The sequence below is a fragment of the Mytilus californianus genome, unplaced genomic scaffold (genome assembly GCF_021869535.1).
Source record: "Mytilus californianus isolate M0D057914Y unplaced genomic scaffold, xbMytCali1.0.p SCAF_2, whole genome shotgun sequence".
Classification (NCBI taxonomy): Eukaryota; Metazoa; Mollusca; class Bivalvia; order Mytilida; family Mytilidae; genus Mytilus; species Mytilus californianus.
Genome location: NW_026262668.1, coordinates 87,303,739 through 87,431,839, shown reverse-complemented (window position 1 = coordinate 87,431,839; position 128,101 = coordinate 87,303,739). Strand labels below are relative to the sequence as shown.

Here is a 128,101-nt window from a genome sequence, read left to right as displayed (position 1 = left end):
CCTCTAAACTCAAGGTCAACAAGGCTAAAAGTACCAACCACAACTACGATACAAAGCCAATATTAAAACCATCAAACAAAGTGACAATAAGGACAGAAGAAGGAGAAATGAGTGTTGAATACAAGATAACAAAACAAATTTATGGATAAAAAAAAATGTACAAACAATGCAAGTGAAAAACAAACAAGAAAACACACTAACAACTGAGGAAGACAGACGAAAAGATTTGTAGAGTATTTCAAGGAAAACAGACGGAAAATACCGAAGGGATAGTCAAACTCATAATTCGAAACAAACTTATAATGTCATGAAAAAATCAACGACAAAAACGACAAACAACAGTCTACAAAACACAACATAGAAAACTAAGACTGAGCAACACGAACACCACCAAAACATGGGTGTGATTTCAACTGCTCCGGCATGATTAGCATATTTAAGTCCACATGTGTCACCAGTCATGCTGCTCATGTAAGTACAAACCCCGGTGATAATTCTAATTTGGTAGGTTACATTCTAGGAAACGAGGACGGGATTGTGGTTATGACGATTGGACCATATCCGTTGTCATCTGTGAAACAGATATTCCATGGAAGTACTTAACTGTCTTGATCCATCGGACGAGGCAAATCAAATCCCATTTGCTGTGGACATTGAAATTGATACCAACCCTACGAACATTGAAGAAGTAAGAACAGCATTATCATCTCTAAACTATCGGAAGCCGCTGACATAGATTCTATACATGCTGAAATATAAACATCAGGTATTAATACATCAACAAGAGTTACATATAACCTCTTCAGTCTTTGTCACATTTATGTGTATGTTTGTTTAATTTGTTTTAGTCAGTTGTATTGTATGTCTGTGGTGTATGTTTACGCATTTATGGCTGCTTGATCCCAATTATTGTCACAGTAACCAATTATGTGTTTTGGGGTTTCTCCCCCAATGTTGCCAATATAACGCAACAACAAACAAATGTCATACAAGTGGGAGGTTTAGCTAGCTTAAAACCAGGTTTAACCCACTATTTTCTTGGTAAATTTCTGTACCAAGTCAGGAATATGACAGTTGTTATCACTTCGTTCTGTTGGTTGATATAGTCTAACGTATGTTTTAGTTAGGTTTTATTGAATTCCCCTTTTTGAATTTACCTTGGAGTTTGGACTTTTTTTTTCTTTTTATAGAAACATCTTGAAAATAGAGACTATCCCACCAGACTAGCAGAAAGGATTAATTGGTTTAGCATTTGCAAGAATAAAACACAGCTGGAAGTCTACAAACATCAGTATTAACGCCAAGCTAAAAGTATTCAACAGCAATGTGAAATCATTTCTGCTGTATGAATTGAGAATTCAAAAGTAGCTCTCAACTGGACACCACATGGAAAGAGAAAACCAGGTCGACCTCGTGCCACCTGGAGGAAAACTGTTGCGATCTAACTACAAGAGATTGCCTTCACCTGGGGGACAATCCCAGCATGTGGCAAAGGACAGAGAAGAATAGCAGACGAAGGGGATAATTAAATAAACACATGTATGTTTATAATTACTAGTAACGTAAGTGTCGGACGTGTAATGTATTCGTTATGGGCAATGGTTCAAATTGGATTATTTCCCGTTTACCACTAACAAATCTCATTAAATAATAACTCGTATGTAATCGTACAATATGTTCCATCGCCCTTAGTGATGTCTGATAGGTCCGATATGTATAACTTTTGTCACTTGTTCGGACGTCTCCAATATAAGATTCGAAGAGCAATCAATTTATCCAGGAGAGCAAATTTTACAAAACTAATAGTATTGGATTTCTACATTTTGACACAACAGTTATTCACGATGAATACTGTTTTGGATAAATTTTCGTCAAATGACATTAACTGTAATATGTCTGTATATCAAGATTAAGAACGCAAATTAAAAAAGACAAAAAACAGTCATGTTAATGATATTTTGTTCTTTGAAGTATCACGAATTTTGTTTTATTAATGATTAGAAAAGATAGCGATAATATAATATTTCAAAAATCATGAGAGTGAATAAAAAGTAAAATAACAAAAATACCGAACTCCAATGAAAATTCAAAGCGAAAAGTCCTTTATGCAATGGCAAAATCAAAAGCTCAAATACATCAAACGAATGGAAACAACTGTCATATTCCTGACTTGGTACATGCGTTTCCTTATGTAGAAAATGGTCCGACACGAAACCAAATAAAAAATAGATGCCAAGGGGTAATAACACCATGACGCAATATTATGTCGAAATCACACAAACAAATCAACAAATCACTTCGTATACACAGAAGTAACCAGAGTTGAACTCATGATTCCTACTCCACTAGTAACACCAGTCGTATACCTGATGAAAACTAGAATGAATTTACTGACAAGTCATTAACGAGAAAGAGAGTTCGAATTTGAGGCTACGACAAGTAGTACATATCTGTCACCATTCTACAACACTGATACTTCGTAACGGTCCACCAAACCATATAGGCGCCCGTAAAGCGTTTAAGAGTCCCGAATACGAACCCTTGATTTTGTAGCTCCCTTGAAAGCAGAAAAAATATGAAAATACTATTAGACACACAAGATCTTGAACATCTAATCGACTGGTATATTTTACTGCTATATATGTAGATTCTTCTGAATTAACTAGTGAAGTACATAAAGTTTACGATAGGAAAATTTATCTCTCTGAATATAAAATTATCTCTCTTCCGACCCGGAAATAGATTTACCGGCTTTATTGTAATAGTATGGGCATGTTTATCGAAAGCTACGAACATCAGATAAAGAACAAAAGCAACTCCCTATTAGTTTAAATCAAGTCAATATCTTCATTTACTCTCTTAGATATAAGAACATTCTATTTAAATCTTGACAATTTGCTGTTTTTGCGGTAACTATTTTGACCCTATGATTCATAGTCAAAGTAACCAAACTTGATATTGATATATTTCACATTGACTTTTCATCTTGTAAAAAAGATGACATCACTTTTTTGGCACATTTGCGAAAATATGGAAAATGAACAGCAGGCGCTAGAAGGATTAAACTCAATGACATCTACCAAGATTCGGGAATTTTCCGTTGGATGCGACACGCTGAAAATTAAAAAATAAACTGCTCGACTCAGTAAGCTTAGTTCTGTTTCTCGTTTCAGAAGCAGAGATAAAAGACTTAACTGAAGGTCAAAACCACTAAAGGTAACACGAGATTGGCACTGAAAGTGTGGCATATGTGGCGGGAGAAAAGAATATGTGGTAAGAAAGACTGTGGACACCAGAATTCAAGGACTCAGATGCCACTTCACTAGAATTTTAGATACAAGATTTATGATGCACTCACGTGTGCGAAAAGGAAATGAATATACTTCTTAATCGAGCGAAATCTAAAACTTACAAGGATAGATGGACATATGGCGAATAAGAAAATAACCCATTTATTCTCGGAATGTAAAAACTTTTGCATTTTAAGTTGGGTCTCATACTCGGTATGATCTAATAGATGTAAATATACTTATTTTTGTCTTTAAGACTTTCTGAACGTGCATTTTCATGAGATATTTGTTACTGGACGTTAAGCAAAGACTATCAATATTACGATGAACGATTTTGGTAAAGCAATATTGTCCTCAATAGCAAAATTAGAACTGTAGACATTTTGAAAATGTTTGCAAAATTCTTTAAATACATAATGTATATAGTTCAGACATTTTGTATTAAAATTTTAAGATCCGCTTCATCAAATCAACTAATTTACCAATGGGAGTGAAGCAAATGTTGGTGAAATAATATTACTCTTTTAATACCAAAATCGCCATGCTCAAATACAATTACATTACCTAGAATAGTAGATGTGTATTCTGTTATCTGGTATGTGCATCCGTCTGTCCGTTTGTCACCGTAGGGCTATCAACAATGAGAAAACCCACACCCCGTTTTATTCCAGGGAGAAAATTCAAATCCGTGACAGAGAAGTCGAGAGCCATTATCACATGTACGTATAAAAGAAAGCCCGAAAAACAGAAGAAATATCTTTCAATATTGAATAAAAACTAACTTCTGTCAATGGTAAAGGGGGGGGGGGGGCATCCGAAATAACTCTCATAAAGACGAATATAAGTTATGTTGACGGCAACTCTATATAAAAAGATGTTTTTGCTTGAGGAGTTTTCAGATACCGTCACACATAAAAGAAAAAATGGTCTTCAAAGCAGCAAAAATGTGAACGCAAATTCTGTACGCGAAAGACTGTCGATGTGCTTCAGACGAAATGGTCAAGTGTTAAAGGGGGAAAAAATGTTAAATGCATCAGGACATACAAACACCGTTCATCTTTATTTGATTCGGAAGTGTTTCGTAAAATCAAAATGTTTTTTCCTTTAATATTTCAGACTGTACTTAAAATGTCCATAATGTTATGAGGAAAAATTCAAGGCAATATATGGGACTTTGACATGGTATTACTTGATAAAGATCTTATGAATTAGAGACACTCTGTTTTCCGCCGGAAGTACAAAAATCTGAATTTGAATTATTAACAATACAAGTTTAATTTAACGGATATAATGAGAGTAATTGTTGAAGGAGTAAAATACAGCTGTCAAACGGATTTTTTGTCCATTACCAAGAATTTCATGACGATATGTTTTTATCAAATTGAAATTTAGCACAATGACTGAAAAAACTTCAACAAAACCAATTTAACAATTCTAACCCATCTAGTACTTAGATATATATATTGCATAACAGGCCTCTTGATACTGCCAACACTTGTTATTCAACGAAAGAGGTACCGATATATTGCGTTAATATTATTTTTGTTATTGTATTTGTGTATTTAGGCGGCAAAAAATGCTGCGAACTACCTTAATTTAATTTTCATGCGATTTCAACAAAGAATAATGTCCAGTGAAAGACGTTTAATTTGCTTTTATATTATTTGTATTCAAAGGAAAAGCTACCTTTGTTACAAGTTTTCCATTTTTTATTTATGTAGTTATGTCTAACATGGTATAAACGTGTTTCTTTTATAAATTATGTAAAGGTACATCTAGCAAGGATGTTTTAATGGTTATTGTTGTGGCCAAAATATGCATCGAGTATTGAGTTATTATTGATATTTAATTTACTTTAAATTGAGTGAATTAAGGACACAAAGTGTACCTTGATAATTAAATAACACATGAAGATATAACAGTACAAGCTTCATACAAAATCTCTCATCTAAGGATCTCTTAACTAACATACTTGCGTCCCAAAGTAAGAGGAAGGACCCCGTCAATTTTCAAAGTAAAGGTCACTGAACAACAAATACCTTTATTTGTACATATTGGTACCACTATTGTCATGTGAGGATGGTTCAAAATTTAATCTCCAGTTGCAAACATTTAAATTTATTTCAGGAAAAAAGCGGGTTTTTGTGATAAGAATATGAACCCTAATTGTTCACGCGGAGGCAGTTTTCAAAGTGCTAGTTCGCAAGGAAAGTTAATAACCAACAAGAAAACACATTTTGGCTCCAGTCCGTACAGTCTTTGCTCTTTCCCATAAATGATGCATGCCTCGTGGAATATTAGGTTGAACAGAACGACGAGAAAATCCACTACCTCTTGCACTCAAGCCGAGCATATGTATACAGATAACCTGCTATCAAGGTAACATCTATGAAGCATGTTGTGTCAAAACACCTTCTTTTTTTTTGGTAATATTTATGCATTTTTCACTTAATTCAAATGTTTCTTCTCTTATAAGGTAAGTTTTCTCTGGCCCCAAAAGTGACCTCTATGTATAGGTTAAACTTTAATATGCCTGTCCAAAGACTGAAGTCTTTGTTAGATTTGTTCAGAAAATGGTATTATATTGTACATTTGGTTTTTTTTTTTGGACATCTTGTCATGTGGAATGCATATTTTACATTTGGGGCCTTATGATCTCTACAAAAATGTTCAGTCATTTTGGTTTGGAGTCTTATGGACACTAATGTTAAATACCTTGCGTACTATAACTGTGGATATTCAAATGAACATCATTGTAGGGATTATTGTATTTTGTAAAATGAATTCATTTTCATGTATGCTTTTATAGTTTCTATAAAGGAGCCCATCTGCGCTGTCAACTGGTATTTCCTCATCCATATCGAGTTCATTGTCATTGATGTCTTCAGGTTTCAAATGAAGATCAGCCATTGGATTTCTGGAACTCTTTTATCTTTACATCTGTTATAGTCTCTGCACAAAAAAAAATCATGCTCATCAAGATTTAGAGCTTTGATTGTTATTAGTGTACCATCTTCAGCTACCATGACTTGGAAAAATTGTTTATATAAAAAAAAACTCACAGATATCTGTTCCTCTTGTCCCATTGGAAACCCAATGAAACTATAAGCAATTTCGGGAAAGTATGATGATATCTTGTGTATAATCATGCAGCAGACATCTTACCAATCCCATGTGTATCACAGATGACTGACACATTGCTACTGGATGCATTATACCGCAGGGCATTTTTTACTTTCAGCGTAACGGACATCGTTCAAGATCTTCTAGTTGTCCTCTGTTTATTCCTTCCACTCCCCCAACATATTTTATAAATGGATTGTCTGTCTATTTTCTCCGATTATGATCTGGTCTTGATTATTTCTATCTCGGAATATCATTTAAGGTATCCAATTCTGTTCTCTTGATCGCCATTCTTTTTAACTAAAAGTGACAGTAAGATGTCCGTGACCACTCTAAGAATTTTGTGTAAAATTCAATAATTCAATTTTGGATGTAACGCGTCTTCTGACTGGCTGACGGTGTTTTGTTTATCAGCACATAGACATAATTTTGTCATGTGACCGTGACGTCGTCAACGTTTTTTCATAATTTACTCCGGTTTAAAATGGAATTTAGAATTAATTTATAAGGAATGACTGTAATATTTTTTCTGTCTATTCGAAATGACATAAAAATGTGGTGCACACTTTAAAATAACCCGCTACGTTATTTCTTCATAGACAGAAAAAGTATTACAGTCATTCCTTAAATAAATAAAAAGGACGTTGATACACTGAAAATTTTCTAAAAGTATACAAAGACGTTATGAACACAAGTCGATAAGATGAAAACTAAGAGAGCGTAACGGGAAGGATGAGAGTGCCCTTAAAGGTTGGAGTGCGAATAAAATTTACAGGACTGTCAATCATTCTAAGATCACTTCATCATACACTTTTTGCAGATAAGGTCATTTAAATATTATCTTAAGCGCTAATATGGCTCCTTGATACTTGCCCAGGTACAGTGAAATTAACGTTCTTGCATTTATGCAAAACATTAAATTATATTGTGCAAACTTTGTATTAACATATTTGTTGTCTCAATTTTAACGACCCGAAGGGTTGACTTTGGTAGACAAATATGGTAATATCTGGACTTCTCCCGCCATTTGGGTGTGTAGGATGAATAAATACGCAGTCACGGCCGGTCATAATGAGAACATTCAATCCGATGCCTCTTGATAGTGGAGCGGCGTGTGTTAAAAAAGACGCTTAGTTAACGAGTTTAAATTACCTAATTACCTCATGGAATATTAATGTCTTAAAATGTCTATCGATTATTCAACTTCAAAAACATATTTGTCGTATATATCAAATGTGGTGACAATGACGTTTAAAACGACCTTAACTGACGTTACCCAACTGTCACCGATGACCCCACTGCTGTTTCGATAGCCTAATCTCATAATTAACCCTTTCTAAACATGATTTCAATTTGTGAACTAAATTGGTTAATAGGGTTACTCTTGAACTTCATATACTATAAGGGCACACATGAATCGACGCTGTTCTGGTTTCTAGTTATCAGCCCACATTATGCAATTTTGCGATGGCCATTTGTACTTATTATCACGCGTATTTCTTGTTTTCTTTAGAATTTCTGAAGCTTTACGATTTATTTATGTTATTAGGTATTGTTGTTTAGTCGCGTTAGTTGAATTTAATCGTGAAAGCGACAATCATTCTAGGGTGCGTTTGGATTTCAGGTGTGGATATTCCAGTAAAAGCACAATTACACTAGTTCGTTAAAACTGGCTCCTTCTGATGCAAAGAAAAGGTGCTCTGAAGTTGGAGTTGACAAATACATTGCCTGCAATTTTGTATTTGCTGAAATTTTAATAATAGCAACAGAATCTAGAAATAATGTCTGCTAAATTCTGCATCACTGAGTTATTTATTTCAATGAACTATGTGATGATACGTTAACTGATTCGACCATATATAGGTATCACAGGTCTTGTTTTAAAAGCTACAGAAGTAAACAGAATTTGAAATCAGTAGCAAAAGGAAGCACCAGATATGAAGCCAGATTTGTCCAATTCTTTGTTGGTTGAAAGTAACGTTGACCTGGCCTCTCGATACATTTTAAAAAGAGCATAATTTGCAAGAAAATTTCTCAAAGAAAGTGAAAACATTACATACCATGCTGGAAGATTTGCAAATCTAAATAATTTTGCTCAATAACGCAGTTTATCATGCTGCATGTTTGACCACATGCTTGGCATAAACACCAAATTACAAATTACACAAAGGGTAGTTAAAATTATAGACAAAAGACATTATTCGTGACAAAAAAACTATTATTAATAGTATATATATAAAAAAATTAAAAGTTATTTGATCAATGTTGATAATGTAACAGTCTTTATTACTAAATAACAGTAGTAAAAAATCACTCTAAACTCAAGGCTAAGCACTACATAGATGCCATATTGTTCTTGTCTAAACAAGGACATGGTAAATCGAACATTTAATTTGCAAGCGTCATTTCTATTGGTGACGCCTTTAAAGCCGCGAATGACATCAAAGCAAAATCGAAAAATGTTTAAAAGCCGACAGACAGTAATGTTATCAGCTGTCCGACTTCACGCTGTAACCATGAAGAGGCAGATACCACAATGATTTTCCATGCTTTTCATGCTGATGCTATGTTTTTCTACCTGATGCTTAAAATTACAAAATGAGTTCCTACTGGTTCCATTGACAGCTTGGAGGATAACAGACGATTTATCCAAGTTCACGCAACTGTATTGTCTTTTAATAATAATAATAAATTCTTTATTTAAAGAGGGTAACTCAATTAGAAGTAGTCTAATTTTCATTGAGGCCCTCAAACAAAATACATGTATACAGTAAACATTCATACATTCATACTTAAAATACAATATATATTACTAGTATATACACAATTCAATCATTCAAACATACAAATGGCAATAATTGGTAAAGTTTGATTAAATTTTCTTATTCTTACAATAAAAGAAAGAAAACAAATTATTCGACTTGCATAGAATTTTCAAGAAAATGATTATAACAATGTTTCTTAAATAATTCCACATTTCGACAATTTTTTATTTTGAGTGGTAAATTATTCCATACCTTTGTTGCAGAATAATGAAAAGATTTTTTATAAAAATTTGTATTTGGTCTTGGAACAAATAGATCATTATTAGAGACATATCGTAAGTTGTGGTGTTGCACATCATTAATATTTAGCATTGTTAAGTAATCAGGTGTTAGTCCATTTAATTTACAATTTTATACATTAGAATTGATTGTTGGTATTTTATTCTTTTTGTAAAAGATAGCCATTTTAAAGATGAAAACAAAATTAGATGGAACAGAAATATCGCATTCAAGTATAATTCTTGCTACTCTTTTTTGAAGTTTTATGATTCTATCTGAATCTTTTTGTAATAAATTTCCCAAAACTGAACTACAATAGTCTATATATGGTAGAATATATGCATTATAAAATAGTTGTCGTGTGTGTATAGGCAAATATACTTTAATTTTAAACAAAAGTGATATTTTAGATGAGATAATCTTGCATATACGATCAACATGATCCTCCCAGCTTAAGTTTTCATCAATGTCAATTCCAAGTAATTTTGACCCAGTTGTCACCGAAATTTTGCCGATCATTCATGACTAGAGTGGATTTTATTTCACAGTTTTTGTGGAATCCGTAAACAGTCGGTATGCAACCTCCTTAGAACGAAAGCAAGCCACTTCAGTAATCTCGTAGCATTAGCACACGGTGATGTCTATAGTGCTATAGATGATGCTAGGGTGTTTGTTACTGCGTTATACGACTTATACAAGTTCAATAAATCGCACAACAATTCTAATTTGCTGAGACAACAGTTGGCTATATAGTGTAATAAAACTGCCGCCATGTGAGTTAGTGTTTAAGCAACACGTACTTCATTTGTACGTGCACTATGACAAAGCAAAGTTTGGGTGTAGGCAAATGTTGCTAACCCAAATAATGGCACGCCATATGGGTTTGGTTGGAAAATTTTGCAAAATGACAAGTAAGAGCCAGTTTTCTTTGAAGGAAAAATGACACCAGACTCTCAACAAGACCTTGTTTGTTCGTGTAAGGGGGAAAACATGTTCAGGCAGCATTCGTTAACAAGGAACAGCGACTCATTTCTAAAACAATATTACGAGAGACAAAATACTCGTAAGTCATGAACATTTCAGTATAACTTACGATCAATTTTAGTCGTAAGATTTCTTGGTAAAGGAGTCGTCGGTGGCCTGTTGCAAGGCAAAACTGTTGTCCCTGTCCAATATACCCTCATATTCCAGTGGCAGTCCAAATTTCCCCGACCTTCATCCAGGACGTCCTCTGATACAGGACCTACCTATTGTATTTATTGTAAATGTGTTCTCGTCCTGAACGTACATGAAATATTTGCCACTGGACGTTAAGCATACAACAATCAATCAATCTTTCTTGCATGAATTTGTGTTTTGTCAAATTTAGGTAATTGTAATAATATCCATGACGTATCAGCCGACATAGCTGATGACATAGATGACATATCATGAACATTATTTATTTGAAATATTTTCTTACTTGATTGAGGTGTTCCTCTTTCATGTCGTACGTGAATTTTAGCTTTTTATAATTTTTTCGACGTTTCATTTTGTAAATTAAAACGGTCATATCTTACTTTTTGAATTTGTCGTAAAACCCGCATGCATTCACTACAGTGCCGTCGAATGAAAGTTAATAGTAGTTGTCACTTCAATCACTCATGATTTTTGTATCATCTGAAAAATTATCGTGTATTGAGACTAACAGTGGGAAATGTTTTCAAGAAAACTTCATGTCGAATCCTGGAAAACCTAAGACGAAATCTAACCTGCAAATGTTTATCGACAATGTATTTTGGATACTCTGTTAATATATATTATTCTCAAATGTATGTATAACAAATGCTATTTATCGAGGTCGAAGATCAGGGTCATTCTGTTGCAGTTATTTATTAGGCTTTGAAATTTCCATCAAACGTGTTAACTTCGAAAAAGTTAAATAATACGTAATTCTGAAGTCATGTGCAAATATGAAACACATCGAAGTTGTAACTTAAGCATTGATAAATACTACTACTTGTATAATTTATTGAATGGATTATAGGTTTTCAAAAAATCTGCAGTTTGTTTCTCTAGATGAAAATAAGAATTTTTTAAGTGATTACCTTTGACCTTGATTTAAGGCATGATGGCACCAGCTTTTATATTTACGACACATGTATTCAAAAAGTATACGATAAAAGCTTTCAAATGAGATGCCATATTTTTTAAATTGTCCTCTCCGCCGCTCCACTATGAAGGGGTCACGCTCTCTGCACGTTAAAAAACCCTAGAATTTCCTATCAATATCCTTTTTTTTCCAGTGGCAGTTAATGGTATCTCCACTATATTAACTTAGTAAAGATGTAAGTAGTATCTATTAAAATGTGTAAACACCATGAAGATGACCGAGACTACAACAAAGCAGACAGGGACAACGCTCAACACCTCGCATGGCAATTCATACTATTTTTTTCTAATGTTTTTATACAGGGAGTGATTTTAAAATCTCATAAACCTGAAATAATTTAAAATCTAACTTTAATTAAAAAACACGTTTATCGATAATAAAAAAATACGATACTGATTCAATTTGCATTACACTTATTTCTAGATTCATATTTTTATGCCTAGGCCTAAATAAGCAGTCGAATTCCTAAATGCCTGTTGTTGGAACGAACTGTAATATATATGTAAGAACTGGAAATATTTAAATCATAATTTTATATGACAAATCAATATATTTTAGGCAAGTTTAGAGCAGTGCAGGCTTATGAAACAATTGGATTCATAGCTTTATTGGCCGCAGATGTAATAACTGAAATGTTTAGTCTTAAAAAATACCATCATTCTTATACTTTGTCGACTATTCCTACAAATAGTCACTGGTAAGAAAAAACATTTTTATTTTAGATTTATATTTACTTTCAAGTCTTTTCTTCAAAACAGCAGGATTTACTTTTAAACCATCAGAAATACTTGGGTGTAATAGCGAAAAATTGAACACTACAGTGGGTACTGATATGTATGAGTTGCCGTTCGTGTCATTGACATTGGCGGTATAAACATACCGCATGAAATTTTCAACGCATTGTTTTTCACTTTCAACGCGTTGGTTTTCACTTTCAACGCGTTGGTTATCATTTTCAACGCGTTGGTTGTAAAAACTAACGCGTTAAAGATAAGTTTTGCACTTTTGTCAAACAATCAAAAACTTTCTCACAAAGTATTATCCAAGAATGGGTTACACTAATGACTGGACCAATGACAGGACCAAATGAAAATCCTAAAATCAAAATGCATCAAACTTGATGAAACTTCACAGTAATGATGAGCGGCATTTGTAGATGTTGCATTTGGTGTTGGAATTTCCAAATTGGCTGCCGTTACCATGGTAACAATACAAAAAAGGTCAAAATGCTCTAAAACCCTTCTTAAACCTTCAATGAACATTTCCTCTCGTAATATGGTAAGTCAAACCCAGTGAAACTTAATGGTATGTTCCCTCTCATGTACCTATGGGGTACCGGTCTTTAAAATTTTGGAATTGGTCACCGTTACCTTGGGAACAGCTAAAATGTCCAAAATTCCAAAATGCTCCAAAGTTATTGACACTTATTATGTATGTTGATTGACAAGTGAAGTTGAGACTTTTGACTTTTGAATTTCCAAAATGGCGGCTGTTGCCATGGAAACAGCAAATATGTGTTTCAAAATGCTCCAAATGTTCTGAAAATTTACAGAAAGATGTATAGCCAAGCATATTTGTGCATTCACTGTTTGAAATTTTTGAAATGGCAGCTGCTTAGTGGCAATGGGGGAAGGGTGACATCCGCTATTGCTTGCAATAACAATTCTAGTTTTTTTTCCATCTTTTTTTTAATCGCGGAAAAGCAGATTATTTTTTCAACAATTTTTAACAAACTTTTCATAATAATTGTTTTCTCTCTTATGTCTGGCAATACAATTTATTCTTCAAAAATTAAAAATCAGAATAAAATACTATAATCCCCTACTTTTAAAGAACGTGGCTGTTCCCCTATAAAATAAAAGGAATATTTTGTCATTTAACAGAGTACAGGGAGTTCAGTTCAACCTAATAAACGGAGGAAAGGAATGTTTCTGCCTAAACTTTTTTAAAATGTTCAAGATAGAAAAGTGTACAGTAAAACCCAAATCGCGAACAACACACAAATTAAATGATTTAGTACTCTGTAGTTTGCATTTTAATAAGGGTAAATAATGACCTGACACAAGTCATTATTTAATGCCTTGAAGCACATTGTATTGAAACATGGTATCGTCCAGGTTGTTTCTTCAGAAGAATGACTGTCGTTCTGAATGGAAATAACTCCATATAGGTATATAAAAATTTCGAGATAAAAATCGTGATATATTCAACCAGTTTTTAAATTGCACAGGTGTCTCACTTATTGACTTAAAATTGGAATATTGATGTACACGTATAATGTTATTAGTAGCACACTGTGTAACTTATAACATCCTGTGGGTACATCAGTATGCCAATTTTAGTCAATAAGTGAAAAATGACGTCCTGGAAGTCATCTACTACTTAAACAGCACTCTGATTATTTGAATACTTACGATGAGAATATTGTGTAGCACGGCTACTAAAGGTTTACTGTTAGATTTGGGATCAAATTCATCCAAATACATAGTAAGATTTATTTATGCAAATATATTTGTTACATAGAGTTTAAGTAAACATCGACTTCAAAAATATGTATTGTCAGAGTAGGCCTTCTATTTCAAAATGTTGTTGAATGCTGATTTGATGAATTGGTGGTGAATAAAGGCAACAGTAGTATACCGCTGTTCAAAATTCATAAATCGATTGAGAAAAAACAAATCCGGGTTACAAACTAAAACTGAGGGAAACACATCAAATATAAGAGGAGAACAAAGACAAAACAGAAACACTCAAATGAAACACACACAGAAACGAACTATAAGATAACAATGGCCATTTTCCTGACTTGGTACAGGATATTTTAAGAAAAAATTGTGGGTTGAACCTGGTTTTGTGGCTAGCCAAACCTCCCGCTTTAGTGGCAATGTTATATATAACACTAAAATGACAACATTACATGACAGGACTACAATACAAATAAATGGAAGAACATACAGGACAGAGAAACACACAAATAAACAATACAATAGAACATTACGACAAGCTAATAGTTATCAAAGGTGCCAGGCCTAAAGATGAAGATCATTGATGACCCAAAATTCCAAAAAGTTGTGCCAAATACGGCTAGGTTATCTGCCTGGGATAAGAAAATATTTAGTATTTAGAATAATTCATATTTTTGCAAACAGTAAATTTATAAAATATAAAAATGACCATATAATTGATATAAATGTTAACACCGAAGTGGTGACTAACTACAGAATAAAAACGAATACGCAAAACAACCTAGATCAGCACATAAAAACAGCACAGCCGAACAACACATTGTATGTCAGCCGAATAGATCGACGCACAAAAGTGACGTCACATGTAAATTTCCAAAAAATAGGATAGAGTTAAAGATTAGGTTTGTAATACCGATATTACATGTATTTATGTATTTAATAACAATGAAAATTACAATACTTATTAATATAAAATTGTGTTAGTAATTAGATAATTAATTGTATTATCTAGCTATGTCACCTAGCTAACACACCTACACAGTAATTTTCGTCTTTATAATATTAATTTATAGCCATTAAGGAGTCTTATTTAAAGACTTTCAGATTTATTTCGAAGGGCTAGAACTTTTAAACCAAAATAATCTATCTTTATTAATGTTGTGCGTCCAAAGCGCTTTTTTGGATTTACCATCGTCGGGTACGCTCGAACCCACAATATGAAAGCATAGGATGCATAAGTACTTTTATTCGTGTGGAGCTTTATGAACACAAGAATAGCAAATCCAACTGAGTTCATATTTGCTTGAGGAATTTAGGACCTTAGTCACTTAACAATTTATAAATTTATCAACACAGAATTTAAGAAAGTTAAAATATAAAATGAGTCAATATGACTGCAGCATGTCACAAAAATATGTTAGTTGAAACTTACGTATCCTTATATGATTTCTTACTTCAGTCAGGTGCAAAGATCATTACACTATTTAGTATATGATACAGTTTTAACATCCTTTTCTGTTGCCAAGTAATGTATACGTTTATATAATGAACAATGCACGATGCAGATAAAGCAACTAAGAATAGTTTTTTTATACACATATGCACTTTAATGGTACTACAATCTGTTGATACCTTCATTTTGGCATTGCACAAGGTCATGTTTTTCTCGGACTGTTAATGACGTCTTTACACTAAATCCATTGGAAGTTGGATGTGCACTGATTGATATTTTAATCTTAGATACATGATTTTTTATTAGTTGTTATTGGCTTTGAACTAGCTGTCAGTAACTACTCTCAGATCTGTACTTAATGTCCTTTTTGTTGTTATGGATGAGGGATGGATAAATACCCTGCCACGTCCGGTCTGTGTTTATGTTTGATGTTTTACTGCTTTGTATCGATCTGGTGAGTTAAGCCTTTTTTAACTGATTTTTATAGTTTGTTCTTTTGTTGTGCTGTTACACCACTGTCACGGGTTAGGGGAGGGTTGAGCGCTCACAAACATGTTTAATCCCGCCATATTCCTTATAAGCCTGTCCGATGTCAGGAGCCTGTAGTTTAGTGGTTGTCGTTGGTTCATGTCTCTCATATTTGTTTTTCGTAAATTGTTTTGTTATAAATTAGGCCGTTAGTTTTCTCAATTAAATTGTTTCATATTTTTCATGTCGAGGCTTTTTATAGCCGATTATACGGTATGGGTTTTTCTCATAGTTGAAGGCCATACGGTTGCCTATAATTGCTTACATCCACTCTATCTAAACTTTGGTGGATAGTTGTCTCATTGGAAATCGTACCTCATCTTCTTATTTTTATAAGAAGACAAGTTTTTTTAATTTGAATAAAAGAATTCTTTGAAACTCACTTTTAATGGTTTTTATATTTTTTTTTTATTTTTTTATTTTTTTATATTTTTGTTGTTGTTGTTGTCTGACTTTATATAAATCATATGAAAGTTTATTATATTTCAAAATTTACAAATAAAAGCATGAAAAGTAGAAAGAATTATTGTTTCAAACTAGCAGTTACAATTCATATTCAGATATTAATGTTTCGCCCCGTAAATTCCCACCAAAAGCGTAATGCACGCGTGTATCATCTCCCGTAAATGTTTTCACTTTCAATGAATTGTGTTTCTTCAACCTTAATATATTAACTACATTAAAAAAATGAAAATATGCATTACCTTACTTATATACCGTCATTTTTTTTTGTTCTGAACAGTTTGCTCGAAATGAGCTCCCATTTTATCGATCAAAAGTGTGATAAAAATTTCTGTTGCGATTATGGAATAGCTCCTTAATCTAGATATCATTAGATAAATACCGTTATGGTCCCCGTGAAGGAAACAAATACAGGGGAAGTCAATTACGGTATTTCAATTATAATACAATCTTAAAAACTTTTTAGAAGAAAATGATTACAGGTAAATCATTTCAAAGCTTATGGGTTTTAGTTGAAGATTAAGTGAATCATAAGTTACTGTACATTAGATTTTTTAATATGTGTACTTTACATCACCTTCAGTGCTATATACGGTTTCCTTATCACCATGATACACACTGTGAAAGTTTACCTCATATAGAAAAAAATCGCAGTATAAGAAGTATTGATTGAAATATAGATATAAATGTTTTAATGGGTGCCGCTGTTTTTTGGGTTTATCACATATCATATGACATATCGGCAATTAGTTCAAGTTACTAATACTAATTATATACAGATAAGTGTCCAGAGCATATAAGGTAAAACAAATCGATTATTTTTCTACCTACCTGTGTTTTACTTAATTTTACATGTCTACCTTATTATTTCGTTCTACCTAATTGTATCGTTCTACCTACAAACCTTTTCAATGGCTATTGTTAGAGTGACATTCAAATCGTTGTAAATAATATATAGTGTATGGGCGTATATTTAATTTGAGGAAACGGAGAACATTACTTTCGTAGATAGCAAGCTATTTGAAAAGATTACACGATGGGAGGAGGAACGTCATTCCCAAGAGAGCCATTAGATAGAAACAAGGTTGTCATTGTGACAGGTGGTAACACTGGTGAGTAAAGAATACATTTTCTTTGCTTTATTATTCAAACAAGTCCCAGATAACGGCGGAGAGGAGGCTTGTTGTCATTAAGTTGTGCGGTTAAATGCCAGAATATATGTTTATCTCAAGAAAATTTGCAAAAATAATATAGCTTTTTTTTATTTGTACCAGATATTTTTTTCAGTCATAAGTATCACAGTCGGGTAACGATAGATGGCTACTTTGATCTTAATTTAGGTGAACAAATGTTTTAAAGACATTTGCAAAAAAAAAATCACTCATGGAAGCCTTTATGCCGAATCATGCAAAATTCTGTTTTTGTATACATGTATTAAGATACTTTAATGAAAGAACATTTGCCACTGAACGACTCTTCTGACTCTAGAATATTATTTTTACCAATTTTACTTGCATTTTTATAAAGTCGTATGTATTCTAAGTGTTTTCATTAAATCATATATTTTGAGTAAACACATTTAAAATATGAATGTCAATGATAACATTCTACGGAAAAAACATTACCAACACCACAGACAATGCTTTAAACAGACAGTCACTATATAGCCCTGATTTCTACAATCACTGACTGTCTAAATGCAAAGTGTATAGTATCAGTAACAGTATAAAGCACAAGTTATGCGCGCAACACATTCTAAATGATCAAATATTATAGTTGCAACTCAAATAGTCATGGTTTTTCTTTTACAGCAACGGTAAAATACAATGATAATTGCTTGTTGTTAAAACAATGGAATAAACAATGTAAAACAATTAAAGGTACACTTATCAAATCAATCTGTAATTAAGTTTAAAGTTTTAATAATACATAGTCATTACACTGTAACAAGAGGCTCATTGATTAACACTTATTTATAATTTGACAATAGAGAACAAAACACTATAGTATTATACACATTATATACAAACGTATTGTCACATTGCACAAAGATTGAACTGATTGACCAGACCTCGATATTGAAATTTAATGAGAGGCAACTCGATTCTATTCAATATGAGCACATGTTGAGCTATTTGTGATCAATGTAGCCATTGTAGGGATCGATGACATTCACGACCGTAGGTTATAAATTGACCTTAGATAGCTTTGGCTATCATTTTTATGTCCTTTTTGGTAATATAGCTCATCAGCTGATTCGATCCTTGGCTTTTAAATATTCGGCTTTGAGCGTTCCTGATGAAGGTAAACCCAGAAGAGCCATTCGGACGCATGGAATTTATTAAGTCTTGTTTTCATTTTTTATAGGACTGGGTCGATAACGCTGCCGGTGAACTATCAGTCCCCGAAGGTTTCATCATATCAGTAATCCATATTTAAAATGTCCGTTTATAAATTATTTTATTTATTTAAGATACTTTAATGAAAGTAATTATTGCCACTGCTTGACTCTTCAGGCATTAACGTATTGTTTCAACCAATTTTACTTACATTCTTATAAATTCGTCTGTGTTTTAAGTGTTTTCATTTAATCATGTCAGTTCTCATCCAAGTAATATAAATTATATAAGTAAACATGGTATAGAATACCTTGATAATTATTGATGAAGTGTGCATTGAGTTTGTATTCAATAATCATCTATTAAACCTTTCACCGTTGAATCGTCAAAAACTGTTCGAAACATAAATAGTTATCTATTAAGCCTTTCACTGTTGAATCGTCAAAAACTGTTCGAAACACACATGGTTTCATTACAGTTACGAATATCCCTGATAAATATTAAAAGTCAAATTACAGAATGAAGTTCATAGTAGTGAAACCACATTCATGCGCCTCTTTCTCATGTACGCAGGTGTTTAACGTCAAAATAACGTTAGCGTTAGGACTATTTCGTTTATATATTACCAGTATAAAAAATTGATCTATGTTAAAAAAAACTTGGTGATCACTTCAGGTCGTATACTGTTAATTCAAATGATTTTTTTTTTTAGGAATTGGGTATGAAACTGCAAAGTGGATCGCTATGTTGGGTGCGAAGGTCATCATTGCATGTAGATCAGAGACCAGAGCGTTGGAGGTAAACGATTTTCAAGTTAGGGTTTGAATATAATTATTGGGGGAGAGAGAAACACATCTGGTAAATTTTACACACAGAAAGTATCTTTTTTCAAATTGTACTCAATTGCCAAAAGAAAGGAATTGTTTAATTACAACTGTTTGTATAATTATTTTTTATAATCGAACTGGAGTTTTTATCTTTTGCAAACATTTAAATGTGGATCCATATCAAAGTTTGATGACAAATGATGGAACAGGATGCCTATTTACATACGTTAAAGGAAAGATGACCTAAAAGGTTTAATTGAAAATAATTTATAATCAAACTGGAGCAAATAAAACGTTTTTATTTTTCAATGTGTAGTTAAAGTTGACCGTGTGAAAGTTTTATGCAAGAGCTTACCATATGAAAATTTCTTTGGTAGAAGAGCTCTTCTTATCAATCGGCTAAATTGACCTGATGTCAATTTGCGGCAACCACATCATGTTGAAATCTTTATTATCTTTTTAACACTATTTATAAAGTATGTGTGTATGTCACATTTAATTTAATGTGTATGTAACAGGCAATAAAAAGAATGAAAGAGGAATACTCTACAGAAAAACAAAAGGGAACCAAAGGAATCATCCAAGATGGCGATATAGATGTTACATTTTTGCAGGTTGATTTGGCCTCCCTACAGTCTACTAAGAAATTTATTGAAAATTTTAAATCTTCTGGTCAAAAGTTGCACACACTAGTTTGTAATGCTGGTTTGGGTTTTCTTCCACTAGGTAAGTTAATAGATATAAGAAGACACCTGCGAAATCGCAAGCATGTGAATTGGATTGTAAAGTTTTGTTTTGTAGTATTTTTTTTTATTTGCATTGCCATCTGATTAAGTAAATAAAGTAATTACAAATGTTGATAATGTCTGAACAATTTTGTCACGTTCAATTTCTCTACGTATTTATTGTGATTGCCATTTACTCAGTTTTGTTAGTCTTGGACTAATTTGACTAGTAGTCGCGATAAATGACCATATAGCCGTTTTGTGCTGAGGCTGCGTAAAACAAACATCGATCAATCAATTAAACTAATTTGAATGGTTTTTGGTCAAATTTATGTTTCTTTATGTACAATGTTGTACTTTGCTGTTTGGTGACCATATGCTTACATGGGAAAAAGAAGTATTGTAAATATGTTGAAATTTGGTATTGTATCGTGACCTTAAACCGAATTAGATGTCTAAAACACTCAAAAATCTTGCTTTTTTCAAGACCATCACTAAATAATGCAGTAACTGAGAATAACAACTACACCGACCATGCTAACTTCAGGACATAATGTCAGCTTATCATTATAATCTAGTACATAAAGATAAGACATACACGTAAAAAGCATGTTTCTTTGTTAAGTAGTATTGATATGTCTATATTACACAATAAGGTTCCAACTCCCTAAGGCAAAGTTCACCTCAGATGGTTGGGCTATATTAGTAGGTTTATTTTGGTTATATAGCTCGTCAAGTATTCATAAAATTATTGCATACAAAAGATTTAAAATGAGTTATGTTCTTGGAAATGTGGAGTGCATAGTAAATAGGTTTATAAAAGAGTGGCGAACGATACCAAAGGGACATTCAAGCTCATAAGTCGAAAATAAACTGACAACGCCATAGATAAAAAAGAAAAAGATCAAAACACAAAGAACAGTATACAAAACACAACATAGAAACTAAAGACTGACCAACACGAACTTTATAAGCGACCTCTTTCTTGCATTGCTAATGTATTCGATGGAATTCACATGAAATATTTCTATCAGCAATACTCATTCGAATTAGGAATTCGCTGTTGCTTAAAATCTTATGACGCTTTGTATTGCACAACTCGTGGAATATAGGAAACTGTCCTGTGATCAAATGTGTTGTTGACCAATGAAACTGATAATAAAGATTTCTATTCATGAGAATACAAATATTTAATCAAGTTTTGTTCCAGAAAATTAGATAGAAGATTTATGTTAAAAATATCTAAGACATGTTTTAAAGAAAGTTCCCCTCAAAAATTTGAATTGTAGATGTCTATATGTTATTACTTTAATGACCTTAAACATACAACGGTGTATAAAATAACAAATCATTCAGATGGTAACTGGTCATTATCTTCTGTTATATATTTCATCAAAATTTTGGTGCCTTCCCCCTCCCCTTGACCATTGCATTCTAGAATTTCTGTTTGCGCTTTTCAATCAGATGTGTGATCTATATATTTGACCAAAAGGGTTAAAAATAATACTTTCATACGGTTGCTGTAAATTTTCAACTTAATGAGATTTCTTTCATTTGGAATGTGATGAGATTTTATAAGTACCTTATGAAAAGATTTTTCGTACCTATTAGTTCCTTGGCTTTGAAGGATCTTAGGCGCAAATAATTACCCTTTTCTAATGAGGTTTTTTTGTATGATCTAGATAAGATTTGTCAGCGGGTTCGTCTTTGTAATAGCTTTCAGTAGTATTAGAATAATGCTTTTTTCATAATGTTCAAGGTTTCAATGTTATAAGGGACTAACGAGACCCAAACTAACATTTTGCATGGTGCATGCCACAAGAAATGTAGGTTAGCAAATAAAATATTTGAGATAATATATCCAGCATTCGTTTTCTTAAGCACAATGTTGTAAAAAAACTATTTATCAAAATTGCATGAAATATATATATATATTTTTTTATATTTTACAATAAGACCTTTCTGATTCCTTCAATATAAAAAGCGAGGAACAAAAGAAAAAAGTTGAAACAAATTATCAAAAAAGCGTTAATTTATCTATTTATTGATTTTCAGAATTTACAGAAGACGGAAACGAATTGTTATTTCAGGTACTATTCTTTTAAAGAAGTTACTTTAATATACTTAATGATGTTGTGTTTTAGGTCACCTAATCTTTAGGGGTTATGTGAGCTTATGCGATCACTTGTGTCCGTCGTCGTCGTATGTCGTAAACTGCTCTTAAAATATTCTTCAAAATAATAATGTATGGCGTGTTTTTGTTCCAAAAACCACATGTAAGAGTAGAACATATGGATAAAACTGCGAGTGTTGGCTGTGCAAAACAGTTAAAGCAAATTTGACATGGTAACAGGAGTTGTTAAAAAAAGATCTACCCTGAAATTTAAGAACAGTCGGACAAACCATTTTGGAATAATTGCCTTAAATTTATTTTCTTTTTATAAGTTTACAGTTTTTTTTTTTAAATATGTTGAAAACTTAATTGATAGATAGAATCTTTAACCAGAAGAAATGAAAATCTACACAGCATATGAAATAACTGAAATCAGTCGACTACTTATAGGAGTTATTGCAGTTAAATCCCGATTTTCATCCAAGTTTTCAGTTTTGTCTATTATCTTGAAAACTAAAAGAGAGAAACTTTAAACAGCAAATTTATCAGCCATAGACAAGATCTACAAATATTTTAAATGGTCAAAATTGTCAGTTGACTCCTCATATGATTTATTGCTTTTTATTTATGATTTCAACCATCTTTTACATTTTTGGCAATCACTATATAGTAGTTAAGGAGATACGTTAAATGGCTAAAAATGATGAGCACAGTAGGATCAGCAAGTAAGTAAAAATGACAGAAAGCGTATGCCGAATCCTTTTAGGAGTTATTGTCCTTCATTGACGTGTTTCATCCATGTTTTGCTTCTTTTGCTATAATCTTGAAAACTATAATAAAAGATTGAAGGAAACTTTATTTTTAAACAGAAAAAAACAATCAGCTGTAATAGATCTACTAATAATTCAAATGTTCGAAATGGTCAGTCGACTCCTCATTGTAGAAATTACCCTTCAATGACGATATTTACATATTTTTGCGTTTGTCTATTATCTCAAAACTATAAAGGATATAGAGAATGTTTAAACAGCAAAGCAATCAGCTAGACATTAAACGATAGCCTAATTCGTTGGATGATTCTTTATAGGATCTATCATCCTTTATTGATGACTTGTACCCATTTTCCTCTTTGGCGAAAACCATTGAAGATATAGAGAAATTATTAAGAGCAAAAATGATCAGCAAGTAGAATCTACAAATAAGTGGCCAAAATCGTCAGTCGACTCCTGATAGGAATTATTTCTCTTCAAGAACAGGAAAATTTTTATTCTTTTTTGTGTTTTTTTTTTGTGTTTTTTTTTTTTGGCTTTATCTTAAAAACTATAATAGAAAGAAACTTTAAACAACACAAAAGATCATCTAGAAAAGATCTATAAATAATCTACAACGCGTAAATTGTAAGTCGATTCCTTAAGTCTTATGGTGGTTATTGCCCTGAAATGATGATTATTTTACTCATTTTTGTCGTTGTTGGCTAATATTTTGAAAACTCCAATAGATATAAACACATTTTTAATAGCAAAAATGATTTTCATAGTGTTGAACCATTAGAACAAGTTCCAACAAGGACGAAAGAAAGAAAAACAAATTTGTTCTAAATTCACAAGGCTGATTTTTCTATCTCAGATTAAATAATAAGCCGGATCGTGTACTCATATACAGGGAATAGACATATACTGAAAAAACAATAAAACATTGTTATGAACAGAACGTCAAAATTTGTAACTTCACAATTTTTATGGTCGCCTTCAAAACTTCTAGAGAGCTGTTTACTCTCTAATAATCGAAGATGACAGAGTTATGGGGTTTGTGTCAATGAGACATAACCACTAACGACACGAAACATGGATAAAGAAACCAAAAGGACATTTAAATTCATAAGTCGAAAATAAACTGACAACTCCATGACAAAAAAAGAAAATGACCATAAGAAAAACAACAGTACACAACACACAACACACAACATAGAAAACTATAGACAGAGCAACACAAACCTCACAAAAAAACGGGGATGATCTCAGGTGCTCCGGAAAGGTAAGCAGATCCTTCTCCATATGTGGCAGTTTAGCACGTGAGGCGGGTGGTGTTTTCACAACCGGAAATGCTTTCTCAGTAAACCACAGAGCTTTGTTTTCTCTCAATTGCATTCGATGTCCACTATTGCCATTCCATCATTTGTTCGTTTGGGTCTTGACTAATGCTATTAAAAGTGTCAGGACTCAACTTATACATATTCAACGAATAAACATGGAAATGTATCTTCTATTATTTCGACGAGTTGTAAACAAACATTGTTACTGTATAATGAAAATAAAAACTTGAAAATACTTTATTCAATAACACAAAAGAAGGAAAAAGAATACATCTTAATAATGTCGTATTGAAAATGGTTTTAAACAAAACTAAACAAATATAAAAGGATGTAGACTCGTGTGACTATTTTACAGACCAACTACCTAAGCCAGTTCCTTATATGTGTACATCTGATACCTTTGATGGAAAATTCCGGTTCAGACGACTGTAGAATAATAATGGTGTCAAGTAGTGTACATGATTTTGCCCCACAGTTTGACATTTCAAAGGTTCAAGGAAAAGATTTGAAAAAAAGTTCTTATGACGAAATGGGATATTATGCTTATAGTAAACTGTATCAGGTATGTATGTAGGGTTTTTCAACCATGTCATAGATGTCAGCCTTCTAAATGTAGAAGATTCATTTGACCTAGTCATTCTGTTTAGCTTACCTGGCCCAATAAGACAGTGTGAGCATTTCACATCACTTGCTGCTCGTCACCTGTCGTCTGTTAACTTTTTAAAAAATCTACCGGCCACATTCAACCACACTTGGCTACAATCATTATTGGAATTTTTTTTTTTTTTTTTGGTGTTTGATAACCCAACCTGCATACCAAAATGGCCGACATGGCTAAAATAGAACATAGAGGTAAAATGCAAGTTTTGTCTATTACTAGTATCTTGCAAACCACTATAGAGGGGGTTTAACAAAAGTTTAGAATGTTAAGATCTACCAACTGTTTATTAACATTAAAACTATCAGATGACTTCTTATAGGAGTTATTGTCCTTAAAAGACAAATTCTAATATTTTTATAATTTTTGTGCCTAAAAGCTTGGCAACTATAATATATAAATTGCAACTTTAAAGATAAAAATATCAGTAAGACCATATTTACCATTTAAATGCGTTTTTTGACTATTATGTTGTATTGAAAACTATTATAGATAAGTAGAAGCTTTAAAAAACAAAAAAGATCAGCAAGACAAGATCTACAAAAAAGTCAAATGGTCTAAATTGTCACTCGATTCCTTATTGGAGTTATTATCCTTTTAATAAATGATGTTTTTGCCTGTTTTCTTGAAAGCTATAATAGAGAGATAGCAACTTTAAAAGCAAATATGATCAGACAGACAAGATCTACAAGTAAGTTGATATTGCAGAATCATTACATTATACCCTATAGGAGTTATTGCCCTTTGATGATGAGATTTTCCCTTTTATGTTTTGAGCAAAAACTATAGAAGATAGAGATAAACTGTAAACAGAAAAAATTACCAGCAATACAAGATCAACAAAAATAAGATTTAAGTCATGAATTATGCTCTAGTCTACAATGTTGGAGAGTGTCAATTGTCGAAAATGCAAATAAACCTAGATGAGCGACATAGACTCTTTAGCACCTCTTGTTTGTAAAGCAACCAATTCATTGAACACAAATGACTTTTCAGTTTAACAGATTGGTGAACTTGATACCGACAAAAATGTGTAAACGTCATTTCTAAATTTTCATAATTCCTAATCTAGATATTTACTATATTTTTCATCTTAACTTTAAAGAGACATTTAAATTATTGTTTACTTGTATACAATCAATTTTACATACGTAAATAAAACATTAAAAAACGTTAAGCCAAATACTCTGAACTTTAATCATGTCGTTGCAATAACCTTCTTAGATTAATATCAATTAAAATATGTTATCACATTCGACTTTTCCCATATTGTTTTTCTACAACTGTGAGTTAAGAATAGTTTGGGCTTTTTTATTAGTTTGTATCTTAGAAACTTCTAGTATGAGTATCAATTTTACCCTGTAAAATAACATATATGAATAATTTTCCCTCTCGCGTCTGGTATACCTAACTTTGTTTTAATCATTGTCCGTAATGTAAAAATTTTGAGAAGATTTCAAAAAGGTTGAGTTTCTCTGTTGTTGTCATTCACAATATTCTGCCTTTTCAGATAATTGACAATATGTTTTCCCCTTTTTTAAAGATCATTTAGACTTTTCATTTGGTTATTTCGATTTTTTGTATACATTTTATATCTCCAGGGGATCTTTATATAATGTGTTGTATTTGCTTTTTGTCTTTTTATTTTTGTTTAGCTACGATGTTGTCTTTCGTTGTTTGACTTTATGTCCGTGCTGTTTCCGGCGTTGGAACTGTCGAAGTTTGGGATAAGGCCCGTTTAAAATCAACCACTAATGGTTATAAAATTATATTTAGTTTGAAGTTGTATTAATATTAAAATATGTTTCATTTCCATGGTAATAATTTATCCCTGCCTCTTAAGTCGTGGTACATTGACTTGTAAACTTTTCCATAATTTACTGGATTCTACTGGATTCGACAATTGGGAACTGCGACACCATATGGTTGCAATGACAAAATTGATGAATATGTATTATATCTAGTCCTTCTTGTAGCTTGGTGAATATGATTTGTTCAATTAATGATTGGAAACCACTGTTACAAACCCACATTCAAACCAATACAAAATTACAGCTATCAAAGATTCTTTTGTGATTATGTCAGGTCAGTTTTTCAGGAACCAATTATTCTAAGTGGATGATATTTGGTATGCAGATGCATTAACATTTAAACAAATAAATTTTACGGGGATGTTGTTTTTTCCGCACCTCAGCAGTATTCCATTGAATTCACACCTTTTAAACCACAGTTTGGAACATTGAAGTTTGTGATTACGTCCATTTATCTTTATACCTGTATATTGATTTTGCACATGAAACACTTTAACATTTCCCTAAAACAGAAACTTTTTTTGTTTGCATTAGAATGCATTAAGGGACATTTTGTTTTATAACTAAAGTTTGTCTAGATATCAAAATAAAATGAATTCTATGGTTTTATGCGTCTTAACACACATGTAACGTAAGCCACAATATTCAAATCCTGAATATCTAGATATAACCTTGCATTTTGATGAGATCTTAAATCAAGTCAAGTGATGAAAGTATTCAAAATTGCATTGCTCAATTAGGATGCCTTTCCCCAGTTGACAGCACACGCGTCCTGCTAAATCAAATTGTAGAAAAGCGAAGCATTCAAATAAAAGAGTTGAACATACATGATTGATTTTGTTGTTGGAAATGGAAATATAAATACTTAAACTGTGTTTGTCCTTTGACTAAATTGAAGAGTATAAAATTCATCAAATTGTCAATTTCGCCTGTTACAACGATCATACTGTCATCATTTACAGTATAAGGTCACAACTGTTTGTGTGTTGTGGTTATATAACATTTCTTTTTATTTTAGACTCTTCTAAACACATATTGTAATAAAAATAAGGAGATGTGGAATGATTTCCAATGAGAAAACTATCCACTAAAGTTCAAATGAGTTTGATTTGGTTCTTAAGTGATTGGTTTTATTTGCTGTGTGTCATGTTCTAGCTGAAATGCAAAATTGAGGAACTATTTGATTTATATAATGTCGTAAGTTGTTTTGTTTTGTTAAATTAACATTAATCTTGTATCCTGGTACTAATTCGTTTCTCTCAGCATCCCAAATACGACAATCTGTTATGTTATTTTTTTTCCTGTAGGATGCATAGGTCATCATTTTATATTCCTCGATTACGATTTCAGGTTATGCAGATGTATTTTATGAATAGTAGGTTGAAAGACACTAATGTTTCAGTCCTATCTATCCATCCTGGAATTGTTAAAACAGAATTTCAGAGGAATTTCCACCAATCTGGTGCTTGTATTGTGCCCATTATAAAATGCTTCATTTGCTGTGGTAAGTATGCATTTTTTTAAATTATAACCAACCTTTTTATTGCGTTCAAATGAACTTATTATCTCTTTTTCTCTTCTGTCCAGAAGTTTGCAAAAACGTGACATAGGTCTTTATGTTTCGAAGTTATCAGACGTAGTGTCAATCTGAGTTGTCAAAAAGTCCTCTGATTAGTTAAATTCAGAAATTAACCTTTTGGTCGGCTATTAATAAAAGTTATGCTTTACTCTTTGGAACTTTGTTTACCCTTTTCTTCATTAATGAGTTTTTAAAAAAGGTTAAAACTCATAAAACGAGATAAACTAACAACGACATGGTAAAAAACGTTTCAGACATACAAGTACACAAAAAAAACACCAATCGTGTTGCTTATTGTAATAGAATAACAAGGGATATGGGGTATCCATCCATGACACAAAATCAGTACATGCTCAGCAAAGAAAAAACAAAAAGCAAAGGAATACCGCTTTTATTGCTGTTCTTCATTTCAAATCAGGATTAAAAAGTATCGAAATGTATACTCCATAAGCAGGCGCTGCTGTAATGTTGCTACATAGAAATAGAAATTTCACAATTTAAAGCTAAACTCATTCCTTTTTTCTTAAAGATTTGTACAGACTAAACTGTTTAAACTGAATCCTTCATTTCAAGTTCGATGAGAAAGATGCGTTCTTAACATTGCCACTAAACTTTGTTTAGTGAGAGGATATTATCTATATAGCGGCACGTGAAGTAGAAGGATGAAGGTCGCCTTGATTCATTCTTTCTGAGAATGAATAAATTAACAAATCGGCAAGAAAAGGAGAACGATTGTTTATTGAAAACCCCGGTCCCCAAACTTAATAGATATGTTGCCATTAAAACAATCATTCATCTTGATGATGACAGTCTCAGATAATTTTTTGTTTGGATCAGTGTTTTTTGTTTTTACAAAATATGATAATTCCCTTCCTAAAACAAGATATTTGTATTTACGTTGGCTATTCTTGTTTATGAAATAAAGTAGGACAAACTCTTTCAGTCTTTAATGTCAGAATGAGGTAAATGGTAGAGAAGTCAGATGTGTTTATACTGTTTTGAGAGGAAAGAGACTTGGGTTGTATTTTCTCTAACAGATTTGTGGAAATTTTAAGTATCCGCATCCGATTAACACATCACCAGGAGTAGGTGGTTTCATAATAACTCTGCAGTTTTTGATTGCTGATACAATTGATGTTCATAGTTTGGAAAGAGGAAACATTATCCTCTACTTGTGTATTAATATCCATTTAGACTTCATTCATGCTTTATTTACTATGGAACTTATACATTGTTTAGATGAAAATATTGTTGTTTCGATATAAATCTGTTTTTATTTTCTCTTGTCTGCCTCTTCTTCAAATTAAAGATAATACTTTAAATATTTGGTGAGTCTTACGCTTTTAAGTAGAAAAGTGATATTTTTGTCATAACAACTATTTGAAATTGACATTCCCACCCACTCCCATAAAATTGTTCAGCTATATTTCTTTATTCTAGCTCGGTTTGACAGTCTATGAAGTTTCTGTTTAGCTAAATGACTTAATTGACAAAGGATATAGTTACAATGCTATTTACCAATTAAAAGATGAATATTGATTGTTCAACAGACACTTCAGAGTTTTATTTGAAAATCGATTTATTTCTCTTTAACATTTATCAAAAGCGACTTGTCGCCGGATTTGATTGTCATTAGCATCACGATGTGTGCAACCAGTGGACAAATTATTGCCTACCCTTCTGAAGTACCGGAGTTCGCAACAGGTCTATGATAAGTTCTTGACGCTTAATCTTATGTTTTCCGTGTAATGTTTAGTCAACCGATCTTTCTCTATTTATTTTTTGTCTTTTGATGATTCTATTTTCCGTCCGCCAACTAATGTTTTTGTAATGACCTCTTGGTATATGTTTTTGGTTTGAGTATAAATTTCTGTTAAAATACTTTTCAGGCAAATTAATGTGTCAGTTAGTATACATTTATCATTATATTCATTTTAGGTTGCGCTAGAAATGCTTTCAAAGGTGCAGAAACTGAGATTTACGCTGCAGTAGCACCTCAGCTAAAAGGAATTAGAGATGTCTACTATGTAGATTGTAAACCAAAAACTACAGCTAGCCAGTCAAGGTAAAAACAATTTTATTTTGTTAAAATGAGAAATAAGTCATCTTTTGTAAATAGAACACCAACTATTGATTCTTTTTAATTTGTAATAAAAAATAAAATAACAAAAATACCGAACTCCAAGGAAAATTGAAAAATGGAAAGTCCCTCAACAAATGGCAAAAACACATCAAACGAATGGAAATCGACTGTCATATGTCTGACTTGGTACAGGCATTTCCTTATGTAGAAAATGGTGGATTTAACCTGGTTTTATAGCTAGCTAAACCTCTCACTTGTATGACATTCGCATAAAATTCCATTATATTGACAACAATGTGTGAGTAAAACAACATATACCGAAGTATTCGATAAAAATGATGTATTTCAATTTATTTATTTTTTGAGGCTAAAAAAGTACGCTTAAAATAAGCTTTTATAAAAATGAAATTTCTATATTAGAAAACATGAAAGACGACAAATTCAAATCAACTGATGATCAAGAAATTCGCGTTGAAAGAAGTTACTAACAGTGTTTACAAAAAAGCAATTTAAATTTTTTAAAGTTTTCCACTACAAAATAAAAAGAGAATTTACAACAAAAAAACTAATGGAACATATTATCAGTTATCCATAAATTGGCATCGGAAGGAAGGAGTTTTTTCAACTTTCTCATACCATTGTTGTGCAGATGATATATATGAACAAAACAATTTGTTGAGTATATTAAAACTAAACAGCACTTAATAGCACAATAACCCAGTCAATGACATCATGAGGAAAACAAGAATTTCAACAATAGACAAATGTCTTTACAATATGTCACGCTTCAAATCGTCCCGAGGTTAGACAGGTTTTGAATTCATTGCCAATATCTTTCATTCACAATAATTTGTTTAAAGGACGGTTAGAAATCATTTTTTTAGCATTGACGATGTTTGCATTTTGATCGAAATTCAGATGATAGGATGCATTTTTGTAAAACAAGGTGTGCCATTTCACCAGTCAAAATTATCCTGAAATGGATTAAGTTTCAGTAATACTGCTACAAATTTATACATCATCTACTCTACCAGCTTTTGGTTCTGACTGACTGAAAGTAAATTCAGAAAATAGCATTTGTTAATCCAACGTTTTATCTATAATTTGGTCAGAAATATTTTTAACGTGCAAGCTGGCAACAATAATTTGATACAGATGCTGGCGTACAAAATCATTAGCATGGTATCGTTGATGAGTTTTTGATGAGAGCCTCAGATTTGCTTAACCTGCGTTCTTAAATTTTTGTTTAATTTATATTCCTATGGCCGTGACACTGTATAATCTGATATAATCCATATGCTTCATCTTTTTTTTAGAAATAGTGAAAATCAAGAAGCATTACTTAAACTTTCTCTCGAACTGTTGAAAGACTATATTCCGGACAGTTTAGCTCAGAGGTGGTCACCGATCACATAAGAAAACTGTATTTCTTAAATAGAGTTTGTCAATTTGTCAATTTATTGTAAACAACATTGTATAATAATAGTGTACTATCTGAAGATGTTACCTTATTTGTCGGACTATAATGTTTTGTGTCCGTCTGCCTTAGTTCTTTGGAAAATTTATCAAAGCGTTATCATGCGTTTTCTTCTAATTTCATTAATTTTCCCTGTATGTTTGTATTGCTTTGAAGTGCTTCTAACATGTAATAAAAAGCTATCTCTGTACTTAACTTAATAGTCCGCTGCATATAAGATGTAAATTACAAAATTAATTGCTATTATATGAAAATAACACTTTGTACATTTCGAGAATCTGATGCACTTTTCTTGATTTACCTTTATCAAACCCAAACATTTGAAAGCCAAGGATTTATAAAACATGAATATATGAGGAGCTACATGATCAATTAAGGCAACAATAAATCACCGATGTTCAAATCTCGTTAATCGATTAAGAAGAGACAAATCAATGTAAAGAACAAAAAATGAGGGACATAAAAATATCCAAATTAATCTGAGGTCCACTTTGCCTGAGGTAGATGTGACCTTGCTTTCTTAATTAAGCAACAGAGTATTTGTTATTTATCAAGTCAGTAAAGAAGTGCGGGTTTTCCAGTGCCTTTAAAGCATAGGATACAGAGAGAACAATTAACAGTGTCTCAAACCACTATCTACACCATAGGTTTGACATCGAGGGTCGGTTCTGAATAAAAAAAGAACGGGAATACAAGTAGCTCCAACTTTCGTTTTTATATAACAATATTACAGAAACACATAAAAAAGGACTATGCTAATAGTTTTGACCTTGTTCTGGAATTTTTTTACTGATAGAGGATTGCTGCTGACAACATATTCACTGAACCATAGCATTTTGAATTTTTCATGGTCGCCATTTGATTTAGTTAGCCTTTACGACAAGAATGTGTCAAAGATAACTACGGATACTTCGTCGTAATTATAATTCTGTCATCTGTTTTCTCAGAAAGTCATGTTGGAATAATCAGTGTGTAATGTATGCTGTAAAAATATAAAGAATTGTTTATTTATACTGCATATTTTTAATCTTGAATCAAAAATGGTCTCTATAAAATTTCAATAAAAAGTAAAATAATAAAAATACCGTACTCAAAGGAAAATTCAAAACGGAAAGTCCTTTATCAAATGGCAAAATCAAAAGCTCAAACACATCAAACGAATGGAAAACAACTGTTATATTCCTGACTTGGTACAGGCATTTCCTTATGTAGAAAATGGTGGATTAAACCTGTTTTGATAGCTAGCTAAACCTCTCACTTGTATGACAGTCGTATAAAATAATTTATACAAAAGCCTAGTAAAGATCTTAAATCCGATTAATCTCGCTGAATGCCATGTTTTGGGAACTTGTCGTTATCTGCATCTTTAGTGGTTAGTCTATATTGAAACATAATTTTGCATTTTGCTTTAAATATAATTGTGTAGTTCAAATAAACTGATAAGGCGTTATAGTACCTTATTAAGCAAGATGTAATATTACAAAAAAAAGGTAGTTAAACATATCATGGACGGACGATTAATTGGGTGAACAATCACTTGCCAAAACTCTTAACCGAAGTCAGTTGTGTTGGAAGAAAGTTGAAGCTGTGCATATTAAATGTCATAAGCTTATGCTTTAGATGATTATGAACTGAATACAGGGATGTTTTGATAAATCCTACTTTGTAAAAAATCCCTCTGAAACTGACATTATCAAGATGCTTGATTTCTTGGTTGAAAACATATTAGTTACGTTTGGAGGACGTGTTTTTCAACAAACAATCGGCATTCCCATGGGAACCAACTGTGCCCCTCTTCTTCCCGACTTGTTCCTTTATTCATATGAGGCTGACCTCATACAAGAACTTTATAGGAAGAAAGAAAAATTAGCAGTATCCTTTAACTATACTTTCCGCTACAAAGATGATGTTCTTTCACTACATAATTCAAAATTTGGTGACTATGTTGAACGCATCTATCCCATCGAGATAAAGGATACAACAGATACAGTTAGGTCTGCCTCATATCTTGACTTACATCTAGAAATTTACAATGAGGGTCGGTTGAAAACAAAACTTTATGACAAAAGAGATGATTTCAGCTTCCCGATTGTGAACTTTACATTTTTATATAGCAACATTCCAGCAGCGCCTGCATACGGAGTATATATCTCCCAGGTTATACGATACTCCAGGGCTTGTATTTCTTATCATGATTTCCTTGAAAGAGGGTTGCTGCTCACAAGGAAGCTATTAAACCAAGAGTTCCAAGTGGTGAAGTTGAAATCATCCCTTCGTAAATTTTACGGACGCCATCAGCAGTTGGTTGACCGTTACGGATTATCCGTTTCACAGATGATAGCGGATATGTTCCTAATGTCGTAACTACAATCCCGTCCCCTTTTCCCGAATGTGACCTACCGAATTAGACTTATGACCGGGTTTGTACTAACATGAGCAACACGACGGGTGCCACATGTGAAGCAGGATCTGCTTTCCCTTCCGGAGCACTAAGATCACTCCCAGTTTTTGGTGGGATTCGTGTTGCTCAGTCTTTAGTTTTCTATGTTGTGTTTTGTGTACTATTGTTTGTCTGTTGGTCTTTTTCTTTTTTTAGCCATGGCGTTGTCAGTTTATTTTCGACTTATGAGTTTGAATGTCCCTTTGGTATTTTTTGCCTCTCTTTTATAGATATAAGCTGATGTGGTATGAGTGCCAATGAGACCACTCTCCATCCAAGTCAAAATTTATAAAAGTAAACCATTATAGGTCAAAGTATGGTCTTCAACACGGAGCCTTGGCTCACACCGAACAGCAAGCTATAAAGGGCCCCAAAAATTTCTAGTGTAAAACCATTCAAACCTTTCTACACATTAATGTGTTGGGAACAAAGATCACTCCCAGGTAGAATAAAAAAGGTCTGATCATAAAAGGGTTCTATATAGAATTGGCAATCATTCAATGTTAAATATTTTTAAATTCTCCAAAATTGAACGTATTAAAGAAAATACACCGTCTCCCCCTCCCCTATAAATAACAACAAACAAACAAAACCAAAACTGGCGTGATCTTCTAGAAAATCGTATTGTTTAAATTTCTCTGTTAAGGTAGCACAATACAAAAGCAACTAAATTTTATCAAAATTTCATTTTCAGCTGTTTTTGTTACTTCTTAATATTCCAAAACCACAGAAGAAAATTTTATTTACATAACTTGAACTGTTAATAAGTTTTGATGATAATTAGTTTTATAAACAAATGCACGTGTCTGACTGATACGAGATAAGAACATGAGGGCAGTACTATGTGGTTACTCAGTAGAATTTGATAGCTTTATGACCACTGACCAGCAATAAAAATAACAGTTATGAAAAAGCGGTGGATTAAGGATTTATGGAAAAATGAAGATAACGAATTCCAAATAAAGACACATTTCTACATTGGAGCTACCCTATGAGCTGCCAAGAGAAAAAACTAAATAACTATTTGGAGGTATAGAGGGAATAAAAAAATAAATGTACAGTTATTAAACAAATATAATTGTACAACAATTAATGTTGCTGATGTTTATACTAAAATTTCTTGAAGAAAATGTTTAAATATGAATTCTTTTTAACAGAAAATACAAATTAAATATTTCATTTTCAAACTGCAAAAATGAAAAAAAAATCTTTCTTTTTGTAAAACACCATATTGCCATTGTATACAATTATAATTCTTGAAAATCCCCCATAAGGATCCTCTAGACTGACCAACTGATCATTTTGTGTATACATGCATAACTTAATTTTTTTTTAAAATGCAAAAGGTAAAATATATTATTTTATGTACTAAATGAATATAATCCATATTGAAAAAAAGTAAATGCAATGTGTAATCAAACTTCAGAGATCATTAATAGTAAAGGTTTATAATGGTGGGCGGAGTTTTGACCATATCAGTAGCAACTGACTTACAGCAAGGTCAATAATGATATAACATCTCCCGCCAGATCTGATTTTCGATGCATAGGGTGTGCATTTTCTTTATATATTTAGAATTGCTGAAATGGAATGCTTTCTTACTGGTCAAAACCTAATTGATTTATGATTAAAGGCCAATCCTAAAGTATCCCCGTGGTACATATGTGAATTATATTGAAGTTAATGGGGTACAAGTAGGAAAATCCTTATTTATTCAATTGTAACACATTCATTTTTGTCATGAAAATGTAGTTTTAAATGAAATTAGCTCCTAGATGGGTGCCCCTATAAGCCTTATTTTCACACATGTTGTTCCTTGACCAGTTATCTTAAAAACTATGTCTCAGATTTCCAAAAACATCAATAGAACAAATTTTATACCCAATTAAATTTAGTGAACTCTTATGAAATGAGGTTGCAAACTTCATTGTAGGTTTATGAGAGAATTAAATGCATTAGAAAAAGTCTGAGACACGGTTTTGGAGGTCAAGCTGTGTTATACAAGAATCTATAAAATATTTTGGGATGCTATGAATAACAAAGAAGCTAATTTCATTCAAGTGTGGACATCACAATATAGCAACCAATTACATAATAATTAATTATGTAATAATTATATCATAATGAAATTTACATCATTTGAAAGATAAATCTTTCTTCTTTCTTGTGTTACCTCATTTGTAAAATTTGAAGCTGGATGAAAGAAATTATACCAGTTTAAAGTTGTCTGATTGGGGGTGAAAAAATCTTTGTATTGTGCTACCTTAAGTTATATATATAGGCTTTAATGTAATAATCGGTATGCATACATTTCTTAAAGAGTGTAGATGTCTTGATTTAAAGGTTAGCTATATTTATACCCAGGAAATGATAACATAAGGTCATGTGACAAAAAGTTGTGTTTACGTTCCTCAATTTATACTCCGTTCAGACAAACCTTTACAACCTAGAAGAGTTTAAAAGGAAGGTAAGACATAAGAAATTATTATCTGTTACAGAAAATTTAAAGCTTAATTTTGAAAGGATTATTGTTCTTGCAGAGGTAGGTATTACCGTAAGTGATTTTTCCCTGGTATAACGTGTATCAAAATGAACATTGATTTACAGATATATATATATATATATATATATACATATATATCTAGAAGTCTATAAAAAGGACCAACCAGCAAATTTACTATGTACCGGATCGTCTAGAATAGACGATACTGTGCAGATAAGGAAAAAAATTATATAAGTCTAGAGGTTTGCACAACGATACTAATATAAGATGGTATTATACGAAGATGTTGTTAATAAATCGTGTTGACAAATATTTCGGCTAAACAAATAGCCTTCTTCGGTGTCAATTATTTTAACAATACTGATAATATGTATAAAAATAGCTCAATAATACAGGTAAGTTTTGGTCTATTGATTTAATCCAAAATCCTGAACATCATAATATAAAACAAAACTCAATACTCAAATATACGTGACTGTGTATATTTACAACCCAAAATGAGTGAAAAATAAAACTTAGTATTTTTTATTGATGCCGTTTGCATTGAAAAGTATCTCGGCGTGGTATAGTTTACGTTTGTGGTGTATTTGATACAATATAAAGCGAACAGTTAACGTCGACTGCTAATTTTAAAACGTGTGCAGGGGCCTTTCGTAGATCTTCATATATTCATTTGTATTTCTTTGATTTTAGGAGAGCAAAAAAAAACCTTTAAAAAAATATATAAAAGGGTTAAGAATGGGAATGACGGTTTTTTTCGGCCAAAAGTCTAAATATATACATTGAATGACATGAGTAGAATATATTTAATAGTCAAATAACTGTTTGTCTCTTCACAAGTCTAGCACACAATTCAACAATTTGATTTAATTCGTGTCTTGGATGTCTCCTCAAAATTCTGACCACCTTAAATGTTTTAAACGTCTGATGGCGTGTTCGACTTAAAGTTTACACTCTGAAATTTTCTATTTAGTTTTTAGCTTTTTCCCCCCTTCTCGGTGTTTGTCTTAATTGGTGTCTCCTATATGGCATAACAATAGGTGGACGGTTTCTCAATAACTTGTTAGCCTACGGGGGCTTCACCCCTCGAATCCATACCAGAAGGTCCACTGCCCTGGTTTCGCTGGGGCCTTCAGATCCCTCGCTGAGGTCCAGACGAACACTTAAAAATGACCAAGCTGCTACTGGGAATCCGTGATACAAAGAAAAAAAAACTTCCGACCCTTCACCGAAACGTAAATTTAACATGCTTGAATAGTGTCCAAATGTGGTAATCTTTTAAAACTTAATTCGAAAACCTCTTCTGTCCGAATAACTAATAGATGAAAGTTGATAGAAAGAAAATGTCAGGGAAAATGTGAATAAGAATAAATAATTTACACATTTTAACAGTTTTTTTTAGGTATTGTCCCTTTTCAGCATTAAATTAAAGTGACATTTCTAGACAAAAATAAAAAATTAAAGATAATCAAATTGAATACGCTTTTGTTTCATTCTGTTATTTTTTTAATTGTCAAGTACACAAATCTCCAGTTCTTTTATTAGAATTTTAAGCTTCACATTTCTCTAGTTTAGAAATATGATATAAAATAAGGGAAGTGGTACAATGTATGATTGCCAAAGTAGACATCTATCCCCAGAGACCAAATGACGTAAATGTTGGCACATATAGGTCACCGTATGGCCCCCAACAAGGAGCAAAACCCATCCCGCATAAAAGCTATGAAAGGCCCCGACTTGAAAAGTATAAGTATATTTTAATTTAATTTCAAATAAACGAACATATTGAACAAAGAATGATGTAGAGTAAAAAAACAGATTCGGATGTGATTTCATTGCAGTTTTTTTATTCCTTTTTTTATCACTTTGCGGATTTTCCTTGCAGTCGTTCAACAAAATAGTAAGAAAAGGGGGGGGGGGGGGGGGACAACGATCTTAAACTTAATCGATCACTACTATGAAGCAATGCATTTTTATATTATTAATATTAATAATGATCGTGTCGATTATCTGTATCCTCGTCGGTATATTGCGGAATAAATTGTTAATATTATATTGTTGAAAAATCATCTCAGCATTATCAAACAATCCCATACTGGTAACCATAATGATTAATTATCTGTGCTTTTTGAGATGGTCCCCACTATAGCCTATAGTAGTATTGGTATTTAACATCAGCGCCAAAATCGTATTGACTTTCCTAACACGTCTATTATATCTGCATTCATAAATTTATTAATTTCATTTAGACTAAACGACGCCATGTTTGTTATGTCCCTCTGTCGTCAACATATCAAAAAAGAAGAGGTGGAAGAGAGCCAGAAGATCTTCCCAATGCAAAAATAAAACAGAAATGGACTTCTTCTGGCTCACTTCCGAAGAACAAAAAAAAAAACGCGCCCCATTGATATGTTTTAAAAACGCCTTGCCCCTACCCTTTTTTCCAAAAAAATAGCATTATTGAATATATAAACATATATATAATCTTCAAAATTAAAATGCTAATGTATTTTTATAAGACCTACTTTATTACATGACCTGGGACTAATGACATCTATCTATAAGTCCTAGCATACATTAATTATTATAATATGAATATGTTTCTTGTTTTAATAACCACATATGACATTGCTATGCATGAGTCACCATATATCAGGACATGAATTGGGTTTACATAGAGAGGATGAGGGACGACATCAGAAAATCAATGAAGGATAAAAAACTTAATTCAAATAGTTTGTTTTGTTTTTTTTTTTTTTTGGGGGGGGGGGGTCAAAATTGCTGCAAGTTTTGTTTAATTAACATCGATTTTATATATATCCTTATTGGTCAATTAATTTATCCCAAATTAAGTTAAGAGGGAGGGGGGGGTAGGGGGTCAGTGAAAAAAACTATATGAATTAAGTTTTTTTTATCCTACATTGAACTTTTGATGTCGTCCCTAATGTGCAAAAAATAGATAAGGGGCGGGACCAAACCTATAGATAACATAATAAAGAAATGATGAAATATACAGAATACGTTGATTGACTTTTGGTTGCCTTATGTCCAGTGGCAAATATGTCACGCATGTTTAGGACAAATATAATAGAGATCAAAGGATAAAGAATAGAGTGAAATGGTAAAAATTAAAAGATATAGAATTATAGAAACGATCTTTGATCTGAAACCCCTACCCTCACACACACACCATAACCATTACTGCCAATACTCGCATATATACATCTCTAAACAAATATCTAAATTTGAACCTACTCCCCCCCGTTCCCAATGCAGTATTGAAAAGTAAATCATTTAAAAGTCCTGAAGATAAAATATGTTTTGAAATATGCCCTCCATACTTATTAATGCAAAGACATATAGTAATTATTGAACTACTGTTGGGCTTCAAAAAAAAACTATTTACGAATCCTAAATGTTATGATTTGCAGCATAAGACGTGAGAGCACACATTATAGATAGTATTAAATATGAAGTTCACGCCTCATATAGTGAAGTCCTATGTCATAGGACTATTGTTGTAACATGGGTTAGTAACTGGTTCCAATGTATCCTGAATTGTCTTTATTAAAGAATTAGTTCCGGAGTATAACAGCTTATATCTCTACTTGTGGGTTTCTGGTTCTGCTGTCGTAATTAGGTGATTTTTTTTCTACATGTAGTAAAAAAGAGGGGGCTTAGTCAAAATAATTGTAACGTCCTGGATGCTTTCTATTCTTTTTTCATGTGTCCCTTCCTGCAACGTCTCTGAAGATCAAGAAAAGTAAAAAATGATATAGCACTAAAGAACGTCATGATTACATGTATCTGGACTTAGAAGGGCGAGGAGGGCTAGCTTTGTATTTTTTTTTATTTCAATGTGAGTGTAGGAGAGTTTCTTTAGAAAAGGTTTTCATTGGAGGTGTTTTTGCCATGCACGCAGGCATCTGTTTCTATCCATGAACAAGTTGAGTGTCAAATTAATTATTATTACTTGTCACTCGCATTTTTTGCTCGTCCTGGCCATTATTGGCATTAACAGCCAATGCACGAACTCGCACGAACGCCAAATTCAGTTAGAGGGGCGATATTCTGACGCGTTTTTTTAATTCTTGGTCACTCAAGTTTAGAAAGAAAGTGGAGAAATCCAAACAATTACCGACCAATAACAAACGTTGTTGCAAATTTGCCCTTATGACGTCAAAGAATTTCCCATAATGCAATTATTGCATATAAATAAAAAACTACTATACCAATTGAATAAAAGATATCGCATTCAAATGACATTTTAAACCAATTGAATAAAAAATATTGCATTTGAACGAAAATTATACCATTTGAATGAAAAATTATACCATTTGAATGAAAAATTATACCATCTGAATAAAAAGTATTGCATTTAAATGAAAAAATATACCATTCAAATAAAAAAATATTGCATTTAAATGAAGAAATATACCAATTAAATAAGAAATATTGCATTTAAATGAAAAATATCAAATTTTTGCAACCAATACCATGCCATAGTTTGAAAGTTGTTTTCAATTTAGACTTGTTTATATTTTTTCGTTTGGGCTTGTATTATATTTGCCTTCGGGTTTATATGATCATTTCATCCTATTTTGACTCCTCAAAATTCAAGAGTTTATCCTAAATTGAGGTAAATTGTATTGCTTTCCAAATTCTGTTTCGATTCCTAACATCACTGAAGAGACATTATTTGTCGAAATCCGGATATGGTGTACAAAAACCTTTGCACCTTTTGTTTGCGGTATTTAATCTTTTCCGCAAGTTTATTGTTTTCTGTTTAGTATGAAATTTATAATTAAGATCCATTTATTACATCGGTGATCCGTTTATTTGGCAATCGCCAATGGCAGTCAGCAGGGTTTAAGAACATTTGTTGTTCGACCTGTTAGTCAAATGCGTTTTGTTAAAATATACTTTTTCACTTTTTTGGTCTTTTGGAAAATGTTGTTTGTGCTGTATTTAGACCCCTCTAACAAGAAGTTTGTTTTGCATGCACACGTATAAAAATTGCGGTTTTATCCAACGCAATCATAGGTTTGAACATTGTTTTCAAATAAGACTTGTTTATATTTATTCGTTTGGGCTTGTATTATATTTGCCTTCGGGTTTATATGATCCGTTCATCCTATTTTGACTCCTCAAAATTCAAGAGTCTATCCTAAATTGAGGTAAATTGTATGGCTTTCCAAATACTGTTTCGATTCCTAACATCACTAAAGAGACATTAATTGTCGAAATCCGGATATGGTGTACAAAAACCTTTGCACCTTTTGTTTGCGGTATATCATCTTTTCCGCAAGTTTATTGTTTTCTGTTTAGTATTAAATTTATAATTAAGATCCATTTATTACATCGGTGATCCGTTTATTTTAACAAAACGCATTTGACTAGCAGGTCGAACAACAGATGTTCCTAAAGCCTGCTGACTGCCATGGCGATTGCCAAATAAAGGGATCACCAGAAGTAGTAAAATGGATCTTAATTATAAATTTAATACCAGACAGAAAACAATAAATTTGCGGAAAAGATGGTATACCGCAAACCTAAGGTGCACAAATTGGTACTCCATATCCAGATTTCGACAATTTATGTCTCTTCAGTGATGTTAGGAATCGAAACGGTATTTGGAAGGCCATAGAATTTACCTCAGTTTAGGATTGACTCTTGAATTTTGAAGAGTCAAAATAGGATGAACGGATTATATAAACCCGAAGGCAAATATAATACAAGACCAAACGAAAAAATAAACAAGTCTAAATTGAAAACAGCGTTCAAACTTATAATTGCATTGGATAAAAACCGCATTTTTTATACGTGTGCATGCAAAACAAATTCCTTGGTAGAAGGGTCTAAATACAGCACAAACAACATTTTCCAAAAGACCAAAAAAGTGAAAAAGTATCTTTTAACAAAACGCATTTGACTAGCAGGTCGAACAACAGATGTTCTCAAACCCTGTTGACTGCCATGACGATTGCCAAATAAATGGATCACCAGATGTAACAAAATGGATCTTAATTATTAATTCAATACCAAACAGAAAACAATAAACTTGCGGAAAAGATGGCATACCGCAAACAAAAGTGCCAAAGGTTTTTGTACACCATATCCGGATTTCGACAATTAATGTCTCTTCAGTGATGTTAGGAATCGAAGCAGTATTTGGAAAGCCATACAATTTACCTCAATTTAGGATAGACTCTTGAATTTTGAGGAGTCAAAATAGGATGAACGGATCATATAAACCCGAAGGCAAATATAATACAAGCCCAAACGAAAAAATATAAACAAGTCTAAATTGAAAACAACGTTCAAACCTATGATTGCGTTGGATAAAAACCGCAATTTTATACGTGTGCATGCAAAACAAATTTCTTGGTAGAGGGGATCTAAATACAGCACAAACAACATTTTCCAAAAGACCAAAAAAGTGAAAAAGTATATTTTAACAAAACGCATTTGACTACCAGGTCGAACAACAGATGTTCTAAAACCCTGCAGACTGCATATATATATATATTGTTTTCTGTTTGGTATTTAATTAATAAATTAAGATCCATTTTTACATCTGGTGATCCGTTTTTTTGGCAATCGCCATGGCAGTCAGCAGGGTTTAAGAACATCCGTTGTTCGACTTGCTAGTCAAATGCGTTTTGTTAAAATATACTTTTTCACTCTTTTTGGTCTTTTGGAAAATGTTGTTTCTGCTGTATTTAGACCACTCTACCAAGAAATTTGTTTTGCATGCACACGTATAAAAATTGCGGTTTTTATCCAACGCAATCATAGGTTTGAACGTTGTTTTCAATTTAGACTTGTATATATATATATATATATATATATATATATATATATATATCTAACATATTAACATCTTAATCGACTGGGAATACCATTTACCAATATGGTTAATTGTGTTATTCGCCATAATATTTAATAACAATCACCGAGCAATTATAATCTACGTCAAGCAGTTGAGTACATTCGATACAGAACCTTGTTGGTCTGTTCTGAACATAAAATATTGAGGTGTAATATGATCGCCAAGAAAACAATTTTCCACCAGAGTCCAAAAGACATGGAATTAAGCAACAATAGTCAACGTTTAGCTTTAAATATTTGGTCAGCTATAAACGAAAAACCAACGTTTTGTGACAAAACCATAATCGAAAAAACCAACGGCTTGATTTGTGACAAAACAATAAACGAAAAATAAATATGGCAGACAGAACCTAATTTGTACAAAAATTTAAGATTCAGTGCATATAATTGTATGATTGAGCAAAACTGTCTTTCTTTTTGCATTTAAATTTGTCAACCCTTTGAGAATTTCCCTCCATCAGCACTAGGTACATATCAGATTAGAGTTAAACGGGTTCTTCTTAAGTAACTTTCAATGAATCTTTATTCCTATTCAAATACATCAATGGTTTCTTTTTTCTAGTGAAACTATCCGATTGGAGTTCAGAATGTAAAAAAAAAAGTAAGGGAATTTTATCTGAAAAATTTTAGTCCTTATAATTAAAAATATTTTAAAATACATATCTTTAAAATATTATTGTAAAATTCCAGCAGAGAGCTTCTAATTCAGAATAATAAACAAAACGATATATGACTGGAAAGTTCACTGTTTCAAGCCTGGACTATTAATAGTGGTATACTGAACATAGATATACTACCTTTATATTTGTCACAGGTAAAACATTGATTTTCACTGGGATATACTCAATGAAAATAGTATTACAGATTTATTTTGATATTTTAAGAAATGAATGTTCTTTGAAGTATATTGAATAAGTTAAAGACATGGGCGGAGGAACTTCATTTCCAAGAGAGCCATTAGACAGGAGCAAGGTTGTTATAGTGACGGGTGGTAATACTGGTGAGTAAAGATTTTTACTAACAACTATACATATATTAACTTTAGCTTCATGAAAAAGATTTGCAGTAATTCATTGTGTTTGTCAACTCTCAAACTCTTCTCTTGAAACATGAAAATAAATTGAAAATCAATAATAAACTTCTAAGTACTACTAAATTAATGTCGTTTCATCAAAATGTAGTATATAATTCATTGCATTACTTAGCTACGATGCAGCTATTTGTCCAAGAGTTCATATTTGTTACACTGAAATAATTTCTTCGAATGTTTTATGGACGCCATCATGATTTGGTTGTATGTCACAGATGGCCTCGGATATGCTTCAATTATGGTATCCATAATCTCATCATCCTTTCCTAGATTATGAAATCATCGAGTTTTAACTTTCCATGAGCAACTCAACGGGTATCATTGGTGGAGCAAGATCTGAATACCAACCCCGGTATTTTGGAGTAAATCACTCATTACTGAAAATATTCAGTAAACTGTTTTTGGTTAATATAGCTTGTCAAGTTAAAATGATTATCATAAAAAATATATCTATCTTTCCGTTGCATATCTTTCTTTTATAGGAATCGGTTATGAAACAGCGAAATGGATCGCAATGTTAGGCGCAAAAGTGATAATAGCATGTAGATCGGAGACGAGAGCTCGTGAGGTAATACTGGCAAATATAAATCTAAGAAGACGTAGTTTAAAGTGACAACCGAATAATAAAATTGAACCACACCAAAGTATACAGATCTTAAGCGACGGACAATTGTGCAGTTTTATATTGAAACCAAATTCCCTTAATTTTCATGGCTCGCCTGACCCGAGGATCAGAGTGATCTATTCTCATTACTTGACGTCCGTCGTCATCGTTCGTCCTCTTCCGTTTACCTTTACAAAATTCTCCTCTTCTGAAACTACGGTGCCGCAATTCGAACCAAACTTGACCACAATTATCATTGGCCTTGGGATATCTAGTTTTAAAAAAGAGTGTTCGTGACTCCGCCTTCCATCCAACATGGCCGACATGGCTAAAAATATAACATAGGAGTAAAATTTCAGCTTTGTCTATTATCTAAAGAACAGCTATAGACAAAATCTGATGGGCAGAAATATTCAAAATGTTGGAGTCTTTCTCTGTCTTTTAAACCAAAACTGTCAGACGACTCCTTATAGGACTCATTGCTCTTAAATGATGATTTTTGTCATTTTTTTATTTTATTTTGCCTATTATCTTGAATACTATAGTAGATAGAGAGAAACTTCAAATTGTAAAAAAAATCAACAAGACAAGATCTACAAATAAGTTAATATGGGTGAAATCATGGATCAACTTCTTTTAGGAGTAATTGCCAATAAAGGAGATTTTTTTTTACCCAACTTTTCCATATTATGCAAAAACTATAATAGATAAAGAAAACAATAAGCAGCAAAAACGATTAGCGAGACAAGATCTGTAAATGAGTAAACATTGCCGTAATTGTCAGTTGACTCATTTCAGGAGTAATTGCCCTAAAAAGACTTTTTCTCCCGTTAATGGGTTGGGAAAAGCCATAGAAGATAAAGAGAAACTGTAAACAGTAAAAGTGATCAGCAAGACAAAATCTACTAATAGGTCAACAAAGCCGAGATTGTGAATCCACTTCTTACAACAGTCATTGCCCTAAAATGAAGACTTTTACCCATGGTTTATAATTTGAGCAAAACATGTAGTAAAATTGTTTTATATATTTCATGTCGGCGCCTTTTATAGCCGACTATACGGTATGGGTTATTCACATTGCTGAAGGCCGTTCTTGTTGCATATAGTTGCCATATTATATTTATGACCAAACATGCCTTTTCTTTTATCAATATACATAGGGGAAAACATTCAAAAATATCTGTTTTATCGGTATTTCTGTAAATATTCTTTTAAAGCTTAGTTTTCAGGTGAATAATAAGTAGTAATAATTACATGAATTCTAGTTGAACCCCATTTCATTTGAAAACGGACTATTTACTGGACCTAGAAAATTATATGAAAATGACAAATTTTCTCCTTTTTTCTCTTTCCTCTGTTCGAATTATGGTATAAATCATCAAAATAAGTACTTTAACGATCATCTATATGTTTTTGTTCTGGGTGACATAATTTTTACGTAAGTAAGGCAATTTGACTTATAAAATGTTCATGAAAATAAGTTTACTGCTCGGATTATCAGCCATTTTTAATGAACAAATGTGTCTGTTGAGTTTAAAGGATTGATACTGGTTTTAATAGATAGTTTGTATCAATAACAAATATCATATTGCATTACTTATAACAATAAAATTACAATATTGTACTTCCATGCTCTAACTTACTTTGTATTGTACTTATATGAAGCAAGACAAGACAAATACCTTCCAAACCTATTAATTTCATTTTCAGTCGGATATATTGATAATGTCCTTTCGTGCAGCTATTATTTTTTCCATAAGAGCTTATGCAATTCTGTCAAGCATCCAAGTTAAACTCTACAATCAAGATTTCATATATAGGTACCAACGCCTGCTTTATGAATATAAATCGTATTCTAGCAATTGACACACAAGAGCGACCAAAACTTGGATCTAAGATCAACGCTATGGTTTCAGTTGTCATATGCTTAAGTAAAAAAACAATTTAACCAACCAATACCATTTTCATAGCTCTGTTTAATTTAGACCATGTTCTAAATATGGTCAGTTAACAGATCAACCTAAATTCTAATGATTATATTGGAGTGTTTGCTGATTTCACCTAATGTTAGTTTATATACCTGGACTTTTTTTTATATTTTTGACTCTTGACCTCGGTTTACTTGTACTACATGTTTTATTCATGCAGCCATTCTTACAGATTGTGTGGTGATAATTGTGCATGATAACAGTAATTTAAAAGCAGTGTAAGTGTCCAAAAAATGTGTTAAACAGTTTTATCTTCTTATATCTATTATCTATAGGCAATTAAAAGAATGAAGGAAGAATACCAAGAGGAGAAGCAAAAAGAAACAAATGGAATTATCCAAGATGGTGACATATATGTACAGTTTATGCAAGTCGATTTTGCATCTTTGCAGTCTACCAAGGAATTTATAGAAACTTTCAAATCTTCCGGGACAAAATTACACACGTTAGTGTGTAATGCAGGGTTAGGTCTTGGCCCTGTAGGTTAGTTTTACAATGTGTAAGATCTCAAGTACATTCATCAAAACTTTTGATACTTTAAAAAGCACTGGATGAAAATATCTAATTCATTACATTCATTTTTGTGTAAATAATGAAAGGATATATGAGGTATAAGTCAACAAGACAACAACCCAACAACACAACACTTGGGTTTCATCGAGGAATTTGGGATCATAAAATCTAGTAAATTTCTTCAAGAGCGGCTTTTTGAACGCATGCTTCTTCATTTAAACTTTGAATACTAATCATAACTTATAACGTGCGTGGTATTCCTCCCTTGAGGAAGAAATATGCCGTAATTTTTATTTCGGATATAGTATTGTTGTATGTGGCTCGAAGTCAGAAGCCTGTCATTCAATGGTTGTCGTTGCTGTCTTGTAAAATTTGTTTTTCGTTTATTGTTTTGTCTCAAATCATGCCGTTAGTTTTCTTGTTTGAATTGTTTCCACTTTTTGTCAATGTTTGGTCTTTTTACGGCTAAGTTTACCGTATGGCTTTGGTCATTGTTTAAGGCCGTGCGATTACCTAAAATTGCTTACATACGCATCATTTTGACTTTGTTGTATAATAGTCTCATTGAAAATCATACCACATCTCCTTATTTTTATTTTGAATTTGATATTTTCTTCAGAATTCACAGAGGACAAAAATGAATTGGTATTTCAGGTATGTTTAATAGTATTGTCGAATACATAACGGAAGAACAATGAATTTTCACGAGATAAACCAGAGAAAAACAGATTATATAGCCTCTTTTGTAAAAACACTGTTGTTATGTTTATTTAAAGCCATATAAGTAAACATTTGAAAATGAAAAGCTATGTAAAATTAAGCATGCTTCTGCTACATATAAAAAAAACTTAAATTTTTTAATCGACTGTCTAAAGCGAATAAAAGCCGGAAAACCTGAAGATAACCAACGAACTCCGGTAGGAAAACTTCGACTCCTTTTCAATTAAGATCGGAGTCAAAAATCTCTCGCCACGAACGGTGTTCGAACTCACAACATCCGAGTTGACAGGCTAGTAATCACTGAAGGTGAACTTTTTATAGAACTCGACCACCGAGCCCCCAAAACGTGTTCTCTCCCTACATGAGACATCGGATTAAACGTTCCGATTCTAACTGGACGTGGCTGCGTATGTATACATCCATTACAGCCGAACAGACGTCACTCTATAGCATATTTTTACTGCCGGATTGGAGAAGTCCAGGTGATCATACTTCTATTCACCAGTCAACACTTTTGGTTGGTAGATATTCGATAAGATGTATATAAGTTCTAGAAATGTAATCCGATAGTTACTTTTCATTCTAATGTGTAATTCTAGGTTAATTATCTCAGCCAGTTCCTACTAGCGATACATCTGATTCCTCTAATGGAATGTTCGGACGCGGATGACTGCAGAATTGTGTTGGTATCAAGTGATGGACATAATCTTGCTCATTCTTTTAATGTATCAACGATCCAAGGAAAACAGTTGACAGAGGAGAGTTTCGAAAGTTTTCGTAACTACGGTGATTCTAAATTGTACCAGGTAAGATAGCACCAGTTGGCATAAGGGAGATCAAAATGTAGCAATCAATCTTTTATTTAAATTTATTGATTGATTAATTGATTGAGTAGAAAATGAAAGGTTATGGAGTAAATGTACATGGGACAAAATCGCACACAATACATAGAAAACATAGAAAATTATCAATGAACAGAGCTTTTATTCCTGTTCTTCATCTTGACAGTTGATATAGGGTCTTCAACAATGAACGAATCATTCATACCCTACAACAAGGTCAAGACGGCCCCTGGCGTCGACTTAAGCGATACTATTGATAAAAATAAACCACAGTTCACCTTTTTGCTCCCCGACCGCGTCGGAGTGCCAACTTGTGCGATGCTTGTGTACGACTGCTTCACGTCCAAAGGCAAATACAACATTCTTTTTCAGGACGATCATATGGCAATGAGATTATGATTATACCATGATTTGTACTAGACCGACACGGATTCCGAACTTGCTAGCTCATCAAGCAACAGCCTTCAGGAAAACAAATAGCCATCCTTCTCGGATACACTATTCTGAGTCTTCGATTTGGGGTAACTTTTAGTTGGTCTTTAGCCTAGGTTAAGTAGGAATCAAAGATTTTATATTATAAATCGAATATTATTATGTGAATATAAGAGCTTTACTTGATATATGCATAAAAGAAGTAGAAAACTTCAGAGATTTTAAATCGTAGTCAGCATTCGGACTATATGTCAAATCTGTTGTTGTGACCAGTCTAATATATTTCAACATAAAATTTGATTTACAATTTTTTAAGCATGAAATCCCAATACTCGAGTAAATAATTCTAAGTACATATGACCCTATGAGAAACTAAAGTCATAAGACTTTAACTAACCACCTCCTTTTGTAATTTTAGCTAGGAAAAGGTATTTTAGGAAATTACATTTTCAGAACAACCCGGTAGCTGCAATTGTCGCAAACTATCAAAAAAGTTTCGATTTCACATCAATCTTTGAAGTTTTATATATAACAGTTTCCCATGCATTTTTAATGACTTTAAAAACAATGTAGTTTCAAGCTTCTATTCCAATTCCAAACATTGGTATACAGAGTACCACTGGCAAACCTATTTTTGATTAAGACGGGTACCAGTATCAAAAATGTTTACACTGCCTACAACAGATTTGCCAGTTGTGCTTTGGCAATCTAGTAAATTATTAGAATTCTTTGTCCTGTCTGTCCTTTCATTTACCCAGAGCGGACATCAATGAAAAACACACTTGGAAATTCTTTGGTTCTTAGTAACTCTAGGTGATTTAACATTATTTTTGATTTTTTCCGTTGTTAGGTAACATTGAAAATTTCACTTTTATCAAATCATTGCAGAGTGCATACTAATCTCTCTTAATCAATTTACAATGTCAGTTGAGTTCGTCTTACTTCACATTTATCTCTACTAAATATTTGTCCTCTGTCGACCTTGAAGTTTTAGTGTTATTTTACGTTCACATTTCTTGAACAGTTTCCAGTATGTCAGTCGTATTCAAACTGACATCGGGAAAACTGCTATACTACAATCCTAAATTTCATAGAATTGTAATAAAGAAAAAATAAAAAATAAACCTCGTTTGATATACTAACACTCTAAATACTATGGTGTACAAACTTGCAAACTTATGTATTTATAGGTTATGCAGATGTATTTCATGAATAGAAGGTTGAAGGGAACCAATATATCAGTTTTGTCAACTCATCCTGGATCAGTGATGACAGAATTCGGTCGGAACATGGAATGTTCTCGTACATGCTGCTTATATTGCTTTGCATATACAATGAAATTCTGTCGTGAGTAGCTGTTGAAATACTAGTAATAATAATTACAAGTAAACAATTAACATTCAGTTTCAAGTGGGTAATTATAGTAATAGTAATTTGCAATACATTCACCAATTGGTCAAGTTGAAGTCACACAGACAGCCTTAAAGATTCCCAAACAAAATGCTAAACAATCAGCCATTTACATGTTTTACTTTTGGGTATGTAAAGATGTTTAGCTAAAAGAAAATATAATTCTAAAATCGAATCTTAGTTTCATTTTGATGAATATATTGTGTATATACCGTTTGTAAAGTAAACCTCAGTCTTAAGTTGTGATATTTTATTTATTTAAATTCTTAGCAACGTTGGGTAAAAAAAACCTTTGTACATTATATAATTTGACGCGTTTTCCAGTATAAATATTAGCCACATTATAACTTATATTGTTGTTTCGTTTCTTTTACAGGTTAAAACATTATACAAAATTGCAACTTGTACACCACATTTTATAGTATAATTGAAGCGAATATTTTTTATCAGATTGCTTAAAAACCCCATTCGAAGGAGCAGAAACTGAGATATATGCTGCAATAGCTCCACAACTTAAAGGTACCCGAGATGTTTATTATGCAGACTGTAAACCAGCAACAACGTCAAGTCAATCAAGGTAAACTGTGACAAACGGGGACGACCATTTAAATTTTGGGCCCGTGGGGAAAGGGGGTGTTACAGGTGGATTTTGTAAACTGAATATGCTGCTCCGGTTAGAACTGAAAACATTTATTTAAATAATTTTGCTTAAGACTGGATGAAAATGAATATTTTTGCCCACCAAACATTGACAAATTACAGAATATATTTATCTGTACAAAATCGAAAATAAGTTTTCGCGCGGAATAAATTATAAGCATCTCTGGTGGCAGGTGTAAATAATATTCCGTCCGCGAAAAGTATGTAAAATGTCTCTGATTTTTCGATTATATAGAGAGAACTGCGAGGCTTGTCGAGCTATTCTATTTATTACATGTGTTAAAAAGTATAAATGTCATGCAAAATACCAATCAACATATCAATGTCTAACATACAATTCCAAATTGTCGAAATCGCCAAGGTTGGTCATGTATAGTAGAATGGCTGATTACAGAACAAAAAAAAATATTGCAAACACCTTGCATGAAAATCTTAATGAGCACAACTTTTTTAAATGTGAAGCAGTTCGAAAAATATAATTGTATCTTTCCGACATATTTTTAAGAATCTTGCCATCAATTCAGTAATGATAAAACAGATTATTTTTTATGCCGGTTTCCCTTTTATGTTTTATGGTACCAATAAGATATTGCAGACATCTTTAAAACGTATTTTATACGCCATAGACCAGGGTAATACAAGGACAACACAACAGAAGTGTATATGCTTCGCCTGAAATTTACCCCAACAATGTCATATCTGCAAGTTTGCAGTAGCCAATTTTTGTGCTTTTTGGGACATCATGGCAAGTATCCATGTCTCACGATGGCATAGTAGCATGGGTTCAAATCCCGCCGATTGAGGAAAAACATTAAAGAAAGCAAATATCATAGGTATCAGATCGCCCAGAAATGACAATGCTGCACAATGAGGAACACGCATATCTGAAAGAAATCATCGGGGGGCTCGGAATGATATTGGATTAGACTGCTTTTTTTCCAATGTTCACAAATGACATGACACATCTATACAACCCGCGGAGTGCCTTTTTACTGATGATCAAGCATCAAGCAGAGATACGCATATGGTTATAACCATCTCTTTAAGTAATCTTGACTTGCATAACGAATAAGATCGTGAAATCGACAAATTTGCATTAGTGTTGGCAAGTTATTTCGGTTGTGAAATTGTTTTGAATGCATAATAAGAAATTCTGTTGAAACCTCATAAAAATGAGGAGATGCATGTGGTATAACTGCCAATGAGACAACTATTCCCCGAAGACCAAAGGACAATGATATGAACATTTGTTGTGTCGAAATCTTTGTCTTTCTTAACAAATTTTGAATTCACAAAAAAGTCGCTTGCTTCCTATCCAAATTAGACGATGTCATGTAAACTATTTCCTTCTGAATAGTTATTTTAGTGTTGCAGAATTGACATTGGCTCGGATGTAAATGACACGAACTTGGTAGACAAGTGTAATATTTCTACCTGTTTCTCAACCTTTCGAAATATGAATTTTGTATTTTCTTATAAATGTTTATATACGCTAACGAAATTTTGTAGAAATATGGAAAATCAAGAAGCCTTATTAAAAGTTTCCTTGGAAATGTTGAAGGACTATATACCTGACGATATAGTACAGAGATGGTCAACAAAATCATAAACATTAGTAGTATATCTATATACCTCATTGACTTTTTGTTGTTAAAGCAGCTAATTGGTCATGACACATACTTTTATGATATTTTATGCAGCTTACTTAAAATCGAAACTATGATGCATAAGCTTTTTTTTTTCTTTCTTTCTTATATATGATTGAATTCTTAATTCTGAAATCAACATGCATTCGTAGATTGCATGTAAAATCGCTGAAAAATTTTCGTACCCAATCCATGGGTATATATTATTAAAAATGTATATGCTGTTGCTTAATTCATAAAGTTCCGTTTTTATCAAAATAAAACGTTCATATTTTCACCTACTTCATTCTTTTTTATGCATTAACCAATCTATTATCGTGTTGGCAAAAGGAGGGGGTGTAAAAATGGCATTTTACGGCTTTACACTGCAACGACGTAATGCTTATTTCGACGCTTCTGGTATATGTTTTCACCAAAAACACATTGGACCATGGAAGTTTAATATACTTCCATGATTGGACTGATCTATATCCAAAATACGATAACAGCATCACATTATTAGACATCGTTACGTAAAACGGAAATTAATATGGCAGCATCATATCGATTAAAATCTTAGAAAATCTATCGGGACGAAGTTGAAGATAGAAAATTAGAGACTACCATCGCATAAATGGTCGAAGAACGTGCGTTGCTTGTTTAATGTTCAGTGGCAAATATTTCATGCATATTCAGGATGAAAACGTTGAAGAAGAAAACAACACGGACGAAAAGACTAACTGTGTCAACAAATTATATGTGTCAGCTGGGACTATTATACTTACTCCAGGTGTCAGTACGACACGAATAACACCGGCTAGCAGACTTATCATTTAATGTACATTTTTCAGTGGAAACTCATGTAAAAGGTGCCACCGAGGAGTACCAGACGGACATGTACACCTAACAATAATTCCATACATCTGAGACTACTATAACACATAATGTGTTAATCAGCATACATCAATTATACGCAGTTGACATATTGTTTATAGTGTCTGAGAAAAGGGTGCAACCAAAAAACTTAATATTGCCCGATTAACCAAGTAAATAATGGATATGTACACTTAACAATATCATTCAATACACAAAATATAGTTGACCTACTGCTTATTGTATCTTAAAAACGAACATAATCACGTAAACTTAAAATTGACCAATGAACCATGAAAATGACGTCAAGGTCAGATGAATCCTGCCAAACGGAATTGCGAAAAGTATACCTTACAATCGTTCTATAAAGTATATATCTAGTTGACCTACTGTTTATGGCATCTGAGAAACATATCTACTTCCGAAAAAGTTAACGTTAATCACTGATCCATGAAATTAGGGCAAGGCCAGGCACTGTCTAACGGACATGCATACTTGCACAAAATCTATATACTAAAAGTTGTTGTCCTATTACTCATGATAACTGAAAAATTACTTGAACCATGAAAATGAGGTCTAGGACAACGAACATATGCCAGATGGAAATTTCATAACATAATGCACCTGTATACAAGATATGAAATCTACAATTTTCCTACCTTCATATATAGAAAGCTTTACGCAAAGAGCTTACGCTGAAGCAACACGGATTATCATCCTTATGTATCGGCTTCTGTAGCATTGGTCGCAGGTGAAATAAAAACAATGACGTCTGCTGAAGACGTTTTCAGATTTTGATTTTGATTGATTCTTATAGTCGCAAGCAAAAGTCAAAAGCAAACGTTAAACATGGGATGAATCAACACCAACCCTAACAAAATTATGAAGGTTAAATAAGCAATTTTATTCATATCCGATTTTATCGATTTACATTCATCAGGAACGTGCAAAGCCAAATATTTTAAAGCCAAGGATGTATAAGTACCAAACCATGTGAAGAGCTTTAAGACCAAAAAGGGTCTAAAAAAATTGAAATATCTAAATCCATCTAAGGTCAACTTTGCCTGAGGGATTTGGAACCTTACTTTCTTAATTCATAAAAGGACAATTTTAGAAAGTTATGTTATAAATCATGTCAGTACCGAAGCACTGACTACTGCGCTGATGATACCCTCGGGGACTAATAGTCCACCAGCAGCAGTATTTACTGGAGTATGTGAATCCATTCAAAAGAGAAAACTTGCATCTAATTTTGTGTTAAAATTAATAAACAAATATTGCAAACAGCAACTAATGACAACCACTTAATTACAGGCCCCTGACTTGGGACAGGCAAATTAAGAATTTGGCTTGGTTCAACACATTTGTAAGCGCTCAACCGAATTTTTGCAATTTAGGATGAAATTTGAAAAAAAAGGCAGGACAGGAGTTTTGAGTTAAAAAAAAGGCAGGATGAGACACTTGCAAAAAAAAAAGTCAAGATGACAATTTAGGTAAAAAAAAAAGTCAGGATAAACTTTAAAAAAAAAGGCAGGACCGAATAGAGTGGAAAAAAAATGCAGGACAAAATTTTTCATCCTAGCCCCCCATAAAAATCAAATGGTAACTCCCTCACTATTAAAACAATGAAATAATTTTTTGAAAGTGTTTTTGGCTTTTATTGATACAAATAAAAGTAGATATGCTTCAACTTTTAATGCTTAATAATGTTGAGATGCAAATTGAAATTACAGCTGTGTTCAGCACTTCTTCAGAAACGTTAATTTCTTTAAACCAACTGAATAATTTTTTTGTCAGTTTCCTTGGCTACTAACATAATTGATTTATTGTACTTCACAAATTGTATTTATTTAGTTGTATTTTTTAAATATATTTTGCATTTTCATGTTCAACATTTACTTTAATTATTATTAAAGCCATAGTTCTAGCAACAAAAACATCGTTGCTATGTATCACTGTAAAAGTATTGTTCATTGGGTACCAATTTTCATATTTGATGATGGCATCCAACCGCAGAGAATATAAAAGTATTACCAAAATATCAACACTGTTGTGACCTTTCAGAGCTATGTAAGACTTTCCATCACGACCAAAGTGATGCCAGTAGATCAGATAACACTTAGCAAAGTTTTGTTTTAATTGATTCACTGCTTCTTTAGATGTGTGAAATTTTTATCAATTTAGTTCTATATTGGTCACTTGGACTTGCTTTGCTCTTCTCATTAGTTATTTAAGTTACAACACACAGTAAATACCCTTTTAAGAACATAACTGCATGGTTTCTCTTCATTCGACTTCATCTGTTTATTTAAAATAAAATAATATAAGTTTTAATGTAAACTTTGCACTCTGTGAACAGTCATTTTGAACTTCAAATCAGCACCAAACTTGAAAGTATGAAAATTTGTTAAGAACCTTCAAAGGAATATATCTGTTAAGTTTGGTTACAATTGATTCAACACTTATTGAGAAGTTCAGTTAATTAATTTGATTTCACTTTATTCAGTGATTCTCAAGGAAAAGATATAAATGTAAAATGTTAAAATACAGACAATAGATGCCAAGTGATGGTAATAGCTAACATGGCCTTTGTCCAGGGGAGCTAATAAAAGAATGAGTGAATGGATCAGTCAATTAGATTGTATTCATATATTACTGAACACACAAGTAATATCACAAGCTGGCATGATTCAAATTTGAATAATGTTGATTACTAGATGCCCTGAAATTAATTTTTGTTGTTGATGAAAACCATTAAACTTCAGAAATCTTTGGCACATACAGCTTAAGTGTGCTACTTCCTGTTTCTTGTTAGGCTATCCAATTTCTCTATTTTGCTACTTTTTACAGTTCTTATAAATAAGATGTGGTATGAGTGCCAATGATACATCTCTCCATCCAAGTCACAATGTATAAAAAATTAACAATAATAGGTCAAAGTACGGCCTTCATCACAGAGCCTTGGATCACACCAAACAGCAAGCTATAAAGCTCTTGTTTATATTGAAGTAATTATATAAGTTATCAGATAGTGATGTTGTCTTGCTGATAGGTGGTAGTAGACAAAAGCTACTTCTTTTTTTTTAATACAAATGGATCAACATAAATTTAAACATAGCTGAAAAGTTTGTTTTTTTATGTTTTGCTTTGTTATAGGACTCTAGTTAATATTGGGTTCTGATTTGAACTAGTTACTGTCATACTATGAAATTTTTCATAGTGTGTGATAACTTTAAAACCAAAAGAAATTAGTGTTAAAAAGCTGATCTGTACAAGTAATGTAAAGCATATACTGTAAGAGATTATTCAGAAGAGAGGTAGGATAATTATTGGCTTATTGCAAAACAAGAGTGCACACGCTGAATTGTCTAGTCTGCTTTACGTATGATTGAATATATGTTCAAAATCTGTAATATGAAGGTTTTACTACAAGTATCACATAAACTTTACATTATCAATGTTGTATGAAAATGAGGTCAAGGTCAGATGAACCATGCCAGACAGACATGTACACCTTACAATTGTCCATACAACAAATACAATTGACCTAATACTTATAATATCTGATAAACTGACAAAAATACAAAAACTTTGACCAATGAACCATGAAATGAGGTCAAGGTCATATGAAACAGCCAGACAGACATGTACACCTTACAATCAATCCATACACCAAATATAATTGACCTATTGCTTATAATATCTGATAAACTGACAGAACCACAAAAACTTATCATTGACCAATGAACCATGAAAATGATGTCAAGGTCATATGAAACTGCCAGACAGACATGTAAACCTTACAGTTGTTCCATAAACTAAATATAATTGAAATATTGCTTATAGTATCTGAGAAATAGACCAAGCCACAAAAACTAAACATTGTCCAAAAAATCATGAAATCGAAGCCAATGTCAGATGAAACCTGCCATTCGGACATGCACACCTTACAATATTTCCATACACCAAATATAGTTGACCTATTACTTATAGAATATGAGATATGGACTTGACCACATAGCTAAAACCTTTATCACTGATCCATGAAATGAGGTCGAGGTCAGGTGAACCCTACCTGGCATACATGTAGACTTTGCATATAGCAAATATAGTTATCCTATTTCTCATAATAAGTGAGTATTTCACAATTTTTTTTTGTTCAAGCAGTTACTGAACCATGAAAATGAGGTCAAGAACAATGGACATATGACAGACGGAAACTTCGTAACATAAGGTATCTGCATACAAGGTATGAAGCATCCAGGTCTTCTACCTTCTGAAATATAAAGCTTTTTAAATAGTTTACGCCATTGCCGACGGATTGTTATCCCTATGTCTTGCATACTGCGACTTTCATCACAGGCAACACAAAAAACAACTGTAGCAAAAATTGCAATCAAAAGAAAAATTATAAGATATTTAATTTTCTAAATACTGCCATAATTTGACACTTCCATCATCGCTACAAGAGGCTAGAAGTCCAGGGATTTTAGGATGCCAACATACAGAGTTAACATCCTGTTCATGCGCTTTGGTTACTGAGCATATCATATTGAAAGAGGGCTGATTTTTATCTGAGCAGTCCTCCTCTTTGAAAACCCTTATACAGTCATCTCCACATGCTGTTGCTAAGTAACCTGTCACATGACTCCAATCAACATCATAAACTGTTCTATCATGGATTCCAGCTAAAGTACAAACACATTTCCAGGTAGGATTATTACCAGTAGTAACAACTCCTTCTGTATTTCCTGGCAAGTATTCCTGCCAGATTTTCACTGTTTTGTCATCACTACATGATGCTAATCTTGAACCAGATTTATCATAACACACTTTCCATACTGTGGAATCATGGGACTCCAGTGTGCAGTAACATGACCAATCATCAATCTCCTCTTTGAAGAGTTTGACTGTGTTGTCATAGCTACATGAAGCTAGTACTTCCTTATTTGGATGCCAAGTCACATGTTTTACATCTTGCGTATGGGAACTTATCACACTTGCACATTCAAAATCTTCATCTTCTGTTACTAAAACACAATAAAAACAAAATATTATAATTATTTGTATGACAATATAGTTCTTAATGTCTTATATCTCTGCATTCAGTGAATATTTGGATTTTACAACTTATTTCATATAAAGATCATGATTTCTATATTATTATTCAATTAGTGATTTCCTTTGAAAAAAATCTTAAAGGGGATATTTGCCACAGAATCTATTCTCCCTTGTTGTATTATTTCATCTTATTTTTTAAGGAAAATCAAGTTTAAACATGTTTATGTCAGAAATACAAATAGCTAAAAAACATGTCAAATAGCATATAGCTCAGAAACAATATCTGGATTATAATTTGTTAATAGCTAAATATACAATAGTAACATGGAATAAAAAACCCTTCATGGTTCAAAATTTCAATTGATTACTTTTACAACCTTTTCATCATGTATGTTTGTAAAATATAATGATTTTTCATTTTATTTGATTTGTTTAACTTCTTGTTATTATTTATTTATGGAAATATTTTATCATTTTAAGAAGAAAGAATTATTAATATTTATTTAAATGGTATATGTAAATGTGCAGTATACAAAAAGTGCTGAGGAAAAATTCATCCAAATACACATGTACTGTATTTTGAAAACAAGAAAAAAATAAGTTACAGAACGGAAACTAAAAATTTTGCAATTTTTCCATTTATGTAGCGCATAACTCTAGAACGGTTAGAGTGATGCTACCAAAATTCAATCTTGATCTGTATTTTGTGGTAATAAGCATTGTGTATAAGTTTCATAACATTTGGTTGAGGCAAACTTAAGTTAGAGAACGGAAACTAAAAATTTTGCAATTTTTCCATTTATAAAGGGGCATAACTCTAGAACGGTTAAAGTGACGACACCAAAATTCAAACTTGATCTGTTTTTTTGTGTTTATAAGCATAGTGTATAAGTTTCATAACATTTGGTTGAGGCAAACTCAAGTTAGAGAACAGAAACCAATTTTGGGATGTACGTACGTACAGATGGACAAGGGTAAAACTTAATGCCCCCTCCGCTACGGCGGGGGCATAATAAAGATAAATAAAAGAAGGATGTGTCTAAGGACATGAATGCCCCCGCTGAAGCTTTGCAATTTTCCAAGTTAAAAAGGGCATAACTCTAGAAAGGTAAATGACTCACTGCCCAAATTTGAACTCTGTCTGTGTGTTGTGGTTCTTACAGCATTGTGTATAAGATTCATAAAATTTGGATGAGACAAACTTAATTTAAACTTTAAGTGTGGAAACTGAAAAAATTGCAATATTCCAAGTTATAAGGGACATAACTCTAGAAAGGATAATACCATACTGCCAAAATTTAAACTCTGTCTGCTTGTTGTGGTTTTAAGCATTGTGTATGAGTTTCATAAAATTTGGATTAGGTAAACACAAGTTAAATAAAAAGTTTAAGTGTGGAAACGAACAAATTTGAAACTTTCCAAGTTATAAAGGGCATAACTCTAGTACGGTAAGTGACTTGCTGCTCAAATTCCAACTTTGAATGCAAGTTTTGTTTTTTTAGCATGAGTTTCATAAAATTTTGATTAGGCAAACTAAAGTGAGTGTGGAAACGAACAAATTTGCAATTTTCCAAGTTATAAAGGGGGATAACTCTAGAACAGTAAGTGACTCTCTGCCCAAATTCGAACTCTTTTTTTAGTTTTGGTTCTTAGCATTGTGTCTGAGTTTCATTAAAGGAATAGGCCTGGTAATCCCTTTTCAGCCCACAAATATAGCATTTTATTAATTTGTTAAAAATGTAAACTTTAAGCTATTTATAAGAAAGTACATGACATATCAACCAAATTTTGCACATATGTTATGATAGTCAAGAGAAAAAAAATTCTAACTTTAAAATTTGATGTTAGGCTATTTTTAGATTTTGCAGCGCCATCTATTGGAAAGGGCTTAATTTCCCAAAATTTCCACAAAAATGTCACAATTTTGTTTCTCTGAATATGCTAGATATGGTTATGTTTAGCTGATATTTGAATTGATTTTTATAACAAGCATCATTCGTCCTTTGAAACATGACAAAATGTTTTTGCTTGACTATAGCTATATTTTGGGGCTGACCAGTTAAAAAGGCCATTTTGGACAATTTTTGGATACTTCCTAAAAAGATCAACAAAAAGACATGAAATCTTTTAAAGTACTATGATTTTTTTAATGGTTTAAATATTTCTATAAAGGTTTACATGTGTGCTACAAGTTTTATGATTTTTGAGCTGGGGTCTCTTACATCGTTACCATGGCAACGGAATAAAAATGTGTAATTTTCACGTATTTTTCACAACAATCTGTATCTAATCATGAAAACTTATTTGTCTTTTGACACTGGCTTATGATATTTGGCATGTTGGTGTATTACAATAAGACAGTGTATCTCATAAAAATTCAAACCGTCAAATGACCTTGACCTTTGATCCCAAGGTCAAAATACTTGATTTTTTTACATTTTCTTATCTGGAGCACACCTTTTCCTCTCCCTTGACAAAATCTTTTAATACTTGACACTCAAGTGCAGCACCTCAATATAATGTGTCGCGTACCATGGATAATAACCTTGATCTTTGACCTTCAAGGTCAAATATTTAATTTTATATGTCACCCTAAAACCAAACATATTCTTTCTTGCCATGTCAATATGAAAATGAAGAGATGTGGACTGATTGCTTATGAGACAACTATCCACCACAGTTAAAATGAAGTGGTAGTAAGCAATTTATAGGCCACAGAACGTGCAAGACCTTTGCATTGCAGCTAAGGGTGTGTCCCTGGGGGTCATGCCCCGCCCCCTCATATAATAATGTTATTTAGATTTATCTAAAGAAAAGGGTTCAGAACCCCATCCTTAACCCATATTTAATCTTAATTGCCTTTCTAGTTCATCATAGGGGACATGCCCTGCCCCCTACATACCACTGATGGTAAAATAGCTTTAAATATGTTCATATCCCTACCTCTAAATCATATATATATTCTCAATCAGCATGACAACACCTTTGAGTACACCATATATGTTTTTGTGGGTTCGTGCCCCTTATATACACTGTTCAGATACCCACCCCTAAACCATATACAATAAATATATCATGTCTAGACCAATTAAGTGTAACATATATTTTGTCCCTCATGCGCTACCCCCTCGTTTCATAAATTGGTAAATATATTGAAAACAGTGCATATTATAATGCATTAACCATATATTCTTACTTGCAATGACAATCTTTTTTTTTTTTACCAGAGTGACTTCTACAGGGGAGACATTAGTTTTAATTCACTAAAACGGTTCTACCTAGTTGTAATTAAATTCAAAGACAATTTGGTAGAATTCTGACTTTATGCAGACAAATTTGAAATACTGTGAATTCAGAACTTAATGTGTGTAATAATATTAATGCGTATTCATGGTGACTGTCAAAAATTTGAGAATAATTAAAGCAAATTTAAATTATATTGAATATTGTACAAAAAATGTAAATGCAACTAAGTTCATGTCACAGTCTGGGCCATATAAGGCTAACTGCATGGTGTGGGGTTTCCAAGTTTGTTACAGATCGTGTGCAACCTCTGGGTGTACATTTTTGGTTAGTTAACTTCTGAGATGAAATGTTGTCTCCTTGACATTAACCCCATATCTGTTCTTGATGTCCCCCTCAGCATCACATTGCGGCCGGGAATATATAACTGCTATTCGTTCGTCTGTCCGTCCGAGTATCGGTCTGGATTGTAAACTTTCTAGCATAATAAATCATTATCTAATTTGGGTAAAATTTATGCAGTAGGTTTCTACAGACAACCGGTCAAGTTTGAAAATGAGCCCTGTTCGAATATTTAGTAGGCGCCGTGGGTGACATTGAAAATCTGTTATGTTATTCATATTGCAATAATTTCTGAATTTACAGAAATATATTTGGAAGGTCTTGATCAGAAAGTTTCGACATACATTGTACATGAAAAAGTCAGCTTGTTAGATTTCCAAAATAAACTAAGAAAACCATGAAGATTGATAAAATTGTAAAATTTTCCCAAAATTGAAAAAGAACTTATTATAATACCACATCTTCTTATTTTTATATTGTATGCTTTTTTGAGCAAGGAGAAAAAAAAACTTGAAAAAGACCTCATTATGAAGGCATTTGCGATCGCCTTAAAAAACAACTCCATATAAAATGTTTCCATCAAAAGAATGGTTATCATCAAATTAAATTAGAAGTTATTTTGAAACTTTACCTTAAAGAAAACAAAGGAATTGGTAGACAATTCTAATAAAGTGGAAACAATTGATGAAGCAGATGTAGTACATGATTCAGACTTCAATGAAGTACTACTGTCAGATATTGAATATATTGAACTCAAAATCAGTTGAAGACATTATAACGAGAAATTTTTGCTTCTTCTTCTGTCTAATATATATGTTTATATATCAGAAATATTTGTGAATGTATTATGACATGCATCTGTTACATCACAATTTGGTAGTAAAATGATTTTCTTGAGTGTTTGGTCCTTGGATTCAGCACGAACTGTACATTCAAGTCTGACAGTTGAATTCTTAGTTTGACTACATTTTGACAGTCTAAGAATCATGTCAGAGATTTGTTATAAGCATGTAATCTCCGTGGAATGGTATATTCTAAACAAACACCTATTTTGAAAAAAAAATTCTACATCCAACAGATCGATATCGGTGTCAACATTCAATTTTAATACAACTTCTATCTTCAGATTCACGTATTGTGTTTTATAAATGATGAAATCATCGAAATGTAATCTCCGTTCACGTTTTGGTGAAGAGTGCTTTCTTTCACGTCCGCACTTCTATGGAGTATGGCATGCCAAATAAACATTTTAGATAATAATTACGGATGGTGAATATATAAATTACAGATCAATAACTTACATTGTAATTCAGACGACATAAGAAGACAAAATGTGACAATTTTAATTAGTAAATTGTTTTAGTGTAACAGAGATGCTTTTTTTCTTAGATCTACAAAAAAACACACTGGATGTTTTTATATCAATATTAATGCAAGTAAATAATTTTAACCCGTTTTCAATATTAAAGATCTTGAAACTTTTATTATTAATATAAATTTGATACAGAATTTAATACTATTAAACAATTATGCAAGTAGTCATAAAAATTGCTCTGTCTAATGAGTTTAATAAATCATATTGCACAGGGAGAGAAGTTTTTAAATACTTTCTTTCATTAAAAATGAAATTACGACGTCGGCTGAGAGGGCATGGTATATATTGTCTGTTACATTTATTAACAACATCTTGTACAAATATTCTTTTTGAAAATAAAAACAGTTAAATAGAACAAACAAAACTATCCGTCACAATGATATATGAGGGTCTGGATTAGGGGGAAAAGTAGGGGGGGGGGGGGGGTTACATTTCTGTATTCTGTAATTTTTTTGGCCATTATCCTCTATTCAGTAAGAAATATGCTTATTCTGTAAATTCTTGTGTTCAGATCGTGCATATGAAAATTTCCTGTTGTATCATGATTTTGACATGATAGATCTTTTTGTCTGTATCAACGACATATGTATGACGACACTACCCCGTGACCCCTCATCCCTGAATCTGTCACTGTACTGCATAAATGATACCATTTATCAATTTTGATTAATATCTGATTAAAACAAAACACAGGGAAAAACTATTCTAATTTCTTTGTAATAATTTGGATATTAAATAGAACAAACAAAACTATCCGTCACAATGATATATGAGGGTCTGGATTAGGGGGAAAAGTAGGGGGGGGGTTACATTTCTGTATTCTGTAACTTTTTTGGCCATTTTTCTCTATTTAGTAAGAAATATGCTTATTCAGTAAATTCTTGTGTTCAGATCGTGCATATGAAAATTTCCTGTTGTATCATGATTTTGACATGATAGATCTTTTTGTCTGTATCAACGACATATGTATGACGACACTACTCCTTGACCCCTCACCCCTGAATCTGTCACTGTACTGCATAAATGATACCATTTATCAATTTTGATTAATATCTGATTAAAACAAAACACAGGGAAAAACTATTCTAATTTCTTTGTAATAATTTGGATATCTGGGATAATAAGCAGTAGATAAGATGACATTAGGTATTTGATCATACATGTATTTGGTTTGTAATATGAGGTACTAGTACTGCAATCTAATCAAAATACCGGTAGTAAATCGTTAAAAGTAGGTTTAAGAGAAATCTGAAATCTGATAGAATAAAAATTTGATCACCTGAACTAGATATTATCCTTGATAGCCCAACTGTCCAACAAAATATTAAAATATTGCCTATCAATCAATTGTTGGAGATTATTAAAATATATTTAACATTTATTGGTAGTGAAAAAAAAATGTCATACCCCCAAAAAAAAATCAAAGTCATTGTTATCCGTCCTCGAGTATCAGTCTTCCAGCCCTTACCAATAAATTGTTGTTTTAAATTGTAATGGATCATGGATCTTACAAATATGAAACTGAAGACGTATGAATCATGCCGGCTAAAGCGTTTTGATTCTGCAATTCCATTCAATTCCCTCCAATTGTTCATTTATAAATTTTGAAATTATAAATAAACTAAGGTTTCAACTCCAAGTTGACCTTTGACTGATTTGGCTATTTTTTTTTATGTCCTTTTGATCATATATCTCTTCTACTGTTTCTGTTCTTTTGCATCCTAGGCTTTCAAATATTTGGCTCTGAGCGTAAATGATGAAGATAAATCCAGAATAGCGCTTCGGATGCATGAAATTTCTAACTTGTTTTCATTTTTTTCCCACTATTGCAGAGCTTTTTGTTCTCAATGGATATCTGGGTCTGACCTCTGTCATGAACTGTTTTATTAGTGTTGTAATGTGTAATCATTGCTGACACAATGCATGGATGTAAGGTTAATTTTGTCTGCAATGGTGGACGTAATGATACGTCAAGATTTGTTTACTCGTGCAAGATCCTGATTTTGGAGGAAAATACTGATGCTTATGAATGTATAGAATTTGTATCGCTAACATCAATGAACCAGTTCCAATTACGACCAGTTGAACATTTCATTCGTTTTACCTTATTCTTAATTTTATACAATTTTTTTTTGTACATTTTAGCAATCCCATCAATCTCTATTCTTTATTTTTTTGCCCATTTTTCTGCATTCTTAATTTTTTTTTTGGGGGGGGGGCATTATTGTCTATTCTGTAAACCACCACGTATATCTTGGGTAATTTCAAATAAATATCTGATATTCAAGCGGGATAGGATGCATAATACTACTAGTATAAGAGTATCTACAAAGAGAAGCTGTTTACTTGGTCGCTTTTTGGTGGGCTCTTTTAAAAGTCGGTGAGATTAATGTACAACCAATCAACAAAGAGGGTTGCCTACTATTAATAAAAAAAAATATGGAAAATGTTTTTATATTTTATATTTTGCTGTTTGTCTTCTCTCTAGATCTCTGGTCATGGTTTTCAGTGTTTATAAAGTGCGAATCCAGTTAGTTCATTTTCACTGTCGTATGCGAGTATGTCTATTATAGATATAGAATAAAGGATGATGGGAAAAACTGCGTTTGTTTACTTTTTGAAAATAAAAAATAATTGATTTGAATGTATTTTTTAACACAATTTCATTAGAACATCACTTTTTAATGTATAATAACAGGATTAAAGTCCAAAAAAGTGTTACTAAAGCAGCTGAATTAATCCATAATATTGATTACTGAATGCGATTCATTTTAACTATAAATGCGATGCATTATCACTGTAAGTGCGATCATTTCTGATGTGGAATTTTTGGAGGTGCGATGAATTGTCATTGTTGTTTTATATAATTCGACATGCAACAACTGAAAATAGTCTTTTAATGACTTTAATATTGATTATATTTACAATTTGAAATGCAAGCTAGTCGTAGACGCTTACTTGAATATACACGGGTATAACCAACGTATGGTTGATTCCGGACGTTGTGCGTTGTGTACCGTTTGTCGATTTTTTTTCTGTACGTTCGTTGCGTGTTTTCATAATAGTTCAGTGCCGTTCGTTAATGAAACATCGAGAACATAATTAGCTGTTTCTATTGAAATACCTATCTCTTTTTTTTGTAAGCAAGCATTTGCAACTACTAAAACTATTTGACATTTCAATTACATTTCATATTGAAGATTAAAACAACCTGAATTTTGTATTGGTTTGATGTGATCTTACTGGAGCTAGAGAAGCTCACTTATCGGGAGCGCCTGATTGCAATCCAGTTTCTTAGAAATCCAGTATTTTGATCTTGAGGTCAAAGGTCAAGCTCACACGAAGGTCAGGGTGATATGCCTCACATCGCCTTAAGGTGATACACGTTCATATCATGCATATTCAAATATTTTTGGTGAGTTTGCTAAATTAGTGTGTCATGGATCCAAAAATATACTGGAGTAGAACATCTATGAATATAACGTATTTTCATGGCGAATTTTCCTTGAAAAGTATTATATACTCGCTTAAAAAAGCTTTGAAAATTTGTCACGCCATACCATACATATTTCTACCATATTGATAGGCTTTTGCACAACGAACAGTACAAGAATGTACAACGAACGGTTCTAAATAAAGCAAACAAACTACAAAGAGAATGAATCGTACAGTGCCAAAATTATGAGGTCAGTTTTTTAAGTAAATGTCTGCAAATAAAATAAAACAACGGGTTTCTCATTCACATTATGTATTTCAAACAACAACAAATCACAAAATACACGGTTGCATTTAGTGTAAGAGCCAACCAACTATGTTCTATTTGTAGTTTAATCAAGTTTGAGTTGCACAGAGTGTTTGTTTCGCGATGTTTACAAGTAATTCACAGACCTGTCTATTAAAATAGTCACAGGGTGTTCATGTAATATAAATAATATACAATACTGTCAGGAGCAGTAAACTTTGTTTTCATAAACATTGAATACTTAACTGAACAGTACGTCAATTAGTCTTTGGTAAAAATATTAGGACAGTCTATCTACCAACATCGCTTCGCGATGCAGCGATTAACGTCCCGAATCAACTATACGGCAGTTATACCCCGTTATATATAACTATTTAAACATGTAACAATAAATTGTATTCAATATATCCGTGTATTCCTACAATTACGTATTTGCTTATTTGTAACAACAATTTATAAGAAGATCATACATAAATTAAGGTTGCTCAAACTTTCTTTACTGTATAAGATGTACTCAGACTTTGTAAAACGTCACCAGTATCTGAGCAAAAAGTTGATGAACCAGGGGTATGTCAAAGAACGTCTCGTCCTTTTTCTAAAAAAGTTCATCGGAAGGTACCAAGACCTTGTTGATAAATATTCCGTATCAACTTCACAAATAACACACGATGGTTTTGAAGTATAGATTCTGGGTACTGACTTTGTTTATCATCTTAATAACGTGTTATAGTGTTCTTTTAATTGTCTTTTTGAATATTACTTTTACTGTTTAGTCTATTTTTGGTGATATCCATTTGACGTGGCTCGGTACTTATACATCCCGTCATACGTGTTTTTGTGCTATGGTAAATTTTTGTATTCTTGTCTTTCATTTTTGTTTGTGTGCTTTGTCTGTATGCCTTTTTGTGTTTCTTTGTTACATATTTGTTTGTTATTTTAGTGATTAAGATTATAACACAATGTTGACTGTTGTACCCCTATTTTGACATTTTTACCTATTATGTCTGTTTGTTTTGTTCACACATCGTTGTCAATATAATGGAATTTCATGCGACTTTCATACAAGTGAGAGGTTTAGCTAGCTATAAAACCAGGTTTAAACCACCATTTTCTACATAAGAAGATACCTGTACCAAGTCAGGAATATGACAGTTGTTATCCATTCGTTTGATGTGTTTGAGCTTTTGATTTTGCCATTTGATTAGGGACTTTCCGTTTTGAATTTTCCTCGGAGTTCGGTATTTTTGTGATTTTACTTTTTATGCATACACAATGGCATGAGAAATATCAATTATCCAATCATCCAAGCGTCAAATGTAAGGCAATTGTTTGTGCGAGATGCGTTACCACTCACTTAATCTTGAAATGAAGATCGTTCTGTGAACGCTCTTTCTTATCTAAGATGCAATTCCATTAGAGCTTTTTTCCTAATGCTTGTAGTTTAAAGGTTTGGTTTGGTTGGCTTGCTTGCTTTATTTGTATAAATGTTTGCTCAATCTTAATTACAATGCTTAAGCAAACATTCATACAAACAAAGCAAGCAAGCCAACCACACCTTTAAACTACAAGCATTAGGAAAACAGCTCTAATGACGTTTTATTATTATGTGATGTAGATTTAGACCGAAACCGAAAACTTTGCTTTTTTGGTGACGTGGATTGGCTTAACTGTGCAAGATACATGTATTCAATGATGGCGTGTCATAGGAAAGGATAAATTTTATCCTACATATAGATCTGGATCTGGACAAATTATTAGAGAAAATAGAGTTGACTATATTAGCAATAAATGCTATTTTTACGGAATTTATTGATATATTATCTCAGACTTTGAAGTTCACTCACAAAGTATGCATATATATGACCCGCCATGACATTTCCCAGCTTATGGAGGTAGAACGTCATTGTAAGAAAAACGCCGTTAAATATTATAAACATGATAAATATCGATTCAATTGTATACGTATTTGTGAAGAAGAGATAAACACTTTACCTTTGCTTCTTTTTCGCTGATACAGAACTATACTAGTCAAAAAAAGAAACGATACAAGGCAATATATTTTCCATATATAATGAAAATGGATACACTGTACCAAGGTAAATAATTGCCCAATTGGTCTAATATTTACAATGTTATTTTCTTATCAAAACCATTAATATTGATTTAAGGCAAATATGCGAATTCATTTTTTTGCAATTTTTGTTATTTCAAAAATCGTTTTTTCACCCCAAAATTCAAAATTCGATATTAGAACTTAAAACTTTAAACTTAAACATGGTCTGCTTAAAATGTTTAATGCCTTTGCACATATTTGAATACTTAATTCTCATCTTCGAAATTAAGTGCCGACTTTTGTCATCATTTTCCGCAAAATGAATTTGACCCCTGTGTTCAATGACACGGTATTTTCTCATTTTCCAATTTGGTCAGATTCTTTTAATCATGTGCATTTGCTTTGCAAATGAATGTTTTTCATTGGATAGTTTAACAGTTTTTCCTATTTATTATATTTTATGATAAATTGAAGTTCAAACTCGTGAATCGGTTCTTTTGTTGACTAGTATATAATACATCATATATAAGTTCTGAAGAAATTTTACGTTATAGTTTGAAGTGAAAAATATTTGAATCTACATTTTAAATTGATACAAAAAATCAAAATTCTCTGCTCTATAGATTTTCATAAATTGAGTCTAAAATATATCCATAATAAATGCACCGTATCAAATGCATATATGAGAACAACTACTTAAAAACTGATAAATTGAAGTTCAAACTCGTGTATCGGTTCTTTTGTTGACTAGTATATAATACATCATATATAAGTTCTGAAGAAGTTTTACGTTATCGTTTGAAGTGAAAAATATTTGAATCTACATTTTAAATTGATACAAAAAATCAAAATTCTCTGCTCTATAGATTTTCATAAATGGAGTCTAAAATATATCCATAATAAATGCACCGTATCAAATGCATATATGAGAACAACTACTTAAAAACTGATAAATTGAAGTTCAAACTCGTGTATCGGTTCTTTTGTTGACTAGTATATAATACATCATATATAAGTTCTGAAGAAGTTTTACGTTATCGTTTGAAGTGAAAAATATTTGAATCTACATTTTAAATTGATACAAAAAATCAAAATTCTCTGCTCTATAGATTTTCATAAATGGAGTCTAAAATATATCCATAATAAATGCACCGTATCAAATGCATATATGAGAACAACTACTTAAAAACTGATAAATTGAAGTTCAAACTCGTGTATCGGTTCTTTTGTTGACTAGTATATAATACATCATATATAAGTTCTGAAGAAATTTTACGTTATAGTTTGAAGTGAAAAATATTTGAATCTACATTTTAAATTGATACAAAAAATCAAAATTCTCTGCTCTATAGATTTTCATAAATTGAGTCTAAAATATATCCATAATAAATGCACCGTATCAAATGCATATATGAGAACAACTACTTAAAAACTGATAAATTGAAGTTCAAACTCGTGTATCGGTTCTTTTGTTGACTAGTATATAATACATCATATATAAGTTCTGAAGAAGTTTTACGTTATCGTTTGAAGTGAAAAATATTTGAATCTACATTTTAAATTGATACAAAAAATCAAAATTCTCTGCTCTATAGATTTTCATAAATGGAGTCTAAAATATATCCATAATAAATGCACCGTATCAAATGCATATATGAGAACAACTACTTAAAAACTGATAAATTGAAGTTCAAACTCGTGTATCGGTTCTTTTGTTGACTAGTATATAATACATCATATATAAGTTCTGAAGAAGTTTTACGTTATCGTTTGAAGTGAAAAATATTTGAATCTACATTTTAAATTGATACAAAAAATCAAAATTCTCTGCTCTATAGATTTTCATAAATGGAGTCTAAAATATATCCATAATAAATGCACCGTATCAAATGCATATATGAGAACAACTACTTAAAAACTGATAAATTGAAGTTCAAACTCGTGTATCGGTTCTTTTGTTGACTAGTATATAATACATCATATATAAGTTCTGAAGAAGTTTTACGTTATCGTTTGAAGTGAAAAATATTTGAATCTACATTTTAAATTGATACAAAAAATCAAAATTCTCTGCTCTATAGATTTTCATAAATGGAGTATAAAATATATCCATAATAAATGCACCGTATCAAATGCATATATGAGAACAACTACTTAAAAACTGATAAATTGAAGTTCAAACTCGTGTATCGGTTCTTTTGTTGACTAGTATATAATACATCAGATATAAGTTCTGAAGAAGTTTTACGTTATCGTTTGAAGTGAAAAATATTTGAATCTACATTTTAAATTGATACAAAAAATCAAAATTCTCTGCTCTATAGATTTTCATAAATGGAGTCTAAAATATATCCATAATAAATGCACCGTATCAAATGCATATATGAGAACAACTACTTATAAACTGCTACGCGTCGCATACTATGTATAGAGACATCCATAATAAATGCACCGTATCAAATGCATATATGAGAACAACTACTTATAAACTGCTACGCGTCGCATACTATGTATAGAAACATGCATCATAAATCTAAGTTAAAAGACAAATTAAAAAAAAAAGGAATTCTAAAAGCTTTCTTTGACAAATTTTATACTAACTTCATTTTAACAAGTTTAAATTACATTTTCTAAAATAGAGATAAGAACTGTCTGTAATGTTGTAAATTTAATTTCGTTTGAAATTTTTATTCAAATACGCTAAGTGCCAATAAAATACAATAATTTTGTATTTTATAAATTTGTGTCTTTGATAATGAAAAATTCTTCTTCGAACAGTCTCATTATCATGTCGGTATTTGAAATGATTCGTTTCATTGTTATTACAAACTAGAGGCTCTCAAGAGCCTGTGTCGCTCACCTTGCATATTCAACAGGGGACACTCTCCAACATTGTAGACGAGAATAGAATTAATGACAAAAATCTCTGTTTTATTTTTGTATCTTATATTGCTGATCATTGGAGTCTGTTTAGTTTCTCTCTATCTTCATGATCTTATTTAGCTTTTGCTGTAAACACAAAAGAGGGTAAAAAAACTCCTATAAAGAGTAACAGTCTACTTATTATATCAGCAAAATTTGACTTGTTAGTAGGTCTCATCTTGCTTATCATTTTTGATTATTTGAGTTTCTATCAATCTATTATAATTAATATCATACAAGGAAAAACGCCAAAAAAATGGTAAAAATCATAATAAAAGGGCAATAACGTCTTAATTGTAGATTTTGTCTTGCTGATCATTTTTGTATATCTAAGTTTCTTTCTATCTATTATAAGTTTTAAGATAGACAAAAATGCAAAAAAAATTGTACAAATCAGCATCAAAGGGAAATAACTCTAATAAAGAGTCAACTGATGATTTCAACCATAAGACTTATTTGAAGAACTTGTCCTTCTGATCATTTTTGCAATTTAAAGTTTCTCTCTATCTTTTATAGTTTTCAAGATATGATAATAGGCAAAAATCAAAAAAAGTGGTAAAATTTGTCATTTAAGGGCAATAACTCCTACAAGAAATTGTCTTACAGTTTTGACGTATATGGATAATTGGTAGAGCTCAACATTCTGAACAATTTTACCCTCTTCAGATTTCCTCTTTTTATAACGGTTATCAGAATAATAGAAAAAACTTGCATTTTACCCCATATGTTCTATTTTTTGCCATGTCAGCCATCTTTGTTGGCAGGCAGGGTCATTGGACACATTTTTTAAATTGAATACCCTAATGATGATTGTGGCTAAGTTTGATTCTATTTGGCCCAGTAGTTTCAGAGGAGAAGATTTTTGTAAAAGATTACAAAAATTTACGAAAATTGTAAACAAGAGGCTCTCAAGAGCCTGAATCGCTCACCTGTATTTCAGAGGCGATGATTTTTAAATGTTAGCAAACTTGATGAACAAATTGTGTAAAATTGTCTTTAAAGGGCAATAACTCCTTAAGGGGTCAATTGACAATTTTGATCATATTAACTTTTTTGTAGATCTTACTTTGCTGAACATTATTGCTGCTTACAGTTTATATATATATCTATAATAATATTCAAAATAATAACAAATAAAATGCTCCGCAGGGCGGAGCTTGATACGACCGCAGAGGTTGAACCCTGAACAGTTGGGGCAAGTATGGACACAACATTCAAGCTTGATACAGCTCTGAATTTGGATTGTGATTAAATATTTGACACAGCATAGGTTTCTGACACAGAATGAATGTGGTCAAAAAACTTAAAAATTTTAAATTGGACATTCACCTATTATGGTCCAATATCCAAAATCTAAATACATGGTTAACGTTAAAATTCAATTTTTAATGAAATCAAACAAAGTTTAATTTTGGACCCTTTTGACCTCAATGTGGACAAAGTTGATAAAGGGGCCCAAAAATCAAAAATCTAAATACATGGTTAGATTCAGCATATCAAAGAACCCCATATATTCAATTTTTGTTGAAATCAAACAAAGTTTAATTTTGGACCCCGATTTGGACCCACTTGAAAACTGGGCCCATAATCAAAAATCTAAATACATGTTTAGATTCAGCATATCAAAGAACCCTAAGAATTCAATTTTTGTATGGACACAACATTCAAGCTTGATACAGCTCTGAAGTTGGATTGTGAGTAAATATTTGACACAGCATTGGTTTCTGACACAGAATGAATGTGGTCTAAGAACTTAAAAATTTTAAATTGGACATTCACCTATTATGGTCCAATATCCAAAATCTAAATACATGGTTAGATTCAGCATATCCAAGAACCCCAAAAATTCAATTTTTGATGAAATCAAACAAAGTTTAATTTTGGACCCTTTTGACCTCAATGTGGACAAAGTTGATATTAAATGGGGCCCAAAAATCAAAAATCTAAATACATGGTTAGATTCAGCATATCAAAGAACCCCATATATTCAATTTTTGTTGAAATCAAACAAAGTTTAATTTTGGACCCCGATTTGGACCAACTTGAAAACTGGGCCCATAATCAAAAATCTAAATACATGTTTAGATTCAGCATATCAAAGAACCCTAAGAATTCAATTTTTGTTAAAATCAAACTAAGTTTAATTTTGGACCCTTTGGACCTTAATGTAGACCAATTTGAAAACGGAACCAAAAATTAATAATCTAAATACACGGTTAGATTCGGCATATAAAAGAACCCCAATAATTCAATTTTTGATGAAATCAAACAAAGTTTAATTTTGGACCCTTTGGACCTCAATGTGGACCAATTTAAAAACGGGGCCCAAAATCCAAAAAACTTAATACACGGTTAGATTCAGCATATTAAAGAACCCCAAGAATTCAAGAATAAAACCCCATTGAAATTGGTCAAGAAATAAGCAATTTATACGAAGTATCTTCTTTTGCACAATACTGTGCAATTGAATATTTCTTGTTATTATACCTCAGTATGTTTTTTCTATATAAAAAAGAATAAAATATTTGTGCTATTTCATTCCACAGACTATTTGCCAGCCAATAGTTTCAAAGACTATTACCCCGGTCAATAGTTTTATAAACATATTTCCCGTACTTTTTCATACTAATTTTTCATTGGACAACAATGACTTCATCGACTATTCTGCTTGGATTTGTGCGCTTGGCAACGTTAAACTCTGAAATATCGTATACGTTATAATCTGTATGTATCTGTCGTAATTTCAAATTAATATATTACTTACCAGAAGCAATTGAAAAAGAAAATCTACGCTACATATTTTAAGAACTAAAACATGAAATGTATGGTATTAGTCTGTCATCGTCTTCATAGTCTGGGATTGCTTTGGTGTACAGTAAAATATTTTAGCTAATGTTTATCATATGCACGGGAATTTTTACACAAGGATTCCTGGTCTTGATCACAGTAAATAGATTATTGACAAATACCACACAGGGAAAAAAACCTGATAGTTCATGTTGTACATGTTTATGTGATCATTTTTTTTCAAGTGGTGTATGTAGTCTTTTTAAAAAGTTGTTTTGTTCGGTATAATAAAACACTTAATGACTGGTTATGAGGGTAATAGCAAGTTTGTTGTCCCTTTGAAACTAACTATTGCCCTCGGCTTCGCCTCGTGCAATAGTTGGTATCTCAGGGACAACAAACTTGCTATTACCCTCAAACCCAGTCAATAGGTGTATACTATTGCGCAATACTGTACAATTGACAATTTCTTGCTATTGCGCAATATTGTGCAATTGAAGATTTCTTGCTATTGCGCAATACTGTGCAATTGAAGATTTCTTGCTATTGTGCAATACTGTGCAATTGAAAATTTCTTGCTATTGCACAATACTTATTATATAATAATTTACACATCATGTTTGGTGTGTATCTCCTACCATATCATTATTATTTGCTTTTAAATATAAATCAGAAATAACCAACTTAAAATGGAAAATTTTAAAAGAAAAAAAAAGGAAAAAAAGAAAAAAATTCCAGCTTTCCCTTTGTGATATGGAACCTTGTAGTACAATTTCAGAAAGATCCATAGACTTACACACAAGTTATTGTCATGAAACTAGAAAAATGCTTGTTTTTTTGCCCCTTTTTTTGCCCCTAATTCCTAAAATTTTGAGGCAATTACCCCCAAAATCAATCCAATCATTCCCTTTGTGATATGGAACCTTGCAGTACAATTTCAGAGAGATCCATACACTTGAACACAAGTTATTGTCTGGAAACTAGAAAAATGCTTATTTTTTGCCCCTTTTTGGCTCCTTATATATATTCCTAAACGTTTTAGGCAATTACCCCCAAACTCAATCCCAGCATTCCCTTTGTGATATGGAACCTTGTGGTACAATGTCAGAGAGATCCATACACTAACACACAAGTTATGTCTGGAAGTTACAAAAATGCTTATTTTTGGCCCCTTTTTGGCCCCTAATTCCTGAACTGTTGGTACCATAACCCCCAAAATCAATCCCCACCTTCCTTTTGTGGTATTGAAGTTGATAGTCCTAAATATAAAGCTTTACTAAAAGTATTACATAAACTTAACATGATCCAAGAAAATGAGGTCAAGTTCAGATAAACCAAACCGGAAATACATGTACACCTTACAATCATTCAATACACCAAATATAGTTGACCTATTGCTTAAAGTTTCTAAGAAACAGACTTAAACAGGAAAACTAAACATTGACCAATGAACCATGAAAATAAGGTCAAGGTCAGACGAACCATGCAAGACAGACATGTACACCTTACGATCAATCTATGCATTAAATATAGTTGACCCATTGCTTATAGTATCTAAGAAACAAACTTAACCATGAAAACTTAACATTGACCAATGAACTATGAAAATGAGGTCAAGGTCAGATGATACTTGCCAGACAGACATATACACCTTACAATCATTCCATACAACAAATATAGTTGACCTATTGGTTATAGTTTAAGAAAAACAGACCAAAACACAAAAACTAAACACTGAACAATGAACCGTGAAAATGAGGTCAAGGTCAAATAAAACCTGCCAGATTGACATGTACATTGTAAAATATTTCCATACACCAAATATAGTTGACCTATTGCATATAGTATTAGAAAAAAAGACCAAAACACAAAAACTTAACTTTAACCACTGAACCATGAAAATGAGGTCAAGGTCAGATGACACCTTCCAGTTGGACATGTACACCTTACAATAATTCCATACACCAAATATAGAAGACCTTTTGCTTATAGTATCTGATATATGGACTTGACCACAAAAACTTAACCTTGTTAACTGATCCATGAAATGAGGTCGAGGTCAGATGAAAACTGTCTGACGGGCATGAGGACCTTGCAAGGTATGCATATATTAAATATAGTTATCCTATTATAACTCATAATAAAAGAGAAATTAACATAACAAAAAATCTTAACTTTTTTTTCAAGTAGTCACTGAACTGTGAAAATGAGGTCAAGGACAATGGACATATGACAGACGGAAACTTCATAACATAAGGCATTTATATACAAAGTATGAAGCATCCAGGTCTTCCACCTTGGAAAATATAAAGCTTTTAAGAAGTTAGCTAACGCCGCTGCCGCCGCCAGATCACTATCCCTATGTCGAGCTTTCTGCGATAAAAGTCGCAGGCTCGACAAAAATGTGATTTTAAGATTTTTAAAAATGCATTTTACTGGATTATCTCCCTTTGTACCATAGAAATTCAATATTTATGGCATCATAAATTGTTATTGAACTATGGTCATTGTTATTTTGACTTATTTTGTTAAATATTATAGTGCTTTTGAAAAAGAAACACTTACATTTCCATCTACAGAATACTATTTTAAATTCATTGATTTATTGAGAGAAATTGTAAATTTAGGCATTTTTCGAGTAGAATTCTAGAATGTACTACAATGAGACCCCAGCAAGTTTACTAACTAAAATGCATTATTAAGTATTCCAATTAATAAAACATAGGGAGTTATCTTTATATTTTTAATGGACCAAAGGCTGGATAGTTTTGAAAATATGTACTTTTTATGATTTTCTGAAAATATTTTTTTACTTGATAATCTCCCTTTGAATAATCCACAAACTGTTTCTTGTAAATTTAAGTACTGATGAGTTCCCAAAGCTTCAACACTTGATTATTCAATAAATAATCATTCTTTATGTCGTTGTTTTCTGCATTCATAAGTTTGAGGGTGTTGAAATTGGTCATTTTGATATAAAAATACTGCCTCCAACATGGGGAAACTGGTTCCCGGTACATTACAGCATCTCCTTACTGAAAGGCATGGGAACCAGATGAAATATTTGTTTTATGGACTTCTTTCATAATGTTGTTTAAGCACAAAAAATTTCAATCAAATCCGATGACCCCCCTTGTGGACTGTTTTGCATGGTTTTATGGTAGACTGGGTGTTAAAGTCATATGTTATTTGAAATTTCAATTGAATCTATAAGTACACATTATTAGTTTTATACCTTCCCAAATCCAAACACTTTTGTCTCTACTGCAGGTTGCAAGGAGACTACCAGTACATGACCAGGATACAGCCTTTACTTCATTTTCATGACCCTCCAATGTTGCAATACATTCAAACTCTCCTTCTTTTCTGCTCCATATACACACTGTAGCATCAAAACTAGCACTAGCCAAGTAATTTCCACAAGGAGACCATCCAACTGCACGTATTGTTCTCTGGTGTCCTTCAGATAAAATAGATTTGCAGACCCAGTTATCTCCCTCTCTGCCCCAGATTCTAATTACTTTATCCCCACCACTAGATGCCAGTAATGAGCCAGAAGGATTCCAGGCAACACACCATGCTCTGTCACTGTGACCATCAAAACTACATACTTCTTTAAGTTGAGACATTCTGAAATAAACAGGACAAATATGACTAGACCTGTTAATAAAATTCAACATACATGTATATAAGGTACAAAGTATGGAAAAAAATATGCTAATGAACAATTTCCTACAGTAAACAATGACTTTTTCTTTGAAAAAGGAGTAGGTTCGATAAGGCCCTAAAGTGGCCCCTAATTCTATCTGAAATTTGAAATTAGGATTTATTGACCAATGTCACAAGGAATCATAGGTAATATAATGACTAGATTGGAAAAATGTCTTTTGTTGAAAATTTATGTTTTTGCGTTCTATTCATGACTTCACAAATAGCACTCATTTTGATTTTCTGCGAAAGTTCGATGAAAACGGGTAAATTTACCTTGATTTTTTGGAGAGGAAACATAGAGCGCATTTGTCGACAACAAAGATATTTAAACCTAATGTTTGTTATGAAATTTTACATATCTGACTTGAATATTTTGTTTGTTGATGCCTTTGTTGTTTCCTAGGTCTTAATTTGGTTAAAATCTGGACTATTTTGTCAAATTTTGCAAAAATCTCTATTTTTAACCTATTTGGGATGTCAAAATCAATGCTTAAAAATAAAACTCTGGCAAAGAATAGTTCTATATAACTTTTTCATATGTCTTTTCATCAACTTAAAACACATTTTATCCTGAAGCGTTGAACTTAATAATCGGGGACAAATTTGGCCCTTACCTAACTTACTCCTTTATTATTTCATGGATTTTCTTTTTTGTTATCAAATGCAATTTAATTACTTCTGTGACTTTTTGTTTTATCAATTCAGTGACTCTCTGGCCTATATTTCTTGGCTTAATGAAGCCAGTCTAATAAAAACTTTAAATAGGGGAGCCACATTGACAGATTGTTTAAATGAATTATTTAATCATTATTAAACTTTAACAACAAAGTTAACAAAGTTGTTTGACATGTAGCTGTTACAGAGATAAGTTGATAAACCTTTTGTAAATCTGATACAGAAAAAACAAGTCAAACTGTGAGCTACTGCTCACTGATGATACCCCCGCCCAAATATGGATAATTTTAATAGTGTAAAAATATGTAAGTGTTCGGTAAACAGGAAGTTGTTGAGTGATGAATCTGAAAACGCATCACACAGTATAGCTGACTTATATAAACCCTGAAACCAAATTTCAGAAATCCTTATGATGTAGTTCCTGAGAAAGATACGTCGGAGGAAAAATATTCATGGGACAGATGGACGGACAGACAGAGGTAAAACAGTATACCCCCACTTTTTTTAAAGTGGGGGTATAATTATCTTAAACTGCTGCTGAATAGAATTTTTTTTCCTGTGACTTTTTTACTTACTTTGTCCTTTTAAAAAAGTTTTTGAAATAACACCTTACTATCTACATATTTGTCATTAGTATTATGAAAAGATTCAAATGAATATATGCTAAAATATATACATTGTACTTGACAATAAGTTGACATTGCTTGAGAATTGGAAATTATTGCATCACATAAAAATACATAATGATAAAATTATAATTACATTTACACAAATTAAAATAACTACATGTTCATTGTAACTGATACATGTACTTCAGTAGATGGTTTTTAACCTTTTGGAAGTTTAATGAATACAAAATTCCATTTTAAACTTGAACAAAATTTAATTACATGTACATGTAAAGATTTGATCCAGGATTTCGCTTACACAACTGACTAGTTAAAACAGTTTAAAACATTTCATCTCTCCAGGTAAGCTAATTTGAATGACCATCAGCCCATGGTTATATCATATGACCCTATAAATGACCAGTTTCCCATGCTTTATGACCCCCAATAAATGGACAACATTTGATGGTGGACATTAATCAGAGTACATGTACATGTATGTCATACGCTGTACTGTACTTTCTGTATAATTCTTATACACTGGCCCTTTTTCACCACTTACAAAACAAGAAAAAGATGTTCTTGGCCCAACTGTAATTACAAATATTTTTACGTTTTGCCTTCTTCCTACTACCCTCCTTTTTCTACATTGTGTACTAATAAAGCCACTCATAAAACAGTCAGAGGTACTTCTTAATCTTATACAAGTCATGTTCAATAACTTAAAGATGTAGTTAATATTTAGTTATTCACCCATTAGTGGTGGGAGTTACTGAACCTGAGTGGGGTAAGATTGTGGTAAAAAGGACGAGTTGGTAGAAAGTTGCATTGAGGCAAGTAGTTTGTGGGTGATTTCATGAATTTGGTTTTAGTTAGGGTAAGGTTAGATTTAAGGTATAGAAAGTAAGATTAGGCCAGATTGACTTGATGTTGTATGGGTTTAGGGACAGAACAACCTAATAATTGACTTCCAATTTCATGCAATTCCTCGTAAATTTCCTAGGTCCCACTGCTTAAGTTATTACACAACAGTAAGCACTGATTGTTTGATGACGTCATTTAAGCCTATTGTCTTTGTGTAGACAGGTGTAACTCATTCATAAAACAACACAATATATATATACCAACTGTTCTCTGAAGGAAAGTTACATTTTGTACAATAACTTTTCTTATGTTTGGATAATATGGGGACAAAGTCCCCAATACTAACTGCAACTTAAGAAAATCAAATTACTAGTGAACTAAAAATCGTTAACTTTTTTCTAACAGTCATGACAGTTGAGCTTGCACATTATCCTGTTCAGGTTCTGTTGACAGACGCTGCCATGTTGTAAGTCATAAGATTTCCCACAAATTTGTATAACTGATTACCAAAAAGAATAATAAGGACGAACATTTTGAATTTATTCTGTTTGACTACATAATAAAATGAGTCTAGAGCTTATTAAGTATTCAACATACAATTTTATAGCAAAGAAAATGAGTTCTCTGTGGAAACTCACCTAACCCTTTACCGTGATTCACGCTTCAGAAGCTGACGATGAGTCCCAGTTTACCGGGATCGGAATACCTCTTTTTATATTTCCCACTGAAAAACATTGCAAACACTAGTTATCTTTCTTTGTTTAATGCCCGGATGAACCTGGAACAATGGCGCTTCCTTTTGTCAACAAGAGTGCACAAGCTGAAATGTCTCGCCTTCTTTACTAACCATTGATTTTATGTTGATAGTCCTAAATACAAAGCTTTACTACAAGTAACACATAAACTTAACACAATCCAAGAAAATGAGGTCAAGGTCAGATAAACCAAACGAGAAATACATGTACACTTTACAATCATTCAATAAACCAAACATAGTTGACCTATTGCTTATTGTTTCTAAGAAACAGTCTTAAACAAGAAAACTTAACATTGACCAATGAACCATAAAAATGAGGTCAAGGTCAGATGAACCATGCCAGACAGATATGTACACCTTACAATCAATTTAGGCATTAAATATAGTTGACCTATTGCTTATAGTATCTAAGAAACAAACTTAACCATGAAAACTTAACATTGACCAATGAACTATGAAAATGAGGTCAAGGTCAGATGATACCTCCCAGACAGACATATAGTATACACCTTACAATCCTTCCATACATTAAATATAGTTGATCTATTGCTTATAGTTGAAGAAAAAAGACCAAAACACAAAAACTTAACACTGAGAAATGAACTGTGAAAATGAGGTCAAGGTCAAATAAAACCTGTGAGACTGACATGTACATCATAAAATATTTCCATACACCATTTATAGTTGACCTATTGCATATAGTATTAGAAAAAAAGACCAAAACTCAAAAACGTAACTTTGACCACTGAACCATGAAAAAGAGGTCAAAGTCAGATGACACCTACCAGTTGGACAAGTACACCTTACAATCATTCCATATACCAAATATAGTAGACCTACTGCTTATAGTATCTGATATATGGACTTGACCATGAAAACTTAACCTTGTTCACTGATCCATGAAATGAGGTCGAGGTCAAATGAAAATTGTCTGACGGGCATGAGGACTTTGCAAGGTACGCACATACTAAATATAGTTATCCTATTACTCATAATAACATGAATAAAAAAGAAATTAACATTACAAAAAATGTTAGACTTTTTTTTCAAGTAGTCACTGAACCATGAAAATGAGGTCAAGGACAATGGACACATGACAGACGGAAACTTCGTAACATAAGGCATCTATATACAAAGTATGAAGTATCCAGGTCTTCTCGCTTCTAAAATATAAAGCTTTTAAGAAGTTAGCTAACGCCGCCGCCGCCGGATCACTATCCCTATGTGTCGAGCTTTTTGCAATGAGTCACAGGCTCGACAAAAACCGTGTCAAAATCAAATGAAATTTACAGATTTTATTGGAGTTTGAAATATGGGAACATTTTTTTTTGAAAGAATTTGGAAGAATTGAAGCCAGACTAGTGCTTGATTTTCATATGATGAAGACATAATCTTTCAATCAGTTTAATTGAGGCGTACAGCTGGCATGTCAGTAACTGCTAGTAGTCCTCTGTTAATTTATGTATCATTGTCATTTTGCTTAGTTTCTTCTGTTACCTATTCTGACATCGGACTTGGGACTACTTTTAAACAAACTGAGTTTTACTGTGCGTATTGCTGTGTGTTTGTTTATTCTACATTGGCTAGAGGTATAGGGGGAGGGTTGAGATCTCATAAAACATGTTAAACCCCGCCGAATTTTTGCACCTGTCCCAAGTCAGGAGCCTCTGGCCTTTGTTAGTCTTGTATGTTTTTTTAATTTTAGTTCATTTATATGTTTCAGAGTTTAGTGTGATGTCCATTTTCACTGAACTAGTACACATTTTTGTTTAGGGGCCAGCTGAAGCCCACCTCCTGGTGTGGGATTTTCTTGCTGTGTTGAAGACCCATTGATGGCCTTGGGCTGTTTTCTGCTCTTTGGTCGGGTTGTTATCTCTTTGACACATTCCCTATTTCCATTCTCAATTTTAGTATTCTTTTTTGACATAAAATACCGTTTCATGTACAAAAACACTTGGAATGGACATCGTTCAGTGCAAGGAATTTGTATAACCTTTTTAAAATTTTCTAACTTTTGCCTTTTTGGGTTAAAATTTTAAGATTTTAGGTCAAAAAGTCAAATTTCGTGATTTCATTTAATTTAATGCGTAAAATTTGCTAATTTTTTATTAAAATCTCCCATATGTGTCACAATAGCCAGGGAAGCCATTGTCTCAGAGTGAGCTTCTGTCAGGGCGGCTATCGGTGAAAGGGTTAATATCAACCACTGAACCAGGCAAATTTTTGTATCTGTACAAAGATCAGTAATAGGCTATTTCTGAAATCATGTCTTTCACTGGAACAGATCATCAATTATGCACGCCCTAATGACATCAATTACCAGATAGAAGACGCGGCTGTATCCCTGCACTATTAAAGTCTGAAGCATTTTCAGGATCATCATTCTCTAGCAGGGATGTCACTAGGTTTTGAAGAAGCAGGATAAATAATTAAAGTAGCAGGCAAGGATTGCGGACGTCATAGACGTCCGGTGCGACGAATTATTTTCTAAAAAGGTGCAAAAATCCTGCATTCTGGGGGGCTCTTGAACTCTAATTTAGTCCTAATCAAACACCATTTTTTTAATGATGATAAGGTAAATGAGCAGCAAGATGGTCATATTTTCTATAAAGTTGATCACATAAATATTATTATCACTATATCAAGACTTTCAGCTAACAACTAGTTGAAGTTGTTTGAGGAAAATGATGAAGGCATGACTCTGTAAGACATGGTGATCATTCAGGAAAATATTCAAATTTGATCTTATTAGTTGAAATTTTTAGTTTAACTGTAGATATGCAATTATTCAAATAATTCTAACCCATAGACAACATTTTTTTTAATTTCTCAGTATTAATAATTTCACATACTTATTACAATAAATCAAATGATGAATTGGACTGTTGCAGGCAATAAGGTGAGTTTTTAAGGATGTACTTTGGTGAAATTAGAAAAATGTAGAATTTAAAATTGATACTATAAGTCAGAAGACTTCAAGAGCATTTAAGTTAAGAAGCAAACTAATGGATAGAGAAGAAATCTACAATCTGCTTAAATTTTGGTACATGTAAACCATGCTTAAAGGGAAACTCCGCAAAAAAATGAAAAATTGATATTTTGTTCTTTAAGCATAAAAAACCACATGTTCATTAATAAAAAACTTTTATTCTCTATGTAAAGAGATCAAAATCGATTTTTAAAATTCACTATCAGTTCTCGACATATCGCCATCTTGTCGGCATGTTCGATCTAAAACGTCACGTGATATCTATAAACCACAAAGAACAAAAAGAATCGGGGATTTACCGACCGTGCGTTAAAAACTCCCATCATCAATTGGGGATTACCGTAGACGGTTATTCAGTGACAGAATGTCTTGTCAAGAGTACGGTTGTTCTGTCAGACAAGGTTATGACAAAAGTCTACATATTTTTCCCAATCCCACAAAAAAAGAAAGAATTGTATCAGACATGGTTGTACAATCTTAAACTAACAGCAAATAGTTGCATCTATAGCAAGCACAAGTTGGTGTGTGAAGACCATTTTGAACAATATTGTTTCGAGGGAGATTCGATGGTAATTATCCTTTTTTAATAACAAAATAACCTAGCAGTTCTGATAGCTATAGTTATCAAATCCTTATATGATAAGATCTCGTTGAATAAAAAAATATAGATTTGATGAGGGAGAACAGTTTCAATTAAAAGAAAGACAAATGCAGTGTTCTTGTAACAATCACTGATTTACAGAAGATTCATTAGTATGCCTCTTTTATATAAAGTGCATTGATTTGTATAAAGAATAGTTCCGTATTTAGACAAGATAATTTGCAATTAATAAAGTTATACGATATAAAATAACATTTTTTTAATTATGAAATTTTACGGCTATTGACAAGGAGCAATGTTAGGAAGAGGTTTTAGCTGGAACATAATATGTTGATATAGTATAATATTCCCAGGTTATAGATATGTAAATATCGAAATTTCGGACATCTCAACTTTTTTATTAAAAGTGGGTTTTTTTAACTAATCTATAAATTATATCAAATTGATACGGGATCAATTCGGAACGGTCACTTATAAAGACACTTAGCTTTATAGTTAAATGTGTGACTCTATCTGGTATGTTCGGTGAAAAATTTATAGGTTTTTTTCTTTTTAAATTTTATTTACGTTATCTTATTATATATATATTTTGGCTTCCTCCCGAATTGATAATAGGTATGTCAGAATTATTGATAGATGTCGTGTCAGAGCGACACATTCAGTTAGGTATTCCAAGGACGTATATTAGATACACGTCCCTGGGTATTCCAGTGACATCCTGTCAACTAAAAATTCGTAATACACAATTATATAATACATGTTCATGCATGGCCTCTTTATTGAGGTACCCGGTGTGCACAGGTAACATTTATTGAACCATATATTTGTATCTAACGTTGTTTATCTTGTGTGTGTTTGAAATTATAATTCCACCTTTTAATGAATGATGTTCTGATAATAATATTATCCACTATTTTTGCTGATAATAAGTTTTAAAAAATTTATAAACATGACCTTTGAACATTTTTGTGAAATGAATATTGTTTTGTCATGATTCTGGACCATATTTTTGAAAAAAAAAATTCTTCACGCAAATACAAGCTTTTGTCGATTGGCAAACATGCAGATATATAAAGTAATGCAGCACTTATAGTCACTATCAATATTAATTCATTGAAGATAAGAGAGCCCCTTCTATGTCTAATGTCCCTATCTTTATAAGGATTAGGACGACAGGGGAAAAGGAGCGGAGATAGAGTGGCATAGTGAAAAAAAATAACCGAATAGAGAACAATATAGAGAATGATCGACGAAAAGCGAAATAGTTATTGTAAAGGAGCGGAGATAAAGAGAGGCATAGTGAAAAAAAATGTTTGCCTGACAAAGTTATTGCTCGCTTTGATATTTTTAGTTATACAAAATCACACATCGTGTTCCTAATTGGTATTCACGTGCACTAACTTGATGCTGGGAACAGTATATTAATATATATGTTGCTGCTTGATGTGTTAAGTTTCTGCATAGCATGGTTAAAAATAATTAGTATCCCATTTGTTATATCGTAGTGTCACGGTGTTACTTTGTTAAATTTATTTAGTTTGTTAATGATTGTGTAAATAAGAATAAATCTGTATAAAAACTTCATACCATTTTAGTGATTGCCTATAGGCGTTTGATTATTGTTATATTTAAGATATATATATATATTTAGAACCTTTCATACATCTTAAAGTAAAAGATGTTTGTCTGAGTTAAACGACACAATAACCCTGTAATACTAGTACGAGAGTATAGCATGTAAAAATTCCTACTCAATATGGTTGTATTGGAAATCTTTTCATACAGATTGACAACTCATGGTCCGACATGCATGTAATATTTGCCACATGACGCTCATAGTTCTTTCTACCATCATCATCTTATTCATTAAATATTGCTGTAAACATCGATGGTTCACACCCAAACAAAATGGGAGTAATATACCCTCAGATCTTCTCCGTGGTATACACTTGTAAAATATATAGACGAAATTCGGTATTGAAGTGAATCTACAGCTCACAAACACAATTTTTGAATTACGATTTTGAGTGAACACCCACCAAACCAATACAAACGTATGGCAAGATATAACCATGCAGGTATTTAGTTTTCGTCAGACACAAGATAAATAATCACTCTCATAAACGTATATATGCATGCAGTTTCAAATATCAAGAACAAGCGGTCGATGTCTATAGATCATTGTTAAGTCCGTTTACTAACTGTTCAGAGTCAGACATGTCAATAGTTCATTCTTGGAACCTTCATATACCCCATCCGACGATGGGAACTCTTTCTGATAGTGTTGACAACATAAGCTTGTTTATCTGTACAAGTGGTTGCATGGCCTCTCCTGCCCCAACAAACAAATACGCTTCTAGTCTGCTGTCTCTGGAGCTCATCCTCAATGGCGCATATATGTCCGGAAACTTACAAGTATACTAGTAAAGATTGTTTCAAGAACAACGAGGTTGGGACGAACTGTTCTAAAATCGTCAATATCAGGTCCGAGTACACAGTTATTTCGTAGTGCATTTCTTTTAGACAATAAATGAAAATTAAAAAAATCCCACCTGCGCTTTCTCAATAATATTTTTACAGTGTGTTGTACTACTTTTGGGACAAATTATATCAAAATTATAGAAAACTTCATCGGCTCTAACTCAAAATATGGACAATTTCATGCTAAGGGGGTCTTCAAATCTTTTGACAGCTTCCGAAGTGCTAATTTTTAACATTTTTCAGCTGGACCAAATCACTACTTTACTTTAAAATTCATGACCCAAATTTTTTTACAGTGTCATTTCACCCCCCTACTTACTATTTGAGTCATAAAACATGGAGAAATAAATTCGGAAGGGGTATAAAAAAAATCGACAAGTAACACACTGTCCACACTAGGGACTATATTCGTGGACAACGAAAATCAAAGGACGATAACTGTGTACCCGGACCTAATAGGGTAGAAAAAGTTGACCAATCTTAATGAAACTTGGTATGACCAAAACTTATTAAATTATAAGACTGCTTACAAAGTTTCATGGCAATAGGATATATATTATAGACAATATGACTAATTCTATATTCAACTTTGAGTGTTAAATTTAGACATTAAAATTGAAAATTTTCAACTATCAACATTTGGGGCTTGAAAAATTAAAATATTGCAAAAAAATACTTTTGAAATGCCTTAATATATAATATATTATGTATTAAAAGCAATAGAGTACTCATTTGATTTATCAGACTTATCATAATTATTAAAAAGTCAAATTTATATGAGCCTGTGGCTAAAAATGGAGGTTTTCCAATGAAGGGGGGCCTTACATGAATATGTAATATTTTCCAGCAATTTTAAATTTGTAAAGCTTTTTGGTTATAAATAATCCTTACATATGTATTTAATGTACTTTAAATGGAAAGAAAACTTACAAATAACATATCACATTAGTTCAAAAGGGTCTTAGGCCAAGTAAGACTGAAAATAATTTAGGGTCAATTTAGGCCGTATCACATATTTACATTTAAAAATGCATATTGAAGCTATATGAAATAAAATTTTGTGTCTTTTCTATCATTTCTATACTCAGGTGACATGATACAATAAATCTGAGCACAAAAAGACTCTTGCATTCAACTTTTTTTGCAGACAGTATGGTCTGATACAAAGATTTTTCACTTTTTAGTGAAAAACATGCATGCAATTTTAGTCTCAACAGGCTTATATTTGAACCACTTGCTATCCTACAGAAGAAAAGAAAGATATTATGTGACATAAAACAGGTACAAAAGACATTGTTAAGTGCTTTTTATACAAATTTAGTGAGGTCTTTATAATGGACTTCAACTTTTATGTTCCAAGCTACTGACATTTAACTTGATCCAAACAGGGCGTTAGACGAGGATCATATATACAACACATTTTGCACATATTGTCTGAGATAATCTTCTTTTCTGTAGAGTCAGAGTTCACAAATGAGTAATACAACTGGATTGAAGCATAGAAACACAAATATTGACACATAAAAACCTGTCAGATAGAAAGTCAGAATGCCACTTATGCATCAAAATTGAAAAAGCTGTGAAATGCTTATTTTGACCATAAAATGCCAAAATTGGTCATTTTTGCAGAAATTCTATCAAATAAAAGTTTAAATCCTTTAGTTTTATGCTATTTGATTAATTGACACCATCAAATCATTCAGGGAAGTTGCCAAAGTACAGATTCTATATTTCCTGATTTCACCTCTTAGGTCCGAGTACACAGTTATTTCGTAGTGCATTTCTTTTAGACAATAAATGAAAATTAAAAAAATCCCACCTGCGCTTTCTCAATAATATTTTTACAGTGTGTTGTACTACTTTTGGGACAAATTATATCAAAATTATAGAAAACTTCATCGGCTCTAACTCAAAATATGGACAATTTCATGCTAAGGGGGTCTTCAAATCTTTTGACAGCTTCCGAAGTGCTAATTTTTAACATTTTTCAGCTGGACCAAATCACTACTTTACTTTAAAATTCATGACCCAAATTTTTTTACAGTGTCATTTCACCCCCCTACTTACTATTTGAGTCATAAAACATGGAGAAATAAATTCGGAAGGGGTATAAAAAAAATCGACAAGTAACACACTGTCCACACTAGGGACTATATTCGTGGACAACGAAAATCAAAGGACGATAACTGTGTACCCGGACCAATATCAGTAATACATTACTAAGATATGCCTTTAATTACAACAACTGTATTACTAATTTGGATTAATGACGGCTATCCTAAAAAAAATCCTCAAACAAATTAATGTATTAGCTTAGATTTATAATGTATGTATATTCATTAATGAAAAAATCGATAATTGGTATTCTTTTCACAAATAATTTGTCTAAGTGATTGTCAAATGAATTCAATTATGTAAGAATGAAATGTTAATAAGAAAATTAAAAAAAATCATGCATGTTGTACTGTTGTATTTTTTCAATTAAAAACTTTAAATATGCGATAGTTTTAAGATTGTTAGCATTTAAACATCGCCAGATTTAAATACAAGTTAAAGAATTCCGGTAAAGTAAATTAAACAGATGTGCAATGATTATTAATTGGGAAATGTAACATTTAATTTTTAAGATTAAAAGTACTATTCTTTTAACTTCATATCTTAACTTTATAATAATTGCATAGAACGTAACCGAAAATTGTTCCATTTTAATATTGTAACATTTCCGGAATTAAAAATTTGAATGATAATTTTCAATAACTTATACAATTTAATTATTGTTTCTCTATTGTCATCGGGTATTTCATCTGGGTATATTAAACACGCTATACTCTTTCTGTTAATCCATTCAAATGACAATATTCACACCTGTGTACGCTTGAATTCACACCTGTGTACGCCTGAGGCTAAATTGCTGCAAGGTAAAGTTCAAACGAATTCTCCTCAAATCGAGAAATAAACAATGACTTTACAAAATAATATACACACTCTGTTCACAAATATTTTGCGTTGAAATGGTTATCAAAGTTATAACGGTAAATAAAACTTAAAATATTTTCAGATCAATATCAGTAAAAATGTTCTTTAGATATTTTATGAAAAAATCTCAATAATTTATGCAATTAATTCGAAAATATTTATATTTAGATAACTTCATATAGGAAGTTTTATTCAATCAATACAAAACGGTACACACATATTCATTTTCTTTCATTCTTATATTGTGGTTATTAACTACGACCAACGGTCATCTGTGCGCTTTTAATTACGTAAAATTCTGATAAGCAATTAAGACTTTAACAGATTTTATTTTTACCCATGATTCAACAAATCGGGTTAAAACGTCACAACCCAGTGACGTAGGTCAACCAAAAAAGTTACAAATACTTGATTTTCTCCGTTATTAGAAAGAATATAAATTTAAAACTTTGTGAATGTGTTTTTTATGTTAAGATGAACATATTTAGATGATAAGTCAAAAATCGCGGACTTTCCCTTTAAATGCATAATGCAGGGCTCACACTACTTCAGAATCATAGGGAGAAGTGACTTCTCTTTTTGAAACTGATAGGGAGAAGTGGTGAGATTTGAAAGCCTGAGAAGTGCTCCTTTGCACACTGTGCTACAATGTTTGGTTTTACTACCTATAGTACGAAGGGTCATATGTAAATAATGTTCTTTTTATATTGTTCAATTCATATCTGAGTATACAATTAAAGTAAAAGTTCAAATTCAAAGTTGTTTAAGTTTAGGTTCTTGTGAGAAACTACCAACTAAATATCTAGCACTAAAAAGATTTTTTTTTTATGACAAAAAGCATGAAAAGATAAAGAAATTATAATATATAAATTACAATTCAATTAAAAAACTATCTTGTTTATCATGTTTATGAAATTCAGTGTTTCTCATCAAAAGATATACAAAGTTAAGCTGGGCCATATATATTGATATTAGTATTATAGTCCCAGAGTTAATTAAGCAAGTTTAATCAATATTTTGAAACAATCCATATATATATATGGAATTATATACATTGTACATCATGTACATTAATCAAGTAAATCTAACAAAAAGTCTGTTATTGCGTGTGGAATGCGTAATTTTTCCATTTGGGACCAATTTCCTTGTCAGCTGTTCCATTCATGCGTCCGTAGTCATGGTAGTTATTATTGTAAAAATACGGATTTCGGTCATAGCTGGTCTGTTTCCGATCCGTAGTTAGTAAACAGTTAATGGTGGACGAAGAATATTTACAAAAATAAACGATGTTTGACAAGCTATTTGGAATGGAATATAACGTTTTTAATGCAATAAATGGATTAAACATTTACTGGAGGCAATTTTTTATCACGTTCAAATGAAGTAACAAACTTATTTTGTCGCCGAAAGTTAGATTGATGTACGATCTCGTGTAACAAGTACCGGAAGTGCATGAAGTGATAAAAAGTTGTCTTTTTATGCCCCCGCCATAGCGGTGGGGGCATTAAGTTTTACTCTTGTTATTAATAATAATCTGCTTCACACTGTAAAATCAATGCTTAAATCTCTGTTCTTCAGAAAATGAATCGTTCATGTTTTAATTTCTTTAATTATCAATGTATGTACTTCCGAGATTCCGCCAGTGTAGACGACCCCTTGATTGACTGCAAGGATACAGCGGATCCATGTACACTCCCTAAGGATTAATGGAGATGTGTCCTTTACAATATTAACCCACCACCAGAACAATCCCCACCCCAACACCGACCAAGGGAGCGTGTAGGACACCGGGAAGTCTGTTATTATGGTGGAGGAAGCCGAAGTACTCGGAGAAAACCACCGGGCTTCTCGGCGGGAACAGACAACCCGATGAGATTTCAGAACTTTGACCTACCGAGGCCCCCGAAGTATCCAATCTAGTTTAAACTCCGGTCTGGATACCAGAGATGTGTGATGGAGGGTAAAAATCACCCTACTGATGTACTGAAAGTTCGACGTATCAATGTTTCATCGACTTGGTAAAAAATGAAAAATTTGTGAAAATATTATTTTTGACAATTTTGAAGTAGCCGGTGCCAAAGCAGAAGTAACCGGCGGAATTCGCCGGTTGCCAGCTTCTAATGACATCCCTGCCTAGGGTAGTTTAGAAATAATCTATGTTCAATAAGTACGTAATCTCAATTCCTAAAGGGAGGGTGACCATCTAATTAGATTTTAATTTCCCGAATATTTTGTGCTGTACATGTCTAGCATCAAACTTTTTCACCCGTTCGCTCAACATGTGTTGGAAGTGACGATGTCTACATTTTTGAATCGTGGAGATGGAAGTAACATGACAGATTCAACTAACTATCGTATCTCGGAACTGGCTTTATAAGCCGACTTTGTCTATTCGTTGTTCTCAGGTATAAAATTTTATATTTCTTATTAAACTATACTTTAAAACGAGAAATAAAACTGCTACAAATGGTGTTTCTTTGTTTACATTTAAATGACGTCATATATAAGATTCCTAACAATAGGACCAGCCTCAGATACGCTTCCGTAATTCAGATACTTTTTGACCAGATATTATGCTGGTAATTCTTTTACAATAAATGTTTATATATATATATATAAGAAGGGATATAGTTACGATACTGTTGTCAGGTCATTAAAGATTGCATATTTTGGCGTTAATATTGATTCACTTATAGGGTCTTTGCTTCGGCACTAAACACATTTATTTAAAAACCAGTTGTTGGCATGACACGGGTTATGTTCTTCACATATATGTTATGATGGTATGATACTAAACCCCTAACGGGAAGGATTGTGCCTGATATTCATATGATGAAGACATAATCTTTCAATCAGTTAAATTGAAGTCTGGAGCTGGCATGTCAGTTAACTGCTAGTAGTCTGTTGTTATTTATGTATTATTGTCATTTTGTTTATTTTCTTTGGTTACATCTTCTGACATCAGACTCGGACTTCTCTTGAACTGAATTTTAATGTGCGTATTGTTATGCGTTTACTTTTCTACATTGGCTAGAGGTATAGGGGGAGGGTTGAGATCTCATAAACATGTTTAACCCCGCCGCATTTTTGCGCCTGTCCCAAGTCAGGAGCCTCTAGCCTTTGTTAGTCTTGTATTATTTTTAATTTTAGTTTCTTGTGTACAATTTGGAGTTTAGTATGGCGTTCATTATCACTGAACTAGTATATATATTTGTTTAGGGGCCAGCTGAAGGACGCCTCCGGGTGCGGGAATTTCTCGCTGCATTGAAGACCTGTTGGTGGCCTTCTGCTGTTGTCTGTCCTGTGGTCGGGTTGTTGTCTCTTTGACACATTCCCCATTTCCATTCTCAATTTTATATAGAAGAAGATGCTTTATTTCCATCAAATGGACTCACAAGGAGCATTATATAATATCATTATAATATTATTTTTACAAATATAATAAACAATACAGTATACATAGTTACAAACGTAAATAAGAAACAACAGTTTTCACATATTCGTATATATATAGGAGTATATACATGTATAAAACCTTCGTCTCAGGCACACCTCTAGAAAGTAACAAAAAAAGAAAAAAGAATTCTGTGAGTAGGCTAAATATATCTCGCTTAACTGCAGGAGGCACCAAGGGACAGTGCTATATGGCATGGTGGGTGCATATTAAAATGTGTATCGGGACATTAACATGATTAATGATATGGTAAGATATTGTAAGAAGTTGCACATAACTGGTATGTCATCCTCCTATAAGTACCGTGTGAAAATACTAACGGAGAAATTAAGTACCAGGATGAAAAAATGAATGCTAGTCGTTTCGTAACCTGGTCGTTTCGTACCTGGTCGATTCGTAACTACGTTAATTTGTAACTGAGACGTTTCGTACCTGGTGTGATTATAAATGGTAATAAAGTGCGTCTCTATTAGTTTGAATTAATTATTTTAAATCAAACAGTTAAAGAAAATATATATTTATATATAAATTAATTAAACTAGTTTTGTCTCTAGAAGTGTATATATATCTCTTAGAATTGTCTATATACGATTATTGAAGCCAAAATAAATTGCTTGTCTTTTGTTCTTGTTATTATTTAATAATGATCAAAGTGTGCATCTAATAATAACAATATTGTAATAATTTAAAACTTTGTAAAATTATTTAAGTCTTGGCGAATTTGTGCTTTGGTGTTCCTTCTGTAGTGATATAGGCTGCAACATCGACAGACTAAAACAAGAAACATAAAAGAAACAACTTATGATAGAAAAAAAAGAAGATTAATAAAGAACTAAGCAAAATAGAGATGAGTGGTGAAAAGTATTGGAGACATCAATAAAATTATGTGCAATCAATTATTTAATAAATAAATATAGATACATATACATCAATAAGTAGATTTAAGAAGATGTGGTATGAGTGTCAATAAGTCTTTTTATTATTTTTAATCGAAACATTTTTCCCATAACCTACAACTCATATCATGATATATTGTTATAAGGTTACGAAACCTCTCAGTTACAAAACGAACTAGTTAGTTACGAATCGACTAGGTACGAAACGACCAGGTTACGAAACGACCTGCACCCGAAAAAATCCAGCACAAAGAGAACAGTTGTGTCATAATATTGACCTTAGGATCAGGATCAGGATCTCGTGCCTGGTGCAGAGGAGTCAGTACTATTTAAAGTGACACAACTGCAAGAGGCACCAAGGGACAATGCTAATTGACATGCCAAAGTGCACATATTACGAAAAGATAAAATATTACCAGTTTAATCAAGAAATATCACAAACAGAAAGGTAATAGAACTTATACGATGTGTCCTTTACCCCACCATGCCAACCTCGTGCCTAGTGCAGAAAGCCTGATTTAAATATTTTTATATATGATTTATATATATATAAAACTGCTGTTAACGGGATATCGTAAAGGTTTGCTGGTGTCGTTACCTTTCGCAGGTAACACCTGCCTCACATTACTAAAAACAAAACAAAAAAAAGACAATCATACCAGTCAAGTAGTTCTTTCTTTTTCAATTCGCTGCTATTTTCATGAAATGTTGTATCCTACATGGGCGCTGACATCTTGAAAATAGTATCATATATTAATTCGCAAAGAAGGAAAAGTTAAGATTTCCTATAAATTTGAGTGTCCTTTCTTGTACAATCAATTTGCTTTCGATTGCTTTGTTAAAATTATATTTATTCAATTCAGAATCAGAAAATTATCACCGTACTATTTTGGCGTTGTATTAAACCGGAAGCTACTGCTAGGCACTTCCTTACTGCTCTGCTTTTTCCTAAATAGGACATATTTTGGGTGTCGACAATCATGGCAGCAAAAGCGAAAAAGTTTATAGAGGAGTGTAAAGATACCAAAAACAATGAAATGGAAATTGTTGATAAGGGCATTAATACCTTGGAAATTCCAGGACTGTGTATGTTTATGTCAGAATAGGGCATGAAGGGGGGAATAAAACAAACCCAAACAACTCCATGACCGAAAGATAAAAGCACTGGAACTCTACTTATTTTTTGCCTTTATAGTACATGTTCTTTATGTATGTAGTTTGGGCTAATATAGCTCAATCTGGCTAAGTCTTGGTCAATAATATTTCACCCACATACCATAGTGTTTCCTACACTGGCTACAGCTTTTGAAAAGGACAGCATCATTTTTCAGAGGGCACTCACAGCATGATATTTTTGGAGACACTTTAAGGGCACCATTAGTGTGAACGACTACACTTTTAAGGGAATCAGGGACTGTAAGCCCTTGTTCCTGTTCGTCCTAATACCTGTTTGCCCTGGGTCCATTTGCCCCATTACTGGCAATACCTGTTAGCACTGGGTTCGTTTGCCCTGACTCTTGTTGTCGATAAGGGGGATGCTAAAAAATGTAAATATACTTGGCACACTGATTTTGTACAAAATCTTATATTTATGGTGTCTTGTTCCTACCAGATGATAATTCAAGCCCTTACCTTCTTCGATTGTTTCACCATGGATGTTAATGTAGTGATCGTAGTTAGCGGAATATGCCAACTGGATTATTTGGATTAACCAGATAATTATTTTCCTTTGATTTGCAATGAAGTATACAGGAATTCAAAGTATATAATTTTAACATATAACAACTGAAGACCAATTTGCACATGCATTGTTTTTACTCATTTCAAGCTTACTAGTTTACTTTTTATTAAAATGTTATTTTCATGATTAAACCGAGCAGTACCAAAGTTACTGATTAATACAACAATCAGTGAGATCAAAGACATCATAATTATACCTAATCAGCATTAAAATATAATATTTACCAAATAGATATCTTGAACTGTATATAAAATAAAACTAAATACCATTAATATTAATATATATGAAAAAAAATTGGACCAACAAACCCAGGGCAAACATATTATTTGGTGAACAAACTTAGGGTAAACGGACCCGATACCCTTGTAAGGCACCTTTAATAGCGCTATAAAGGTACTGCTATGGATAGGGATTAAACCAAAATTTACCATTGTTACATATTTACTGGGTGTCTTCCCTTTTAAATTGTCAACATTTTAAATTCCAGGTACAACTTCGCGTTTGCCTTCATTTGATCCAATCATCATCAGTATTTGTTCTTGGTGGCTTCAAAAATGTTCAAACATAATTATGAAATTCTATAAAATGTCTGCCATTAGAATATAGACTTCAACCAAAGGGAAATAACTATAAATGGTCCTATTAAAAGATTAATTGCAGTGCTGATCATATACTATGGCAGGGCATTATAAATAAGACAGAAAACAGGCATGGCACTAAAAATATCTTCAAAAGAGGGCAAGGCACCACACCCTCCCAAAACCATCTGTAGGAAACACTGTACCAGTTAGTCCTCTTTCCTGGTCCATTTGTCCATATTTAGACTAGACCCTGGTCAATTTGCCCATACTATTATTTTGTTTGCTAGCTTAATTTGAGTAAATGATACATCGTAACACACAGGCACAGTAATTTTCCTCACAGTTTGATTTATAGTACAATGAGGGCCGTTTATGGTACAATATTGTTATTAAAAATTGAAAATTTGAAGAAAAAAATAGCAACATGTATGATATTAAATTAACATTGCTAATATATCAAACATTTTTTGTTATTGAGTCTTAGTAACTATATTCAAACCAGCTGTGTGATACAGGCAGCTCCTTGTACCAGTAACTATATTCAAACTAGCTGTGTAGCCTTTAGTTCCTTCATCTTTATTTTTTAAATTGGTTTAAATATTAATATAATATAAATAAAAGAAGATGTTGGTATACATCATTGAGACAGCAAACCAGCAACACAAATAACCAAAAGACATCACATTTCAAAATGTCAATTTATTTGTAGTACTTTGGAAAACACATATCTAAAATGATTTCTTTTATTTTGCAGATGATTTAAAGCATTTAACAAGACTTACAATGCCACACAATAAGATAACAGGTAAGGTGATCACAAATACTGGTAAGGAAGAAAACATGTCAACTATAGTCTTTCAGCGAAACTTGAAAAAATACTACCACAGCATACAACTACTAAATAGCAATAATAATAGCTAATTGAGTCAAGTTAATTCAAATGATATATTGGTATAAAATCCAATAGAAGGCTTGTCACCAAAGAAAAAGATAATAAAAAATGTAACATTCAAGCACATTGATCAACATTAAAGCTATATATGTTCACTTACAAATGATGACAAAGTTCATATGGTAATTCCTTGTTCCGATAGCCTACAGGAATTGATTAATTTACAATGTAAAAAATGTTTATCATTGTTGTATGTGCTTATACCATTTTTTAATTATATAAAGAAATTATACTGTAAACTGTTATACAATACTTAAATGGACAACTGTTATCTATGGTAATAATAATAATACTTTATTTCCATAAACAAATACAGCTTATTGGATCACAGTGTAGATATTCAAAATATACACCCTTTTATATAAAGTTTATACACAAATTAGGAAAAATAAAGTTGAGTAAGGCATACACACAAAATTTAAAAAAAGAGTATAATTAACGTTTACCTGGTATGTGTTTTTCCAGCAGAACATAAAACTTCTATGTTTTTAAGGATAGATACTGTCAATGACTGTATCCATAACAGAATATTCAAGTTTTACAACAAGAAATAATATTTGTTCTTACACTAGGAAAGCCATATGGTTATAGTGCCCGATTAATGGCAAGAACGCCAGATTATGGTTAATAAATAACCATAATTCGTAATTATAGATGTTTGACACAGAAATAGATGTCCTCCTCTGACTTTAGACGTTTGCTGTATTTTTAGACTTTCGTCCGGCGTTTTAGATGTTTGCCGTAATCCCTCTCATACTCTTAGATAACGATGTCCCTTTAATAACTCGCGCGAACGACGTGTGTATTATTTAACATTAGCTATAGTATTTTTAAAAGTGTTTCAGTTAATACACATGATTTATCGTGTCGACGGGAATTAGCTGTTTGTCCGATAAAACTGATGTGTATTGAGTCGTCAATAGAACCAGTGAAGCGTGAGCGACGGTTATAAATACATCGTTAAAATGTAGAACAGATATATATATATATTCAATGCAAATCAGAATCTGTTAAACTTAACCATCTTATTTCCGATGTTTTTGAAAATATAGTTACCTGTAAATGAAGACAGAAACAGATAGTATAGATCTATGGTTAAGACAGAGACATATGATATAAAATGTCGCTGGTTTAGATGATAACATCTTTTTTCGTTTTCTTTTATCAGTGTTGCAGGTTTTTTCAAATTAAGGGGAAAGATCGAAATACAAATACGAAACGCTTTTAAGCATTGCTTTTCTGATGAAATAACTATCGATTTTTTTTCATTGGTCAATAATAAAAATCTATTTTAATACGACCAATGTAAACGATGAATACACGTGGTACCTTTGCAATACACAACTGCAAATATCTATGAATGGAAGTCGTTTTACGTAAAACAAAAAACGTAAATTGAACTTATAGCTATGATAGATACATAACGTTAACCGATAGTTTGGGTCAGAATGTGATTTTTTTTATCAAATTAAATTCGTCTTTAATTGCCATGTTTAGAAAAATAAATCAGTTATGTCTATTTTTGGTCCTTGTCCCGGAAAACTAAATACATATTGGTCACGGAAACACAGAAGTATATGGATAATGTCATTAGTGAAAAAAATTGTTGGGCTTGACTTGAAGAATTTGTCAGGTTTCTACTCTGCAGCTAAAATGGAAAACGCGTATCCCTCAATTCCGTGATGGACATCAATTAAAGTTTACTGAAATTTCTTATGAACACATACAATAAAATGATCGCGACATGTCACCTAGATAATGTCCCGTTGATCTGCGAAGTCGGCATTGACAGTCTATTATTGGGAATTTAAGATTTTAAAATCAATTCCAATACTGAAGTTTGCTATCTTTAGTGAGAGCAATTAAGACAAGCAACGAGGTCTATCAAGGTCTGTGTGTAGAATTTTAAATAAAAATTTAAACACTTGTTTATTTATAACAAATTTATATTGTGATAATTACATTACTTGTGTTGATTCAACGGAAAATATTTTAATTTTGTCTTCCTATAAAAAGTGAACTGTTTTTACTAATTGAAAAAATGCTATCCTTTATTGTACCCCGATTTATATGTTACATAGATTACAATACCTGTCAATCATTACCCCGGGATGTTTGAGAACGCATGACTGGTTGTCCTAAATACAAAATGTATTAGACAACGCACACCTACTATTATAAACAAATTTGTGTCCAGTTTAAACGTCAACAGGTAAACAGAAGTGTGTTAATTGAACACTTGCATAACTGCTGCGGTTACATTTTTAATTATTTTCATTGATTGTTGAATAATGGTTTAGACAAAGCAATTTAAATTGATTGCAAACATCATATGTAATTAATGTATTAATTTCAAAAAGATAGGACGTCATCGGACTGTCTGATTATTGTCTTCGACGCGATTTTATTAAATATATATGACACAAAGTTTTGAAGATGCAAACTTCCCCTTACTTTTTAAATGTTAAAATTAAAAGTATGATTTCGTTCTAAAGCAAATTACTAACTGACATATTTCTACTCACTTTGGACTGATTGGAAGTTTGTCGTTACACAGCCTTCACGCTTAACTTTGGAGTCCAAAAGCCAGAAGCTCAATTTTAAAAAAATTTTAGTTGGATTCTGTGGCTTGTAGAGAAGAACTTTTACAAGCCCGAAAGCAATTTTACAAGCCATAGCCATAGGACTTGAGGTTAAGCGTGAAAACTGGTTACAAGTCCAGTGGCAAATATTTTGTATATATATATATATATATTTCTTTCTGATAAATAATGTTGTAGATTAAAGTTTTTATTTATTTATTACTAAGGGTAAACTTTCCGCCTTCAAAATCCTGGGACTGTTTTAGAACAGATAAAAAATACAAAATACACACGAAAACGATCTCGAAATGTCAAAATGTAGAAGTTAGGCAGCAATTCATTTAGATCTTTGTATGCCCCATTTATGGACATTATGTTAGTTTAAACATATTTATTTATAGAGGATTGGGAAACAAGTTATTGCAACTTATATTAATCCCTTTCCACTTTGCGAGTGCTGCCTTGTAGCGGCATTAGCCTGCTCTTTTTCGAAATCTACAAGGGTGTCTTTTACGTGCAAGAGATATTGCTCTCTCATAACACGGGCCATACTCGCAAAAGGTGTCAAGAGAGAGCCGAAAATTCAGTCCTTGAAATTTTCTCCTAAGAACGGACATTATGTTTTCTGGTCTATGCATCTGTACGTCCGTTCGTTCGTCTGTCCCGCTTCAGGTTAAAGTTTTTGGTCAAAGAAGTTTTAGATGAAGTTAACGTCCAATCAACTTGAAACTTAGTACATATGTTCCCTATGATATGATCTTTCTAATTATTATGCCAAATTAGAGTTTTGACCCCAATTTCACGGTCCACTAATAAAATTGAGAATGGAAATGGGGAATGTGTCAAAGAGACAACAACCCGACCAAAGAGCAGATAACAGCCGAAGGTCACCAATGGGTCTTCAAGGCAGCGAGAAAATCCCGCACACGAACATAGAAAATGATAGTGCGGGTGGGGCATTCGTGTACTATGGACACATTCTTGTTCATTCTTGAAATAACAATGTCTTTAGAAGGAGCAGATGCACTAGACACGGACATAACTAATGCTATTCGGAAGGCTCAAAAGAACAGGAGAGTATTCCATTTTTTTTATTATTTGTAAATAATGTTTTCAATTTTACACTGCAGTTTAGCATTTGATAATTCATTGATAACATTCTGGTGTAACACAAACAAACAACTTGTAACGTCCCATTTCATTGGCCGAAAGATTCAAATACAACAACAATCGTAGTGTGCACGTGAATTGACACAGGTGACCGACAATGGAATGTACTATGTTTTACTACGAACGTAAACAGGTTTGTGTACTGCTGTGTTGTCGCCTGATTTAAAAATAACGGGGTAGAAATATTATCCTTGTTATATATTTTTTGTATTTATAAATGTTCTCTTTGCAAGAACCCAATTATCATGTACCGGATTATGATAAGGATAAATACATGTGCCACATTTATACTGATAAATAAATGAACCACTTTTAAATTTCTTTCACACTGACGGGATACAACTATATCCTACCTTATTGTCTCGACAATGTTTTAGTTACATGTAATAAAGATCTCATAATAAAAATAATTCATGATGGGTTTCACATTTCTCCCAAAACTTGGAATTGATTGAATTTATCGAGAAACATGAAATTGAAGGTTAACAAATTTAGTATGCTTATTTTAAATGAAGTACAAAATAATACATGTACAATAAACTGTTAAACCAAATATAAAGAAATTTAAGGATGACAAAATAAATGTACATGGAGGGACCCACCTTTCACCTTTTTATTAATACATTTAATGAATGAACACAATTTCTTTAAACATGTTCAATTGATTGTTTTTCATTACCAATTAGCGAGTTCGTTGACATAATACTTGGTTTTCTATGTAAATCTATGTAAATATTTTCATCACCTACATCAGAGACATATATACACATATATGTCTCTGCCTACATCGCCGGAGTTACAAACATGTGTAAAGTACATTTCCTTTCATTGTGGCCAGTGTTTTGCTATCTCCATTTTCCTCTAAAGAAAGCATGGTTACCTGCACCGAATTTACTTAGAATTCGGGATTTGTTTTCATAATTAAGTAAACCTGGGACTATTATACTAAAATATATTATGTCCCAGAGTAAACTGAATATGAAGGGAAAAAACACACTATCCAAAGTCAAATCCATAAAATCCCAAAACGTCCCTGTTTTTAAAAGCCATGAAATGATATGTAAATTTAAGTTGTCATTTGTGATTCTATTTTCTTATTTCTATGTTTTTTCATATTTATAACAAAAAGTTTAGTATACGCGAGATTAGTTTAAGGGTCGAGGAGGAGGCTGTGATATACTTACTAAAGAATATGAATATTGAACACAAAACCTATTTACCGTAAAGTATATTATGTTATTTGGTTAATTATGTCTGTAGTTAATTACGGTCTCATTTACGTTTATCCAACAGCCTCGAGTCATTTCATTCATAATTCCTAATTTGGTCTCATTGCAAACACATGATGATGTAAATTAACAGATAGAAAAGGTGCATGGGGTTAGTCCAGAACTACTTGAGAGGATACAGTTGGATTCAATATATTTCGCCGTGAAAACTGTTAAGAGTCTTTGTTAAAAAAAATCAAATTAAAAACAAAAGGACCTTATTAGAACTTTTGCACATTATGAAATAAATAAATTTCACATGCACATGTATATAATTTAGAACGTCTTGAGATAATCAAGTACACAATCATGTACGCGATCATTCAACTTTCGATCGTTTATTGTACGCGTGTTTTGTTTTTTTAGCAGGTGTGCTTGAGCGGGGCTTAACTGAGTTTATTTGAGGTCAAAGGTTTGAATTGACCAATGACAACACTCGTTCCTTAACGAGTTGATCTAATAAAGTTTGTTTGACTGATTATGTCGCACGGCCTTTCGCTAAGCTTGGCCGCAGTTAAGTATAATATTTTATGAGAACCGTTAACTGAAACATAAATAAACTGTGTATTTATTTGTTACAGGTGTCCACATTTAATAAAGGCATACGTTAATGTACGATTAATGTCCGATATTTTGTTTCAAGTTTATCTTTATTTCTTTTGTTTATTTTTATTTCAGTCCTTTGCCTGAATAAGATTTTTCAGTATATGGATATGGATAGTAAACTGCACATTGTTAGAATACAAAAAAAATATTGATGCCAACGTTAAAAACGTTATAATGTTATACAAATAGACAGGAAATACGATTTTTTTTTAGATAAACATTGATTAATACAATTTTAATCTGCTAACCGAGTCCCTGTGGTTTTAATCCGTTTTGTTTTACTGTCATTTTGAGATCTTGCTTTTCGCCATTTATTTAGTTTGGCTAGCGCAGGTTTCTTTCCTGTAAATACTTAAATCTATATGTCATATCATGCAGAGATAATGGAAATTTTGTATAACTCCTAGATCCAGAGCTGCCTAACGTTGCAAGAAAGGGTAATAGATACTGCGGATGGGAAAAGAACATAGATGACAATTTTCTATACCCATGTCAACTAGTGTTCGAAGCAGAACTTACGTACTAGATTTTTCATCATGTATACGAGGGTCTGGATGGGGTTTACAGAATAAAGGGCAAAAAAAAAAAGACTAGGGAAAAATAGACCATAAAGAATAGAGAATTAAGGGTCACTCTGTGCTAATTTATAAATAATAGAGAATAATGGGCAAAATTTATTAAGAATAGAGATCCTTGTATATATGTTCAAAGAAAATCAGCATACAGTAATAATGCATTGCAATTACGTTACGTTCACAACTTCTTTTTTTTTAAATTAATCTACAAATTATATATTATAGAATTATTTTGAATCAAGGAGTTCAGTAGACAGTAGTACAATATTAAAACCCTCATTAAGTAGGTATGAAGACAAGCTTTTGTTTTTGAAACTTCCCACATGAGGCGTTTGCCATAATGTAGCCAAGTTACAGCCTTGTAATAAAAGGGAGGTAAATGTTCATGAGACAATATACCTCAAGTTAAATGAAACCCATTTTCAGACATTTCAAATACATTTATATTTATACATTGTATTCTTAAAAGATTTGGAAAGTTTTTCCCGAAAAAAATATGAAAAAATGTGGATTGTGTCCACATGTGGACACAGATGATGCCCCCGCTTGCATATCATATAGTTATAAAGGGACATAACTGAAGAACGGTAAAAGTGACGCTATCCAAATTTGAACTTGATCTGAGTTTTGTGGTAATAAGCATTGTGTGTAAGTCTCCTTACATTTGGTTGAGGCAAACTTAAGTTAGAGAACGGAAACGAAAAATTTAGCAATTTTACCATTTATAAAGGAGCATAACTCTAGAACAGTAAAAGTGACGCCACCAAAATTCAAACTTGGTCTGTATTTAGTGGTAATAAGCATTGTGTATAAGTTTCATAACATTTGGTTGAGGCAAACTATTAAAAGTTAGAGAACGGAAACCAACTTTGGGACGAACGTACAGACGGACATGGGTAAAACTTAATGCCCCCTTTACTACGGCGGGGGCATAAAAAGACGAATTTTGGGAGAATCTGGTGCCATCTCATACTTAAGAATAGCATTTATTATAAAATGGCTTAAAAGACCTGCCGACTTATTTATTTTCAATACATCGTAAGTCAGGTTATTTATTTTCAAACTACACCAGAACAAACCATTTACTTTTGTTATTATCAAGGCTGAGTTATTTTTTTTTTCAAAATCTTCCTGGCCCCTCCCCCCAAAATATCAAATGATCGTCCCCTAACTAACAGGACTATGTCCTGTTTTGACTGATAAAAAATAAAATAGTTAAAGAAGACGTATCATCGTTTATTTGGAAAAGGATTATATTTTAGATTCCGGTAAATCAATTGTAAAAGGACCTGATAGAGCCTCAATATTAAGGCACAAAAATGCCTATCATTACATAGCAAATTTAAAACCTGAATGATTTTTCCCACGGTCGTTCATAAAGGTCACATGAGTTTAATGTTACGTGAAATTTCCCGCCATTAAAAATCTCGTGCCGTGGACAAAATTGATGTCGGCTATTTTTAGCATTCAATATAGTGAGCGAAGTCAAGTTCAAGTTCAAGTTCAACCACATGCTGTTATTCACTGAGATGTGTATCGTGGAATTGTCTTCCCACGGCAAATTAATTTTTTAAAATTGTCCAAAATACAACACACAAAGATTACATTCATTGTGCGTAAATTAATATTATTTATGCAGCGACGAATTAATCCAGCAACCTAAAAGCACGATATTGCATAGGTTATGACGTTCCCCTGCTCGTAAGAAAGAGCAAATTTTAATTATTAATTTGATTAGAAAAGATCGCCCGGATCTAATTCTCATTCATTCATTCATTCAATGTATACCCATCGAATGACAAATATGTCACGCGTAGACCACGTATTTGTGTACCAAGGTTGATTTAGTTACATGTATGGAAGTATTCCTGTTGTAGCCGAAATGTATTAAATATCCTAAAGTAATGCCAACAAATCGTAATAAGAAAATGCCGTAGACTTAAACATAGTGAATGGTGAATAATTTGGGTATTTTTTATTTGCATATACAAAACATTGAGACACGTAATTTTCTTTAAACTGATCACATTTATTAAGTGGTAGTTTACGTTTATTTTTACACAAGTATGTCCCTTTTCGTAAATAAAATATCATTTTACCGGTGAGAAAAAAAAAAGGAGGTCAAAATCAAGTATAGTTTTTTTTTTATAAATCTATTTAATGCAATTGAAGGAATTAACAACAACATTTTGCTTTTAAATCTTTTATTTGTTTCAAGCAATTAGATATATAACCTGATTATAAATAGACAGGAAATACAATTGTTTAATTACATAAGAAATTTCACATACCCTGACTGTCGCGTGCTGGCATAGATCAAGAGGATTAGGGCAATTAATTACCTGATGTGACACTGTGCTGGGAGAGATGTCGCTAATATAATAAACAAAGTAGAGGAAGTCGGAGGGAATTTAGGGAGGATTATTGGAGTTTCCTGGTGTCACACCGAGAATAATTGTGGTGTATGGAGTTTGGGAACATATTTGATTAACTTGTACTGTAATGCTCTTTGTGTGGTAGGAACATACCTTTAACTATTTTATATGAAATGTTGTCTTTGCAAATTCATCTCTATATATATATTCTGTACACCGTATTTATTACGTATGTAGTGTATATTATACGTACTTATTATTTGGATTTAATTACCGAAAAGTAAGGAGAGGAGAGAGAAAAGAAAAAAACTATTCTTACTCCAACTCTGCCCGCACCTCCATCTGACACCCTCTGACTTCCGCTTTCCTCCATCCGACACTCTCTTCCCGACCCCTCATTCTCATTTTCCTGTACGTTACAGTACCCCTGTCCACCCCCTCGATTATTAAATAATGTGGTTTGCTGGTGATTGTAAAAGGAAAAGCGCTCCCGGCCAACAATATATTTTTTATCAACAAAATAAAATATCTTAAATTGCCATGAAGATGGTAAACATTAAAGTGGACATTATTTTAGATAAATATGTTATCCTGAAATATATTGATCAGGTATTTCCTGTCCTGATCGAATATTTAGTTCGTTTCACGAATAAAGGGCTGAGCCTGTAGCTTTTACTATTTATTATACCCTATTGTTTATTGTTAGCAATTTACCAAAATCGATTGCAACTTTATTACTCTGCACGCCTATCTGAATGGGAGACCTTTACATTACAAATAAATGCAACAAAGACATTGGATAGTGTCCTGTTAGTACTCGTATATATTGAGTAAATCCGGGAACAGTATATATATTTATATATGAGAGACATAGGTATTAAAAATATACCGGTAAGCCAGGTTGTAATTAAATAGTAATATCACCAGAAATGCATTTAATAAATTCTAGTATGGTCATCATATTATAACAAAAATAAATATCAGGTGCCTGTTAAGTGTGTTCATACCAATCAATATTCCTATAATTAAGTCCCTCCTATTTATAACCTGGGACATACTTAACGATTCATGTTTATATATAATTATAATAATAAATTATAACTATTAAAACATATGCAATAATTAAAATAATCAACACCCAGCCTAACAAATTGACTTTATATGAGACACTGTATATAGAATGAATAGGCTACTGACAAGTGACAAAAATAGAAATAAAACTCAAAGTTAAACCAGAGACTTATGCTGACCATTGTTACAGTTGTCAATCTCTGTGTATATATATATATGTCTCTGGTTAAACACATTTTCCAATTTGAACCTTTAACTTGATTGCATTCATTTCCGTATTTTCCAATTTGAACCTTTAATTTATTTGCATTTATTTCCGTATTTTCTAATTTGAACCTTTAACTTAATAAACCACTTCCATTCATAAATATTTGCAGTTGTGTATTGCAAAGGTACCACGTGTATTCATCGTGTACATTGGTCGTATTAAAATAGATTTTTATTATTGACCAATGAAAAAATTCGATATTTAATTCATCAGAAAAGCTATGCTTAAAAGCGTTTCGTATTTGTATTTCGATCTTTCCCCTTAATTTGAAACCTGCAACACTGATAAAAGAATCCAAGAAAAAAAAGTAGACTAATCATCTAATCCAGCGACATTTTATATTATAAGTCTCACTCTACTCCATAGATCTATACTATCTGTTTCTGTCTTCATTTACAGGTAACTATATTTTCAAATACATCGTAAATAAGATGGTTAATTTTAACAGATTCTGATTTGCATTGATTATATATATCTGTTCTACATTTTAACGATGTATTTATAACCGTCGCTCACGCTTCACTGGTTCTATTGACGACTCAATACACATCAGTTTTATCGGACAAACAGCTAATTCCCGTCGACACGATAAATCATGTGTATTAACTGAAACACTTTAAAAAATACTATAGCTAATGTTAAATAATACACACGTCGTTCGCGCGAGTTATTAAAGGGACATCGTTATCTAAGAGTTTGAGAGGGATTACAGCAAACATCTAAAACGCCGGACGAAAGTCTAAAAATACAGCAAACGTCTAAAGTCAGAGGAGGACATCTATTTCTGTGTCAAACATCTATAATTACGAATTATGGTTATTTATTAACCATAATCTGGCGTTCTTGCCATTAATCGGGCACTATAACCATATGGCTTTCCTAGTGTTATTACCTGTAACTTTAGTGGTACCTGATATTATATCTGAACTTGTGAACTTGGAGCATTTGAATCTCTTCAATAATCACATCAAGGTAAGATTATTACTTATTACTAAACATGGCATATACATTTTAGTACATGTACATATTAAACATAAACATTACTTATTTTATAGAAAATAAACAAAACAACTACAATAATGTAAAAAATCAAATGAAGATGAAATCAAGGTGCCTTTTTTAGTTTTTATTGTCTTGTTGGGTTGCTGTCTCATTGTCCTTTACTTCATATCTTCTTTTAATCACACCAATATTATTACATGTGTTCAAGACTAAGAACAAGTTCCAAAGTGATATAAAGTTCAAATTAAACTTTTTTATCTATTATTGCAGGAGTTATCTACGTCTATCAGCTCTTTAATGAAGTTGAAGTTGTTGAATTTAGGGTAAGTTTACAGAAAAAGAAAAAGAATTAAAATGCAGGAAATAAAGAAAAATGTATATGAGGCAACAGAAACATAAAACAGAAAAATATATTTCAAAAGAAGACTAGTACATTATATTACCATTACCATTAGAAGTTCTCTGTATACAAACACACCATAATTGTACTACCAAGATTTTTAAAGAAACATACATTTCTTGCATTATGATATATTTTACTGAGTCTACTCTGCAGAATAGAATGACTAATTAGTATTAAGTTAAACAAAATTCGTGAAAAAAAAATGCATTTACCAACAAAAAACCCACTGAGTATTAAACAATTTAACAATACATGTATTCATTGTATTACATGTACAGTTGTATTGTCTTCAAATGTATCCAAAAAGTTATGAATTAAGAGAAGACATTGTGTATTCATCAATTAGACAGAAACCTAACAATACAACAAAACCAAAAAAAAACATGAAGTTCAACAATAGACAAATGTCTTTATCATATGTCAAGCACTTATCACCTTAAATCTAGGCAACTTGTGAATGAATTCAACAGTCTGCTATTAAGACTGAATTTCTCATCAGACAAAACCATTTTACTACATGTATTAACAAAAACAAACACTAACAAGGATCCTGACTTAAGGCAAAGATGAGATGTCTTCAAAATACTGGCATCTTGATATTCACCTGTAATTCACCTGTACCTGTTCTTAACTAAAATATCGTAAAAAGGGGTATAGTTTAAAGATATATATTAAAACATTAACAAACATAGTTATATATTTTTTTACAATATTTGGTTTTTCATATATTTTTGGTTGAATATAACCAGAAAATGTTACATAATTAATTTTATCTGTGTTTGAGTTAGAAAATTAAATAGTCAACAAAAAGATTCCATCAATAAACAAGGAAAATTCAAACATTTCTCCTTCATCTGTGAAAATTTCATAAAAATTGATCAAGAAATAATCTCAAATGGATTTTATTTTATGAAAAAAAAAATTGTTTTTATTGGAAATAACATGAAAAAATCGAAAAGTTCACTGACTGTACCTCATTTTATTCATTTATTCTATTACTTGATATGTTTTTGTTTTTGTGTTACATGTAAATATCCAAATATAAAATGTTGCGCAACAACGAAGTTGTATGTACGTATATAGTCGTCGAAAGCTGTTGTCTTCTAGAGCAAAGAACTATATAACCATATATTGTCTACATGGACGTTCTGTCTGTATATCATAAGAGCTGAAGTCAATGTTCCTGGCAAGCTGTCTTAAGCAGACGGAAGAGTCAGTTGTATATCTGTTCACCTGTGAATGACTCAAACTTTAATAAATTCTCAAGCATTCAGAATATAAAATGTTTATTTTTATTCAAGATCGCATATTGCAATCAATAATGCATTATTATGGAGAATAAAGAAAAAAATATGAAAACAAAGTAAAATAACAATTTTAATCACAGTGCTAGATTATATATTGACTTTTAAAATCTTGGGAAACTATTTTTTTTTAAATACATGTATGAAAAACTAATTATTGTAATAAAAAATAAATTATTTTGTTAATATTTTACAATAAATCTTTAAAAAAAAATACCTATTTTAACAATATTTTAGTTCAGAAATTGAAACAGGTAAATATCAAGATGCCAGTCCTCAAGAGGACCCTCTAATCCCTAATGTTGTTTTAGTCTAATTATCAAATGTTGGATACTGACATTCTTATCAATTTATAGTTTGCCATTCAGTAAAACAATAAATGTAGGAAAATGACCCTTCCTAGGTGAGGTTTTATTAAATGGTTGATTTTTGTTGAGCCTTCGACTTTTGTTGAAAAAGCGAGACATAGCGATCCTACATTCCGTCGGCGGCAGCAGCATCCACAAATATTCACTCTGTGGTTCAAGTTTTTGAAATTTTGATAACTTTCTTAAACTATCCTGGATTTCTACCAAACTTGGACAGAAGCTTGTTTATGATCATAAGATAATATTCAAAAGTAAATTGAATTTTTTCCGTATTTTACTTATAAATGGACTTAGTTTTTCTTCCAGTTAACATTACATACAGTCTGCAGTTTAAGTTTTTAAAACATTTATTAGATTCATAAACTATCCTGGATTTTTACCAAACTTGGACAGAAGCTACTTACAATCAAAAGATAGTATAGAGAGGAATATTTTTATTAATTTTTTTCCTCATTTTTGTTGAGCCTGCGATTAACAGCAAAAGTATGCGAGACACTGGGTTCCGTGGAACCCTTACAAATTTTTATTGATATATATGCCAACCCAATTTTCAGATTTTTAAGAAAAAAAATATAAATTTTGATTTCATGCTTTTTCATTCCCGCCTATTCTACCAAATTCATTATCCCTGAAATATAAATGAAAATATCTGTCTAGTAGCATTTACCTCAAATTACGTGCATAATTGTATCAGATTTAAACATAAACAGAAATCATAACACATCTTTAAATACAAATCTCAAAATAATCCGCTGCCTTTGTATTCTTAAAATTAAAATTCGAAAAAAAGACAATCAAACTGATCTGGAAATTTTGTTTTCGCAAATAATTAAACGGAATGAAAACCTGTTAATAGCCCTTTACAATAAGTTTGGTTTCCTTTATGTCAGAATTCTGTAAGATTTTATTTTGAAAATTTTTGGGATAAGCTGCTTCATCCTTATATATGAAATAGAATGTCTAAACAGGACAGACTTTAAGTAACAGATGACCACAAACAATAAGGAATTTTCTTGCTTCATAGGTTGTATAAATTTTTTTTTGCCCATTTGGATATCAAAGTAAAGGTTACCTGGTAAACAGGATGTAACCAATTTCTCATTGGAAGGGCCTACTTCATGGATGGTAAACAATTTTTTTCACACGCTTTCCTGCTTGAAGCTCATTAATCACCTTGTTTTGTGAAAACTGATAAAAAACAAAGAATAGCTATTTCTTTTTTTTCGTTCATCATGAAATGACCATTTATGTCCCGTTAGTTAATGCAAATACACCCCTTTTCATAAACTTATATGAAGATGACTTGCATTGTGTGTTTAAAGCAGCAGAGAAAAAATGTTTTGCACTAAAATTTTAGGAATGATGACAAAAAGGGAGAACACAAAAATTGTAATAAAGCTGAAGTACACAGTAATTCTATACATATTTATGTCTTGTAAAATATCTTTTTAATTTTTTCCTGACTGAGACCTATTAATAATTTTCACATAAAAAAATCTGTAAAACCAACAAATTAAAAAGCCCTGGCCTAAGAAGCTTTATTGCACTCATTTATATAATATACATAGAATATTCTTCTATGGAACATATTCTCAGGTACATGTGTGATAAATATAAAACTTAAGAAACTGACTAATTGTAGCAGCATAATTCAATGCAAATGTTATACCTTTTTCTTATAGCAGTATTTGAACATCAGAAATCTTGTTGATTTATAAAAAAATACAGTTACCGGGTATACTCTTAACTTTATCAACTCCCCTAGGCTATTGGTGGTTTTGATTATTCTTTTAAGGTCCCTTTTGATCATTTAGCTCCTTAAGTATTTATAAACCCGGGGACCCCTGACTTTCACATGTTTAGATTTGAGCATTCCTAGTAGAGGTTAATCTAGAAAAGCACTTAAGAAAATTAAGATGCATTCCTTATAAAATTGAATATTGTTGCATTCAGAAAACATCTTTAAGCTAGAAATAAAACGTTTTTTTCAGAATGAACAAACTGTCAGTATTACCAAGAGGTTTTGGTGCCTTTCCTGTGTTAGAAGTTTTAGACATAACTTACAACAACCTGAATGAGAAGTCTTTGCCAGGAAATTTCTTTTGCCTTAGTAAGTAGTAGATTATAAGCTTCACAAGGGCAACTATTGCTTTTTACAAGACTGTTACAATCAATGTGCTGATAAACCAGAGTAATGGAAATTTCCATTGTCAGATGAAGAAACATTCTTTACTAACTTTTTTTAAGAACACAAGGGATATTTTCATACAAAATTTACAGAATATACATTATCTTGGCAAGTCATATCTATAAAACTAGAGAAGTTACAAACAGAATCTTTTCAATTTGGTTCAAGGTTTTTTTAATGGAACTTTGTTGTTATATATAAACAGTTTACATCAAAGTGTGAAGGGAAAATTGGTTTATCCCTGTCTGTCCACAAGGATTAAGATAATGTACATTGCTTGACTCCATTACATTCAAGCTTAAATCTTTTTATTTTAAATGATGATTTGTTCTCATACCAAAGATCTTTTTATAATTCTATTAAGTTTCTTTTCGTTATCGTTATATAAAATTATGGGTTGTTTAACTTTAATAGTCAGTATAATACCAATTTTGCTGATACATTAACAGTTGTGAGCATATTATACATGTACTTTTTCCACTTCAATCCTCTTACAGTTTCATAATAGAACCTATTTTCTTTGTCTTAGTTACATGTATTTGGTAGTCCTCTTTGAGGTTAAGTTCTAAGTAATTAAGAGATCTTTCCTATAATTGTAAAATTAACAACCCACTATAAAAATAAGGAGATGTGGTATAATTGTCAATGAGACAACTATCCACCCAAGTTCAAATGAAGTGAATGTAAACAATTATAGGCAACCGTACGGCCTTCAAGAATGAGAAAAACCCATACCTTATAGTCGGCTATAAAAGGCCCTGACATGAAAAATATGAAACAATTGAATTGAGAAAACTAACAGTTTTTATACGCCCGTCAAATTTTTGACGGGACGTATTATGTTATACAAATGTCCGCCGTCCGTCTGTCTGTCTGTCCGTCTGTCTGTACGGCGTCAACATGTCGCACCGTAACTTGAGAATGACTTATCCAAATTTCATGAAACTTAACATAGTTGTTTCTTATGATGGTCAAAAGATCTGTATACTTTTTGGTGAAAATAAGATTAAAACTTTTTGAGTTACGGGACTTAGTAACTAAAACAGGTGTGTGTTTTTTTTCACATGTCGCGCCGTATCTCAAAAACAATTTATGATTATTGCTTAAAACTTTACACACTTCTTAGTTATATTAATCTTGAGATCTGTATACTTTTTGGTGATGATTCAAAATTTTATTTTAGAGATATTGAGTATTTTGTTAAAAAAGGGGGAAGGGTTTTTCACATGTCGCACCGTATCTCAAAAACAGTTTGTGATTATTGCTTAAAACTTTACACACTTCTTAGTTATATTAACCTTAAGATCTGTATACTTTTTGGTGATGATTCAAAATTTTATTTTTGAGTTATTGAGTATTTTGTAAAAAAAGGGGGAGGGGTTTTTCACATGTCGCGCCATATCTCTAAAACGATTTATGATTATTGCTTAAAATTTTACACACTTCTTAGTTATATTAATCTAAAGATCTGTATACTTTTTGGTTTTGATTCAAAATTTTATTTTTGAGATATTGATTTTTTATTTTTTTTAAAGGGGGGGTTTTCACATGTCGTGCCGTATCTCAAAAACGATTTATGATTATTGCTTAAAATTTTACGCACTTCTTAGTTATATTAATCTAAAGATCTGTATACTTTTTGGTTTTGATTCAAAATTTTATTTTAGAGATATTGAGTTTTTTGTAAAAAAAAAAGGGGGTTTTCGCATGTCATGCCATATGTCAGAAACTATTTATGCTTATTGCATAAAAATTCACACACAAGACGAAGGGCGTATCATGCGCTCATGGCGCAGCTGTTTATTTTTATAACAAAACAAATTATGAAAAACAAAACACTGTTTGCAGTCAACTGACTACTAAGTACTGTATAGGGGCTCCTACTGGACATAAGTTAAGTGAAATATTTTTTCTTCATGCATTCAACAGTTGTGGTGCACTTGAGAGGATTAAAAAAAATAATATTTTTTTAATTACAGATACTTTGAGAGCTCTCTACATGGGTGATAATGACTTTGAAAACATGCCAGAAGAAATTGGCAAATTGAAGAGCATTCAAATTGTGAGTTATCAGAAGTTTTTATTCAATTTTTGTTTTTCATTCTCTAAGCAATGGATTACATTTTATTAATAGGTATTTTCCTGCATCATGATACTTACTCCTTATTTTTTGCTTTAATATTACATATTATATAATAGCCTCAACTACTAGAAATACTGATATTTTTTTAATTGTAGAATGAGTATTGAAAATTTCCATATTTAATATTTTCAAGCACACACCTTAAAAAATTGAAAAAGAAAAGAACTGATTTTAAAAGTCTATTATTATTGCATAAGAGGAGATGACTCCATTGTTTGGAAATATTAGAAAGTTTACAAAAGTAAAAGAAAATTCCAGCCTCTAAATTTTTATTAGAAAATATATCCAGATGTGATATAAGGACATAGGATTTATATGCATCCTATGAACAAATAGATTTCATTAGCCTTGATTTGGCTTAAAAGGTTTAAAATGAACTTCTTTATTTGAAAAGATGTAAATCAGTAAGTTATTGCTAATAAATTTTTTTGTCTCACATTGACAGAGTCAAAAAGCGAGACATAGGTATGCTGTTTCCGGTGTCGGCGGCGATGATGTCAACAATGTATTAGTTTGTGATTAGGTCTAGTTCATGGTGAACCACTAGTGGTAGGTCAATGATATTTGGTATGCAGTTGTATTAGCATTGGCACATCTCATTACCATGGAGATTATTTGGCCCCGCCCCCTCAGTCAAGGTCTATTGACTTTGAAACTTTGCTTAGTTTACATGTACTAGTTTGTGATTAGGTCAGTTTATCGGGAACCACTAGTGGTAGGTCAATGATATTTGGTATGCAGTTGTATAAGCATTGGCATATCTCATTTCCATGGAGATTATTTGGCCCCTCCCCTCATTCATGGTCTATTGACTTTGAAACTTTTGCTTAGTTTTCATGTATTAATTTGTGATTAGGTCAGTTTAAGGGGAACCGTTAGTGGTAGGTCAATGATAATTGGTATGCAGTTGTATAAGCATTAGCACATCTCATTTCCATGGAGAATATTTGGTCCCTACCCCTCAGTCATGATCTATTGACTTTGAAACTTTTGCTTAGTTTACATGTATTAGTTTGTGATTAGTTCAGTTTAAGATGAACCACTAATGTTTAGTCAATGATAGTCGGTATACAAATGTATTGGCATTTGCAAGTTTCATTTCCATGAAGATTATATAACCCCACCCCCTAATTATGGTTCATTGACTTTGAAACTTTTACATAGTTTACAAGTTAATGTTTGTGTTTAGGTTTGTTTAAAGGGAACGACTTATGAAAAGTCAATGGTATTTGGTTTGCAGTTGTATTAGCATTGGCACGTCTTATTTCCATGGAGATTTTTTAGCCCTGTACCTTCAGTCATGTTTCATTGACTTTGAATATTTGCATAACTTACATGTTAAAGTATTGCTATTTTAATTTCAACATTTGCATTATCAAAATTACAAATAGGCGAGACATATCTCTGTGTTAACAGTTTATGTTAGGTTTTAGACTTGCTTTATTTATGTTAGGTGTACGAAGGACACCTATAGTTTTGTCAGATTACTAAAATATATATTTGTCAAATGAGTTAAAGTAATTAAATTTCATATAAATTGCCTTACAGTTGGTTTTAAGGGACAATGATCTGATTTCTCTACCAAAAGAGATTGGTGAGATGCCAAGATTGAGGGAGTTACATGTCCAGGGAAATAGACTGACAGTATTGCCACCTGAAATTGGGCATTTAGATCTGGTTGGATCAAAGCAAGTATTCCGAGGAGAAAATAACCCATGGGTAACACCAATAGCTGAACAGTACCAGCTTGGTGTGTCACATGTGTTTGATTACATCAGATCTGATACATACAGATAGTAAGTATTATTTTATAATTATGGTTACATGAAACAGAAAAAATTAATTCTCTTGACCATGGACCCTCAAAATTCTGCTGTCACTGGTTTCTTAAAAAGCATTCTTGTTTTTTCTTGAAGATGTATCCATGAATTTCTGTTCTATAAATATTTTCAGCCAAATATTCTCTCGTTTTTCGGATCAATTTCATACTCAAAAGGCCTGATAATTGTCATGAAATTATCAGATTCTCCAAATGAAAAAAACATTGAGATAGATAAATTACAACCACTAACTGACTTTGGACAGGCATAAACACTTATTGAAGTCAATGGTGATATTAAGATTTCTCTAAACTGTGATATTGTGTTAGAAGGTTGACTTCTCACTGCTGTATAGCAAGTTTTCCAAAAAATCAGGGTTACTAAAATGGGGAAGTACAGTGAGCAGGTGCCAACTATTTTCCTGCAATAACTTATGAATAATTCAACCAATGCTTTTCAAATCTAATAGGTTGTTACAGATGACAAAATGGAGGTAAAGTTTGATATTGATGATTTTCACTTTTACCATTCAGGAGTTATGGTCCTTGATAGATTGGAAAATGGCACTTTGTCGTTTCATTGCAATAACATTTGAACTGTTTGACCAATTCTTCATCCTAGTCAACCCACTTTGAAAAACATACAATAACATTTATTTTTTTGATTGATGTTCATCCTGAATATACATAAAATATACATCACTGGACATTCAACAGACAACTATCAATCATATATTACCTTAAGTATATCAATAGAGGTTTAATGCTTTACAAGGCTTGGTGTATAGGATGTTTAAACATGGATGTTCACACAATTTAATCTCTTCAATAGTTTAACTAAATTGCTCATGGTCAAGAAATATTACTGTTCTCTATTTGATACAAAATAAGGCCATCTTAACCCACCCAAATATGTTACTCTCAATTTTTGTTAAAATATGTAAGTGAAATGCTAGTCTGAGATTGCCCTGGCATTTCACAGCCTGTTTATGGGACTTAATCGTGTTAATGGCAGTGAGATACCAGAGCCCAGTCCATATTGAAAACATAGATTTGGTCGACTAAGAGTGACAACTTTCTGTCTCAAAGTCATTTTATATCCATTGTAAAGCATACAAAACATACTTTATTTGTTTCCTAATTTTTTTTTTTTCATCAATATTCACCTTTTAATCACCAACTTTTTCCTGGTAGCAGAAAAATAAATAATCTGCTTACTGAAGTTGTAGATATCAAATAAAACTGACATCCTTCAATGAGATGAGGAAGAAAAAAGGCATCTTGTTAAAAAAAAAAAAATCTATAAATATCTAACATGCTTTAAGAAATCTTCTAAGTGACAAAATGATTTTGCTTTTTTTACAGTTTGTATGGAAGACACATAGCAGCTGATGCAGCACCTCCAGCAAAGACAGCTGATAAATCGAAGAAAATAAGTCGTTCAGCTTAGATGTACATAGAAATATAAATTAAAATACTCACACTGCCATTTAGTCATTCTACGGTATCTAAATATGGTGAACAGATAGACATACTATTACACTGTGTTTAAATGTTAATCTGTAGCATTAACCTTAAGTTTTAAATACCTTGGTCATACTTCTAACAAATGTATGAAAAAAAGTGTAGTGGACTAGGTTTCATTGTTCCTATGCAGGACTATGTAGTTTATTTGTTAATTTATATAAATGAACTACTTGACCAAGTATGAATGCTCTTTATATGATGGGTTTTTTAGAACCTTACTTTGATTGTTTGTATAAGGGCAGTCATAAATAAGAGAGAAAAAAATAACTGAAAACAATAAAATATTTTACAGAAATTAGTCTACAGAGACAATATCATTAGTAGATAAGCATATAAGTTTTTTTCCTAGGAAAGGACCAGCAGCAGGTGTTAAAATGCCCAAATATTAAGGGATCATAGATTTATTCTTACGAGGAAGCTCCGAGCATGCTCGGAGGATGCTCGGAGCTTTTTCAGTAGGCTCTTCTCTGCAGTTTATGTGAGAATAATTATCATGATCCATTAAGATGTCAATCAAATCTACACCACTTCTATAATAAGGAAAGTAGAGCATTATAGAGGAAGCTCAATTAACACCTGTGTAAACATCTAATCTATTCAAATACATTTTGCCTGAAATTTTACAAAACTATAGAATAGATTAGAAATTCTTCAACGGTACTGTGTAATGCTTGGAAAGAAATCACAAGTCTCCACAAAAAGTGAAAGTCATTTAACAAAAAAAATATAATTATTATATTTTTAAAATAATCATTTCTTTTTTTATAATAAAAAAATTCTCAAATTTTATAATTAGATGATATGATTTAAATATAGTTTATATTATATAATATGCTACATAAAAGTTATCAAGACACAAACAACAGTCAGGGGGCGATACTAAACGAGTTATTTTTTTTAGTTACTTACATTAATAGGGTATTTTTTGTTTTTTTAAATTATTTGATATAATCTCAATTGTTATTTAAATGTCAAATGTGGACTAAATGTATTTTTTAAGAATTTTTATATCATTTCATTAAGTAAAATTAAGTATTTATCCAACTTGAGATGAGTATAGAGAGGTTACTTTAAAAATAATGACAAAAATATTACTTTTATAAATTATCTTATACATCTTCGAAAAACTAAGTATACTTACAATTATTTAAAAACTTATAATTTTCAAAATTACCTTACAAGTTATATTGAAAACAAGGTTGTTTCAAATATTACTTATATATCATGAATAAGTAACTTCTGTTAATATTATTTCTATAGGTGTCCATTCATACAGGTTTTACAAGCTTTAACAAATTTTCACATCTGGTTATTTTCCCCATGCAGTATAAAACTATTTAAATCCTCCTGAAACACTAATTGCCTTTCTGATGCCACACTTCTTGGTCATAGATTGGTCTCTTGGGGCTATTAAAATAGCATTTTCCTTCAAAATCTTAGAGATGAACAAATATAAATGGATGGAACCTTGTGATTAAATTAAGACTTGAAGTTATTTATAATTTGAAATATTTATCAAAAACAATTACATATGTTCCTTAAATAATTGTAAGTATACTTAGTTTTTCGAAGATGTATAAGATAATTTATAAAAGTAATATTTTTGTCATTATTTTTAAAGTAACCTCTCTATACTAATCTCAAGTTGGATAAATACTTAATTTTACTTAATGAAATGATATAAAAATTCTTAAAAACTACATTTAGTCCACTTTTGACATTTAAAATAACAATTGAGATTATATCAAATAATTTAAAAAAACAAAAAATACCTATTAATATAAGTAACTAAAAAAAATAACTCGTTTAGTATCGCCCCCTGACTGTTGTTTGTGTCTTGATAACTTTTATGTAGCATATTATATAATATAAACTATATTTAAATCATATCATCTAATTATAAAATTTGAGAATTTTTTTATTATAAAAAAAGAAATTATTATTAAATATAATAATTGTATATTTTTTGTTAAATGACTTTCACTTTTTTGTGGAGACTTGAGATTTCTTTCCAAGCATTACACATTACTGTTGAAGAATTTCTTATCTATTCTATAATTTGTAAAATTTCATGCAAAATGTATTTGAATAGATCAGTTGTTTACACAGGTGTTAATTGAGCTTCCTCTATAATGCTCAACTTTCCTTATTATAGAAGTGGTGTAGATTTGATTGACATCTTAATGGATCATGATAATTATTTTCACATAAACTGCAGAGAAGAGCCTACTGAAAAAGCTCCGAGCATCCTCCGAGCATGCTCGGAGCTTCCTCGTAAGAATAAATCTATGATCCCTAAATCATCATCAATCAGCTGCAAAGATTGAACTTGTTTTGTAAAAGCTACAGGGGTTAGTGTTGCTTTGACATAATTATACATGTAATAGTTACACAATTTATTGCAGAAAAAAATAAGAAAGATTTGTGTGAAACTCTTTTTTTTTTTTTTTTTATATTTTAAAAGTTTTGGTAAGTTTTTAGGCCAAAGATAAACTTTATGAATTTTTTTAATCGAAATTTACAAAGGATCAAAATCCTTAAAATAAATCTTGTATTATTCATGTTATATGGTGCTATTTATATCCATTTCTTTGTTTATGTTTAATGTTGTTTAGTATACAGTTGCTAAATCCATATTAGAAATGAGCTTTTAGTATTATATTATATTGTAAATAAAATTGCATGAAATGATTATATGTAGCAGCATCAAATACAAAATTAATTTGTTGAGTTTACTTAGCTACATTTATATAACTTTTGCTTTATAATCCTCTAGCATCAAAGTTACGAAAGGGATAAAGTAAGACAAGTATATGTAGTCACCTTTATTGTACAATGAATTTTAAAATTTGGAATCGTCACCACAAATTTTTTTTTTCTTGGGCTAATAGCAAGCTTTATTACACCTACTACTATAAATGAAGAATATATGATTTTTTCATTTTTTTTTTATGAAGTCATATGATTTTCCTTGAATTTATACTTGAAAAGTACAAAATGTTTGGTATTTTATCTGTCCCTAATATCTGGGGATAAGCTAAATCTTATTAAATTTAAAATGCATAGGTTGAAAGTCAAGTTTACCTGATAGTTGTATTAAAAGAAGTCATTCAAACTTCACTTTGCATCAATCATTTTACTGTTATAGCAAGTTAATGAATAGTATTTAAAGTATCTGTTAATGTTGCTCTATAAAAATGGCCACCATGAATAAAGAAATATTTTAACAACCAAAATATTTATAACTTTTGTACTTTTAATGGATGGCCGAGTAAAAACATATATTTATTAGTATGATCATGATGATTATTTGTTGATTTTTAAGGCAGCTGCTGTCAAATGTTTGAGTTATGAATATTTTTTTTTTCATTTGGCAAAGCATCATATATTTTTTTTTTTACTATATTTGCCAGTAAAAACATAACTGTAAATCTATTAAATAGCAGGGTCCTCAGAGAGATTTTAAGTGGGTAGCTCACAAGACGGCATAACTGTGATATCAGCCAATTGCAATATTTTCAATTTTCTGTTAAGGCAAATTATTAGAACTCTAACCAGTAAATTTATTAGTGTGTCCAAAGAAAAAATATTGTAAATATTGTCCTGCCAATTGTGTAACATAAACTTTCATTCAGCTCACATCAGATAAATGCTCTCTGTCATAATACTTAGCACTGTTGTCTTGTACTTCTGTTTTTAATTTTGTCGCCTAGCTAATATTACTTTTAGAAATTTTACTGTATGTATGAATATATTTTATGTATATTAAAGTAGGAAATATTGTTACAAAATTATTTAATGCTTGTATTTACTTTGATATGATTAATAAAATGTGATATATAAAAGATACATTTGTAATTAATTACAAACATACAGGGATGCTGAAGAGTTGGGTTATTATTGGGTAAGAAGTCAGAACTCTGTCTAGATGTTTGATGCATTTCAATGAATCTTACCCAGAGTTAGTGTGAAGTGTATTAGGAAATATGAAGGAAAAAAAGATTTATGTGGTTTGACAAAATAGACAAACTCCTATGGAAAAAGATGACTAAATTAGCCCTTAGAAAAAAAAGTAAAAATTTTGTTTGGTTTAAAAAAATGTTTTCATTGAAAATACATCAGTGAAATGATATTAAAATGTAAAATCAGAAAATACACAATATTTTGACACATTGACTTGCACATGTGTATGCTTAGAAATTGTATAGAGCACTTCTCTCAACCAACAAGATATTATCATAATTATTTATTTTTACCTGTATCACCGAAGGACAAAAGCAGACCTAGTAACCCCTGGACTCTGTTCTTTCATCCATCTGAAAGACCATGGGTAGGAAACTTTCATCGAAGTTTTCTTGGCTTCTATGAAAGGTATTGAATTAATATTTTGTCTGCAGCTTGATTATGTTGAGTTGTAGGGATTAAGCAATTTTAACATCAGCAGTGTAGCCACTTCCTGTTTGCCGTTAGTTTGAAATTTTACAATACTCATTTTACAAGGTAATTTTTCATCAAAGTTTTCTTGGCTTCTATGAGAAGGAATGGTTTTTATATTTGGTCTACAGCATTTTACAAGGAAATTCAGTTGTGCTCCAGTATAAATGTTACCTCAATCAATACCATGCAGTGGCACAGGTCCTGACCCAGTATTGGTCTTGTTATTTCATCTACCTGCTGGGAAAACTTATATCTGATGCATTTGTCAGTTTAATCCAAATTTTCTTGAAATTTGCATACTTTTGCTAAAATCTTACTTATCTCCCTTAGCTCATTACAGCCTACTGAGCCTAGGTAATTTTACATTTTTGTAGAGGCTTTTTTTCTTCACTTTTAAAAAGTGTTATTAATCATTGTATCTCTCAATTATTTTAAAGGGATAAAACAGCCACATATAGTACCTTTTCCTTTGCAGTTTGATGAGTGTGAATTTGTGATCGGACTCCAATACCCTTATTTTAGTATAGCATATCTTAGGCCTGAGAACACAGTTATTTCGTAGTGCATTTTTTTTAAACAATAAATGAAAATTAAAAAAATCCCACCTGCGCTTTCTCAATAATATTTTTACAGTGTGGTGTACTACTTTTGGAACAAATTATATTAAAATTATAGAAAACTTCATCAGCTCTAACTTGAGGTTGCAATTCTGTAAATATAGACAATGCAATTTCCCATAGGAACTCCCTTTGCAGCTAAAACTGTGCCACTTTTACTGTGAAGTTACATGAAAAATTATATCCCAGAACGGAAAGTTGATATGCACTACTATTTTATTCAAAGGTCAAAATATAGGGCTGAGCGGCATATTTTCAACATTTATATGCCCTGAACTTCTAAGAGTTTAAACTTATACTAAAATTATATACTACCCCTACCTCCATTTTTGGACCTCCTAAGAATTAAATTTTAGGCGCTACCATGTTTTTATACGACTGCAAAAAAATTTTGCGGTCGTATATTGGTACGACGTCGTCGTCGTCCGAAGACACATTGGTTTTCGCATTCTAACTTTAGATTAAGTGAATGGATCTCTATGAAATTTTACCATAAGGTTCAATACCACAAAAGGAAGGTTGGGATTGATTTTGGGGGTTATGGTACCAACAGTTAAGGAATAAGGGGCCAAAAATAAGCATTTTTGTAACTTCCAGACATAACTTGTGTGTTAGTGTATAGATCTCTCTGACATTGTACCACAAGGTTCCATATCACAAAGGGAATGCTGGGATTGATTTTGGGGGTAATTGCCTCAAAATTTTAGGAATTAGGGGCCAAAAAAGGGGAAAAAAACAAGCATTTTTCTAGTTTCATGACAATAACTTGTGTGTAAGTGTATGGATCTTTATGAAATTATTGTACTACAAGGTTCCATATCACAAAGGGAAAGCTGGAATTGAGTTTGGGTGTAATTACCCAAAATGTTAAGGAATAAGGGGCCAAAAATAAGCATTTTTCTAGTTTCCAGACAATAACTTGTGTTCAAGTGTATGGATCTCTCTGAAATTGTACTGCAAGGTACCATACCACAAAGGTAAACCTGGGATTGATTTTGGGGGTAATTGCCTCAAAATTTTAGGAATTAGGGGCCAAAAAGGGGCAAAAAATCAAGCATTTTTCTAGTTTCAGGACAATAACTTGTGTGTAAGTGTATGGATCTTTATGAAATTGTACTACAAGGTTCCATATCACAAAGGGAAAGCTGGGTTTGAGTTTGGGGGTAATTGCCCTAAACGTTTAGGAATTTGGGGCCAAAAAACAAGCATTTTTCTAGTTTCCAGACAATAACTTGTGTTCAAGTGTATAGATCTCTCTGAAATTGTACTGCAAGGTACCATACCACAAAGGGAAGGCTGGGATTGAGTTTGGGGGTAATTGCCTCAAAATTTTAGGAATTAGGGGCCAAAAAGGGGCAAAAAATCAGGCATTTTTCTAGTTTCAGAACAATAACTTGTGTGTTAGTATATGGATCTTTATGAAATTGTACTACAAGGTTCCATATCACAAAGGGAAAGCTGGAATTGAGTTTGGGTGTAATTACCCAAAACGTTAAGGAATAAGGGGCCAAAAATAAGCATTTTTCTAGTTTCCAGACAATAACTTGTGTTCAAGTGTATGGATCTCTCTGAAATTGTACTGCAAGGTACCATACCACAAAGGAAAGGCTGGGATTGAGTTTGGGGGTAATTGCCTCAAAATTTTAGGAATTAGGGGCCAAAAAGGGGCAAAAAATCAAGCATTTTTCTAGTTTCAGGACAATAACTTGTGTGTTAGTATATGGATCTTTATGAAATTGTACTACAAGGTTCCATATCACAAAGGGAAAGCTGGGTTTGAGTTTGGGGGTAATTGCCCTAAACGTTTAGGAACTTGGGGCCAAAAAACAAGCATTTTTCTAGTTTCCAGACAATAACTTGTGTTCAAGTGTATGGATCTCTCTGAAATTGTACTGCAAGGTACCATACCACAAAGGGAAGGCTGGGATTGAGTTTGGGGGTGATGAATCATAAGGGGGTTCTAAAAATTGGGGGGGGGGGGGGGGGGGGGTTCCTTTTTTTTCTTTAAAATTTTCCATTTTAAATTCGTTATTTCTGATTTATATATAAAAGCAAATAATAATGATATGGTTTGAATAAATAGATTAAAAAATGTTAAGTTCTTAGACCACATTTATTCTGTGTCAGAAACCTATGCTGTGTCAAATATTTAATCACAATCCAAAGTCAGTGCTGTATCAAGCTTGAATGTTGTGTCCATACTTGCCCCAACTGTTCAGGGTTCGACCTCTGCGGTCGTATCAAGCTCGTTCAGCGGAGCATTTTATTCTATACTGGTAACATTCCCAAGTTATGTCTCTATGAGATGAAACACAGAGATGATATCTGGGAACCAGTAGGTTAACAAATTAACATATCTATGAATATAATATATCTCCCCAAAAGAGGCGTGGCTTGTGAAACAGCTGTATTTACAAAGTGCAACCTATGAATATGGACAATTTTATGTTAAGAGGGTCTTGAATTCTTTTGACAGCTTCCAAAATACTAATTTTTAACCTTTTTTAGCTGGACCAAATCACTACTTTACTTTAAAATTCATGACCCAAATTTTTTTACAGTGTAATTTCATCAATGAGTGCCAATGAGACAACTCTCCATCCAAGTCACAATTTATAAAAGTAAACTATTATAGGTCAAAGTACGGTTTTCAACACATGTCTGTCTGGCAAGGACCATCTAACCATGACCAGTTTTACATGCTTCATTGATCAATGATAACTTTTCCTGGTTAAGCCTACTTTGTTTTTCAGAT

The 128,101-nt window shown here is 32.1% G+C and overlaps 4 protein-coding genes and 1 long non-coding RNA gene across 8 annotated transcripts; 4 read left to right on the top strand and 1 right to left on the bottom strand.

Annotated features, from left to right (window-relative positions):
- Positions 1-17,335: 17,335 nt before the first annotated feature.
- Positions 17,336-32,411, top strand: LOC127728404 (WW domain-containing oxidoreductase-like). Of its 2 annotated transcripts, none has more exons than XM_052235765.1 (8): positions 17,336-17,629; positions 19,569-19,654; positions 20,202-20,409; positions 22,464-22,498; positions 24,948-25,175; positions 28,433-28,586; positions 30,600-30,726; positions 32,061-32,411. In XM_052235765.1, the coding sequence occupies exons 1-8, from the start codon at positions 17,554-17,556 to the stop codon at positions 32,158-32,160; spliced, it is 1,014 nt and encodes a 337-aa protein (XP_052091725.1). In that variant the 5' UTR covers positions 17,336-17,553; the 3' UTR covers positions 32,161-32,411. The 2 variants fall into 2 exon arrangements, with proteins under 2 accessions (XP_052091725.1, XP_052091726.1); XM_052235766.1 differs by having other exon boundaries at positions 17,338-17,629; positions 24,969-25,175.
- Positions 32,412-37,033: 4,622 nt separating this feature from the next.
- On the top strand, positions 37,034-54,241 carry LOC127728406 (retinol dehydrogenase 12-like). 2 transcript variants are annotated; one of them, XM_052235770.1, is made up of 9 exons: positions 37,034-37,128; positions 44,940-45,055; positions 45,628-45,713; positions 48,013-48,220; positions 48,870-48,904; positions 49,570-49,776; positions 51,435-51,591; positions 52,105-52,231; positions 53,824-54,241. In XM_052235770.1, exons 2-9 carry the CDS (start codon positions 44,980-44,982, stop codon positions 53,921-53,923), a joined length of 996 nt encoding a protein of 331 aa, XP_052091730.1. In that variant the 5' UTR covers positions 37,034-37,128; positions 44,940-44,979; the 3' UTR covers positions 53,924-54,241. The 2 variants fall into 2 exon arrangements, with proteins under 2 accessions (XP_052091730.1, XP_052091731.1); XM_052235771.1 differs by lacking the exon at positions 37,034-37,128 and adding an exon at positions 37,182-37,203.
- Positions 54,242-59,208: 4,967 nt separating this feature from the next.
- LOC127728405 (probable cytosolic iron-sulfur protein assembly protein CIAO1 homolog) lies at positions 59,209-97,111 on the bottom strand. Of its 2 annotated transcripts, none has more exons than XM_052235767.1 (3): positions 97,009-97,111; positions 79,573-79,967; positions 59,209-59,842 (listed from the first exon to the last, which is right to left on the bottom strand). In XM_052235767.1, the coding sequence occupies exons 2-3, from the start codon at positions 79,964-79,966 to the stop codon at positions 59,232-59,234; spliced, it is 1,005 nt and encodes a 334-aa protein (XP_052091727.1). In that variant the 5' UTR covers position 79,967; positions 97,009-97,111; the 3' UTR covers positions 59,209-59,231. The 2 variants fall into 2 exon arrangements, with proteins under 2 accessions (XP_052091727.1, XP_052091728.1); XM_052235768.1 differs by lacking the exon at positions 97,009-97,111 and adding an exon at positions 82,834-82,920.
- LOC127728432 (uncharacterized) lies at positions 88,946-91,485 on the top strand. The gene is made up of 2 exons (XR_007994123.1): positions 88,946-89,026; positions 91,233-91,485. It is a non-coding gene; the product is annotated as an uncharacterized LOC127728432 (long non-coding RNA).
- A 140-nt stretch (positions 97,112-97,251) lies between the features above and the next one.
- Positions 97,252-120,683, top strand: LOC127728409 (ras suppressor protein 1-like). Its single transcript, XM_052235774.1, has 8 exons — positions 97,252-97,435; positions 99,426-99,476; positions 110,443-110,510; positions 110,811-110,863; positions 114,607-114,725; positions 116,783-116,865; positions 118,495-118,742; positions 120,131-120,683. Exons 1-8 carry the CDS (start codon positions 97,330-97,332, stop codon positions 120,213-120,215), a joined length of 813 nt encoding a protein of 270 aa, XP_052091734.1. The 5' UTR covers positions 97,252-97,329; the 3' UTR covers positions 120,216-120,683.
- Positions 120,684-128,101: the final 7,418 nt, after the last annotated feature.

Coding starts and splice junctions, on each gene's coding strand:
- LOC127728404 (XM_052235765.1), top strand. CDS start 17,554: ATGGGAGGAGGAACGTCATTCCCAAGAGAGCCATTAGATAGAAACAAG. Junction 19,655..20,201: donor CAGAGACCAGAGCGTTGGAG/GTAAACGATTTT, acceptor TGTATGTAACAG/GCAATAAAAAGAATGAAAGA. Junction 22,499..24,947: donor GAAACGAATTGTTATTTCAG/GTACTATTCTTT, acceptor AAAAGGATGTAG/ACTCGTGTGACTATTTTACA.
- LOC127728406 (XM_052235770.1), top strand. CDS start 44,980: ATGGGCGGAGGAACTTCATTTCCAAGAGAGCCATTAGACAGGAGCAAG. Junction 48,905..49,569: donor AAAATGAATTGGTATTTCAG/GTATGTTTAATA, acceptor GTGTAATTCTAG/GTTAATTATCTCAGCCAGTT. Junction 49,777..51,434: donor GTGATTCTAAATTGTACCAG/GTAAGATAGCAC, acceptor ATGTATTTATAG/GTTATGCAGATGTATTTCAT.
- LOC127728405 (XM_052235767.1), bottom strand. CDS start 79,966: ATGTCTCAACTTAAAGAAGTATGTAGTTTTGATGGTCACAGTGACAGA. Junction 59,843..79,572: donor AAGTGTTTGGATTTGGGAAG/GTATAAAACTAA, acceptor ATTGTGTTTTAG/TAACAGAAGATGAAGATTTT.
- LOC127728409 (XM_052235774.1), top strand. CDS start 97,330: ATGGCAGCAAAAGCGAAAAAGTTTATAGAGGAGTGTAAAGATACCAAA. Junction 110,511..110,810: donor TCTTCAATAATCACATCAAG/GTAAGATTATTA, acceptor CTATTATTGCAG/GAGTTATCTACGTCTATCAG. Junction 110,864..114,606: donor TTGAAGTTGTTGAATTTAGG/GTAAGTTTACAG, acceptor CGTTTTTTTCAG/AATGAACAAACTGTCAGTAT.